Here is a 144,179-nt window from a genome sequence, read left to right on the forward strand (position 1 = left end):
CAAAAGGGGGAATTGAATCTAGCTCTCCCAGATGATATGGGATACCTGGGCTGCAAGTTATGAGACATGGGTTGGATCCTCCTCTGCCTTTTATGAATGGCATCCCTAAGGCCCCTTAGTTTTAGCCAGGAAAAAAATTTGGCAAATTCATGAATAGTTTCAGGTTGACCAAAACTGCATTTTTTGGTGAAAAAAAATTTGAAAAATGGATCCCAGCTCAATACACTACCTTTTCTAAGTATCTTCAGCTTCTAACAAAGCATTCGGGGAAAAACAAGGATAACACTAGAAAAAACTGGACTTCACTACTTATTAATAGAAAAACAATTATACTAGGAAATCTGGCATTCAGAATTGGATTAAAAAGGAATTTTCTCTCACAGCAATTATTTCTCTTTCTACAGTAAAGCAGCATTGTAAAAAAGAGGAGAAATATCAGCAATATTTGCCACTGAGCTACATGCTGAAACAAGTTCTGAACTTCAAAAAATATGAGGTTATGCTGGACAAAGCTTCTGCTGGGACTAAATGTAAGGCTTCCACAATATATAATTTATTGCTGTCTACTACCTAATGTTCTTTGGACAAATAAATAAATAAATAAATAAATAAATAATGCATAGAGCAAAGATCTGAACTTTGTGATTGATAAAGTATGGAATAAAGTTAACAGACATCTTAAATCATTTACCAGAGCCCTGAAGTGCTAAGGCTTACCCAGCAGAAAGTACTTTTTAGTACACTGTGGACTACATCTAAGATGGATAAAGCAGGGACAGGTGTTGGATTTGTGAAAAGTTCAACACCGGCTTCATCCATATATTTTTAGAAAAGGCTACTTGTGCATAATTTTTCAGACAAATTACTGCACCCAACTCTATGGCATATGAATCTCAACATCAGTCAAAATCAGTGGGAGCTGCAGGTGCTTAGCATTTCTGAAAGTCAGGCCCATTGGTTTTAAACAGATATTTTCAGTGAGCTACACCAGCAGTCCAGTATTTTTTTAACAGGCAAAACTCCCTTTGAAGCAAAGAGTTCTCTCTGTGAGAGAACAGAAGGCCCCTAAACCTACTGAAGTTGACAAGACTACTGTTGACTTCAACAAGAGTTTTGCAAAATGTGAAGTCTGGCAATATTTTAATTGTTGCTATGTGAAATACATCAGCTTAATTGATGGAAAATTCCCTGCCTAACAGGCTGGAAAAATCCATGTTTAACTTCAGCTCAGCTGGTTTTGGGGTTTTTTTAATGAACAAGCCATGTAATACTAACAGATTGGGTATAAAAAGGAGAAGAAGTCTGAGCTTGATGGACCTTTGAACACTTCATAGAATCATAGACTTTAAGGTCAGAAGGGACCATTATGATTGTCTAGTCTGACCTCCTGCACAACACAGGCCACAGAATCTCACCCACTCACTCCTATATCAAACCCCTAACTCAGGGGTCGGCAACCTTTCAGAAGTGGTGTGCCGAGTCCTCATTTATTCACTCTAATGTAAGGTTTCGCGTGCCAGTAATACATTGTAACATTTTTGGAAGGTCTCTTTCTATAAGTCTATAATATATAACTAAACTATTGTTGCATGGAAAGTAAATAAGGTTTTTAAAATGTTTAAGGAGCTTCATTTAAAATTAAATTAAAATGCAGAGCCCCCCGGACTGGTGGCCAGGACCCGGGCAGTGTGAGTGCCACTGAAAATCAGCTTGTGTGCCGCCTTCGGTACCCGTGCCATAGGTTGCCTACCCCTGCCCTAACCTATGTCTGAGCTATTGAAGTCCTCAAATCATGGTTTAAAGACTTCAAGGTGCAGAGACTCCTCCTGCAAGTGATCCATGCCCCACGCTGCAGAGGAAGGCAAAAAAACCCCAGTGCCTCTGCCAATCTGCCCTGGAGGAAAATTCCTTCCCAACCCCAAATATGGCAATAAGCTAAACCCTGAGCATGTGGGCAAGATTCACCAGCCAGACACCCAGGAAAGAATTCTCTGTAGTAACTCAGATCCCACCCCATCTAACATCCCATCACAGGCCATTGGGCATATTTACCACTAATAGTCAAAGATCAATTAATTGCCAAAATTAGGCTATCCCAGCATACCATCCCCTCCATAAACTTATCAAGCTTAGTCTTGAAGCTAGATATGTCTTTTGCCCCCACTGCTCCCCTTGGAAGGCTGTTCCAGAATTTCACTCCTCTGATGGTTAGAAACCTTCATCTAATTTCAAGTCTAAACTTCCTGATAACCAGTTTATATCCATTTGCTCTTGTGTTCACATTGGTACTGAGCTTAAATAATTCCTCTCCCTCTGTGGTATTAATCCCTCTGATATATTTATAGGGAGAAATCATATCTCCCCTCAGCTTTCTTTTGGTTAGGCTAAACAAGCCAAGCTCCTTGAGTCTCCTTTCATAAGACAGGTTTTTCATTCCTCAGATCATTCTAGTAGCCCTTCTCTGTACTTGTTCCAGTTTGAATTCATCCTTCTTTTGATTTAGGTGGGGATTGGTCGTGCTTTGTGCAGGGTGTTGGACTAGATAACCTCCTGAGGTCCCTTCCAACCCTGATATTCTATGATTCTTAAACATGGGAGACCAGAACTGCACACAGTATTCCATATGAGGTCTCACCAGTGCCTTGTATAACGGTACTAACACCTCCTTATTGCTACTGGAAATACCTCGCCTGATGCATCCCAAGACCACATTAGCTTTTTTCACAGCCATATCACATTGGCAACTCATAGTCATCCTGTGATCAACCAATGCTCCGAGGTCCTTCTCCTCAGGAGGATTAAACAAAGACTGTGAATGGCTAGCCAACTACAAAAGCAGTTTCTCCTCCCTTGGTGTTCACACCTCAACTGCCAGAAGAGGGCCTCATCCTCCCTGATTGAACTAACTTCGTTATCTCCAGCCTGATTCTTGCTTGCATATATATATATACACCTGCCTCTGGAAATTTCCACTGCATGCATCCGACGAAGTGGGTATTCACCCACAAAAGCTCATTCTCCAATACGTCTGTTAGTCTATAAGGTGCCACAGGACTCTTTGCTGCTTCTCCTCCTCTGTTATTTCCAACTGATGCGTCCCCAGCTTATAACAAAAATTCTTGTTATTAATCCCTAAATGCATGACCTTGCACTTTTCATTATGCATCTGAAGAAGTGGGTTTTTTACCCATGAAAGCTTATGCCCAAATAAATCTGTTAGTCTTTAGTACTGAATGTGGGGGTAGTGAAATGCTGTTATCAATGTTGTTGTCTTTATTGTATGAATAAAGGGGAGCAGAATTGTGCTTAACCTGTCCCAAATGATGGGGTCACCCTCAGCTGAAAGGACTCTTAAGCCAGGGGCTCAAATGCCAGACCTTTGTGAAAGTAAGTGGGGTGGGGACAGGTGTCTGAGCCAGGAGGTGTGGACTCTTCCTAAAAGTCCCCGGTCTGGTTTAGCCTGTTCCTCCCCACTCAAAGATAGAGCTAAATAGGCTTCATTAGGGGCCTTTTTGTTATATTAAATACTCAGTGAGAGCTGAACTCACTTGTGGTGGGGCAGTGTTTCTGCCCAGCCTGCTAAGAGCTAAAAATCACTAAGAGGCTGACCTACAGAAGTCACAGCAGAGAGGCAGGTGACAGCAGGAGGTGACTGACAGGTGGATGGCAGGAGCAACCAGTGAAAGTGGCAAGCAGTCGCCTGGCAAAAGAGGTGAGCAGTTGGGAGGCAGCGAGGAGCAGCAGCTGGCAGGAAGGCCAGGCAGTGAGGATTTTTGATGGCATGAGGGTTCCCACTGCTGGCCCCTTGCCAGCTGGGGTCCCACTCAGCACCCACTACTGGCCTGGGGGAAGGAACCCCAGGCTGGCAGGAGCTGGCAGCCAAAACCCCAGAGCGGGGCAGGCTGAGTTTTGCTCTGGGTTCCCACTGCTGGCCCCTTGCCAGCCAGGGTCCCCACCGCAGCCCCACTCAGCTTGCTTCCGGTTGGAGTTCCAGCGCAGGCCCCCTGCCAGACAGGGTCCAGCCCCCCGGCCCTGCTCAGCCCTACCAGCCACCAGCTCCACTCACCCCAGCTGCCAATCTGGGGTTCTAGCCAGTTAACAACTAATCACTCAGAAGCCTGTGTGCAGCTTAAAGTATCCAAATATGTGCCACCAGACATTGGAAAACTCAGCAAGGAAAAGCAAGGGCAAGGATTACACTAAACTAATAAGATCTGCATTTTAATTTAATTTTAAATAAAGCTTCTGAAACATTTTGAAAACCTTGTTTACTTTACATATAACAGTAGTTTGGTTATATATTATAGACTTATAGAGAGACCTTCTAAAAAACCTTAAAATGTATTACCGGCATGCGAAGCCTTAAATTAGAGTGTATACATGAAGACTTGGCACACCACTGCTGAAAGGTTGCCGACCCCTGCCCTAGATATTGAACCTGGCCCTGGTTTCTGCCAGCTCCACGTGGCAGAAGGGTTTCATATCTATTGGCTGGATGGGTTGTGTCTTGATTTATTTCTTGATACTGCCTTACAAAGAGTAAAGTTACCAAGAGCTTTGGGTTCAGCAAAACCCTAGGTAACAACCGGGCCAGCGAGAGGCACCCAGATGACATCGCCACCTCTGTTGGCTCCAGCTGAATCCCAAATAGCACCTGGGATGACTGTTATCTCTGATACCATCTGTCAAACAAGGGGGGTTTTCCTTCTAAACCCCTCTCCAGTTAGAGGGAAAAGGAACAAAGGATATTGATAAAAATAAAAGCAATTATTTAATGGTTTATATTTCAAAAGCTTTAACTGTTTTTCCTTTTCTGTATCTTTAATAAAAGCTCAAATGAATTTTTAATGATGTGTTTGCCAAGGTAATAAACAGGCTGAGGTCTCTGTATACCAAACCCCAGACCTTGTTTAACACTGTTTAATGTTGGACAGTGACTGGGTTATGTTAACACCGGCTTTAGCACATTTATTCCATGTAACTTAATACAACAGATCTGAACTCATTATTTGAAGCTGCAAGGTGCAGAGTGGTTTCAACTCCATCACAACCACAAAAAAGTACAAGTGAATGCTAGTTAAAATGGATGATCCTTCTAAAGTGGAAGGCATCTAAGTGGTCACTAAAAAGGGAATTTAAAGAAAATATAATTACTCTTCCTTGTTGCTGATTTCTGCATTCTTTTCATATCAATGTTCTCTCTTGCCATTCATCGAAAATCACACATTATCTCCCTCTCTCTCTCTCTGCAAACTCCCATACCCAAAATCTGTTTCACATAGTCTCTGGCTCCTCATAAATTTACTTACTTGCCCATATTCTTAGATTTCTCCCCCTCCCCCAACTCCATGTTTAGTCTTAGACCCTTATGAAGTCTTTGGCTCAGGATCACTAGCTTGCTGAGATAATGTCAAGGCAAAGAGCTTTGTGACATCACATGCTCAGCACCTCTAGCTTGCAGGTCTGATGTTAGGGACAGGCCACTGTGAGGTCATTAATTTAGCAGCCTTTGAATGCTAAGGCTGAGCCTTTGTGGGATTTCTGATTCAGGACCTCTAGCTTGCTGGTCTGATATCAAAACACAGGCTACTCTGATATCATTGTCTCAGCATGTCTGGCTTGCTGAGATAATGCCAAGTCACTCATTCATACTTCAGCAGGCTGGGCTGATGTGAAGGCACAAGCCTCTGAGAATTACTGACTCAGCAACTATAGCTTTCTGTGCTGATTACAAAGTTACTATCACCACATTTAGTTTTCTGTCAAGGTACAAATCTTTGAGGGCACCAGCTCAGCACCTCTGCTTTGTTACGTGATGGCAAGTCTCAAGATTAATGTCGACACTGTTTTCACTATAAAAAGCAATAAATTTGTCTAAAAGCACCTACTGAGGGGTGGATACTTTCCTGGGGAAGATGAAAAGCATTGCAATACCATACATTACAGAATCTGTAGTGAGGGACAAATGCACCTTAAAGTTTGCAGAAAACTTCTCTAAGCCTCTTGCAGTTTGATCTGAAACTCACTCCACCTCTAACACCATTTTCAGATGTTCATGTATGCTTAGACCATAGAAATATGCACAATTCTGCATGAGAGTTTGTGTTGCCAAGTTAGTATTTGTAGGCCAGACTGCTCCCCTGGGAAAAGCCTGCAGAAGGGGACTTGAGAGCAGGAAGTATTTGTGAGCACCTCATGAAGATTCCATCACATCATTCCATTGAGTGAGGTGGGCTTGTCCTCCTGCAGAACCCACCTCAAGCCCCATGGCCTCTGTGGGACCCATGGAGGCCAGGAACATCAGTGTAGAATTCCTATTACTCTGTTGCAGCGCTGTGCTTAAAGGTGAATCTCCTGCCACAGAGGAGTGCTCTACAGAAAATACAATACAGCCTAGACTGTTATTTTCCCTTAATAAGCTCTTCTGGTTGAGTGGGCTTGGGGCAATATATGATGTGCATCCCCATAGCTCCATCCCTGATCACGAAGTCCTATTTTTTATTTGTTACAGTAGAGCCTAGAGGCACCAACCAAAATCAAAGCCTCATTGAGTTAGGCACTGCTTAAGACGCAGTCCCTGCCCTGGAGAACTTTCTTCTCTAGTAAGAGTCAGAGGGGAAACAGAGCGGTGATATGACCCAAGGTCACACAGCAGGTCAGTGAATAAGCTGGAAAGAGAACTTGGGTCTCTTGCATCCCAGTCTAGTATTCCACCACTAGGCCATGCTGCCTATCAGTCCCCATCCCTGTGGAAACCTGTAGCAGCACTGATGCTTCTATGTGATCCAGGAGAAAAGGGGATAGTGCTGAAGAGGCTGCTGAGCCCCCACTTCTTCATAAAGAAGGGCTCCTCCTACTACTATGTTGTTCTTTCATGTGGGAGTGTTTTTTATATTGTAAATTAGTTCAACAGCCTAACAAATTGAAGGTTTCCGCTTTTGCATTGAATTGGAGGCAGATTATGTAAGCATAGTTACACTTTTTAGCAACCAACTGCTGGAAGCATATGGCCTGTTGTTAAGAACATAAGAAATTAAGAACGGCCATATTGGGTCAGACCAAAGGTCCATCCAACCCAGTATCCTGTCTACCGACAGTGACCAATGCCAGGTGTCCCAGAGAGAGTGAACCTAACAGGTAATGATCAAGTGATCTCTCTCCTGCCATCCATCTCCACCATCTGACAAATAGAGGCTAGGGACACCATCCCTGCCCATCCTATCTAATAGTCATTGATGGACCTATCCTCCCCGAATTTATCTAGTTCTCTTTTAAACCCAGTTATAGTCTTAGCCTTCACAACCTCCTCAGGCAAGGAATTCCACAGGTTGACTTTGCGTTGTGTGAAGAAGAACTTCCTTTTATTTATTTTATACCTGCTGCCCATTAATTTCATATGGTGACCCCTAGTTCTTATATTATGGGAACAAGCAAATAACTTTTCCGTGTTCATTTTCTCCACACCACTCATGATTGTATATACCTCTATCATATTCCCCCTTAGTCTCCTCTTTTCCAAGATGAAAAGTCATAGTCTCTTTAATCTCTCCTCATATGGGACCCGTTCCAAACCCATAATCATTTTAGTTGCCCTTCTCTGAACCTTTTCTAATGCCAGTATATCTTTTCTGAGATGAGGAGACCACATCTGTATGCAGTATTCAAGATGTGGGTATGCCATGGATTTATATAAGGACAATAAGATATTTTCCATCTTATTCTCTATCCCTTTTTAAATGATTCCTAACATCCTGTTTGCTTTTTTGACTGCCGCTGCACACTCCGTGGATGTCTTCAGATGTCTCCACAATGACTCCAAAATCTCTTTCCTAATTAGTTGTAACTAAATTAGCCCCCATCATATTGTATGTATAGTTAGGGTTATTTTTTCCAATGTGCATTACTTTACATTTATCCACATTAAATTTCATTTGCCATTTTGTTGCCCAACCACTTAGTTTTGTAAGATCTTTTTGAAGTTCTTCACGGTCTGCTTTGGTCTTAACTATCTTGAGCAGTTTAGTATCGTCTGCAAACTTTGCCACCTCACTGTTTACCCCTTTCTCCAGATCATTTATGAATAAATTGAATAGGATTGGTCCTAGGAATGACCCTTGGGGAACACCACTAGTTGCCCCTCTCCATTCTGAAAATTTACCATTTATTCATTGTTGTTGTTAGCTTCTTATCTAAACAAAATATTGTTTTTGCCTCAGATACAGCGGCCAAAGAATTTGTAAAGACTTTAATGGTGACCACTGTATTTGAACTCAATATAAAGCTATATCATGCCATTGATTTTCAAGCAGAACTCCCCACTGCCATCAATGGGAAATTCTACTTGAGCCTGATGGGATACAGCCCATAATTTTGCACCAGGTTTACTTTGAGTAAATCTACGTATCATGCATGGCATGTGTCCTATCAGAAGTAAGATCTTGTATAACAATCAGTGAGGAGAGAATTAAAATAGTAATAATTACATGATCATGACAATTGTTAGTGTTCTTGTATTTCTGCTTTTTCATAGTGCAAAAAAACCCTATACAGAATATCTGTCCACTTGCCAGCCTTCTAGTGAATATGATTCACTATTTGGAGATAATCTATCACTGAGAAATTACTTCTTATGCTGCTCTTATTTTTTATAAAAGTCAAGAAATCTTAACCATTGTGAAGATATAACAGTGATAATATAAAGCTATAATGTTTCTGCATCAAGAAATTCTTGTGCTGTTATGATGTAGTGTCAAAAACCTGTTGTTTTCTGACTTTCAGAAAAAAATTCAAAGGAAACCTAATATAACAGTAAGGTAAAATCTAACTTGTTCCTTTAATTAAGCTATGATTCAATCTAGTAACTGCTAACACACCCAGTTTTACTCTATGCCCCAATGGGCTCTCATTCTAACTCTGAAGACAAAATCAAACATATCTGGGCTCCCTGTAGAGTTGAATTAGGACTAAATGTGGCCACCTGTAGCAAATCCAGCAATCAAATGAAATTACGGTATATACCTGACCCTAGAAACATCTCAGCAACAGCTTAACCAATCACATCATCAGGACCCCTAGAAATGAACTAACAGCAGTGATCCAAATTACATCTTCTAGTCATTACCTTAGCACAATAAAGGTAAGCAAGGGAAGTGCTGCAAATGCACTGAAGCTGCTTGAAAGCGGTGCAGGTGGAGTACAGGCCCTTTCACTCTTTGCTGTGAGCTTCTTTGGTATTATTGCTTTTGTCATGAACTGTTTCCCTAGATCTACATCCAGCATAAAAACAGCCTTTGTGGCTGCTGGCCCACAGACTCCAAAGGTTTTTAGGTCCTGACAGCCTCAGAAGTGGGACTACATTAGCAGACTGGAAAATGCTGATTTTTTTTCTTAAAACCTAGAACAAAAGTGGAATAATGAATGTGATGAACATCCCCATAGTATGTGAGTGTCTATCTTAAAGTGAGAATCCCTTAGTCCAACTGGTGAGCAGTTTCACACAACTAGTCCATGTCAATAGAAAAAGTGAGATGCTGACTGTGGAGATAAAAATACACAGATGCCCCTGATGATGAATAGGAGCAGTTCACACTTCCTAGGACTCAGCCTTAGCTAGTTTATAACTGATAAAAGAATTGATTTTTTTCACTCCAAAAACAGCCAGAAAAAGCAGAGCATGAAGGATCAGATTTAGGATAAAGACTTTAAGGATATCTGATACCCCATCAGAAACTGCAGTGCTATATTGTAATAGTGCAAATTGAGTGTTTTCTGTGTAATACTCCTATAAATATGTCATTTATGGACTAAGTATAAAAATAGGTGGGTGGGCACTGAGGGGTGGGTATATCATGCATAACAGAATTTACACCCAGTTGTGCATGTATGTGGGAGGGATGAGGAGAGGGTTTGTACTGAAACTGCATTCTTAAACATATGCTCCTGACTTGCATGCACAAAATGGGCAGTTGTATGCATCAAGTGTGGAATTACACATCATTACATATTCAGGAGTACAAAAGCTACTGAATACCCAGATGAGAGTACCAAAATAAATAGACTGATCTGGGATCATAGCCATCTGTTTAAGTATGTTGGAGTATTTTCAAAATAGAACAGAAATTGTACTCCTAATCATAGTCAACAGACTTGCATACTTAAAAAATGATCACTTTACTGAATACACTCTAGGCTGGAAAGCACACACTTAAGAACTTAAACAGGGAAAAAAAATATTATTTTCAGAAGTGGTGCTGTGAGCAATTGCAACTGAAAATAAATGTTTTCATCAAACACCAGAATTCCTGGTTTCCTCATTCCATGCACAGTTTTAAAAACTTAGCCCTTGGATCACCTACAAGAGATTTTTTTTGTAAGTTGGGCACTTGCCCTTTTTTGTTTTTTTCATGATGCATAAAAAAGGCCTGAAAGCTGGGTTGTTTTCTTTTTTATTTTAGAAATACCAGTAATGTTGAGTCTGGTCTTTCCTGATTTTGCTGGAGGATCTCCTAAATATCTGAGATGTGTATTATGAGTTTTCCCCTCCTAATTGAAAGCATGTGGCTGGGTAGAAACTTTAATAAAGATGGTAATGTTCTAAAATGCTCTCTAATCACCAAAATGAATTTAAAAACAAACAAAAGTGAAATTTTAAACAGATTAAAAATTCTTTCCTTTCTCAGTTGCTCTGTTTCTCTTTCTTGACTTCCGGTTATCAAAATCTTGTCTATGCTAGAAAAATTACCCGAGAAATGGGTAACTAACTGCTAGGTACCAATTTAACAGGTGCTGCTGAACTGGCAATGAAAATGATTTAACTGCAAACTTGAGTCTTAATTAGTTGCCTTTTCCAGCTCCTCCGGTGGTACTAATAATGGGAGCACTAGAATTGACAAAGTGCTTGGGAGCTGCTGGCAATTTAATCACTGTCAACTAATCTGCATTTCTTGTGCTCTGTGGCATGCTGGCAGGAGGCAGTTCCTGATGTTATGGATATGCCTGTACTACAAGTATAAGTGTGACTGTTGTAACCACTGTGACACTCTCCACTGTTCAGATGTAGCACACTTGAGTTGTCCACACAGAAGTTTTTTAACAGTACAATCCACATTTTATCCACCTTATCCATCCACAGCAGGTCCTATGGGAAAACTAATGATGTCATTCCCCCGCACCCCAGGAAGGCAGGATTTCAGGAGTCTGTGCAAAGCGGAACAACCAACCTGCTCTGTGCAGAACTCTACTCCACTGCAGCTCCCCTGGGGTGCAGAGGAGAAGGTGTAAGGGGAAATCCAGAGAGGTGCTGGGCATTACACACACATACACAGAGAATAATTATATATGTATATAAAACAAACACATTTTTGGATGCCAAGGATTCAAATGACAAACAAAAGGGAAATGAGAGGTGAAAGCGTAACTGGCTCAGACAGACCTCTGTGTGACAGGGCAGCACGGTAGTAACCCTAACACAGGACATAAGGCCTTCCTGCCAGCAAAAGTGGATATCATTAGAAGACATTTGTTCCTGCCAATGATGTTTCAGATGTCATCCCAGGTGTCATCTATCTTTAAAAATGAGCTAAAGACAGAAACTGTTGAAACAAAGGAGATGTAGGCATGAGGAGAAACTGCATCTGGAAAACAGGTCAAAGAGAGAATTTTTGCTCTGGGCATTACAGAGGGCGCAGAGGGTAAAAATACCATCACTGTTATTCTGAAAATGCTTCCTGACTGCCTCAGGTTAGACTTACAGCTCCCTCCACTTAATAGAGAACCAATATCGGGGGGGGGGGGAGGAGGGAAAATGCCAAGTCCAGGGCTGTGATATTTCAACTGTTGTAAGTCAAACATTAACCCTAATAATAAGTGAGGTTAGGAAATTGGGGGACCTGAAACCCCAAAGGTTCAAGATTTCTTTATCTGGACTTTTTAACAGAGCTCAATGAACACAGAACACCATTTAATGGCTTGAGGTAGATTCTTGGGGGAAGTTGATGGGAGGTGTAGTCTGAACCCCTGCTATCTTGAACATGGACTTGGCTGGTTCTGCCAACTTCTTAAAGATGCAATTTGAAGCAATACCAGCACTCCAGAGACATGCTTGAACAGACTAATGACAACAGAAGATCCACCTGAGTTAAAAAGCAGGCAGAGACTGGTGGGGGGAGTGGAGTGAGAGAGGTCTGGAGCAGGGGCTGGGACAGCAGGGTGGACAGAGGAAGGGAACAGGGGGAGGAGTTGTGGCAGGGGCAATGCTGCCCAGTCTGTGGCAGAGAAGTTTTGGGCAGGGGTAGGGAGGAGTGAGAGAAATATTGATTCTTGCAAACAGCTAAATGAACCCATATTGTTTTTACTGTGATGTTATTGTTTTGATGAATGATATAAGTTGAAAGTTCTTTAATATGTATATCTGTAACTCATCTACCCTAAAAAGGAATGTAAGTTCTATGTGTGAGAGTGAACCATGATACATTAATTAAGTCAGTGGTTCTCAAACTACTTCCCATCCAGCCCTTCTTTTACAGTAGAACCTAAGAGTTACGAACACCCTGGGAATGGAGGTTGTTCATAACTCTGAGGTTCTACTGTATCAAAGGCAGGGCCGCCCAGAGGATTCCGGGGGCCCGGGGTCTTCGGCGGCGGGGGGCCCTTCTGTTCCTGGACCCGCCGCCGAAGTGCCCGAAGACCCGTGGCGGGGCCCCCCCCGCCACCGAATTACCGCCGAAGCGGGACCCGCCGCCGAAGCGCAGCCCGGTCTTCGGCGGTAATTCGGCGGAGGGGGGCCCCGCCGCGGGTCTTCGAGGCACTTCGGCGGCGGGTCCCGGAACGGAAGGGTCCCCCGCTGCCGAATTACCGCTGAAGACCGGGCTGCAGTTCGGCGGCAGGTCCCGCTCCGTCTTCGGCGGTAATTCGCCAGTGGGGGGGGTCCTTCCACCCCGGAGCGGAAGGATCCCCCACCGGCGAAGACCGGGAGCGGCAGAAGCTCCTGCGCCCGGCCGCACAAGAGTTTGCCGGGCAGCCCGGAGCGAGTGAGGGACCCAGCTCCAGGGGCCCCGAAAAACTCTGGTGGGGGGCCCCCGTGGGGCTCGGGGCCTGGGGCAAATTGCCCCTCTTGCCCCCCCCCCCCCGGGCGGCCCTGATCAAAGGACATAAATTAGGAGGGGAGAAAGTCAAGGTGGTGATGCAGGAAATGGATGGCAATTCTCCCAGGAATGAGGAGAGGGTAAGTGGAATCTCTATCTGAGCAGCCAGGGAGAGGCCTGCATTTATGTGTGTGTTAAAGTTTGACTCTTCAACAGAGCCATAACTAAACATTTTAGCACCCAAGGTGAGCAAGCACCCCCTAGAGGTGGGGGGAAACACATGGGGGTCACATGCCCCCCCAGATTTCTGCCTTCACTTTAGCACAGAGGTTTTCAAACTGTGGGGCACACCTCTTGTCGAGGGTCACAACCCACACTTTGAAAACTGTCATCTCCTACCACAAGCTGGCAGATCAGAAGCTGGTGGGAGCTGCATGGCCTGCTCAGGACCCCGGCTCTCTGCACTGTGGGAGCCGGGGCACTGGCTGGCTGCCCAGAAGATCTTCCTGCCCTGCTCCCTGAACTAGGCTGCTTCTGCACAGCTGGCTGCTCCCCAGGCAGGGCAGGCAGCACAGCTCTGAGCTGTGCCCCTGACACGCTCTTGCCTCTGCCCCAAAGAAGCCCCATGCTGGCCAGTGACATCCCCTGGAGCTGCCCCCTGCCCATGGAACCTGGCTACCATTAGATGCTCCCAGAGATGCTCCCTGGCATACTTAATCTCCTGCGGCACCTGCCTCACAGCAGCCTGGTCACACCCTGATTGCAGCCTGGGGACCTGCCATTGCAGCCATGTCACTCTCCCCACACTCTCTGCATGCAGAGCTGAACTGCCCCTTCCTCCCCTGGGGCCTCTACTCCAGCTGCAGCTGTGAAGCTCTCCAAGGCTGTTGCGTGCAGCACAGTGACACAGGGTGGTTCCAATGGGCTGTGGGACTGTCACAACAGAGTAGTACCTCCCTGAGTTTCTCCTTTGCCATCCCAGTGTGACCTGTTCAGGGCAGTGAAACGGTTGTTACAGAATAGAACAGGGTCAAATCAAAGCTGGCCACTGTAATTTGAACTCTGTGTATGAGTGACAGGCAATGTCATTTCATCAGCAGTTGTGGAAAACTTGAGTCTCCGGCCCTCTCAGCTGGAATTCCAGCCTGGGACTCCTCAGTTCCATGGAGCTAAGTGCAGGTGAGTGCCAGGGGGCGCTCGCTGCCATATGGGGCTCTAGGAGGCTTTCCTCCTTGCCATTGCCATGCAGTTGTCAACAGCCAAGGGCCAGAGGTCAGTCCTGTGTGCAGCAAAGGCCCCAGCACGGCACCGACCCTGTGAGTGGCCTGAGCAGTGCCCCGGGGGTGTGTGCCAGTGCCATGTTCAGCCAGGCTGCCCCAGAGCCACAACTGTGCAGCTCAGCACGTTGGCTTGTTAACAGAAAAACCCTGGCCAGGCATGAGTCTGATTAAATTTCAACCACCCTCTAGTAGGTACAACTGGTGATTAGCAACTTTAATGAGAGCCTTAACCCCAGGTGCCCTCTCTACCCCAGCACTGGGAAGGGCCAGGCCCCAGGCTGGTGACACTGCTCTGCCAGGGCTCAGCCCTGTCCACAGGTTAGGGAGTGTGAGCAGAGCCAGTGGTGCATGGCCAGACAGTGGGTCTGGGGAAGGGAACAGCTTCCTCCTGAGCTAACTGTCCACACAAATTATGGCACAAATCAGTACAGCACTTAGCACATTTCTAGAGCCCTCCATGGATGCAAAATTTATATCTGTAGATGCGGATATCCGCAGATATAAATCATTATCTGCAGAGCTGCAGGGCTCTACTGGGAACTGCAGAGGCGAAAGCAGCAGCCTCGTGGGCTGCTGCTTCCAGGAGCCAGCGCCCTTCACTGGCAGCTCCTCCAGTGTGGCTGTACTGCCCCCAGCTCTGCATCCAGCCCCACCCAGGTGAGCAGGCCCCAGGCTCACCAGCAGCTGTTCCTGGTCGCGCTAGTGCAGTGGGCAGGGCTGGGGGTTGATACAGCCACTCCAGCGAAGCTGCCGGCATGGGGCACTGGCTCCTGGGAGCAGTGGCCTGCCAGGCTGCTGTTTTCACTGCTGAGGTTCCTGGTAGAGCCCTGCAGCTCTGCAGATACCAATTTATATCTGCTCATATCCGTATCCACGGATATAAATTTTGTAGCTGCGCAGGACTCTACACATTTCATGTTTGCTCCGTCACATAACCCCACTTGTGCACCCTCCGTTTTCCTAATGCCTATGCTGACACTCATAAGAATGGTCATACTGGGTCAGAGACCAACGGTCCATCTAGCCCAGTATCCTGTCTTCCGAGAGTGGCCAATGCCAGGTGCCCCAGAGGGAATGAACAGAACAGGTAATCATCAGCTGATCCATTCCTTGTTGCCCATTCCCAGCTTCCGGCAAACAGAGGCTAGGGACACCATCCCTGCCCAACCTGGCTAATAGCCATTGATGGACCTATCCTCCATGAATTTATCTAGTTCTTTTTTGAACCCTGTTTATAGTCTTGGCCTTCACAACATCCTCTGGGAAGGAGTTCCACAGGTTGACTGTGCATTATGTGAAAAAATACTTCCTTTTGTTTGTTTTTAAACCTGCTGCTTATTAATTGCATTTGGTGACTCCTAGTTCTTGTGTTATGAGAAGGAGTAAATAACACTTCCTTATTTACTTTCTCCCCATCCATCATGACTTTATAGACCTCTATCATATCCCCCCTTCCTCGTCTCTTTTCCAAGCTGAAGCATCCCAGTCTTATTAATCTCTCTTCATATGGCAGATGCTCCATGCCCCTAATCATTTGTGTTGCACTCATGTATCCCCTCCTCCCATAACCCAGGCTGTGCCTCATGTCCCTAGCCCTCTGCCCTCTCCCCGCATGGTACCCCCTGCCGTCCAGCCCATAGGTCCCTGGGAACCAGCTGTGAAGATCTTCCTATCAGCCAACACTCAGAGCCCTGCCCACCTTCCCCTGCCATCCTAGCATTGGGGAGAGCATGCTCTGGCCAGAGTCACTGAACCCGTGATCCTGTGAGGTATGTGGGGGGGTGCTAAGCACCTTGGGCTTTGGCTGATGCTGCTGGGCCCAATCTTGCAGGAAGGCTGATGCTGCTAGGCCTGATCCTGTGCCACTCCATTTTTGTGCCCCTGCCGGCTCTGTGCCCGGGGCAACTACCCCTCTTACCCCACCCTAATTACAGCCCTGCTCTTCAACCTGAAATTAGGGGAGTTTAAAAGTCAAGAGAGTCTTTAAAAAAAAGTGTATGTGTTTGTTTTTTTAAATCTCATTATTTTAGGGGAGGATTTTTGATCTATTGAGTTATATATGGAGCAAACAGTGCTGCCTATTACGGTTGCCCAACATTTCCCATTATTTTTCAATTTTCAGTTGCCTATAATTTACCCATAACAGTTTAAGTTTGGCAAAACTTTTCAGTGTTGGGTGTCTGCCTTGGACTGTGTATTTTGGAAAATTTCAGCCTTTGCTGAAATGAGATTAGGGGAAAAAAACATTGTTTTGCCATGTTAAAAAAATTCTGAAGTTTCTTTGAGACGCTCTAGTACCCTCATGCTTTGCCTGTGCAACCTGAATTTAGCCCCTTTGTGCATATGTGTTAAGTCTCTAATTACATGATCATACTATTTTTTCCCATGAGAACCCTGCCATTCAGGATGGATCTGTTCTGGAAATGAACCAGGCTTATGTAGTGATGAGGCAGGGATCCTACAAACAAAGCCTCTATTTGTTGCAAAAGTTGGAAGGTGTATAGTGAATGAGACAAAGGACTGCAAGCAGAGAAAGGACAGTATCCTGGTTAAGGCAGTTGAATGCTACCTTGAACTTGAATCTACCCCTTCCTCTGTCCCAGCATTCCTTTGTGATATCAGGCAAGTCACTTAAATCAAACTTTTCATAGGTGGGTCATTAATTGTGTTCTTAACTTTTTGGGTACTTGGTTTCAGACCCTGGGAGCAGTGTAATTTGCAGAAATGCTGACCACTCACCACTGCAAACTGACAATAATAGGAACTGTGATTTAAATATAAACAGTACTATATAATGTGAAGGACTGTAATGATCAGTGTAGACAGCACCTCCACCAATACATAGTGCTGTATCTTTATCTTAGTGTTAAATTGTTCTTTTTGTTTTATATTATGTTGTTGTATCTGCTGGGGGGTGGGAATTGGGAGGGTTGGAGGAAATTTTGAGTCCTGGCTGTGTTTACTGGAGTTGTTACTTACAGTGTCCCAATAAATCATTTGATTTTTATGAGCGACTATTACAGTAGTCTGAGAAATCAGGTCCTAGGCATCTCAAACTGGGCAACCAAAATTAGTGGATAACTTTTACTTTAATCTCTCTTTGCCTCAGTTCCCCATCTATAAAATGGGAATAATAAGGTGTTTCACAGGGGTATTGTGAAAACAAATTGTTTGTGAATCACTCAGATGCTATAGTGATGAGAAAAGCCTGTAGAAAATACCTGTGAGGAAATAAGCAGGGCTTGAATAATGTGCAGTAAATAAAGGATGGGGTCATGCGCTGAACTATGAGGATTGTGATGGGGCATTCACCTCACACCAGTACTGAAGGGATTAAGGTGACCAAAGAGGCCAATTAGCCATAGGCTGCACCTGCTGGGGAGCTAAGGGGCAATGATAATAATTGAGAATGAAGTACACCAGGAGAGGAACAGGCAGGGCTTCTATAAAGCCTAGGAGTTGAGGTTAGGAAGACTTTTTGTAGTGAGGAAATCTGCAGTCACATTCTGGGAGACTAGGAGCCTGTAACAAGTGTATAGGGAGTAGTTTAGGGAAAGAGTAGTAAAGTCTGAGAGCATATAGACCTCAACAGCTGGTGTGAGGGTCACCAGACTGGAACCCAGAATAGAGGGCAGACCTGGGTTCCCCTATAGACTACTAGGGAAGTGGGGTAGCCAGTGTAGTGGATACAGAGATTGCCTGAGATTTTTGTGGAGAGAGAATCCGATGGGACCCTAGAAAGGGAGGATGATAATGACTTGGCCAAAGGGGCTAAGCCCCAAAGGAGAGGTGCTGCAGCTTTGGATTAGCGAAAGAGGGGAGGGACTGCAGAGTGGCAGACTGAGGTAATGGTCTGCACAACCACAGGTCAGAGTGTGGACAGTAGCAAGCTAATCCTCCAGATGCACCAAAAGGACGTGCTGCCAAGCGGTGAGTAGCAGACTTCATCACAAGGATAAAACACTGTTATTGAATCACTGCTTATTCAGTGAGCATGGTCCATTCTGTACACTGAATGAAGTAGGGGTCCTATGGGGAAAATAGTATGTAATCATGTAATTAAAGCCTGCATCATAATGCATATGCACAAGGGGACTAAATTAAGGTTGCACTTATAACTTTAATTCTGCTACTTCCTAATTTTTGAGAGCTCAGCTTTGCAACCTTAATATTTTTTTAATGAAGTGTTGTATGTAAATATCTCAGCTATTAAAAAAGCCAACTAAAATACCAGAAATCCCATTTATATGGCATCTGCTTGTCACCCACATGGTTAATTAGCAGGGTCCAGTGCATAGACCTTTGATAGTTGAGCTAATAGAGAAACTGATGACAGTAGTTGTTGTTATCCTCTGTGAACCAGCACTAAAGCAGGATGAAACACTCTACTAGTGAGTTTCACTGATATCTGTTGATCGAGGCATGGTGAGACTCTAGAACAGGGGTAGCCAAAACTTACTGACCCTTAGAGCTGCAGATGGCAACCTTCAGAATCTCAAGAGCTGAGGCGTGCCTGCCGGAACTCTGGGCTTCAGCCCTGCAGGTAGGGAGAGGGTCTCAGGGTTTTAGACCTGCAGGAGGTGCCTGCCTGGGCTTAGGGCTTCAGCCCTGCTCCTGCTGAAGTGCCAAGCCCCAGTAGCACATCCTGCAGGGCTGAAGCCCTGAGACATCACCCCTTCCTGCTGGGCAGAAGCCAGAGGGACACATGTGGTCATGACTGATTCTCTCTCCCCTCCCCCGAGGATTTTTGCAGGGTTTGCTGGCCCTGCTCCAGTCCTGCTGGACCCCCTCTCTGCGTGGCAGCTGCTGGAGCTGGCAAGCTGGGAGCCGTGGCCATGGGGAGAGGCAGTGGCAAACAGCTGCGAGCTGCAGGGAAGGGTCACTGAGGGTACGTGTGTGTGCCTGGAGGGCACTACTCAAGCTGTTGAGGGGCGTGAAGCTTTAAATTGTGCCCCCGAGCTTCCCTTTCTCTCCCCGCCCCCCACAACCCTGGGGTCTCGTAGGCAAAGAATGGAGGGTGATGGGCTCTGCAAGCTGCACTTTAACTGTACTTTAAAAAAAATGCAGCATGCAGCTCATGAGCTTCAGTTTGGCCACCCCTTGTTCTAGAATCTTAGGTTCCATTCTCAGCTCTGGAGGGGAGTGTTCTCTCGTGGTCACCGACCCTTCTGCCCCATCCCCTTCATCCTGGCCTTGTCGTAGTCTGGCTCCAATCTCCACTCTTCGGCTTCCCATCAGAGTCCCAGTCTTCCCTTCCCAGCTCCTTGTCTGATCTTTCTCTCCATCCTCACAGTCACCCACCCTCCACTGGTTCCTCTTCCCATCTCATTACACCTCTGTTCCCTGTCCCAGTTTTTGTACAGCTAGTCCTAATTGTCATCCTGGATCCTCATAAAATCTCTCCCCACTCCCTGCAGCTTGCTCACCACTACTCCTCTTAATCTGTCCTCCCTGTCCCGGTCTGGTCTGGTCCCTCTGCATTAAATTCAGAAGGCTTCCTAGTCCATGCTGCTGTGGCCAACCAGTGGGAAGATTGAGAGCACAGGGGGAGACAGTTTCCTTGCTTTTGGCTCCAGTGCCATTTGACCTCTTTGGCACCTGTGTCCCTGGGCTGAAGCATGTTCATTGCAGATCATAATCTTCAGAAAGTTTAGTCACTAACACAGTTGGGTGAATAATGGTCTGTTTTTTGGTTCACTGGTAGTTATAAAAACATTAATTTTGGGTCAAACCAAAAATTAATTTCAAGATGGGTTGAAACAAAATGGGTCATAGACTAAACATTGGTCTAAATCTTAGAAGGGAGGTTCTCCTTCTCCCCTCCTCTCCACCCTGTGTTTTATTAATCTAGTCTTCCTTTGCTTGTCAAAATTAAAACAAAAAATGGAGTCAGCTTGAAATGAAAAGTTTCTTCTGAATTCACCTAACTGTTTTGATTTGTTTGATTAAAGCTGTTTGGCAAATCTGAAAATCCATGAACTATTTTAGGTTGACTGATACTGCTTTTTGGGGGAAAATAAACCATTTGCTGCGGGGGTGGGGAGGAACAACCAACCCAAGTTGTGAAGAGACTTGTTGGAGCTTCACAACGTGTTAATTTTTTATTGTTGTTCAAAGCCTTACATTGACCAAATTTGGGTAGTTCCTCAAGAGGACGGCAAAAGGCACATCCTGACACAAATGCTGCCCTTGCCAAATTTTAAGTGTTTGCCCCAAGGCATTGGAGGGGGGTGGGAGGGATTACAGCTTCTCAAAGAAAAGCTCACAATCTTTTTAATATGGTAAACTGTTAAACCATTCTTGGACATAGCTGAACTGTCTTGTCTGAAACTTTCAAAGAAATTCAGCCTGAGGCAGACACCTGGAATGGAAAACTTCAACCCAAACAGTTAATTTGGAAAAGTTATAAGTGACTGAGAACAGGTTCTTTCCATGTGAACTGTCAGGCAATCTTAATAGGCAGTGCTATCAGTTCTGCCTATACTAAGAAACAGTCCCAGTCTTGAAAAGCTTTTATAATCAAAATTAGCAGTTCTCAGACTGGGTCAGGACCCCAAAGTGGGTCATGACCCCATTAAAATGGGGTCGCCAAGGGCTGGCATCAGCCTTGCTGGGCCGAAGACTGAGCCTCATTGCCTGGGGCCAAAGGCTTCAGCTGTGTGTGTGTGTGTGGGGGGGGTGATGACCCCCAGATTACAGGCCTCCTGCCTGGGGCTGAAGCCCTTGGGATTCAACTTTGCCCCCCTTTCTTCTAGCGTGCCCTCCCCTTCCCCCAGAGCAGAGGGCCTCTGGTTTTGGCCCTGGCCTCCCTGCCTGAGTGGCAGGGCTCAGGCTTCGGTCCCCCCTCCTGGGGTCGTGTAACAATTTTTGTTGTCAGAAGGGAGTCGTGGTGCAAAGAAGTCTGAGAACCCCTGACTTCTAAATAAACAAGACACATGGTGAGAGGGGAAGCAGAGGCCCAGAGAAATAAAGTGACTACTTGCCCAAGGTCATACACAAGATAAGTGGCAGAGACAGGAATAGAACCCCAGGTCTCCAGTAGCTTGTTTTAACCATGTTAACACCCCCTCCCCCCCCCACACACACTTTTTAAAAAAAAAATAATAAAAAAAAAAAAACTATAAGTATGCATTTGGATCTGCATAGTGGCCAAAACCTAAACTTTAGTATAGTGTATTTGTATTTTCTTTCCCAAGTAAAATGTTGTAGACAACTTTTTTATCATTATTAACCTTTTGTTCTTTCATGAACAGTGACCATGTTTATTGTTAGAAATGTGGTTTCACATGGATGTATGAAATCATTTGTGATATAACTTTAATGATACATGTGTTGTGTTTTTAATTGCATTTGTAACTAGTATACATTTACCTTTTGGTCAAGTGCTGGCCTTTCCCTTTGTCAAAATGTGAAAAGAAAACAGTATTTTGTAATCTTTTGTCCTGATACTGGTAATATCATTGAGCAAAATGTTAAAATTAATACAATGCATATTTTCTTTTTTCAAAAACACAAATATTTGAAAAATCACTCTTAAAACTGATTACATCAGCACTCTGTCTTCAAGGGAAAAGTAAGCAAGGTAAGCATTGTGTATATCCCTTCCTAGAACAGAGGTGGGCAAACTACGGCTCAGGGGACGCATTCAGCCCTTCAGACATTTTAATCTGGCCCTTGAGCTCCTGCTGGGGAGTGGGGGGTCTGGGGCTTGCCCCATTCTATGTGTGCTATGGGTCCACGCAGCTTCTGGAAGCAGCAGCATGTCCCCCCTCTGGCTCCTATGCATGGGGCAGAAAGGGGACTCCACACACTGCCCTGCCCCAAGCACCGCCCCTGCAGGGGCAGTGCCTGCAGACAGGGCAGTGCACAGAGCTGCCTGGCTGTGCCTCTGTGTAGGAGCCAGAGGCGGGGGAGATGCTGCTGCTGCTGCTGCTTCTGGGAGCAGCCCTGATCCCACTTCTACCCTCTGAACCCCTCAGTCCAACCCTTCTGCACCCCAGAGCCCTCATCCTCCCCTCCCTGCCACTGCAATCCTCTGCCCCTGCCCGGAGCCCCCTCCTGCATTCTGAACTCCTCATTTCTGGCCCCTCCCGCACCCCAACCCCCAATTTCGTGAGCATTTTTGGCTCACCATACAGTTTCCCTACCCAGATGTGGCCCTCAGGCCAAAAGGTTTGCCCGCCCCTGTCCTAGAAGAACGTGTGTGGTTTGGCAGAACAAAATAAAGCCAGAGCTGTGAATTGGTAATAGATATTAATGAAAGGCAATATTTGAATTATACAGACACGTGATTCAGAATCACATAACTATGTTACAGTAAAATTGTGTACAATTCCATAAAGGCTTAGGCTGCATGCTATCCAAACATGATATTAAAGCTGGACTGCAATAATGATCATACCAAATGAAGAAAAACAGTATTTTATAATTTTGGCTTGGCAGAATTCAATTTTTTTTTCTTGCTGGATAATATCTATCTTTTGAGAAGATAACTGACTTCCTAGACAAAGGAAATGCCTGTAGATCTAATATACCTGGATTTCAGTAAAGCATTTGATACAGTTCCACATGGGGGAATTTTTAAATTGGAGAAAATGAGGATTAATGTGAGTATTGAAAAATGGGTAAAGAACTGGTTAAAGGGGAGGCTACACTGGGTCATGCTGAAAGGTGAACTGTCAGGCTGGAAGGAGGTTACTAGTGCAGATCCTCAAGGATCAATCTTGGGGACCAATCAGTGTCACTAATGGCCTTTCCACAAAAAGTGGAAGTGTGCTAATAAAATGTGCAGATGACTATGTTGGGAGATATTGCCAATACAGAACAGGACCAGAATATCATACAAGAAGATTGGACAACCTTGAAAACTGGAGTAATAGAAATGGGATGAAATTTAACAGCGCAAGGTAATGCACAAAGGGATTACCTTTTTTTCTATAAACTGGGGAGCTATCAGCTGGAAGTGACAGGAGGAGAAAGACCTGGGTGCATTGGTCAATAACAGGATGACTCTGAGCTGTCAGTCTGATGTAGCTGTGAAAAAGGCTATTGCAATTCATGGGTGCATCAGGTGAGCTATTCACTATCTCTACTGGGAAAGTGTTATTACCATTATACAAAGCACTGGTGAGACCTCATTTGGAATAGTGTGTGCAACTCTGGTTTCCCATGTTTAAGTAAGATTAATTAAGACTGGAACAGGGGCAGAGAATGGCTACTAGGATAAGAGGAATGGAGAAATTACCTTACATGAGGAGACTTGAGGAGCTTGGCTTGCCTAACATATCAAAATGAAGGATGAGGGGAGATATGACTGATCGCTAAATACAACAGAGGGCTAAACACCAGGGCGGGAGAAGAGTTATTTAATGTTGGCACAAAAACAAATGGATATAAACTGGCCATCAATAAATCTAGGCTTGAAATTAGACACATTTTTCTAACCACCAGAGCAGTCAAGTTCTGGAATAGCCTTCCAAGGGGAGTAGAGGGTGCAAAAAAATGTAACTGGTTTTAGGACTGAACTTGATAAGTTTATGGAGGGGATGGTATGATGAGATGCCCTATGCTGGCATATGGCCAGTCCATGACTGCTATTAGCAAACATCTACAACAGCTGGAGATGAGACATGAGCATTACTATAGTCTTTTACAGGTGTCTGGCTGGTGGGTTTTGCCCACATGCTCAAGGTCTAAATGATTGCCATATTTGGGGTTGGGGAAAGAATATTCCCAAGGTCTCTGACAATCTGACCCCCCCCACCCCACCCCCAGTGGGGCACTGGTCACCTGCTGGATTGAAACTAGAGGAAATGGTGGATTCACTAACTTGGTCATGAAATCAAGATTTGTGGACTTCAATAACTCAGCAAGAGGTTCTGGACCTATTACAGCTGTGCGTGGGTTTTGTGGCCTGCATTGTGTAGGAGATCAGACTAATGATCATGATGGTCCCTTCTGGCCTTAAAATTAGATGTTTAGAAATAACAATTATTTCTATTTATTTTAAATGTTCACAACTGATGGCAGGGGACCTGACAACAATTTAATGACTGTAAATGGTGAGATTCAACTAGTTAAAGCTTTATAACTGTTAAAACACATTGTATATTTTAACATGTGATTGAATCAAACTAAGTTCAGTTATCAAAGTAAGAAGGAAAAAATCTGCTTGAGAAATTTGCTGATAGGCAATGGAAATATATTTTGTTTGAGTATAGTGAAATTGATGTTGGTTGATAAATGTAATCCTTTTAAGCCTATTCATATTACATGTCAGAAGGGGGAAAAATGGAGTGGCCAGAACAGTTGTTTAGCAAAGCAATTAATGTTGATATATGGCTAACATTTGACACTGGCAAAAAGATCACTGTTAAAGAAGTGGGTGGGGGGAAACGAAAATTGTGAAAAATTCCAATTTAATTGAAAGTCGCAGACAGATTGGGGCAGCTTCATGGCCTTGGCATCAAACAGGGGAGGGCTTCAGAACAAAATGTGCTTGCCTCCTGTCTTTGGAAGGAAGTTCTGTGCACAGAAAGTTGATTTAAGTACTGGGATAAGGCCCTGACTCAGGTTTAGTTCCTGAGTTCAGTCCCTGCTCTGCCACAGGCTTCCTGTGTTGCCCTGGGAAAATCACTTAGGCTGGGTGCAATCTAGGTTGACCTAGCTACATTGCTGAGGGCTGTGGAAAGTCTCATCCTCTGCAATGTAGTTAGGTCAACCTAACCCCACCGTAGTTGCAGCTAGGTGAAAGAAATTCTTCCAGTCAACCTTGTTTAATGCCTCTCAAGGGGGGTAGACTTACTACAGTAATGGAAAAATTACTTCTGTCACTGTACTGTCTCTAGCAGGGTGGGCAAACTACGGCCCGGGGGCCACATCCAGCCCTTCAGACATTTTAATCTGGCCCTTGAGCTCCTGCTGGGGAGTGGGCAGCACATCCAATTACAAAAATGTAGATCTGACTTGATCCCTCTACACAGTGTAGCCCACATGCTTGGATCAAACCCGTCCCTCCTGCTGTGTAATCTCCAGAGGGAAAACACCCTGCCCCCTACTACCCGCCAATTGGTTAATCGCATGTAACAGTCGGGGGCAGCGGTTCGGGCACAGGAGCAGATGTACTGGGTGTAGTTCTGCTTTGGATTTTTTTTTTAAGCTCCTTTTCAGTGTAACCCGCCTCCTCACACTGGCCCCCGGCCCCCGCTCCGCCCCGGCGCCGGAGCCTGCAGGAGGGCTCGGGGGAGGGTCCCGCGGGCGGGCGCCCCAGCGGGTCCCGCCCCTCGCCTCGCCTGGCGCTGCTGGGGCCGGGCGTCCTGACATCAGCGCCCGGCCACGTTGGCAGCGCGGGCGGAGCCTGGGGGCGGGGCCCGAGGCAGCCACTCCCCGGCCCTGCGCATCCGGACGCGGGGCGCCGAGCGCGATGTCTTCGCCTGACCAGGAGCGAGCCGAGACTCGGGCCGGACACCCCCCTGCCGGTACTGCCCCCCCCCGCCCCCGCACGCCCCGGCCCCCGCCCCGGCCGCGGGAGCCTCGCGGCGCTTGGGGGTCGGGGTCGGGGTCGGGGCCGGGGGGTTGCGCGGGGCCCAGCGCCTGCCGCCCTCGCCAAGGCCAGAGCCCCGCGCTCCCCCCGGGCCCCGGCGTTACGTGGCTTTGGCCCGGCCCCGCCAGCAGCCCGGGCCCGGGCCGAGCGGAGCGCGCAGCAGCTCGCTGCCTTGCGGCCAAGCGCCGCGTCGGGCGGCGGCTCCTGCTGCTGCTGCTGCGGTGGGACTTTGTCACCCCGGCGGCCACGTAGGCGCCGCTCGCAGCTCTCCGTGAACCCGGAGGCGGTGTTGGTGCTGGGCAGCTGGGGGCGCCGCCTGGCCCGTCGATGGTAACGAACGTGCGCGCTTGGCAGCAGGTTGGTTACTGTCCGCCCCGCGATGTGAAGAAGTCGATCCCTGTGCGAGTGCTGAGCAGCAGCAGCCGCCTCAGGGCTGCCCCCCGCCCCCCGAGTCCTAGCGGCTCTATGGGCAGGGGTAGGTGTGTGTATACAGATGTGGAGAGAGAGATTTTATTCTTATCAGACTTCAACACTTGTGCAAAACCAAGTCCTAATCGACTCCTCTTGCTCGATTCCATTACGGAGCAGACGTGGCCCCCCGTTCAAATCTTCAGTTCCAGCTTGTGCGCTCGTTACACTTCTTCTTGTTGTCCTGAGCAGTCTGTGCTAGAAACAAGAACTGCATTTCTGAGTCCAACGTGGCTCACTTTCTTCTTTTCCCAGATAAGTTTTGTACGGGCAAGTAATGCCTGGCTGGGTGCATGCTGTTTGACTTTCCAGGTTAGTTGCTGAGCATGGATGAGCTTTATCTCTGCTTTTTTCCTGTTGAGGGAGATATTTTACCCTTATGCAGAAAAAAACCATGGAAAGGGGATGGAGGAGGGCCCAAGAAACAGCCTTCTAGTGTTGACTTAATCATGTGCTCCCTTCATGGGGAAGGGACAAAATGAGAAGCTGGAAACATAGAGCCTAATTCTTCACTACCTTGTTTTGCCATTTGCACCAGTGTGACTTGAGTGTAAAACACTGCACTGTTGTGATTTAGTAGTGCTTTTACACATTTTTACACAGGGGTACATGACAGTACAGGTTTTAAGGTAGCAGAGAATCAGACCCAGTGTTTCTAGCTCTAATAAATTGTGGAGACTGAAGGGGGGGAAAGGGCTGTGATGATACAAATAATAAAGAAAAAAAGTGGGTGGGGGCTGCTTTATTGCCAGGTCACAAGACTCTTCAATTGGTGTTGGCACAACAATGCCTGTTTGAGGATAAACAGGGAGCAGAAATTAATACTTTTTAGAAGCATTAACCCCTACACTTAGGTCTGTGGGGTTCCTACACAGTAATGCAGTGTGCCTACATCTGAGCACCATTGCATCCCCTCCAAAGCTGCAGAGCCCCGCTCTGCATAGTGGGCTTTTATTATCACCCACAATAAGCAATTCTTCCTGCTCTCCTCACCTAGCTATCTCTCAAGGGGTGCTTTGGATCCTAGGTGAGAAGCAACCTTTAAAATGTTTTCTTCCAGAGAGAGAGAGAGAGGGGGGGGGGGGGTGTATGTGTTGTTAAAGATGGTACTAAAGTTTCAGCTCAGTGTTTCTTGGCAACCTTTTATTCACCGGATTGGTTTAATAATTCTGTCTTCTAGCCAGTAGGAATAAAATTATAATTTGAGTGTCTTGCCATATTTCCATCTCTTCTGACACTGGAGAATATCCGCAGTAATTCCATTGACGCTAGTGGACATCCAGTAGATTGTCAGTGGTGTACCTGATATAAGGATCTAATTCTCTAAATGCTGAGCTGTCTAGTTTCATGATTTAAAAAATTGAAGTGATAATTTACAAACTAACATTAATAAAATAGAGATTTGTGGTTTTAATGAGACTGTCAGAGACCAGACATGGGTGGTCATGTCTAGTGGTTAGAGCAGCAGTTGGTAGCCAGGAACAGGACCTCCACAAATCAGGCCGCCTACTACAGGCCAGCTGCACTGGTTAAATTTGTCCAGGAACTGGGGCTGCAGCAGGCCCTGATTCCTGACAGAGACTATATATAAATAAATGGGATAGCATTTTTAAGTTACGTTGCTAGGAACTAGTCCTACCAAGTTGTCAATAGAGGAATCTTATTTTATTACACCGTGCTTAAGAGAACTTATTATTTTACTACACTTAATGATGTAAAGGGGCCCACTGGGGTTTACTCTAATAGTTCAGAAAAAATAAGTAAATTAAAAATAATTAAGACTTGACCGTGAGCCAGATTCTGCCCATAGTTATACACAAGCACAATTCCATTAATTGGGAGTTGGGTGCTCATAACCAAAGGCAAGATTTCGACCTTAGAAAATAATTATTAGGAGAGGCTTCATAAGTTCAGCATATTCAAATGTATCACTGTTGGACCTGGCATCTCCAGGTCCTCATAGTTGTTCCATTTCCACTGTTTGTGGGCCTTTCACACACCAATATGGCCAGAGGAAGCATTTGAAAAGATGGGGGTTAATGAAATGGTAAAACCACAAATTGGAGCTGGGGACATTGGGAACAGTGCCTGACATTACTCTGAACTCTTTCATTTAAAAAAACCTGTTTAGATTTCAAGTTGAGGTCTCTCTATATATCTGGATATCTGTCGGTAAGTTTAGTGTATCTATATTATATTTGAAGCTGTGTTGGTTGGTGCATTTGACATTCACTGTAAAGAATGTAATTATGATGTCATAGTTACTCATTTTTTTTTAACATCGACAGGGTAAGTGAAGAATTGTGGTGTGCGGGGACAGTGTATTTTTGAAACTCTGAACTAAAACATTTTTTTAAATTCCAGCTGCCTGCTAGAATACTGACAGGAAACAATAAACCTGTATCTAGTAACGTTTTCATAAGTTTCCAAACCTTTCATTTTTCTCTCAATATTAACTTAATAAATGCTGACCCAAAAACATACAAAGTAAGAGTATATTTAATGAACTTTTAATAGGATACATTTCTTTTCCTCATGTCAGTTCAATTTAACCTTGGGTTGGAATCATTACCATATAGTTTGTGTGAAATTAATTTTAAATACATATAAATATTCAGGGTTACTTGCAAGGAAAACTGTCAAATGCTAAGACTTTATGGCCTACATTAATGTTCCTGGGCACCCAGTGACTTCCTTCAGACTTGTGGATGCCCAATGAATACAAGATTAGGCCCAGACTTTGCATATCAACAGTCTAAAATGTACTAAGCTGTGAATAGTAATGGAGCTGAGATTACCGGGGAGCCTCTGGTAGATATCAAGAAGAAGAATCAAATATGTTAGCATGATCTCTCTCAGACTTCAACAAACGGCCCACAGCTACAAAACCAGCCCACCCACTGAGTAGTGGTGAACAAAACTAGAATCTGTACTGGTTCCAGAGCTCCAACAAGCATCCCTACTTTAGGGCATTGCCTAAACAGTCCAACAGTATATCTGGAACAATCTTGCTTGGCAAGGAACGTACAACAGACCTTGCTCTGTATTAAAAATACATGATCTTTCCTGCCTCTTGGGGAGAATGCAAGGCATTGCTGTTAAAATCAAATCAGCTTCTTACTCCAGAAACTGAACAAACGGAACCCTGCTTTTTTCCCCAAAGGGTTCATAAGAGGCACTTGGACTTTCCTTGCTTATGTCACACCTAGAACTAGGTGGCCTCCCTTGCTGATCCTCTCTTTGCAGCTTGAGGCAGATTCCAAAAAAAGTGGAAACCCAAGAAAACTGAGTTTAGTGATTGGGTCAGAAAGTTATGTAAGATTTTGGGGCACAAAAAAATTACTGTTTTTAAATTTAAAATCTTGTACGTACATAGACTACTATGGCACTTGGTTCTCTTTCTTCCACACTGCCAAAGAAAATTTACTGCACTAGTCAGGACACAGATTAAAATGGTGGGGTATGTTTGTTGTTGTGTGAATACTCCCAGTAATAATCCAGCAGAGAACAGTGACCAATAGCCTGACTGTGTAATGAAAGTGGAGAAAGAGCCTGACCCAGCCAAATTTAGTGCTAAGTGACATCAGTCCCCCTCTTCTTCCTCCCTCTCCCTACCCCCGCACAGCAAGCAGGAGTCTTGGGGAGCAGCTCCAAGGCAGAGGGCAGGAACAACACATGGCAGTGGGGGGAGGGACAGATGCAATTGCTAGCCTGCTGGGCAGCTGCTGCACGGGGAGCTACCAGTCCACCCTGGTTCCAAGCCCCCACCAGCTAGCTGCAATGGGCTGCTCTTCCTGCAAGCAGTGGACAAAGTAGGCGGCTGCCAAACAACGTTAGAAGGGAGCATTGCACAACTTTAAACAAGCATGTTCCCTAATTGATCAGCGAAGCAACAACATTAACCAAGACGGCAACCCTGATATTCTGTGACTTTAAGTGAGGGGTTACTGTACTTGTCTTCAGAATGTTGACTATCTCTCAGGGTGATGTGATTGTTCAGTCATTATGTTTATTCAGATTGTGGCATCTCTGAAACATCCAATGAACTCTTTCATAGCAACAATTGAAACACATGAAAAAGTTTGTGAATCTTTGTGCTTGCATAAAGTTCTGTGTTCTGTTGCTTTAATGGCTTTCTAATGGAACTATTGATTGTAATATAATTTGGAACCTGTTTCCTAAAGGGACATGGTTACAACTTTAACATTCTTGTACCTTATTGCAGCCAAGTAGATTTTTTTTTACCAGTTACTAATATCACAACAGAATGTTAAAACTGAAAAAAAAATTTTTTTAAATCATTTTTACTACTTTGTTTTTTAGGCCCCAAATTGGGACCACTTGAGTCCTGATTACAGAACCAGAGCTTAGTTTCTGCCTTGCGGTTCTCAAGATGAACAAATTGAGTTTCACTTTCAAATAATGTTTTGGGCTGGTCTACACTGGCAGAGTTACAGTCTTGCTCAGAGACTGCTGAAGGGAAACGGTTGTGTGTTCACACTGTCAGCTGCCTGTGCAATAGCATGTTTGCACTTGTGGTGGTATTTGGAGCAGTGCACTCTGGGGAGCTATTCCACAAAGCATCTTTTCCTCTTCTGCCGCTAAGAGTTGTGGGAAGGGGGTCACAGGGCATCCTGGGTCCTGTCCCAATGCCCTGGGATTCTGTCCACATTTGGCACCATCTTTCAATGGTTTGAGTGCTATGCACTCTGCCTCTTAGGTATATCTCCATATTAAAAATCCATTCCTGCAGACCAATCTCATAGAGCTGGAAGGGACCTTGAAAGATCATTGAGTCCAGTCCCCTGCCTTCACAGCAGGACCAAGTACCGTCCCTGACAGATCCTTAAATGGCCCCCTCAAGGGTTGAGCTCACAACCCTGGGTTTGGCAGGCTAATGCTCAAACCACTGAGCTATCCCTCCCCCTTCCAGTATACTGCTCGCTCCAACTAACACGTCATGAGTGGCAGGGGAGTTACTTCTTAAAGTACAAAAGCAAGAGGAGTGCGACATTGATCTTGTCACCGGTAGTAGCTACGACATGAGATTCCTTGTGGCATTCAGAGGTGCTGACCACAGTGGAATGCCGCTTTTGGGCTCAGGAAACAAGCACTGAGAGGTGGGATCACATTGTCATGCACGTCTGGGATGACAAGCAGTGGCTGCAGAACTTTTGGATGAGGAAAGCCACATTCATGGGACTGTGTGATGAGCTCACCCCAGCCCTGCGACGCAAGGACACGAGAATGAGAGCTGCCCTGCCATTGGAGAAGCATGTGGCAATTGCACTGTGGAAGCTGGTTACTCCAGACTGCTACTGATTGGTCGCTAACCAGTTCGGCATGGGAAAGTCTACCATTGGACTTGTGTTGATGGTAGTGTGCAGGGCCATTCATTGCATTCTGCTCCGAAAGACACTGACTCTGGGCAACATGCGTGGATGGCTTTGCAAATGGGCTTCCCTAACTATGGAGAGACGATAGATGACATGCATATTCCAATTCTAACATCAGGCCACATAGCCACCGAGTACATTAATCGGAAGGGGTATTTCTCAAGGTGCCTGTGGATCACTGTCGACGTTTCACAGATATTAACGCAGGCTGATCCGGAAAGGTGCATGACTCAGGCATCTTTCGGAACACTGGCATGTTCAGGAAACTGCAAGCAGGGACTTTCTTCCAGGACCAGAAGATCACTGTTGGCGAAGTTGAGATGCCGATTGTGATCCTGGGAGTACCCGCCTACTCCTTAATGCCGTGGCTTATGAAGCCATACACATGGCGCCTTGACAGCAGCAAGGAGCAGTTCAACACCAGGCTGGGCAAGGGCAGAATGACTCTGCTTTTGGCTGTTTAAAAGCCCGCTGGCACTGACTGTATGGGAAGCTGGACCTGGCCAATGGCAATATTCCTATGCGTATATACATGTGCTGTATACTCCATAATATTTGTGATGGGAAGGATGAAAGCTTCGCTCAGGGCTGGACTGCAGAGGCTCCGCGCCTGAAGGTTGAGTTTGAACAGCCAGAGACTAGGGCTATTAGAGGACCACAGTGTAAGGCCATAAGGATCAGGGATGCCTTGAGGCAGCAATTTGAAGCTGAAAGCCACTAATACTTGCTGCTGTGCTTGAGATTGCAGTGCTTGTAATGCTAAGAGGTGACTGGTGCACATGATGCAGTAAGGGGGTTTAACATAATTTCATGTTGCTTTGCAGTGCTTTTCTTGCTTTCACTTTAATAGAGTAAAGATTGCTTTATTAAAAGACCTCAACCAGAAGAGAGAATCGAACAACAAAAATGTATCAGCAGGGAGAGGTATGGGGGAAGGGAAGGTCTCCAGAGGAGGAGGGGTCCTGGGACAGCTACAGATTTGTGTATGTCCAGCCTTCTCCTTTGGAGCACAATGCAACGGGTACTGTACTTCAGCAGGGCCAAACTGAAGAGGGATGGGTGTTCAGTGCAGTGGGTAGTGGGAGTCCACACTGCTGGACTGTGAGGTGGGAGGAGTGGAATGCTGCGGGGTAGAGACTGGAGCCAGGATGTTGATGATAACGTGTTGGCGGTGTGTGTGGGTGGGTGCATGGGAAAGTGTTTTGTGACAGCGGCTGCAGGGGAGGGCGGGCGCGGAGCTGCTCAGTTTGAAGAGCTAGTATCACCTGGACTGTGTCCACTTGTCATTCCATAACGTTTAAGAGCCGCTCTGTGGCTTCCTTCTGGTGTGCTGCATTCGCCATTCGGTCCCTCTTCTCGCAGTCCTGCCACTCCTTCAATTCCTGTTTTCAGTGACGGAGTGCATCAGAACCTCACAGAGAAAGTCCTTAGTTCTATGCATCCGAAGAAGTGAGCTTTAGCTTTAGCTCACGAAAGCTCATGCTAAAATAAATTTGTTAGTCTTTAAGGTGCCACAAGTACTCCTGTTTTTTTTTTCTTAGTTCTTTGTGGCCGCTTTCTAATTCTGTGCAGCTGTTCTGCCGCCGATAAGGGAGGTTGGCCTCCCAAGGTCATCTCTGTGAAGTTTAAATGCAACATTTTATAGAAACAGTATTGTTTACAACACAGAGAACACTGATTCAGTACTTTAAAACACAGCCAGCACTCACACAGCTGTCACTAACTAGCTGACCCCAGGCAAGCACACATGAGCCATAGGACCCCCAAAATGGTGAGTAGCTGCAGAGTAAATCAGTGTTCCCGGACCCTACTGTACACTGATCACTTGGCTGTTGGGGAGAGCCAGCACTGTAGTGGGGTACTAATAATCATTCTTGTGTCCACATTTTCCACAGGCTGTATTGATTATGGACGATACCTTGCTGCTGAGGGTGAGCAGGGAATCAAGGAAGTGTCTTCTCTGAGACTGCAGCTTCTGCCCCAGCCCTTATTGCAGCTTGCATGTGTGCAGCAATGATTCTCTCCTTCCCCCCTCCCACCCCCCCCGTGATGGCAGAAGGGCGCAGGAAAGTTGTTTCTTGCCCTATTAATGGTAAAGCAGCTCTGCCAAAGAACCTGCGGCAGCGGCTTGCCCAGTGTCTTCATGAAAGTTTCCTGGAGATCTGAGGCAGATTCCCATGAAGTGAGGGAGTCAATCAACAGCCTACTTTCTGCAACTCTCCTGCCCCCAAAAACTCGCTTCTGCGATTCCCAAAATTAAATCCACTTACCAGGGGCTTCCTCTCCTGTTTGTGCTTTGCCAAGATCCGGCATCTGTGACTGGCTAGCCTCCTCTGGGGTTGGAAAGAGCTCCTGGCTACATGCATCTCTGACCTCTGAATTGTCCTCTACTTCTGGGTCCCCCTCCACATTCTCATCCAAGATTTCCTCCTCCTGGCTCGGTCCACTCTCAATTGGCATGCGAGCCACCAAAGTATCCACAGTGGCCTTTGTGGGGTTGCTGCCGAATATCGTATCCAGCTCTTTGTAGAACCAGTAGCTCGTGGGCACAGCACCGGAGTGGCGGTTTGCCTCCCGCGCCTTGTGGTAGGTGTCCCGCAGCTCCTTCACTTTGACTTTTCACTGCAGTGTGTCCTGGTCATGGTCCCTTTCCATCATGCATCGTGAAATCTGTCCATAAGTATAATTCCTATTGCTGGAGCGCAGCTGGGACTGGACAGCCTCCTCTACCCAAATGCTGAGGAGGTCCAGTAGCTCACCATTGCTCCAAGTGAGCTCAACCCTTGAGGGGGCCATTTAAGGATCTGTCAGGGACGGTACTTGGAAAGATGTGCTGAGATCACTGCATGTGTCACCAAGCAAACAGAAAGGGGACTTTCAAAATTCCAAAGGAATTTACAGGGTGGGGATGACGGTTGGTCACCTGAGGACAGGGCAGTAGATTTCAAACTGATGACCAGAGAGGCGAAAATAGGCATTGTGGGACACCTCTCGGAGGCCAATCACAGCACTGTAATCGACCAGGGTGTCTACACTGGCACCGCGACCCTGTGCCCCCGGCACAGAAAGCTGTACGCCTCTCATTGGGGTGGTGGGTGTGGTGGTTTTGTGGTGGGTTTTCTTTGTTTGTTTACAGCACTGCAAGTGCGCCGTTTCTGCACACTAAATGGTTTGCAGCGTACACCTCGGGAGTTACAGTGCAGAAAGCTGCTTTATTGCGTGGAAACTTGCCAGTGTAGACAAGGCCTTTGTTTCTATTTGGACTAAAAGTAAACCATGAGAAAACTTCTGTTGGGTTTGAGGTTTGGTAATCAGCATTGCCAGCTTCAGGAGATCAAAAATGGTGATTCGGTTCCCCTCAAAAAAACTATAAGATTTTTTTTTCTTCTTTTTTTTTAAACTCCCCCTGCCCATCCCCAGGGTGTATGCATGCGACAATTAGTGTTGCCTACTCTCCCACATGTATTGACATATGAGAGTTCTATTGCAAGATCATAGGTGAGGTTTAATTTTACTTACAAATTTATCATGAGAGATGAGATTTCTAAGAGTTAGTCTGTCTTGTATTTTAGAAACACAAAAGTTTGCACCAAAGGTGAATGGACAGTGCCTTTAAACTTTTTTGGTAATGTTATTCTAAGAAAACTTTTCTTTCTTTCTTTTTTTTTTTAAGTTGATTTTGTGTATACATTTTATTTGGAATGGCAAAAGTGCAGTTTTGTACCACTGCTGATATAATCTGGATCAGTACTGTTATATGAAAATAAACTTTCATGTGTGCTGTTTTGCAAAAGACACTGCTTTTATGTTACTCAGTTGGATAATCCCAGACTTCCCTGGCTGCCTCTTGTTGCCACAAGTTAATGGAGACATATGGTGAAATAAGAGTCTAACATTCTAAGGAGATATGGAAATAATAAGAGGTACATTGAGTGGCCAACTTGGAAGGCTATATAAGGCAATATAACATGCCTGGCAGTGAGAAGCAACCAGCTAGTGCTCAGATCCTCCACCTGCAAATATTCTCAGGCTCTCACTGAGTTGTACAACCTGATTCTTAAATTGTTTTTTGGAAATGGATCCTTATTTTTACTAGTTTTCTCTCCTTTGGTTATATTGATGTGACTTGTTTTTCTTATTTTCATTCCAGTGAAAGCTGGTGGGATGAGGATTGTGCAGAAACACCCGCACACCCCAGATGCCAAAGAGGAGAAAGATAAGGATGACCAAGAGTGGGAGAGCAGCAGGTGAGCAGTCTGAAGTCTATACAGGATTTTATGCATATTGTACAGCTAATTTATATCTCTTTGAACATTAGTATGGGTTTGTTTACCTTGGTGATAATAGTTTGGGTAAAGCATGTTTATTTGGGTAGGGCCTTTATGCTGTCTGCAGTTGCTTGTAATCGGCCTTTGTTTTTGTATTCCAATTCAAAATAGAAATGCAGGATCAGATTATACATGCCCTTGTAAAAGAGTTGGGAAATTAGCAATTTACACCTTGCAGAGCTGCCTGTAAGTCATCTTTCCAGGTGAATGCAGCCCCTTTCTGCTCTGGTTTCCCTCTCCCCTTCCAAGTAAGCCTGAGACAAGGCCCTTCTAATCCACAGTTTTCCTAAAATCAGCTGTGAGGTATCTGTAGAGGCCAGGGAAGTCTGGACACAGGTCCACTGCTTATGAATTGTTTCCCAGGCCACTAAGGGTATGTCTACAGTAGGTAGGTAGTTAAACCCCCGCAGCTGACTTGGGCTTCTGGGCCTCGGGCTAAAGGGGCTGTTTACTTGGGATGTAGACATTTGGGCTTTGGGACCCTCCTAACTCTGTGGGTCCTCTGTCCACAGAGTTCCAAGTTATGCTCTTGCTGATTTCCTTCCATGTCTGGCCTATTCCACTCTCCCTTGCAGGGATTTGCGTTAGGAGCAAGGAGTCAATTTAAAATTATACAGACAATGTTTGCCTGATTATTTTAGGAGGGGAAAGAGCATGGATTTGGAGGGGGATTATGCCATACGCTGTAGCTGTCATCTGATCCCTTTCCCCATCCACCCACTTGCCAAAAACAGAGAGCCCCAAATGTGAGAAAAATCAAACCTCTGAGCTTTTGTGAAGTGAGTGATGCTGTACTGGTTCAAATTCCCTGCTTTTTAATTCAATGTACGCCAAGCCCGCTGGTTTTGTGTTTCTTTCATTCCTCCCTGGGATGATATGGCTGATAATACCAGCTGTTTATTACTGTCCTGGGCTTGGTGGGGGAGACAGCAAATGTTTGAGGAGTTGTGAGCTTCTGAACGACTTGTTTAGAAGCTGGACTCACCTGCTGTAAGACTGTTCATTGTAGTGGGAGATTGTGCAAAATAGTAGTGTATTTTCCCATATTTACTGGACTCCTTGCCTCTGCTGAAAAATCTGCAAAACAGTTTTCACTATTGTATATCAGCAATATTAAAAGTAACTTTAACACACGCAGTATTTAAGGTTGATTTATTTTTATTTGGCATTCAAGTTTGAAAGCTGTAGTGACTTCTAATGCTTGAAATATGTAAAATAAACATGTATGGTGACAGCTGTTTCTCCTTTATAACTAAGCCCAATTTTACCCAAATCCTGTTTATGCTGACTGACCACACTGCTCCCAGTATTTAGTAAAGGTGCCCTCCCCAACCCCCCCCCAAAAAAGGTGGAAAGCTACTTTCTTCTGTGGTGTTCTTAGCACTGTTTTAGCTATAAGAAGATGCATTGTCTTCAGGAATAAAAACAAGCCATGAACTTTTTTTTTTTCTTTCCACTGATCACTGCGACTTGAAATACAGAATTTGTGTGTGGAGAAAGGGTTTTAATTAGTATGTCTGGATGAAAGGCTGGAAGAATTGAGCAGCCCATCGTCTACGAGATTAGTCATCTCTAAATTCTGTCGGGAGAAAAGCAAGTTGGAGCAGAGAATTTTTTTTTTTTTTTGCGGGGGAGGTGGTGGATTTTTTTTTTTTTTTCAACCTCTGTGCCAAATGTTTATTGGCTTTGGAAGTCATATATACTTCCTTTGAGGTGTGTAACATGCTGTTAATTTGACTTTATTCTCTGTACTATGTTACCCTGAAACCATTGCAGGATTGTCCTGTCTGTTCTAGATCCAAATAGGAAGTTGTGCTGTGCCATTTTGATGATGGTGACCTCTGAGCCTGTGTTTTGATGTAGCTGTCTGACTGATTTGTTGAACCAAGGTTGCCTCCAATGTTTCCCATTCATAGCAAAGCTATAAACTTAACTAGAATTATTTTACCATTGTAAAGCAGGGCAAAGAGGAAATGTTTTGTACTTAGCAGAGGATAGAAAGTATAACAACCTGTAGTACTTCCATCTTATGTAAGGGGAGAAAAGCACTTATGTTTCTGCAAGATCAATTGTTTCAGCTTGCTGACCACTTTTATCTGTGGAAGTACCCACTTGGTGCAGACTCTTCACTCTTATCTTTCTGTAAACTATGTTGATGACTGATCTTGTGCTTTTGACCTCACAGAGGTGTTGAGGTAAAGTTACTTTCAGAACTGTTTTGGAATTCAATAAATACAAGTTTGAATTTCCTTTTAATCAGATTTAGCCCTACTGTAGTAATGCTAGCAGGAAGTGTATCGTTAAACAGGAAGCATTGTGAGTTACTATTTGGAATTGCATGGCATTAACCAGAGGGGGTGGGTGCTGTTGCTGGTTTGCTTGTCTGGAGAGGACGGGGGCTGTGGCCATAGAGATCTGAGGGAAACTTGTGCATCTGCAAGGGAAAGGAGGGATGAGAGAGAGAGAGGTGTACTGACGCCATCATAGGCTAGTACTGGAGTAATGCGGTAGCCCCTAGTGTAACAGGGCATATGGACTCATTTAGCTGCAGCTGGGCAGGGTGGGTTTGATTTAAATCACTAGTCAGGAAGACTCGATTTAATCATGGATTTCTACATAAAACCATTCTTGTTGGTTGTTATAACCTTAATACATAATCTTCACAACTTAGAAATAGATGTAGGTTTCATTTTTAGAAGGTACACACTATACATTTTTAAAGTGATTTATTTTGAAAACTTTTCAGATTAGGTTTACAGCTATATCAGTAAATGAATGATTGTTTGATTATTTCATTTACCAAAGGTAATTAAAGCAGATATTTATGAAGTCATTGGGAAGTGAACTATCTCCAATTCAACAGGTTAATCATTAATATTTGGAATATTTTCTTGCCATGCTGTATTAGGAGGAGAACATCACCAGACAGACATTTAAATTGTTTTATTTAACTAAAACAACAATGTTATGTATTCTGGATTTTTTTTTCTTCAACAGCAACATAATATTTTAACAAAACAAGCATATGAATTTTTGAATTTGAATATGTCTCACGATGTTGTTTCGGGCAACCAGGCCTTGCATTTCTTTGTTGCACTGTTTTTGCATGCCTGCCTGTCTTACCCACAGGTAGAGGAACTTCATTCAAATATTCCTAGACTGGGTCGCTTTTATGGCCTGCTGCCATTATAGGTTTTCCCTTCTAGTGAGAGACTGGTATGGTAGATCTCAAATCAATGAAGGCTCCACTCAGACCTCAAGACATCTGGAATATGCTGCTCAAACAGTTTCACTTTTGTTTCTAATGCCTGTCCTTCCCTTCTCACATTTATCTCCAGACTTCTTCTCCTTGTCCTGTTCTGTTCCACCCCCAACAATCTTCTATTCATTGAACTTTTTGAAACTTTGCACTTTTAGAGAGAGATAAGGGATTGACTCTGTGTACACAAATTTGCAGAGGGACAATACGGTTGAGGTCTGTTATTTCTCACCTCTATATATTATTTATTTAAAAACATTTTTGCTGTTAACATCGGTGTCCGGAGACACCGATCCACAGTTTGAGAACTGCAAAACTAAGTATCTCTGATGATATCTTCTAGACTGAGCACTGAGTCCCACTGGCTAGATAGAAAGATTAACCTAAATCTATACAGAAGCCCCTGGAACCCCATAAGATTGGGTCACTAATCCATGAACTATTGGAACTCATTTACAAAACTTTTCTTAAACATTACATGAATATATTGTCTCATACTATAGAATTAGAATTTATAATCCTTATTCTGTGATACATTATAGCTCAAAGATAGATCTTAATTAAAACTATCTTTAGTTAGGTTTTTTCCTCAAAAAGCATTTTATCCAAAAAATCCCAATTTTAAATAATAAAAAAAAAAAACCCCGACCTTTTTGGGTGTGTGTGTGTGTGTGTATTTTATTCATCCTGCAGCTGGGTAACAAAAGCAGGCATGGCACTAAATGTAAAATTGTTGCCGCCTCAGTCAGAATTAAATTATCTGTTGTATATCAGCTAATTTGCTAGCGGATGCTGCTCCTGTGAGTGATTTGGTCCTCCATTCCAGCCAATCCATGCTCTCCTGCTAAAATCTGTGGGCTGCTGATGTCCATGTTGAGGGGCTTCCATGTGTTCATTGGGGAGAGGAAATGATGCCACTCAAGCTGCTCTTCTCTCTTCCCCAATCATCAATGTGCTTACCAGTCCCTGCTGGTTGCCATTTTCGCTCTCCGTATCTAGCAACTGAGGGGGATGTTTTTTGCCCTCAGTAAGCCCTATCACTTTTCTTCCATTCAACTTAAGTTATTCTTCAGTCATTAGATGAGTGATTTGATTTACTTTTATTCACGGTTCACTGTCCTAGAACCATATTATTAATGATGCTGAGATTAATAATGTTTCCATGTGCATTAGAGTCAGGTAGGCACTGATGAGCAAATATGAGGAAGAATATGGAAAACTAGTGTATTTTGTGCAAACATATGAATTATGTATATAGTGAAGACTTTAATTTTATAATCAGAGATTTGCATTTCAAAATAGACCTGAATATCTGTAACTGATCATGAACAGAATAAGAGCTATTAAGCATTTTTTAAAATGCAATTTTAATTTATAGGTAACTTTTAGGTTTTTTGCAAAGCAGGAAGATTTTGTTAAACTTCTCCTTCTTATGTTTTTGTCTTCGCCACATTGCCACCATAAACAGTCCTCACATTCCTTATATGATATCTCTACTTTTTTGCATTCAAAGTTAAACATCCACAGGGAACTTTGTCAGCTGACAGTGGCAGCTGATAACGAAGTAAGGGAAAAATGATAACACACAAAAGATTAACTTCTGTATATTTAAAAGGGCGGCCTGAAGGATCTGGTGTGCTGGTGAGTGTATCATTTCATTATAGGTCCAGTTTCACACAAGAATAGTGAGGGATAATACTGGAGCTGGTGATGGACACAGAACAAACCCACATGCAGTGTGTATTTCCTTCTCTTTTCAGAACTCGCGTAGGCTGGTGGTAGTTGAGTTGGTGCGACTGCACTACTGCAAATAGCAAGGGTACAGCGTGTCCACATGGTATTTCAGGTGCAGTTTTAGCCTTTGTCTATACCACTTGTATTGTACTATACTATTACTGTTGCACTGCCATTTTAGATGTTTGTCTCACAGTTTCTGGTACAGCTCTTTGAAGCAGTTGTGACAGGTTGGATCACAGAAACCCCCTTGGGACTGCCATCCAATGTGCTGGGACTATCTCTGAGCCTGTTTTCCCTGCTAGCTTGGGACTCCAGTACCTTGCCTTGTTTGAGCCAGACACACTTTCCTGTTGGCAAACACGGATTTCAGGTCTGAACCAAGTCCCCCACAAGCTGCAGGCTTAACTGAAAACAGCCTAAGAAGTGCTCCTGTCTCCAGCACTCAGATACCCAATCCCAATGGGGTCCAAACCCCAAATAAATCTGTTTTACCCTGTATAAAGCTTATATAGGGTAAACTCATAAATTGTTTGCCCTCTATAACACCAACACACACACACACCCGGTATTAATACACACTCTGGGTTAATTAATAAGTAAAATGATTTTATTAAATACAAAAGGTAAGATTTAAGTGGTTCCAAGTAATAACAGACAGAACAAAGTAAATTACCAAACAAAAAATAAAACATGCAAGTCTAAGCCTAATACAGTAAAAACTAAATGCAGTTAAATCTCACCCTCAGAGATGTTCCAATAAGCCTCTTTTACAGACTAGACTTCCTCCTAGTCTGGGTTCAGCAATCACTCACACCCCTGTAGTTACTGTCCTTTGTTCCGATTTCCTTCAGGCATCTCCTTGGGGTGGAGAGGCTATCTTTTGTGCCAGCTGAAGATGAAATTAAGGGGCTTCCAGGAGCTTAAATAGACTTTTTCTCTTGTGGGTGGAAACCCCTCTCTTCCCCTGTGTAGAATCTAGCTACAAATGAAGTTTTGGAGTCACATGGGGTCACATGGGGTCACATGCGAACAGGGGCTGCTAACAGGGAGTTTCGCAAGGGAGTTCTCCAGGTGAAGGAGGAGCTAATACAGCATCTGTGGGGTAAGTGACTGTCTGTAGTGTGTGTTTGTTTGTGTTTGGGGGTTACTTGCTGTGTGCTGAGCTTGTGTTTGTCAGTCTGTTTGGTTGTTTGAGGGACCGTGTGCTCTGGCTGGCAGTTGGAGGCAGGTTTGAAAGCTCGAAGCCTCTGGTAATTGGCTGAGCCTTTGTGACAAACAGTCACATAAAAAAGAATCTGGCACATCAGAAAAAGGCAGGCTAATAAACAGGGACAAGTTTTTAAAGTGCTTGTACACAAATGCCAGAAGTCTAAATAATAAGATGGGTGAACTAGAGTGCCTTGTGATAAAGGAGGATATAGATATAATAGGCATCACAGAAACCTGGTGGACTGAGACCAATCAATGGGACACAATCATTCCGGGGTACAAAATATATCGGAAGGACAGAACAGGCCATGCAGGGGGAGGAGTGGCACTATATGTTAAAGAACGTGTAGATTCAAATGAAGTAAAAATCTTAAGCGAATCCACAGGTTCCATAGAGTCTCTCTGGATAGAAATTTCATGCTCTAGTAAAAATATAACAGTAGGGATCTATTATCGACCACCTGACCAGGACAGTAATAGTGATGATGAAATGCTAAGGGAAATTAGAGAGGCTATCAAAATTAAGAACCCAATAATAGTGGGGGATTTCAATTATCCCCATATTGACTGGGAACATTTCACTTCAGGACGAAATGCAGAGATAAAATTTCTCGATACTTTAAATGACTGCTTCATGGAGCAGCTGGTACGGGAACCCACAAGGGGAGAGGCGACTCTAGATTTAATCCTGAGTGGAGCGCAGGAGCTGGTCCAAGAGGTAACTATAGCAGGACCGCTTGGAAATAGTGACCATAATACAATAGCATTCAACATCCCTGTGGTGGGAAGAACATCTCAACTGCCCAACACTGTGGCCTTTAATTTCAAAAGGGGGAACTTTACAAAAATGAGGGGGTTAGTTAGACAAAAGTTAAAAGGTACAGTGACTAAAGTGAAATCCCTGCAAGTTGCGTGGGCCCTTTTTAAAGACACCATAATAGAGGCCCAACTTCAATGTATACCCCAAATTAAGAAAAACAGTAAAAGAACTAAAAAAGAGCCACCGTGGCTTAACAACCATGTAAAAGAAGCAGTGAGAGATAAAAAGACTTCCTTTAAAAAGTGGAAGTCAAATCCCAGTGAGGCAAATAGAAAGGAGCACAAACACTGCCAACTTAAGTGCAAGAGTGTAATAAGAAAAGCCAAAGAGGAGTTTGAAGAACGGCTAGCCATAAACTCCAAAGGTAATAACAAAATGTTTTTTAAGTACATCAGAAGCAGGAAGCCTGCTAAACAACCAGTGGGGCCCCTTGACGATGAAAATACAAAAGGAGCGCTTAAAGATGATAAAGTCATTGCGGAGAAACTAAATGGATTCTTTGCTTCAGTCTTCACGGCTGAGGATGTTAGGGAGATTCCCAGACCTGAGCTGGCTTTTGTAGGTGACAAATCTGAGGAACTGTCACAGATTGAAGTGTCACTAGAGGAGGTTTTGGAATTAATTGATAAACTCAACATTAACAAGTCACCGGGACCAGATGGCATTCACCCAAGAGTTCTGAAAGAACTCAAATGTGAAGTTGCGGAACTATTAACCAAGGTTTGTAACCTGTCCTTTAAATCGGCTTCGGTACCCAATGACTGGAAGTTAGCTAATGTAACGCCAATATTTAAAAAGGGCTCTAGGGGTGATCCCGGCAATTACAGACCGGTAAGTCTAACGTCGGTACCGGGCAAATTAGTTGAAACAATAGTAAAGAATAAAATTGTCAGACACATAGAAAAACATAAACTCTTGAGCAATAGTCAACATGGTTTCTGTAAAGGGAAATCGTGTCTTACTAATCTATTAGAGTTCTTTGAAGGGGTCAACAAACATGTGGACAAGGGGGATCCGGTGGACATAGTATACTTAGATTTCCAGAAAGCCTTTGACAAGGTCCCTCACCAAAGGCTCTTACGTAAATTAAGCTGTCATGGGATAAAAGGAAAGGTCCTTTCATGGATTGAGAACTGGTTAAAGGACAGGGAACAAAGGGTAGGAATTAATGGTAAATTCTCAGAATGGAGAGGGGTAACTAGTGGTGTTCCCCAAGGGTCAGTCCTAGGACCAATCCTATTCAATTTATTCATAAATGATCTGGAGAAAGGGGTAAACAGTGAGGTGGCAAAGTTTGCAGATGACACTAAACTACTCAAGATAGTTAAGACCAAAGCAGATTGTGAAGAACTTCAAAAAGATCTCACAAAACTAAGTGATTGGGCAACAAAATGGCAAATGAAATTTAATGTGGATAAATGTAAAGTAATGCACATTGGAAAAAATAACCCCAACTATACATACAACATGATGGGGGCTAATTTAGCTACAACGAGTCAGGAAAAAGATCTTGGAGTTATTGTGGATAGTTCTCTGAAGATGTCCACGCAGTGTGCAGAGGCGGTCAAAAAAGCAAACAGGATGTTAGGAATCATTAAAAAGGGGATAGAGAATAAGACTGAGAATATATTATTGCCCTTATATAAATCCATGGTACGCCCACATCTCGAATACTGTGTACAGATGTGGTCTCCTCACCTCAAAAAAGATATTCTAGCACTAGAAAAGGTTCAGAAAAGAGCAACTAAAATGATTAGGGGTTTAGAGAGGGTCCCAGATGAGGAAAGATTAAAGAGGCTAGGACTCTTCAGTTTGGAAAAGAGGAGACTAAGGGGGGACATGATAGAGGTATATAAAATCATGAGTGATGTTGAGAAAGTGGATAAGGAAAAGTTATTTACTTATTCCCATAATACAAGAACTAGGGGTCACCAAATGAAATTAATAGGCAGCAGGTTTAAAACAAATAAAAGGAAGTTCTTCTTCACGCAGCGCACAGTCAACTTGTGGAACTCCTTACCTGAGGAGGTTGTGAAGGCTAGGACTATAACAATGTTTAAAAGAGAACTGGATAAATTCATGGTGGCTAAGTCCATAAATGGCTATTAGCCAGGATGGGTAAGAATGGTGTCCCTAGCCTCTGTTCGTCAGAGGATGGAGATGGATGGCAGGAGAGAGATCACTTGATCATTGCCTGTTAGGTTCACTCCCTCAGGGGCACCTGGCATTGGCCACTGTCGGTAGACAGATACTGGGCTAGATGGACCTTTGGTCTGACCCGGTACGGCCGTTCTTATGTTCTTATGTTATGTTCTTATGGGCAAGTCACATGTCCATGCATGACTCTGTTTTCTATAAGACGTTCCCAGGAAAGCTCAGATGTTGATTGGCGTCTGTCAAGGTTCATTATTCACCAAGTACTCCCAATTACTTGTATAATCCCTTCATACTATGTTGACCAAATCTGCTTTAGGTGATTTCTACAGCAAACACTTTAAATACAAGCATAGAGCCAACGCTCGTAACTTCAGATATAAAAATGATACATCTGTACAAATAGGATGAATAAATGCAGAAGAATATAACCTTTGCAAAGCTATGTTACATGGCATATCTAGCATAAAACATATTCCAGTTACGTCATATTTACACTCATAGGCATATTTCTATAAAGGATTATGGAGTGCAATGTCACAGCAGTGATTTCTGGGAGATTTCAAAAGGGTGCCTGGCGCCCACGAGGATTGTGGCAGAAGTGGTCAAACTCCCATAATTCTGTTAGAAGGTCCAGAACATGTTCCTTTTCTTAGACTTCTCCTCAAAATGACAGTAAGGCAAGATGAATCGCCGGCTTTTAATGCTCATCAAGAAAGCTTTCTGCTAGAGCTCTTACAAAGAAGTCGAGGCATCTGAAGTAGCTGCAGCACCTGTTCCTGCAGCACCTGTGGAGGGCCAGACACACACAAAAAAAAATGGTTACTCACCTTCTCGTAACTGTTGTTCTTCGAGATGTGGTGTTCATGTCCATTCCAATCAGGTGTGTGCATGTGCACGATGTCAGGAAGATTTTTCCCTTAGCGGCATCCATCGGGTCAGCCCGGGTGCCCCTTGGAGTCACGCCCTCATGGCGCCTAATATATAGCCCTGCCGACCTGCCACCCCTTCAGTTCCTTCTTGCCAGCTACTCCGACAGAGGGATAAGAGGGTGGGTATTGGAATGGACATGAACAACACATTTCAAAGAACAACAGTTACGAGAAGGTGAGTAACCATTTTTTCTTCTTCCAGTGCTTGTTCATGTAGATTCCAGTCAGGTGACTCCCAAGCAAATTTAGGAGGTGGGGTCGGAGCTGACCACTGACTGGAGTACTGCTCTACCACAGGCCGCATCATCTCTGACCTGCCTAGTAATTGCATAGAGTGCGGCGAAAGTGTGTATCGATGACCACGTCGCCACCCTGCAGATTTTCTGGGTGGGGACTTGCGCCAGGAAAGCTGTTCATGAAGCTTGCACCATTGTAGAGTGCGCCGTTATTGGGGGTGCTGGGATTCCTGCTAGATTGTGGCCTGCATTACCAAGTGCTACAATCTATGATGAAATGTGCTGTGTCGAAACAGGTTGGCCCTTCATCCTGTCCACTACTGTGACAAAGTGCTGTACCGACTTCCTGAACGGTTTTGTCCTTTTGATGTAAAAGGCCAGTGCTCTGCGGACGTCGAGAGCGTGGAGCCTCTGCTCCCTGCTGCTGGCATGAGGCCCGGGGTAGAAAACAGGGAGGAAAATATCCTGGTTGATGTGGAATTGTGATACCACCTTCGGGAGGAAGGCTGGATGGGGCCTGAGCTGAACCTTGTCCTAAAAAAAAAACAAAACAAAAAAAACAAAACAAAACATGGTGTAGGGCAGCTTGGACGTTAGAGCCCCGAGCTTAGACACCCTCCAGGCTGAAGCTATTGCCACCAGGAACGCAACCTTGTAGGAGAGGTAGAGCAGAGAGCATATTGCTAGAGGCTCAAAGGGATGCCTCATGAGCCTAGAGAGGACCCAGTTAAGGTCCCAAGCAGGAACTGGTTGGCGGACGTGTGAGTACAACCTCTTGAGGCCCTTCAGGAAGTGACTGACTAGGGGGTTAGCAAAAACCGAGTGGCCCTGTACCCCTCGGTGGAAAGCCGAGATGAGAGCCAGGTGTACTCTTATAGAACACAAGGTGAGACCTTCCTGCTTTAGGTGGAAAAGGTAATCCAAAATCTGGAGCACTGAGGCTACCGCCGGGGGAAAGTTGCGCTGAGCTGACCAGATTGAAAATCTCTTCCACTTGGCCAGGTAGTGGAGGGTTTCCTGCTGCCCAAGAGAACCTGTCTGACTTGTTCTGAACATGAGGGCTCAAATGTATTCAGCCATGGAGCCTCCAGGCTGAGAGATGCAGCGACTGCAGGTTCGGGTGCTGGAGCCGCCTGTGATACTTATGTGAGAAGTTCCGGGAAGAGCCGTAGGGTAATTGGGGCTCTGACTGACATGTCTAGGAGAGATGTGTCCTTGCAGGGCCAGGCTGGTGCTATGAGACTGACCCGAGTCCGGTCTCTGCGGATCTTGAGCAGGATCTTGTGGACAAGTGGTATGGGTGGGAAGGTGTATAGAAGCGGTCCCCCCCCAATGGAGGAGGAACGCATCCACTGTGGAGGCCGGACTGTGATTCAGGAAGGAACAGAACTGCTGACACCTCCTGTTGCATCGCGTGGCGAAGAGGTCTATCAGGGGACAGCCCCACTTCTGGAACAGCGAAGATGCGGCGTCCAGGTGAAGGGACAGCCCTGCAGAATAACTGCTGTAGAACTCTGTTGTCCATAGCTCCTGCGTTAGAGGACGTCCCTGCCAACACTTCGTCCGGTGATGAGGCAGAGGAAGCGTGTGCTGGTGGTGGAAGCTCCCTGATGTCTGTCCCGGGTGGGTCACATGACTCCTGGGCAGCGTAGGAGGAGGTGGTGCCGATGACGGGTTCTTAGGCGTCGTAGCCAGTGTCGGCATCAGTCTCACATGAGGGAGCTGCATTGGCACGCTCACAGGAGACGCTGGGGTTGGGGGGGCCAGGTGCTGACACCTGGGCCATAGGTGCCTGCATTGAGGTCTATGTCGACAACGGTGCAGGCGTGGGAGACGGGTGTTTCGCCGTCGTGAAGGCCGATGTTGGAGCCGAGCATGGTGCTGGAGTCGACGTCAGTGCTGGAGGGAAAGCGTCGGGACCATAGGCGCCAGGTGTATATGCACAGCGGAAGGCAGCACGAAAGTGGTGGAGGTGACTGAAGAGGTCGCTGACCGTCGGCCCTGGGTTCCTCCCTTGCTCTGGTGGTAAGCACAGGGAATCCAGAAGGGCCACTGAGGCGGGTTCTGCAACTGCGGAGGCCACGCCTGATGCTCCCTTCTGTCTCTGCCTGACCTTGCTCTACGGCTTCCGCTCCTACTTGAGCAATAGGAGTTGGGCTCCGACTCCAAGGTCTCAGACACTGAAGACCACAGAGGAGCCGATCCTCGGTACCTTGAACGTCGAGAGCTTGGGGAGCGGGAAGGCTCTCTGTCGGAGCGTGTAGGCACCAGTGGACAAGGCGAAGGGGAGCGCCTCGACATCGTAGCAGGCTTTCCCTTAGAATGCACCGGAGGACAGGGCTCCGTCGGTGCTGAGGGTTCCTCCCTGTTAGGCAAGAACGATGCCGTCAGGTGAAGGAGATCTCTGGCGGCCTGGTATGCTTCCGGCGTAGACGGGAGCTGAAGCTGCTGTGTAGGCGCCAGAGATATAGGTGGGGCCGGACTCGACTGCCTCACCTGGACAGGAGTCAACATGGCCTCAGAAGGAGATGCTGAGGAGCGGCTCCCCTGGGATCGCACTTCTTGAGGCTTAGCCGGAGGAGAACGGTCATCCGACTTTTTCTTCTTTTGAGGCACCGGCGAATGGGAGTGGTGCCCCCGTGAGGACCCGTAGCAGTGCCGAGCATCTCTGGAGGAGTCCTTCCTTGTCGCCAATGGTGCCAGGGCCCTCCGCGTTGAGGATGCTGCTGTAGGGGTCAGGACTCTCAAACCCGGGTCAGAATGGGGGCGCAAGGCTGCCTCCATGAGGATCACCTTCAGCCGTGGTTCCCGTTCTTTAAGTTTTCTCAGGCGGAACTCGCAGCAGATCTTGCAACCATCTTACTGATGGGTCTTCCATCACACCTCCCACACCCAAACTCCTGCTGCTGCTGCTGCTGGGTGGCCCGAGGCTGCCCCAGCAGCAGCCAGCCACACCAGCCGCTGCAGACATCACAGAAGTCCCAGAAAGTCATGGAATCTGTGACCTCTGTGACAAACTCTCAGCCTTAATCACGAGGTGTGTAAAAGAACTATAAATAAATAAATATTCTTGCTTGCATATATACACCTGCCCCTGGAAATTTCCACTACTTGCATCTGACGAAGTGGGTATTCACCCACGAAAGCTCATGCTGCATAACATCTGTTAGCCTATAAGGTGCCACAGGATTCTTTGCTGCTTTTACAAATAAATATTTGTTTTGTTTAGTTTTGCTTTTGTTTGTTTTTGTGTGTGCATGTTGTTTTCCTTTAGAGAGATGCTACCCACCCCAAAGTGTGAGATTTCCCAAGGCAAAATGAACATACAAATATGTGGGCATTGGCACTCTCCCTCTGCACCCTCCTCTGCTGACACTACTGTCTCTTTCCTCTCTCCATCTCCCTCTTAGCTCACCCAGTCTTCTGTATAGATATAACTATAAAAAGAGCAGTGTTGGAAAAGTTAGTTTTTGGACTTTGAATTAGACCCTTAAATGTTCAAGTTAAATAAAACACAGCTAGCTCTAACTTGGCTCCCAACTTCCCCTGGTTCAGAATCCAGCTGTCACATTTGTGGATGTATGTAGTTAGCTGTAATTGTCTAGTTTAACTTGCAAAAATGGTCATTTAATTGTTCATGTGGTTTGGCTATATCTTTGTATATCTGAGCTCTGCTTTCTCCATAGATTTATTTTTACACTTGGAATATTTTGGATCAGTCTCTTATTTATCCTTTAGAAAAGAATTGCTAATCAAGAGCATAAGGATTGCCATACTAGGAACATTGATCTTTTCATCCAGTCAAATGTCTTGTTTCCAACAGTAGCTAATGTCATATTCTTATGTCATATTCTTAAAAGGTATTCTGTATTTAGCTGTGCCATTCTTTTTATATCATTTGATTTAAGTTTCTTTGGGTGAGGACTGTGTCTTGCTTTATGCTTATAAAGTACCATGGACACCAATATTACAAAATGTATATAGTACTATAGAGTATTTCTTTTGATTCCCAACTTGTGATCTGGTTATACCGTGAAACATAAGCCTTAATGAATGGCCTTTAAATAGCTTCCCCCTACCTATAAAACAGCAGGTGCTACTCTTTCTACATAGTGTCATTTTTCCTAATGTACCTCATTATGGGGACACGTAGATTAAATAGGGTCTTCCAACCCTGGGTTTAAATATCCAGAAGGGGAGGGTAAGAGAAGGTTGGAATACCCAAAACTGGATGGATGGATGTTCTACAAAAGGATTTCAGTAACTGGAGTTTACAAGGAACTGCTTTAAGATAGAATGGAATGGAGGAGAGAGACTCAGAGCTGACCCCAGATAGATGTCCTAAGACAGGAGTAGTCAATAGACAGACCACCAGATGCTTCTGAATGGACTGCAAAACATTTTATTTACGTGTTATCATTATTGTTACTGTGGTGTGAAAAATGTTTCTCTAGAGTCTATACCTTGACAAAAAATACAGGAGAACTTGATCAGCATTCTTTATATTTACTCTTTCTCATGTAACTTCTTTTCTGAACCAAATTGCCTTTGATCATATTGAATATTCATATAGTGATTTGAAAGTGTAAACTGGATATGTAAATACTAAGCATGTAAATACTTCCTCTTGTAGAAACCATAGTTGACCCCTGTTGCCCATCACTTTTGTTCCTCCTCTTGGGACCATTTCAGTTTCTGCTGTGTCTCTGTTGAGCTGTGTTAACCTAAAGTGAATGCAGAGTTCACAGTGGGGGCATATTGCCATTATATGCTGCTGTATTAACACTGAAGCTCTGTTAACTGAATGGGTATGATGAATATATCCCCAGAGGGTTGACTCCAGCTTACCCTGGCAGGCCGCGGGCCAAAGGTTGGCAATCCCTGCAATAGACTTTGTATACTCAAGTTCAGAAAGTACTCTTTAATTATACTCATCAAGAATTCATAGCCCCCTTGTAAGCACTTCACACTACCACCTGGGAGCAGAGTTTATACCCAGTGAGACTTTTCTTTAGTCTCAGGAATGCACAAACAGCATATAAAAGTTTTTATGTAGAAGTATACACCATATGAAGTAATCTTTAGCAAGACAAATCCTTTAAATGCTTGGTCTCATGACCTCTTGTTTCAAGTTTCTTCCTTTATCTTCCATGTGGTACACAGTTGGCTGCTTGTGCATTTTGTCTTGGCACAATCATTATCTGGGAGTCAAAATTCTATCTTGTGCTCAAAATACTGAATCTCCTCTGGGCCTCAAAATCAAACCTATTAAAAGGGAAAGTCTTCAGCAGAATTTGATTTATCTTAAATTTGTTTGCCGACTGACCATAATTGACTCTCATGTCTGTTCAGAGGAAATGAAGATCCCATAGAAGATTCTATAGATATGGATGATGAACAGGAGATGCCCTTCAGAAGTTCTTGTTCTGACTGACATTTCAGTTGGTTATGGAAATGAGCCAGGATGAGCCTGCAGTGAACTACTTCTGCAGTAGCTTCAGATCCTTCTAAGATGGGCTGAAAAAACATTTTTAGTCATGTTTTGGAAACATATACAAGAGCCAGTTAGTGGTACACTAAACAATTTGTCTTCTGGATCTGCTGTAAGTGGGGTTTCCAGGCCAAATCCTCAGCTGGTGTGAGTGAGCACAGCTCTGCTGGTATCAGTTGTCTACTAGATGGAGATCTGGCCCTCTGTTATTAGGCCTGCTCAGCCTATCTGGGACACTAGGAGATTCTGTGACCAATTGAAGGGAAAATTCAGTAGTAAACACTTAGTGTTTTCCGTTCCCTAGATTCACAAATTATTGTACATGTTATTAATAGCTTTAGTCTCCCAGGCTTCCCTGACCAAAAGGTTAAGACTAATCACTCTGATGCACTGTGCTTACAGCTCCCTAAATGAAGCTCTCTCTAGGCTTGCTTTCTGAAAGGTAGGCCTAAAAAGTAATTCAAGACATACTCTTGAATTAGAAAATTACCCACCACCACCACCAATATCTGTCATAGGAAACAAACTAGTCTTACAATGTTTTGTTTCTACAGGTTTAATGCTACTTTAGGTTGGAGAAAAGTCATGCCTCATGCACCTTAAAATTGACAGTCAGTGGTAATTGGAACTGTAAAGTTCCACTTGATCCTGAATTTTTTTTGTAAAGTGTGAGGGTTTAAGAAATCATTTCTAGAATCTAAGTGTGGCATTAATGGCAATACATGTGTAAACATTTTAACTGTTGGCACTTGATACTATAACAGGGTTTAAAAGAGAACCTCCATGAATTTTATCTAGTTAAGTCCATTAACGGCTATTAGCCAGGATGCGTAAGGAATGGTGTCCCTAGCCTCTGTTTGTCAGAGGGTGGAGATGGATGGCAGGAGAGAGATCACGTGATCATTACCTGTTAGGTTCAATCCCTCAGGGGCACCTGGCATTGGTCACTGTCAGTAGACAGGATACTGGGCTGGATGGACCTTTGGTCTGACCCAGTGTGGCCATTCTTATGTTCTTAAGTTGATTAAATGCGTGTCCATTATCTCAATGTGTAGCATAACTTGGATATGATTAAATCTTTTATGGCTTCTATATATTTTTCGGGCACAAGGATGTATTTGGATTGAGCTTGAAAAACAAGACTCTGAGTAAAGTTACAGAGGAAAAGAATAAAAAATGTGTCTAAAGCAAGGGGAAGAGAATGAAATTGATCTGAGTGGCCCAGATTAATAAAGTCTCTAAAGATGGTTTGAAGAAAAGGAAATCCAACTGAAAAAGTTAAGATAAAAGGAAATGGGGAGTTGCACTGTTAATTGATGATTCATCGCTTGCCAAATTCATTATGTATCTGAGAGGAAAAAATGCATTGTAACTTTTCAAATACCGAAAAGGAAGGAAATGCAGAGTGTGCTGAAAAATGGATTCTGCTACAGTTGACGTATAAGAGAGAAGGATTTTGTGTTTGTGCCTTTTTCTTTCAGTGCAGGATTCAGAAAATGAGAATAAATTAAAAATTGAAATACCACATGTTGGATTATTAGCATAGCCTCTAGTTCTACTTTGAGGCTAGTCAGTATTTGGATAGAGGACAAGAAGCAAATGTTTGTTGTTAATTTCAACGTTTAATCTTGGTTCTTGACATCCTGAAAATATTTTTTCATTTTATGTCCCCATAATTCAAAGGAAGATGTGATGTTTCCCTGGATGGAAGCCACCTAGAGAAAACCCAATGCGCAGGGTGTTGTTTTGGTAATTCACTATTTGGCATTCCACCCTCTTGATTTTTTTTTTCCCCCACACTCAATAATGAGCCATTCTGAGATACTTAATGGATATCCAGGATTGTGAAGCATCTCACTACCCCTTTCCCTTAGCATGAGGTAGCCTTGTCTATGGCTGTAAGAGATCAGCTATAGGCAGCACAAGTATCTGCCTCTCAGCATATGCAAGCTCTGCTGTCCCTCTTTTGGGTTAGCGGTGGGCACACTCCAGCCTCTGAATCCTCCAAATGTCCTTCTAGAATGCCCAGCCCCTCATCCATTGGACACTTACAGAATTCACAGATCTGCTATTCCCAAAGAAATAGTACAGACCAGTTTATCGTTTCCACTGCTCTGCTTAACACAAGCACCTAGATACATTTATAGTGAAAAGAGAATAAATGTATTTAACAAAAAAATAGATATTTGAGAAGACGCAAATACAGTAACTCCTCACTTAAAGTTGTCCCAGTTAACATTGTTTCAGTGTTAGGTTGCTGATCAATTAGAAAACATGCTCATTTAAAGTTGTGCAGTGTTCCCTTATAACATTTGGCAGCCGCCTGCTTTGTCCACTGCTTGCAGAAAGAGCAGCCCGTTGGAGATAGCTGGTGGGGACCAGGGTGGACCGGCAGCCCCCTGTCAGCTCCCTGCTCCCCTAAGTTCCTTGTGCAGCAGCCGCCCAGCAGGCTATCAATTACTGGGCAGTTCAGATATCCCTCTACCCACCACCACTGTTTGCTGCTCCTGCCCTCTGCCTTGGAGGTGCTCCCACAAGCCTCCTGCGTGCTGTGCAGGGGTGGGGAGGGGAAAGAGGGGTGCTAATGTCAGGGTTCCCTGCTCCTGTTCCCCGCTCCTGTACCTCATTTCCACAGGGTGGGGATGACACGACAGGCTCAGGATGTAGGGAGCTTGCTGGCAGCAGCTACTGTCTCAACTTGCTGATCTACTTAAAAAGGCAGTATACTTAGAATGGGGTCAGCATACTTAAAGGGGCGATGCGTGTCTCTCTCACAAACATGGTGTGTGTGTCTCTCTCTCTCTGCCATGCTGTCTTCTGTCCTTTCATTCATGCTGCCTTGTAGAGTATAAGGCTACATTAACATGTTAACCCTTGAGGGCTCAGCCGAGTGCTAGTTCATCATTTAGCAGCAAGGCATTCCCTGGGAAATATCCCACAGTCTTCCACCCTCTGCCTTCACCATCTCAACCAAGCTTCACAATTATCATTGCTGTGTACAGTATTAAATTGTTTGTTTAAAACTTATATATAAATAGTCTTTTCTCTGGTGAAAAAAATTTCCCTGGAACCTAGCCTCCCCTCCCCCCCATTTATGTTAAATCTTATGGGGAAATTGGATTCACTTAACATGGTTTTGCTTAAAGTAGCATTTTTCAGGAAGGTAACCAACATTAAGCAAGGAGTTACTGTAGGATTAATGGAAACAAAGTATAACAAAATAAAATTCATTCTAAAGCCTAAACTTAACTAACAAGATGCTCTTGTGTATGCAGTGTAATGACAGCCGTGTCGGGCCCAGGATGTTTGAGAGACGAGGTGGCAAGGGTAATATCTTTTATTGGACCAACTTCTGTTGGTGAGAGACACACGCTTTCGAGCCACACAGGCCTCTTATACCGGTCATCTTACATATTACCTGTTCATACATGTTGCAGTGAATGTGATGGCTAGCAATTCTTTGCAAGCCCTGAAGAAGAGCCCTGTTTAGCTTGAAAGATTGTCTCTCACCAACAGAAGTTGGTCCAATAAAACACATTACGTCACCTAGCTTATCCCTCTCAAATGCCACTTATCCAAAATCCTTCTCAGCATTTTCAACCAGCATGGCTGAGAAGCTCCAGCCTGGTAGTAGCTTGTCTCCCCAGCTGCAGGATGCCAGCACATCTCTCTGCACCCCTAGCTATATTAGACTAGGCCTTTGTTCTTCTCCTGTTACCAGAGTTCTCTCGGTTGACGTTCACCTCTTTGTTTTACTTTCTTTTCCTGAAGAAATTAACAATCTCTTCATTAGCATTTGACTCATTATCCAAACAGATTTCTGTTGTAAGATACTCAGTAGTCAGCCAGGGAGATAAGGGCTTCCTGTCCAGTGGGACGTGTCTTAAGGCATGTTACAGCTGGGTGACCTGCCTTTATCTTCAAGTGTGTGTGTGTGTGTGTGTGTGTGTGTGTAAGGGTGTGTGCGTGCGCACACATGGCTGTCCACATTGCAGTAGAAACCTTACATGACATTCCGTGATTAACTAGAATGTAAATACAAGACCCAGGGGCTCCCTGTAGCCCTTAGGCACCCTATGTCCTCGCCACTTGGCATCAAGAGGTCCTTGGGTCACACATTCCCTTTCTAGGGTGATAGGAGGCACTGTACTGCTGAAGGCAATATCTTTCTGGTGGGTTGTAAATCTGAATTCTCCTTGCTGTTCAATCACACAGATATTTTTGAAATGGTGTTGTCCTGAACAAGTTCACTTTAGTAGCTTTGGAATAGATTTCCGTGGGACTAATCATGTGAATTAAATGCTCACTAACATGGTTTAAAAGCCTGCACAGTCTGGCACATTGTAACTGTGTAATGATGCTGGTTCTGGTGGGACCCAACTGAGAATGCCAGTTCCAGACAAATTGCTTAAAACAGGGCAAGGCTGGGGTTTTTCCATCTCTAAGGCAAACCAACCCAGCCAGACAAAGAGGACTTTGGTTTCACCCCACTGGCTAACCACAAGTCACACAAGCAATTCCCTTAGACCTTCCAGTTTCCTAGTATCACCACCAGTGCCACTCGTTATGGGGACAAATGGTTATGAAAACCAATACCCCAGTAAAAGAAAAAAGGTTCTCCTGATCCCAAAGGACCAAGCCCCAGACCCAGGTCAATAAACAAATCAGATCTTACCCACAAATCACGCTGTTGCCAATCCTTTAGAATCTAAAGGTTTATTCATAAAAGGAAAAAGATATGGATGAGAGCTAGAATTGGTTAAATGGAATCAATTGCATATAGTAATGGCAAAGTTCTTGATTCAGGCTTGTAGCAGTGATAGAATAAACTGCAGGTTCAAATGAAGTCTCTGGAGTACATCCACAGCTGGGATTGGTCGTCAGTCCTTTGTTCAGAGCTTCAGTTTGTAGCAAAGTCCCTCCAGAGGTAAGAAGCAGGATTGAAGACCAGATGGAGATGAGCTATCAGCCTTTTATAGTCTTTTCCAGGTGTAAGAACATCTTTGTCCTTACTGTGGAAAATTACAGCAAAATGGAGTCTGGAGTCACATGGGCAAGTTCCTGCATACTTTGCTGGGTTACAAGGCATATCTGCCTTCTCTCAATGGGTCAGTTGTATAGCTGATGGTCCTTAATGGGCCATCAAGCAGGCTAGGCAGAGCTAATACCAACTTGTCTGGGATGTTTCCTAGAAGCATAGCAGACAGTACAGAGCCAATATTCATAACTTCAACTACAAAATTGATACACACATATAGACAGCATAATTATAACCAGCAAACCATAACCTTGTCTTAGACACCTCATTTGACCCCCTTTATACAAGACTTGGTGCCACTACAGGACTTTGGTTGCAACCATGTTCTATATGGTCCCAGTTCAGATCAATAACGTGACAACCTGTCTAAAATTTTTAAGTAGTTTCAGTTGTATTAAGGAATTCATGTCTGATCCTATGTCTTTTTACTATGCATGGTTTAAAAAGTTACTACATTTAAGCCTTGAGTCAGGGTAGATGCACTTCAATGACTGGCAAAATGGCACAGTGAAATAGCATTCCTTCTTGATGAAAGCCAGTTTATAAATATAAATTAATATCAAGTCACCCATTTGGTTTGCTTAATATGGTCAGCACCTCACATTTTTTAAAAAAAAAAGCCCCCAGAACTTTTTTATCATATTTTACCCAAATTTGTAGATGCCCACAACAGTTTATTTTGTATTATGCAAAACATGGATTTTAGTCTCGTTTTAGTATTCTCTGTTTAAATGGATATTTAAATGTTACTGCACTTCCTTATGACCTTGAATAATCTGTATCTGTCATCACAAATATGTTCTGTCAAAGTCTCTTCTCTCATCACCGTCTCTGGGAATGATCTAAACCATTTTGTTAAAACAGGGCATTAACATTAAAGAGAACTTTAATGCTATAGCATATTCATGGCAACAGAGCATAATTATATTTGAGATTTTTTTTTAAATGAAATTGTGTTGAATTTAGTGTTTGGATTTTGTGTGGGTTTAGTAAACCTGAAAGGTGCCAGAGCCACAGCTCTGGAGACTGAAACCCACTATTTCACCACAGAATGAAGGAACTTGCTGTGGCACTCACCATACTTTCTGTGCCTCAGTGGTGACCTAGAGACACCAGCTGTAATGGTAAGATAGTGAATTCTTCCTGCCCATTCAGCCATTGGTTTCTGCTGAGACTAGCTGCAAGGGTGATAAATAATGAAAGTGTGACAGTTGTGTCTGAAATGTGGACTGCTGTGCACACTGTGAACAGGGCTCAGACCACCAAGTTCATAAAGCCCACCAAACAGCTGTTCTGTGGTTAGGGTCCTACCAAATTCACAGTCAGTTTTGGTCAATGTCATGGTCATAGGATTTTGAAAATCATAAATTTCATGATTTCAGCTATTTAAATCTGAAATTTCACGGTGTTGTAGTTGTAGGGGTCCTGACCCAAAAAGGAGTTGTGAGGGGGATCGAAAGGTTATTGTGCGGGGGGGGTGGGGCGGGTTACAGTACTGTTTCCCTTACTTCTGTACTGCTGCTGACGGCAGCGCTGCCTTCAGAGCTGTGCAGCTGGAGAGCGGCAGCTGCTGTCTGGGAGCCCATTTCTGAAGGTAGAGCTACCTCCAGCAGCAGTGCAGAAGTAAGGGTGGCATGGTATGGTATTGCCGCTCTTCTGCGCTGCTGCTGGCGGGGCGCTGCCTTCAGAGCTGGGCACCTGGCCAACAGCCACCTGCTCTGAAGGCAGTGCAGAAGTAAGGGTGGCAATACCATGACAGCCCCCCCACTCCCCCCCAAAAAAATAACCTGGTAACCCCTCCACAGGAGCCAGGACCCTCAATTTGAGAAACACTGGTCTCCCCTGTGAAATCTGTATAGTGTAGGGTAAAAGCACACAAAAGACCATATTTCATGGGGGCAGACCAGTTTTCACGGTCCATGATGTGTTTTTCATGGCTGTGAATTTGACAGGGCCCTACCTATGGGAACCCGACTTGCGCTTAAATTGAACTGGTGACCTAGAAAAGGTCTCTGTCCAGTTCAAACCCGTCACACTCCCCCACTTCTGAATGCTTTTTTTCATAAAGGTGGAATATGGGCAACTACATTTAAGTATTGTATTGTAGAACAGCCTTGTTCGTTTTTATGCTTCACTATCTTAAAGTTTGCCCAGAGATGATCTCATGGGAGTTTTAAATAGAACATTGTCACAGTTCAGACAATATTTTGTACAGAGTCTTGATCTATTGTAAAAATGCTCAGTTTGATTTTTCATTGTATTTCTTCTAAAGACTCTCTTTTACCAGTATCTCTTCTTTAGGATTAATTCTCTCATTTTTGTTACTAAAGCAATATAAGGGTAAACCCACTAGAACAGGTATATAAGCAGCTTATGTTGTGTTTTTCTGGTTTTCTTATGGGAATTTCTTGGTTTCCAAAACATCAAATAATGTTTTTGAAAGCAGTTATACACTTTAGTCAGTCTCCTAAACAGAAACTTAGTTTTTGAAGAGCCAGAGTATTATCAGAAATAGGAAGTCTGCAAGAGAATCAGTAGGTTGTGGGACTACCAGGGAGTACAGGGAGCAATAAGGATGATACAAGCACTGCAGAAAGACTAAATGATTTCTTTGCATCAGTCTTTACCACAGGGGAGACACTGATCCCAGCCCTATTTTTCCCCCCGGTGACAAAGATAAGATTCTTATCAGTGATTGAGGTGTCAGTAGTAGAAGTTGGAGAAAAATAATAAGTTGAGAAGTAAAGACCAGATGGTATTTATCCAAGAGTTCTGAAAGAACTTAAAAATTAAAAATGGCTGGAACTGCTATGAAAAATGTGCAACCTCTCATTAAAATCAACTACTGTATTGGAAGGTAGCAAACATTATCTATTTTTTTAAGTGATAGAGGTGATCTTGGAAATCAGACCAATAAGCCTTACTTCCATACCATGAAAGCCAAGTGATAATAAGTTGCAAAACCCCCCACCTAAATGAATAAGGACAAAGCACAGTTTCTGTAAATAAAAATCATGCCTTTGTGATCTATTAGAATTCTTCAAACTTGTCAGCAAAAGAGGAGGAGGAAACTATTGGTATCATTTGTTTATACCAGTGGTTCTCCATTGTGGGTCGCATACATGGCCCACAATGTGTTATGTGGTTCCGCATCCAATACTATCTGTGTGGCCCAAGGATGTCACATGGGCCACAGCTGTGTGCTGATTGGACTGCAGGTTTTTTTTTTTTTTTTTTTAATATATAGGAGATATACCAATCTCCTAGAGCTGGAAGGGACCTTGAAAGGTCATCTAGTCCAGCCCCCTGCCTTCACTAGCAGGACCAATTTTTGCCCCAGATCCCTAAGTAGCCTCCTCAAGGATTGAACTCACAACCCTGGGTTTAGCAGGCCAATGCTCAAACCACTGAGCTATCCCTCCCCCCGACTGCAGGTTCAGAACCACTGGTTTATACTTTTCAAAGGGCTTTCATTTAGGGACACGAGTTGCTGAAAGTCAGTTATCCTTCCCTTGGCAAGAAATTTCCTGCAGCTATGGTTTAGAAGCATGAAGACGTGTAAGAGAATTTTTTGGTACATTGAACATTGGCTGCCCTAGCTGTGCAGCATCTGTGATTGATGTTTGGTACTATGGGCACTCTGCAATCTGCAGACCTAAAGGGGTTGCAAATATTGATAATTCCGCATGGAGCTAGTGTAGAATCTGTGTCTCAGGATGATGGTGGAGGTAGCGAGCGAATATCACATTTGTTAGATGCCAGGTGTTCCTCAGAGGACATTGTCGTCCTCATCTTCATGAGGGCAATTGTCAGCTCCTTCTCTTCTTCCATTCTGTATTGCAGTACAGGATTAACAGCTACTTTGGGGAGGAGGGGGGTGATTTTTTATTTCTTCTCGGGTATGTCTCATCATCATCATCCATATTGGTTGTGTTCATAGTAAAGATTCTTATACAGACAGGAAGAGATGAACAGCTGGCAGGGGTAGGAGGCTAGAAACGTGTGTGTACTTGATGAGAGGGGTGTTTTTGAAGACAAAGGAGTCTATAAAACTAGTACATGTTGTTTTATCAAGGGACTGCCTGTCAGGTCTAATTTGAAATCATCAAACTAATTGTTACATCTGACAGGCTGGGAGCTGGGAGGTTGATAAATACATAGGTGAAGAAGTCATTTTTGCTCTAAATATCTTACTGTTTGATTTAATAGTGGAGGGTGCTGAGATGTGTATGCTAATAGTCTTTTTTTTTTTTTTTAAAGAACCACCAGCCCTGAATTATTTTTAAGTAGAAATGATGAGCTTTTTATGCTCTTTTTGTCAAATGCATTTTTAAAAAGGGGCTAAAGTCAAGTGCATACATTTGCACTCTATAATCCTTGTTAATTCTGCAAATATACAGATATTGTTAGTTACGCTGATGTGATAGAATGCTTACCACTAACATTCTGTTCATGTTTATATATTCTTCCATCCTTGTTAAGCACTCTAGCTTCTGTGATGTCTCTGCAACAGAGAACTGTACTAACTTCCTAACTGATCAAGTTTTAGAACTGAAGTATTAATTTACATGTTTTGTCAAATGAGATTGTATCAGAATCACTTGAACTTTAAAGTATTAATTGCAAGCTTATTTTGCACTAGACATTAAAAGGACAGTAGGGTCACCTCTTTTGATCAAAGCAAAGGCTGAAGGGAGCTGATTGGAAACTGACGCAGATAACAAGGACTGGTTCCGTGAATCATCTAAATTGTATTGATATCACTTCAAACTACTGATTTTAGATGTTACTAGTTCAGCAGTAACAGAATGCTCTGTGTTCAGAGCAAGATAAAATGAAGACTGCCAGAACAGCAGAGTGATGTGGGCTTTGAATGTCAACGTTTCTAATGAAGTTAAGACTTCAGACATCACCCTGGATTAAGTGCTGGCTGTGTTGGTTATCTTTGTGTTTTGTTCTGCCTATGGTTAAGGTTTTCTGAAGAAACGAATGAACATACGATCACAAACCACCATGGTTCCTTTTCTGTGTTTTGGCTTGTGACATGGCCAAAAAGTTTCAAAGATACCAGAAGGATAACTTCATATGTTTTTAACAAGTGAAACAAAACTTGCACATTTTAAATGTCTTGAGCTTAGATTTGTTTAAACGAAATATCCTTGTTGAAGCATTTTCTTAGCTTTTGTTACATTCTTACAAAAATCTTTACAAAGAATTATTTCTTCCTCATGCCTAAGGTCCCCAGATCCATTACAATAGGTACCTCAGCCTGCTTGGAGCTTGCAGAAGAACCAGACCTGTCATTCAGTGACAGCAGGGAAACCCTGCTTCCAGAAATTTTCTCCATTTTGATCTTCTTCCACAGCTGCTTGCAGTTCAGCCAAACCTCTGTGCTGTAAATTTTTCTGAGGGAAATGTCAACTTTTTATTTCAATTTCAGACTAACAGTTTGGCTCAGTATTTTGTCTAACTTTGTTTCCTAGGGCTAGTTTTTCTTTTCCCTTTGGAGGCATTGCAGCAGCTAGTGCCAGTTCTTAAAGTGGGGGCTCTCATCACCCCCACCTGTGCGCATCCTCCCGCCCAGCAATTCTCCTCCAGCCTTTAAATCAATTCTGTTCACCCACACTCCTCTCTGTATGCACAGAGATGCTTCAGTGAACCAGTGTTCATATAAAACCCATTCCTGTTACCCCCTCCTCAACTCACCCTATCCATGGGCGCCAACTTATATGGGCTCCTGGGGCTTTAGCCCCAGGAATATTCACAGACAGGGGCTCTGCTCCAGCAATATTTGGAGCTAGGTTTCTCCCCTGCTCTGCGCTGCCGCAGCGGGGAGCCCAGAGCCCTCTGATTCCCGGCCGCGGCTGGGATTTAAAAGGCTCTGGGCTCCCCGTGGTTGCAGGCAGCCCAGAGCCCTCTGATTCCCGGCCGGGGCTGGGATTTAAAAGGCTCTGGGCTCCCTGCGGTTGCAGGCAGCCCAGAGCCCTTTAAATCCCTGCCGCGGATGAGATTTAAAGGGCTCTGGGCTCCCCGCCGCAGCGGGCAGCGCAGAGCCCTCGGATTCCCGGCCGCGGATGGGATTTTTAAAGGGCTCTGGGATCCCCGCGGCTGCCAGCAGCCCAGAGCCCTTTGAATCCCAGCCCCTGTCCGCTGATTGCCCCCTCCCCAGACCCCTGCCCCAACTGCCCCCCAGGACCTCCACCCCCTATCTAAGCACCACTGGTCCTTGTTCCCCGATTACCCCCTCCTGAGACCCCTGCCCCTTGGGACCTCAGCCCCTATCTAAGCCTCCCTTCTCCTTGTCCCCAACTGCCCCCTCCTGAGACCCCACCCAACTTCCCCCCCAGGACCGCACCCCCTACCTGTCCCCTGATAAACCTCCTGGACTCCCATGCCTATCCAATTGCTGCCTGTCCCCTGACTGCCCCTTCGAACCTCTGCCCTATCCAACCCCCCCTGCTCCTTGTCCCTTGACTGCCCCCCGGAACTCCCTACCTCTTCTCCAACCCCCAAACCGCTTACTGTGCCACTCAGACCAGCGTATCTGGCTCCGTGCAGCTCCAGACAGTTGCTGCCATGCTCCCCCATGGAGCCCACAGCCCTCTCCCACCCCCAGCACCTGCCTTCCAGATTTGAACACCTCAAAATTCAGGAGTGCTCAAGCTCGGTTTGGGCAGCTATTACTTCATTTCTCCCAAATCAGTTTCCCCTGCAAGGTGCCAACTGAAGGTGTTGGAGAACAGAGAGATCGGGTGGCTTCCTAATGCCTGGAAAAGAGACAGAGGCCGGAGGAGGGAGTGTCAGTGCCTGTGCGGACTTCTGGGAAGTGCACGCTGTGGAAGGGGATGCTGTGATGCTTTGGAACAACTCCATACAAAGCCAGTCAGGACTCTGGAGGAGCCTCCTCTCTCGGAGCATACTGTCTCCAGGGCAAGAAGCTTACACCTTCCTGGGTCTGACCTCAGAGCATTCAGCATGCCCTTCCACGTCATGCACTTTCCACAGCGAGTCTGCCCAGGCTGGTCCTGGGGCAACCAGAGGTCGCTGCACCCCAACTCCGCAGTCAGATGTGACTCTCAGCCAGACAGTAAAACAGAAGGTTTATTAGATGACGGGAACACAGTTTAAACAGAGCTTGTTGGTACAGAAAACAGAACCCCTCTGTCAGGTCCATCTTGGGGGGTGGGGAGCCCAGAACCAAGTTCTGGGTCTCTCCCCATTTCCCCAGCCAGCTCCAAACTGACACTCCCTCCTCTGGCCTCTGTGTCTCTTCCGGACAAGGAGGCCACCTGATCTCTTTGTCCCCAACACCTTCAGTTGGCATCTTGCAGGGGAAACTGAGGCACCCACACAGTATTCAGAGAAAATATTAAGAACATTCCCACTTCATCACAACAGATGCAACAAAATATAATACTGTATATTGAAGTAGGCAAGTGCTGCTTCTGACTTTCCACTTTTAATTGACCCTTGTAATCTTGTGGCACTGACGCGTTGTAGCTTCATTTTATATCGGCTTACAGGGCGGGAGCGGGGGGGCACCACCATTTTGGGCCCCACCAAAAATTATACAAACCTGCCGCCTATGACCCTATCATATCCACTGGCAGAAGTCAGTGTCCCATTCTTTGTTCTCCATTCCCTCAACTGATAAATTCAAAGAACCAGAGTTTCCAAGGAATTTCCTAATCCCCACTTTACTGAACCAGTCACACCAATTCTTACGATAGACAGTAGCTGGGGATAATGGAGGTGGCTCATTCATGTGCCATTGTAATCTCAGGAATGGGTGCTAAAAAAGCCGCACATCCACTAGTTGGTGCTCCGTGATTCATCATTGTCACAGATCACTGTGACTATCCTGCACAAAATAGGCACACAACTTTCTATTCCCATTACTACTCTGTCCTGCAGACCATACACTCTAACGTCTTACAAGCAGCAGGGTTCCCTTTTCCTAGCCTGAGAGAAGCAGGAATGGCAGTAAGGGACCTGAAGTACTCACACCCTGGTTGCTGGATATCTGTTTGATTGGGTGTGCTAACCCTGCTGTAACCACACACAATCCTGGGAAGGGTCCCCTAGAGCAGTTCGGTCTGAGGGTCATCTACACTGCAATGAAAAAAAACCTGCACCAAGTCTCAGAGCCCAGGTCAGTTGACTTAGGCTCACTGGGCTTGGGCTGCAGGGCTAAAAATTGCAGTGTAGGCTCTTGGGCTGACACTGAAGGCCTCCCCCCTTTAGTGGCGAAAGAAAGGAAATATGTACTACTCAGTGACACTAGAGCGAGGAGAGGTCCCCCAAGGCTCTGTGCTGGGACATGTACTGTTCAATTGAGTAGCCAAGTTTGCAGACAATATAAAGTTATTCAAGATAGTTAAATCCAGAGTAGACTGTGAGGAGTTAGAGGGATCTCACAAAATTGGGTAACTGGGTAACAAAATGGCAGATGAAATTCAACACTGATTAAGTGCAAAGTGATGTACATTGGAAAAAATAATTCTGATTATACATGCACCTTGCTGAGTTTTAAATTTTTTATCTCCCAAAAAAGAGATCTTGGATTCATAGTGGGTAGTTCTCTGAAAACTTCCACTCAATGTGCAGAAGGGGTCAAAAAGGCTAACATTATGTTAGGAACGGGATAGAAAATAAAACAGAAAATACCATAATGCCACTGTAAAATTCAAAGTTCACCCACACCTTGAATAGTATGTCCAGTTCTGGTCTTGCCATCTCTAAAAAGCTATAATGGAACTGGGACAAGGTTGGGAGAAGGGCAACAAAGTTGATCAAGGATATGGAACAGCTTCCATACAAGGAGAGACTAAAAAGATTAGGGCTTTTTGGCTTAGAAAAGAGACTAAGGGCCTGACCTTGTGTGGCAGCTCTTGTGTTCAGGGGTTCTCAAACGTCATTGCACCGCGACCCCCTTCTGACAACAAAAATTACTACATGACCCCAGGAGGGGGGACTGAAGCCTGGGCCTGCCCAAGCCCCACCACTCTGGGGTGGCGGGGCGGGAAGCCCCACCTCCTCAGGCCAGGGTCCCGAAGCCAAAGCCTAAAGGCTTCCGTGCCAGACAGGGGTCCTGTAACCTGAGCCCTGCTGCCCAGGGCTGAAGCCCTCGAGCTTGGGCTTGGGCTTTGGCCCTGGTCCTCAGCAAGTCTAAGCCAGCCCTGGCAACCCCACTTTGGGGTCCTGACCCACAGTTTTGAGAACTGCTGCTGTAGAAAATTGCTATTTCATTTTGTTGTCAGAGAAGAAAAATAAATGGTAATGCATATTCGTGTATTATAAAGCACAAAAACACAGATGAATGTTGGTGCTGTCATCTCTTCAAGGGTTCATAGTGCTGTAATTATCCATTTTTATTACTGCAGCGTGAATACAGCATAAAATAATTTATACTTCTCTTGACTTTAACAGTTTTAACTTCTTTAGTCCTGTATTCTGCACTGTAAAGATGCAGTTCTACAAAAGTAAAAAAAAAAAGTAAACCAATTTGTCAAATTTTAAATGAAAAATACAATGTCTTTTGAAGGAAGAAACAAACCATACATAGTTCTGATAATTCAGTACCACATTTATAGCAGAATTTTGATTTCTTGATGCTCATGGTACAGAGCCCCTATGGAGTAAGAATTTTCTTTGTTTCAAAACAAAAAGGAGAGAAGAAAACATCTCAAATTTGAGTGCCATGAGGATTTGCTATGTAAATCCAGTCCATTTAAAATAAGTATCTTGTAACTTTAGGCTTTATGATTATCTAGTCCATTCATAATGAGCTGTTTCCTCAGTAGTCTGCCAAATGCTTCAGAAAAGTCTTGTAAATAGTTGATTTGTTTTTTCCTTGAAAGTTTGTGACTTTGACAGCTTTTTTCTTCCCACCCTACAAAATAAATTGTAGATTCCTTGAGGACTGATTTGATTATGAACTGTGTAAATAGTGGTTGACGTGTACAGTTACAAGGCTAAAACCCCAAATTTCCAGCCGTTAGGTCTGAATAGCTTTGTAGGAGGGATAAAGAACTATTTGACTCAAGATATCCAGTTCAAATCCACCCAGAGACATAATGACTGAGGTGTTACCTGTGGTCTAATGACTGTTTGTCCAAACTGCAATTGAAGTCTTAGCCTGAGAGTCAAAGGAATTGCCCTGTCATTCCAGAGAAGGTTCTTGAGTCCAAATCAGGGTTGATAGGCAACAGCAGTGCTATTCCAGTTGGCCTAACCACTTCCATGGATAAATAGAAGACTTAAGTTCTCTGGGTTGTCATGCCTGCAACTTACACCAATATTACATTCACTTCAAAAACATTCAGTGATCAGATAGTCCAATTTACACAATCACTGTTGTTATCAATAGACTAGAACCAACCAGCCCTTGCTTCTGTTCCTTTTTGATTATCTTTATAGAGTACAGGCCATGCTTTTTAACAAAAAAATCTTGTGATTTAAAGCAAATTCTGTGATACTGTTTTGAACCTAGACAGCTCCCAAGCTTCAGAATTAATTCGCTTGAGCAGTCTCATTATGTGCCCTTAATTTTTTTTATCACAAACACTTGACCCCAATTAATATATGTCCAAGTGAATGCGGATAAATAAAGAAAATGTTTGCCTTTGATTTTTTCTGAGATGGAGCATAACTTTTATTTGGCCAAGAAAAACGTTCTCCTAATCAAGATGTTAGCTCTTAAGTGAATACTGACGAACGACAAGACTGTATGGCTAATCCCCAGTTTTCAGTAGATGTAATGCCACTGGTTTTCTTGTAGCTGTGTTCAGTTTTCGTTTTAATCTGTTCTTGTTTTTCCCACTGAGGGGCCTCGTGTGTGAGAGAGACCCTTTTACTCTGTGAAAATTGGAATCACTAAATGACAGCAAACACTGCCATTTTTTCCCATCAGAAGCAGATTTGGGATCACAGCTCTTGTAGCTCTCATATTGGGAAATGATAGTTTTGATACTTTGACATCACTTTTTTTAAGACATGGTACATTGCCTGTTCGATGGTTGGCACTATATCCCAAAACTCGCTGGAAAACCTGATTCCCCTATATCTGAGAATTTCTGCTTCTGAAATATCAAAATATTCTGCTGCAGCAATTTGGACTGTTATTTCCTCTTCCCTTTCAAAAATGATATGCCATGTTGGGTCCAGCTTTGCCCTGTTCATTTTTTATTAAGCAACGCTTCTGCAATTTTCAGAGATTTTTTTTCATTGCTCAACGAAGTCAGTGAGGAGTAAATGTGGGGAGTAAGCACACACATCTTGTCAAAAAATAGCCAGTTATAAAAAAGGATGACCTCTCATTCACACTTTGTACTTCACCCTCAAGTGTCTATTATAGAAATGAATAAATACAGTCAAGAGTACTTCTGGGGTACAGAAGAATCCTTTCATTGCTTATAGGATATGGTGGTGAGAGAAACACAAAGGGAAGCTGAGCACCTATATCATGAATGAAAAGGTGTTACAGGTGTTATAGATTGCATTTTAAAATAAAAAAGAACTAGAAGTGGTTTAGATATGGGCAAGCAGATGAATAGAGGCATGGAGAGATGTTTGAAATTGGAGTCCCAGTCTTTTCACTCTAACAGGAGAGAGAAAGAGAAGGTACCCTAATGGGTCATAATAAAACTATACTAAACAATACTTGGTGCAGAGAAAATGGATTGAGTACTGCTATTTATCCTTCCTCATAATACAGGAACAAGAGGATAGTCAATGAAATTGAAAGGCAACAGACTTGATACTAATAAAAAGGAGTGATGTCTTACATACACAGGTAGTGGAAGTCACTGCCACAAGATACTATTGAGGAGAGGAGCATAGTTCCCAAGTTCATAAGAGGACTAGACATCTATATGAGAAAATCCAGTTATATTAGAATAATATTTTATTAGAAAAGGTGTAAATCCTCATGCTTCATGGCATAAGCCAACTACTACCTGACATGATTTGGAAGCAACTTTTTATGTGTGTTGGTTATTCCATAATTGCCCACTACAGAGAAAGATGTAAGAACCTCTAAATCATGTGAACCGACTACTTTCAAAAAAGCTCAGTCTTGCAAGGGAGCCGTGATCGGCCGAACCTGCAGATATGGCAGGTAAACAAACCAGCCCAGCCCGCCAGGGGCTTTCCCTGAACAAGCGGTGGCCCTAGTTTGAGAACCACTGATGTAGATGCTTTTGAAACTCCCACCTTTAGATGCCTCAGGAGGGACTCGCAAGTAGACCTAGGCAAAAATTGGAATTTCTAGTTCATGAGAAATATTTACATTTCAAAATTTGGTTTTTTTGTTCTTTGAACCAAAACCAAATTTTTCAAAATTTCTGAAACTTCCGTTCACAGGATAATTTTTGTTTTGGAACCTGAAACATGACGTTTCGGAAACAACATACACTCTCTGGGACCCAGGCAGCTGGAAAGTGAAATTGACATGATTCTTGTCAGTTTTACACCACCCAACACCATACAGCAACTCCTCACTTAAAGTTGTCCTGGTTAACATTGTTTCATTGTTACCTTGCTGATCAATTAGAGAACATGCTTGTTTAAAGTTGCGCAGTGTTCCCTTATAATGTTGTTTGGCAGCCACCTTCTTTGTCCACTGCTTGCAGAAAGAGCAGCCCGTTGGAGCTAGATTGTGGGGGCTTGGAACCAGGGTGGACCAGCAGCCTCCCTAAGTTCCCTGTGCGGCAGCTGCCCAGCAAGGGCTCAGGAGGAGGGAGCTTGCTGGCAGCAGCTGTTGTGTCAACTTGCTGATCTCTTTAAAAAGGCAGTGTACTTAGAGTGGGGTCAGTGTACTTAAAGGGGCAATGCACATCTCTCTCTCTCTCTCTCTCTCTGCCATGCTGTGTCTCCTCCCTCCATTCGTGCTGCCTTGTAGAGTGTGAGGCTACATTAACAGTAAGGCGTTAACCCTTGAGGGCTCAGTCGATTGCTAGTTCATCATTTAGCAGTAAGGCATTCCCTGGGAAATATCCCACCCTCTGCCGCCTCCATCTCAACCAAGCTTCACAATCATCATTGCTGTGTACAGTATTAAATTTTGTTTAAAACATACTCTCTGTGTGTGTGTGTGTGTATGTGTATATATATATATAGAGAGAGAGAGAGAGAGAGAGAGAGTGTCTTTTGTCTGGTGAAAAAAATTTCCCTGGGACCTAACCTCTTCTCCCCCCCCCCCATATTTACATTAATTCTTATGGGGAAATCGGATTTGCTTAACATTGTTTCACTTAAAGTAGCATTTTTTCAGGAACATAACTACAACATTAAGCGAGGAGTTACTGTATTGCATTGTGGATCTGCCTGGGAGCTGGAAGCCCAGGCTCCACAGCAGCCTGCCAGGAAAGCTGACAGAGAAGGCAGAGAGTTCTGATGGAAGCCTGCCTGGGAAGAAGGTTTCTGTGGGAACCTGGTCTGCAATTCCACAAAAATTGATTAAACCGGAACTGTTTTTGACCAGCTCTAGTTGGTATGCACTCCTATTTTTGAAAACTGTGGCCTGTATATAAAAAAAGTTTTACAATAAATTTCTTAATGTATTGAAAGTCTAAATAACTTTTTAGCTCTGAAGCAGTATGTTTTTGAAGTAACAGTTTTAATGCTAGGTGTTTTTAAACAATGCAGTTTTAGCCCCCTGATGCTGCAAACATTTATGCACATGCTTAACTTTAAGCACATGAGAAATCCTGTTAAAATCAATAGGATTACTCATGTAAGTAAAGTTGTATTTCTGCTTAAGTATTTGCAGGGTCAGGGCCTTCATTTTCAATATTGGTATTTTGCCTATAGCAATGTTGGAAAATTGTCAATTGATATACCTTACCAATAGTGGCATTTAAAAAATAGCATTTGTAATTTTCTTCATAATAAATTTAAAACTAATGTTGCAGTAGCACACATTTAAAAATCAGTTTTACAAAGTCTTGACCTATATCTTTTAAATCAAGGAATCCAAATCACTCCATCCTGGAGCCAAGGGCATCATACCTAAATATAAGGTTATACCTGCCAGTGAAGCTGCCTCATGTCCTGAGAATTGTAGTGAGATGATATTCAACAACATCATAGTGGAGGATTCTGGACCTTGATTGGCTAATGAGAAGGAAAGAATAATGTCCTGCCAGTCCCTGAACTCTCTCTGTAGAGTCCCAGGAGCTAATTTAGGAGGCAACTGCTGTACAGTTCAGTTGGACATCTGCACAATCACATAGTGTCAAATCCTGAGGCCTTTACTCAGGGCTGTATTCTGCCCCTATGTGTTAATACCATGTAGGGGGCAGGAAAAGCCATACAGAATTTCCTCCTGAAGTACTTTCTTCTGTTGTGAGAGGTGAAAAAGTGGGAGTCTGGCCTATAAACCTTGTAGATCACCAGCAATCTGTGGCTCTTGGGTTTCTGTGAGGTGCACAGGGACATCCATGCAGAAGTCCTCTGTTGGCTGGCGCTTTGGTGCCCTCTAGTGGAGCTGCAGTGCCGGGACTTCCCCAGCAATATCACCCTTAAAGGGGAATTCCCTAATATGGCGAGAGGGTGCATCTCACCTTGCCTGCTCCCTCTTAGCTGCCTACCCCAGCATAGATCTCAAAACTCCTCAAGGGGCCTGAGGAGGGAGGAGAATGCTGCTGTGCATATAGCCGACCTCCCTTTCTGGATCAGAATAATGAGATACATGCATGGAGAGTTCTCCCTTTGCATAGCTTTCAAGGTCATGATTGGGCCTTTGATCTTACTCGCTTATTTGATCAGGCAAATTCCTGTAAGGAGTGAGAACAAACTGAGGACTGCAAAATTGCACTAGCAAGACTTTGCATGTCTATAGCAATTTCCATGTGTGGAACCTAAAGCTTTTTACAAGCATTAATTTGTACCTTGTAGGGATACTGTAAGATGTACAGTACTAGCTCACCCATTTTATGATGTGTAAACAGACACATTAAATGTCTAGGATCACACAGCTAGTCAGTGACACAGCTTTGAATAGAACCCAGGAGTGACCCATTCCTGGTATCCTGCTCTAAACACCGTGCAATATGTTTGTGGGTGAACCAATACATTGTATTTTACATGTAAAACAATTTCCATGCATTTTGACATCTTTGACACAAAGTATAGATGTGGTTAAGTAATACTCATAATTTGGTGTGTTTACACAGGATTTGTAGGTGAAACTGAACAAATTCCATAACATTTTAGCAGCAGGATCACAAGCAAAGGTGTCGTTCAGCTCATCGTTTATTGCTCTTGTCAGTCACTTCCTGAAGCCATAAAAAAATGTTGATAGTGGACTCTGCAGAAGCTGAAGCTACATGTTTTTGTTTATAGCAATCTTAATGTTATCTGGTAGATGATTTTTCTACAGGTTCAGACACACTCTTAAAGCCCAGTGTATTATGAATGCAAATGAAGAGCCAACATGTTTAGTATCTCAAAGTTTTAAATACAGTGATTGAATGTTTCTTCACATATGAGCTGGCTAGACAACATTCTAGAGGTCCAAGGCACACTGAAATCCATATTTGCAAGTTTGTGGCAAAACTAATGTTGAATATATGTTGCTGCTGTTCTGGCTGTAAGCATATATGTTTGTGGTGTTGGATATTTAATGTGTGGTACTGTGCCATATAGCTGATGTAGGCATTCTTGGTATCTGCTGGAGACTTAAATCTGGCTAGGGATCAGAGGAATCCTGTGTCTTTCCATGCTGCCTCACATTTTCACATGAAGCCATGTGGGAGAATCTTCTAGCAGAAGTTTTGAATAGTACATCTGCACATAGTACGTCCCCAGTGGTGCCAGCAGCAGCAGCAGAGTGAAGTGAGAGTTGACCTTTCACTCCCCAGCACAGAAGAAGTTGACTGCATGGTGTAAAACCACCCTCAGCCCCAGGAGGGAGGAAGCACTTCCATTGTTCCCTAGGAGTTTTCTCCCACTTTTCAGACCTAGTGGAAGTGTGTGTCAGTGGGCTCAAGAGAGCTTGCTTGTCACTGAGATATGAGACTATCGAGAGTATTGGAAATGGAAAGCTGGAAACCTCATTGGTCCATCCGAGTATTCTAACAAAAAAAGGATGGAGAAGGAAATGCATATAAATAAATGGGCAAGTGCCAACAATAACAGTGAGTGGAAGAAACAGAAAAATCCAACAATGACACACACACACACACACACACCCACCAATGGCTAGCATAACTTAGGGTGGATATTTGAATGGTGTCATTATTTATAACTAGCTCAGTCATCCTAAGTCCATTCATTGTGGGTAGGCAGCCAGGTCAAATGCTTGCCTCACAAGTGCTATGCAAACACACTTGTCCTTGATTAGGCAAAAACTGAATGTTGCTGGTAGGAATGAATGCAGGGCCGGCTTTAGGAACTGCGGGGCCGATTCGAATACCCGGCGGCGGTCTGGGTCTTTGGCGGGGGTCCTTCACTCGCTCCGGGTCTTCGGCGGCATTTCGGCGGAGGGGAATCCTTCGGTGCCACGGAAGACCCAGAGCGAGTGAAGGACCCCCCGATGCCAAAGTGCTGCCGAAGACCCGGACCGCCGCCGGGTGAGTAAAAAAAATTAAAAAGGCGCGTAAGGCACGGGGCCTGATTCCTGTGAAATATGCTCCAAGACCACACAGATCATAGGGAATCTGAAGGAGGCCAGGACCTCTCCACCAGATCTGCGTCTCTTACCCTTCTCCCACCTCCCACTCCCTGGCTGCATTACTCCATTGAAGCTGTGCTACTAGGGCCTCCTTTAAAGGTGTGTGTTCCACTGCAGAGGCGGAGCTACAGAAAAGCAGTACAACCTGAGGCTGTATTACCTTTACCAGGGCAACTGTAAAGAAACTGAGCCCACAGAGAGCCCATTGTGGCCCTGGGAAAAGAGGAGTGATGGTACAAGAGACATAGCTAACTCTTCCCATTTCCACTCAGAGATAAAGTTTCAAGACTGAACCAGCCATTAAACTATAGTTTGCCCTGAGGATTTTCTAAACCCTTAGTTTTCCTCTGTGTACAGTTGTGTCACCAACGCCCCTTGCACTTTCCAGCTGTGCTTTAGAAAAAGTTTACATCCCTGGTGACTCACAGTTTAAAATACGCATTTTTACTTTTTCCAGATAATGCAAGGGAATCCTAAAAATGCCATACTTACTTGAAATGTTACAGTAGTCAAAGGAAACAGAACTAAATATTTGCTTGTAAAATTTGTGTAAATTCCCCTCATTCCCTGCATTTGTGTGTGGTTTGAGGAGAGCCCCCCTGGTAGATAAAAATGAAATTAAACCTTAGTTTGCAGATGGCTGTTGTGTTGCAGCGATAGTGTTGCTGTCATCTGGGTGCCTAGAGTACATCTCCATGGGCTTCTTTTCTATAAAGATTTTAAATAAATATGACAAGAAGCCAATACCCTTCTGTCAATTCTAATGTCATAACAGCGAGTATTCAGAGCAAGTATACACAAGAGGGCTGCCTTCTCCTTTGAATGTACTGTGAATAATAGGAATGCCATATTGGTTAATATAAAATTGTGCCATGAAAATAGAGGGTGAAAATCAGAAAATGGTTTCAGTCTTTTATTAAATAAGGAGTGTCCTCTTTACACCTGGTCTTTTTTTCCATTTACTTGTGAAGATAACTTATCTATCCATTCATTAGCTGTATATTTGATTTGTGGAGGATATGCCAACTTGGCTGCTGGTAGAATGATTCCTAAATACCAGATGAAAAAATGCCATCTCAAAAAGAATATGGAAGAAGGATTATAATTACTGGTGAATCCAAGTGGAAAAAATATAAAAGCTCTTATATATCATTTTTGTAGTGTCCTATATGCCTGTAGTGCCCTAACATAAGATTTTTTCAGTCTTAAAAGGGCTAGATTTTCTCACCATTGTATACATGTTATGGTGGTTTTATGTTGAGCTTTGCTATTGTTTTAAAATTTGCTTTATCTTAATCCATGTAATAATGTCTGATTTGGTTAAATGAACAAGCAATTTATTTCATCTGTTCCTTTTTAAGATTTATTTAACATATTGTAAAATAGGTCATTTAGGGGGCACAAGCCTTTTCTCAGAGATGATGATTTCCTTTTCCTTCCCCAGGTGCAATTTCTCTCATCTGTGACCCTAGAATTCTTCACGTTCTCTCAGGACACTCACTCTTTTATCCATTTGTGTTAGCCATTTGCCTCTTCTCTCAATATCCCATAATACTGGGATTGCTTTTCTCCAAGGCCAATACCAATATGCAGGGAATATTGGCAGTGTCTATACAGATTTGTCCAGTCTCCCAACTCAGATTTTGTCTGCCCTCAAAAAATAAATAAATAAAATAAAATAAAAAAATTGATGGAGTAAGAAAGGCGTGTCCCACATAGCCAGGATTTTTGCAAAGGATTTTGGTGGTTGTTTTCTAAGACCATGTGATTTCACTAGGCAAAATCCTCAGCTATACCAGCAAGTGCCTGCCATCTCGCATTCAGTTGTGCATTTTCTAACCTGCAATGAAACTTAGGTTGCTCCTGATACCAAACTCATAATCTGGAATTTTAATACCAGGTGATGATTCTGTAAATCACAAGGAAGGTTATTCAGGAATACTAAGTTAGGTCTGACTGGGGACACTGATTACCTAAAGCCTCATTCTCATTGGCCAAATGGACCAACTTCAAGTGGGCGTGGCTAGGGTAGTGTCACTGGAAGAACAAAACACCTTGTGCCTATTATGTTAAATGGAGTGGGTAGGAGTGTGCATAGGAAGGCAGTTAGAGGAGAAAGATATTAGAAGCAGCTAGTGGGGAGCAGAGGAAGGAAGAGAGGAGGATCAGTTTTTAAAAATGTATTTTTTTCAGTTTCCTCTGTCACCCTCCTCAAAGTGTTGCACTCCCCTTTCAGCAGTAGTATGGGACCTCCAGCCACTAGGTTTTGCAAAAGCTAAAACTAAACTGGAACTGTTCAATACTGAGATCTTCTTATAAAAAAACCCTCCAAAGAGGCTTTTGAGCTAGGGCAGTGGTGTGCAAACTTTTCCAGTTGCACCCCTCTCCTCTTACCATTAATAGAATCAATCCGTACCCTCCCCCGCCCCCTCATTACTGCACAGCCAAGACTTCCTCAGCAGCTGAGCTTGGGCTGAAGGCAGAGCTGGAGGCGGGACTGGGGATGGGGGAATAGCTGGAGCTAGAGGCGGAGCTGGTCTGGGGGTGGAGAGGGAATGAGGGCATAGCTGGGCAGGGGGCGGAGTGGAGGTGGGGATGGGGGCAGAGCGGGATTGGGAGTGGAGTTGGGCCTAGAGTTGGAGCTAGCCTAGAGGCAGAGCAGGACTGGAGGCTGCATGGGGTTGAGGGAGGAGTAGGGCTGGAAGTGTGGTGCTCTCTCCCTACCCCTTGTGGGAGCTAGCCCGGGTCCTACTGCGTGCCCCCTGAACTTTTTCCTGTGCCCCACTAGGGGGGCATGCCCCACGGTTCGGGACCACTGAGCTTGGGGTTCCTGATAGTTCTTGTTGCCCTAACAGGGAAAGACACATCGTTTAATCAAACATATTAAAAAATAGGGAAAGCATATTTAACATTTTAAGAATGATCATAGTGGAAAGATTCATTATGTTTATAAATGTTTTTTCAAAAAGTGAAATTTAAAATTAGTAAGCCCTGTTCTGCCATCAATAAATAATGCCAGACGTGCTCACAGATTATTGGAACCAAACACAAGCACTTTTATGAATGCATACAGCCTGGTGTGTCTTATTGCTATATATTAACTTATTGTGACAAGTAGTATTTCCATTTTTAATCGCTTTAATATCTATATTTATGATTCTTAATGTTCTATAGCTCAATTACTCTTTGATGTACTGGGACTCCATTACACAGATAAACTGTGCTGAGTACAAATGATCTACTGTACCAGGAGGGATCTCTGCATTTGCATATTAATGACATTCTATAAAAGTGATGGCTTAGGCCATTAGCAAATAGAACAAATGTATGGAACAGAGTTTATATGTCTAATTGCACATCAGATGAAAGGGAAGTCCTTTTGAGCTAAACAAGGAAACCAGGATAGCTTCTTAAAGGAACGATTGCTAATCTAAACTCACTAGATTCTGGAAAACAAAAAAGGAGAACACTGCATTTTGTAGATTGTCCCTGATTTCATAGCTTAGGATATGAAGGACATCTTAAAGCAAACGCTACTATGTATTTGTTATATTTCCCCATCAAAGGCTAGATGTACTAGACCTAGGCCAGTGTTTAGGCAGACTACATATTCTTGCTGGGGACATATCCCAGCTGACACCTCAGAAACACCACTTCAAGTTGGTCTATAGTCAAGAAAGACCATACTGCCATGTGGGCAATGAGGTAAACTCTATAATTTTATCTGGAATTTAAATATAACTATCCTCTGAGGACTGTTCCATTACTTCTCCCTTTCAGGCATTTAATATACATGATCCTTTTTATTTCTGTTCCCTCCCTTCTGTAAACTACCAATAAATACTCCTGTTGTTTATCTGAGGTTAAGTTAGGGTTTGACTGCTTGGACTGGGAAACATTACTGACTTGCACTCCTGAAAGAAACTCATCTGCTTGCTCCAAGTAGGCAGAGAAGAGTGAACATAAGAGCCTGTAAATGGGTCAGTAACATGGAGAAAATTGTAATCTTCTAGCAGTGTCAGCGAGGTACCTAAGAGAGATGGGTAAGAGAGTGAGCACAAGAAGACCAAATGCCCTAAGAGTACAAAGTGCCATTATACATATTAAAGTGAACTATCAGCCTTAGTAGCTTCTGGAACAAGCAACATCCATTCAAATAAACATAATGCTGGAATACGACATATAATGCAGCTAAACTTAACTAGAAAATTTAGCAAGCTTTTGTTGCACCAATTAGCAGTAAAATGACTAATGTTATTGATATTGAAGTGATCATAATTGACTTTGATTTTAATACCAATTGAAGTAAATAAGTGGTGTTGCCTCACTATCCTCAGACTCGACAAGGAGAGCTATAACTTATCCATTGTCGCAGCTTTCATAAACATTTAAGGGGCTAGAGACTTTTTTCATGCCAGTTGGAAGCTTATACTCTGAAGACTTCTGTTAAAATCCTCTGAATGTTCATGTTTTAAATCCCATTACTGCAGATTTCTAGTCTTCTGGTATTTCCATTTATATTATTAATGTCATACTTTCCAAATGCCAAATCCTGGTCCCACTGGAATCAGTGGAAGTTTTGCAGTTGATTTTAATACCATGTTTTGGCCCTATATATTAAACCCAGGGGAGTAGTAGAAAAGAAAAAAGCAACCCAGTGTGATGCTCTTAGGAATATTAGATATTTCTGGTTGGGAAAAGAATTAAGATTCTACCTCTTGCAGCTGCAGCCAGTGGCTAGCCTTAGGGGTGACAGAAGGAGAGTGGAAGGTTTCTGCTTTCCATCGTCGATCTGAGCTCTTCTTCTCCAAGTAGAAATTGAAATCTAGCCTGTGTTGAGAAAGAACGTAACCGCTTGTATGGAGCACTGTCATATACCGGCTTCAATGCACCTTTGAGAGCGTCTCCCAACTCTTTGGCCCATCCCACCAGGCTGGGTGCTGCAGGTGTTGGAGCCCCTCCTAATGCCAATATTAATTCGTCTCTTGTCCGCTTCTCATCCACCATCAGAGCTTGCAATTTCTGTGCTAAAGAATCCACCTCAAGTGACACAGGCACACTAGGAGGGGACTGCTCTGCCCCCAGAATTGTCCAGGGGATACCTGCTACTTGCACTTCTTTGGGCACTTTATCAAGATCTGCTTCCTTGGAGTGAGTACATAGTGCTACCATCCCCTTCACTTTGCGGTTGTAAATACGGGTGTGGACCTTTACTCCCCCCAGTATTTCAGCTGCATCTAGGCTCTTCTCAATTTCATTTGGTTCCATCTCTTCTGGGAACCCCGCCACCAGCACAGCTTTGATTACTGGGATTTGTGCCCCTTGGCACAGGTCTTCCAGTAATCCTCTCTCCATTTTATTTTTTATTTTTTTTAATTTTTTTTTAAACTCAGGTGAAAGTCACTCAGGAGTTTCTTTGTGCACCCTGGGCTCTCCTTCACAGAGCAATGTAGGTGTGTGCGTGTGTGTACTGCAGAGTCCCTGTACGGGCCACCAAGTGGGTTGCCCGCCAGACTACGCTCAGATCAGAGATGGGATTTTGAAAGTCAGTTAATAAAAGAACTTTGTAAGGTCATGGGGATCAAGAAATCATGCACCACCCCTTATCCCCAAGGGGCTCCACTACCAAAATGATTCAACCGCACACTACTGAACGTGCTGGGAACTCTGGAGCCTCAGCAGAAAAAATACTGGAGCCAGCACGTGAAGCATTTGGTACATGCGTATAACTGCATTCGACAGGATGCAACTGAGTTCACACCATACATGTTAATGTTCGGTCGAGAGGCCCGGTTGCCGATCTATCTCTGTTTTGGAGTGTCTTCAGATGGGATACTCCCAGAAACATACTTGGGGTATGTGACTCGCTTAAAAGATCAACTAAAGGAGGCATGTCGAATAGCGACGCAAGCAGCTGGTCACCAGAATCAAAAGAATAAAACCCGATATGATCAGCAAGTGACGCAACAGGAGATTCAGGTTGGTGACCAAGTTTTGGCCCGAAATCTTGGACTACCGGGAAAGCACAACATTGCAGATCGTTGGGAGTCACATCCATACATTATAAAGAAGAAACTTGGGGATCTACCAGTGTATCGCATACGTCCTAAGGGCAGTCATCTCTCCACCAGAATAATCTGTTACCTGTAGGACAAGTATTGTTTCCCCATAAGGATGTTTCCACAGATTCTGAGACTCCCGGCAATGCGAGTCGGACATGGTCCCAATGACAGAAATATACCTGTCCTCTGCAGTCATCCAGTTGGGAATGCCCCAACCCTAATGGATCCTCTTGTCACACAAAGAGATGGTGAAGGGAAAGAACCCACACTGAGCACTCCCGAGGCCCCACTGTCCCAAGCTGTGGAGACCCCCCCCCAAAAAACATGATGAGGAAGGTTCAGTGCAGGCAGGGAACCCTGTACCGCAAACAGCTACTTTAAACCCACATGCCCTTGAATTCGTGCCTCAGGGACCTATCATCTTGCCTCCATGTTCAGTAGTGTCACCTCAGCCAATACCCGACAGCCAACCTAAATGTTCCTCTAGGGAAGGGAAGCCCAGATGTGTGCTGATGTATAATCATTTAGGGGAACCCAGTGACCTACAGATCCCTGGGGTGCCACGGGGGGCGAGCTGCCTCATGGGATACCTGTTTCACCCTTTGGGGTCCTGTGGGATGGATGATGGGAATGCTTCTGACAAATGGGGGCACTGGGTCTCCTGCTGGGGATCCATGGTTTAGAGTTGCCCATCAAGAATTATTTCTTTGGGTGGGGGGGAGTGTAACCCCTTTGGGTTTTAGAGAGCATGGCCCCTTTAAGTCTTTTTTTCTGGGGGGACAAGAAAAAAAGAGGGAAACTCCGGGGGGAGGGTGTCTGGAGCTCCGGGGGAAGTAGCAAGGAGGCCCTCACAAAGTGAAGCAGCAGAGAACCTGCCTGAAGCCTGGGAAGGACAGGACAGCCGATCGGGGACACCCCAGGACAGGAGCCAGGAGGAGCACTGTGCCAGGGAGGAATCACCCGAGAAGGACAGGCCAGAGCTGGACCCAGTATCACAGCTACCCAAAGCTGCATGGGGCTGTGAGTACTGGGGCTTGTGACTCTGCATTGGGAACAAGGAGGGAAGTTGTAGCTAGTTAAGTGGGGAGGTGGTTGCTCTGTGTGGCTTTGCAGAGAGCGGCAGAAAAGGGCACTGGAGGGGTTTGTTGGGGGAAAGTTCACTGGCGCCGAAGACGGCCAGGAGCACCCAAGACTCACCACTGGACTGGAACTTTGCTCAGGCCTCCTGAACTCTGTGTGCAGACACATTGCTTGGTGTCTGCCCTTTCACACTCTGCTACCACTGGGCCTGTGGGGCCTTGGTTTGGATCCAACCTTGTTTTACTGCTCCCCCTATATTTCCCCTTGTTGTTTTTCTCTTCTCATCCCTCTGTAAATAAATATTTCCCTTTCTTATGTCCATTGTACTTTTCTGGTGTGTGTGTGTTCGCTCTGGGGTGTTTGGAACAGGTGCCCCTGGGGTGGAAGGGATTTCTCCTGCTGCATTCCTGCGCGCACCTTCTCTTGGCCAGAGCTGCCTGCAGAGCAGATTCCATCTTGGCCACGAGGGCACTAAGGTTACACTTGTATATGAATAACAAAACTAGTTATTGTTAAAATATATAGAGAGGATATTTGACTCCTACTTAAGATTTGTGAAATTGCATTCGTTTGCCATACAGAAAAGCGAGACAATTTGGAAGGGTTGGAGCTTTCACATGGGATTTATTCAAATTCAGACCGGTACATGGAACAATGAAATTGTTTCCCAAGTATATATAATGTGTGTATGCGTGTACATACATAAATATGTACACTGAATTGCCTATTTTTTGTTAGCAGAAACATCTGCAACTTTTTTTAACTTAGTTTTTAATATTTGCGAAAGTTTCTGAATTTGTCTCAGGTTGTCTTGTTATAGTACACAAGGCTAGGAGGTTCAACAGTGCCATCTTGTGGATCATCTTGGAGGTTTCAAAACGTGGTTTTGGTTGGCATACAAACAACCTCAACAGCATAGTGTGTTGTAGAATCTCAGATACGGAATGTCTGTGTGCAATCAAGCAGAATATTTCCCTCTGGTAGCCAGCCAGGCTAATTATTACTTTTGTGTCCTGAAAATTAATAACCCAAATATATTATAAGCAAATCAGAAAGTATTTCAGGCCAACTGATGAGCAGTGTGCTTGTTGTTATTCTTACTTTGTTCGCTGGGAAATGTGTTTTTAATCATCTCAGTGTGTGTTTAATCATCTCAATTTATTTTCATAGACAATGTCAGAATCAAAGGCAACCAGGTACACTCAAACACCTCTGTGAAGTTGTATATAGGAGACCTTCAAAATGGCACTAAACTAAAATTGAAAATGGTTAACTCTTGTTTTGTAACAATGACATACAAATTCCCAAATAACTTTGAAGGCTAATGGGTGGGTTGAATGTCTCACCAGTTGTTGTTTTATTTTATTTTATTTTTTAATTCCAGAAGGGTAAGGGCAGGATTGAGGTCTGAAGTTTTGCCCACTGAAATCAGTGAGCGCAGGTGAACTCCAGGCTGGATGGTTTAGAGAACCTTAGGGGTTCTTATAACAAATGTTATAAGACAGGGTGCGGCCACAAATTCTTGCTAGTGGCCACTCTGACAATTTTTCCTAAAATACTTAATTAACCTTGGGGGAAACATATAAATATGCACATATACATGCCCAAATCATTGTAATTCATTTATGTAGGGGTTTATTTGCAGACTCAATAATAATGTACAGTTGTCTCTATTCTTTACTGGACCTAAACAGAATAGGTGCTTTGCATGTTGTCTTGTTTCTTTTGCTTTTTTGGTTGCCTTTTTAAAGATTTGATAGCTACTAAGTCTGCTGTCAAAAAGTGATATTAACATACAACAAATACTACTTGTCACAGAAGACTTACTCGGTCTTGGCCAGCCTGGGGACAAATTAAGTCCTGAATGAGGAAGTGGGTATGGAGGCAGTGGGGGCCAGGGGCAATGGGGCACTGGGGGAGGTAGTGAGGGCCAGGAGTATGATGGAGGGGAAGGGAGTTCAGAGCAAGAGCCTGCCACTGTGAGGCAGGGGAACAGAGCTCAAAGCCAGTGGCTGGGGCCTGCCATCCACCACCCCAGGGTTGAAACCCCTCCTCACCACCCCTAGAGAAGGTGGGGCACTCACTGGCTGCCTGCTGCTCCAGCTTTTTTGTCTCCAGAGGGTGCCAACCACTGCTGGAGGCTGTGGCCAGAAGAAAAGCCCCGGGTGGCCACATTTGAGAAATGCTTGTGAACCTTATTGCTAGCTTTCCAATGAGTGAGATCAGTTACCGTATTTATCGGCGTATAACACGCACAGGCGTATAACACGCACCTTCATTTTAAGGGGGAAATTTCAGGAAAAAAACTTAAATTTCAAATAAAGGACTTTGAAGCAAAATAAGGGTAGCTCAGAACTTGTTTTATTAATATTATTACCACTTATAAGGTAAATAATGTAAAAGGACAGTAAAAACAACTGTTTTAACAAAGAAACTTGGATATTCTATATTTTTACAAAAGTTTACTCAGAAATCGCTACTATCTGGGAAACCAAGAAACTCTTCATCTTCACTGCTATCTTCAAAATCACAATGAACACTGCTGCTTTCACTGCTACTATCTTCATAAATCAGATCATCTTCTTCCCCATCCAAAGCATTACTTATGCCACATTTTTTAAAAGATTTGATAATAATATCTTCTTTAACTGCGTCCCACGAAGTCTTTATCCACTGACACACTTTTGAAATGCCAGGTCTTTTCATTCGCCCAGATTTCGTAACTTCATGTTGGCTTTCATCACACATGTATTTATTCCATTCTTCACGCATGAAGGCTTTGAAGGGCTTATTAATGGAAACATCCAATGGCTGCAATTGTGATGTAAGTCCTCCTGGAATGACTGCTATTTCTGTTTTGCACATTTGAAATTCTCTCTTTGTTGGTTCTGTAAGATGAGATCTGAACGAGTCCAGTACTAACAAGGATGGCTTCTTTAACAAAGCACCTGGGCGCTCCACACATTTCTAATCCAAAGCCTCATGCCTTCTTTGTCCATCCAACCTTTGGGTGAACATGCACCTGTATGCCACTTGGAATTTTCTCCTTAGGAAAAGTTTTCCTTTTAAAAATGACCAATGGCGGCAGCTTGTTTCCATCTGCAGTGACAGCAAGGACCACAGTATAATGATTTTTTTCATGCCCTGAAGTTTTAATTGTTACTGTCTTGGCACCTTTTGCTTCCACAGTTTTGTTTGAAGGAACATCGAAGGTGAGTGGTACTTCATCCATGTTGCCTATTTGACCAATTTCAAAATTTTGTCTTTTCCTTTGTTTGATAATAAAGTTATGAAAATTTATTATCTTCTCTTCATAATCGTCTGGCATACGCTGGGAAATCCTGGTTCTTGTTCTCATCCGAAGCTCATGCCTCTTCATAAATCTTTGGCACCATGATGCTGTCCCTTTGAAATCTTGTATTTGCAACTCTTTGCTGATTTTCACTGCTTGAATGATGATCATTTTGGTTGATAAAGCAATACCAGCTTTTCTATGATTAAGTACAAACTCCTTCGCCTGTTCTTCTAATTTTGGCCATTTAGCAATACCGCTGCGAAAATTGCATTTTGTTTTTGATATTGTCTTGAGTTTTTCTTCCATTTTTCGCCACTCTCGTATTGTGCATTCTGTTGGTGGCTCTCCAAAATGCCTTGCTGCAGCCCTATTTCCATGTTGCTTGGCATATTCCACGACCTTTAACTTGAAACCAGCTGTATACGCTCCACGCTTTTGTTTTGAATCCATTAGGGATACCAGTAGTAGGGAAATACCCTAAGTACGGTAATGAATGCAGTTTTTCAACTGAGTTTAGCGTCGGAATGTCAGGATGAGTCACACTGCAGTGGTATACGGTACTTTTTACCTAAGTTTAAATTAAAAAAAGAGTAAGGTAGTATCAGGGGTGTGTACATTTACCGCTACTCTGTTGTAATATCTGTGCATTGTAGCATGGCTGTGTGTAGTGTGTGTTGTAGCATGGCTGTGTGTAGTGTGTGTTGTAGCATGGCTGTGTGTAGTATGGTAATGTGTTTGTATGGTATGGTAAAATTAAGGATGGCTCAAGCGTGTTCAGATCGAGCCCCCCAGGAAGCCATCACTGCACACCGCCAATCATAAGTAGTGAGGCATTTCCCGAACGTCAGCTTCACATCCACACGCTACCTATGATTGACGGTGTACAGCGCTGGATCCTGTCGGGCTCGATCCAAACACGCCCATTGCCTAAAAGGGGGAGTGGAGCAAATAGACACACACTCTGCTTTGCAGGGATGGGGGAGAGGGTCCTGTGTATCACTTAGATCCCATCCCCCTATCAAGCAGTACCGTAGTTCTTTGCTGCAGATTTATTGCTATTCAGGTCCTCTTTAAAACCAGTGCACACTGCTGCCTAGCAGGGAGGGGGGCCTGTCAGCTAGTGTGTGTCTCTTAGCTCCCAGCTCCCATCCCCCTGTCAGGCATTGTTTCTTTGCTCCCCCCTGGCAGGCTTCTTTTGATACTCTGGTCCCCTTTAAATAGGTGCACACTGTTGCCTTTGCAGGGAGGGGGGCCTGCCTGCTAGTGTGCATCTCTTAGCTCCCCCCTTCCCCTGTCAGGCAGCGGGTGACGTCACTCACTTATTTTTTTTGTACTCTACTTGTACCTGACGGGTACAAGCTCTCCTGCCTCAGACAACTCTCGCGAGGCTGCAAACTCTCGCGAACCGTGCAGAGCGTTACCGTGGTTACGCTCCGCCGGCAGACGTGAAGAGGAAGGCGCGGGTTGCCTGAGCAGTTACCGGTACCCGGGTCGGGCCACGCCGCTCGGGAGGGGGCAGGGGCTAGGGCCGCTCGGGGGGAGGGGGGACGGGATCTCGGGCCGCTCGGGAGGGGGTCGGGGACTAAGGCGGCTCTGGCCGGGCAGGGCCGCTCGGGGGAGGGAGGGAGGACGGGGTCTCGGGCCGCACGGGAGGGGGACGGGCTCGGGCGCCGCTCGGGGGAGGGGGACGGGATCTCGGGCCGCTCGGAGGGCTAGGGCCAGGGCCGCTCGGGGGAGGGAGGGAGGACGGGGTCTCGGGCCGCTCGGAGGGGGACGGGGCTCGGCCGGGTCGGGCCACGACTCTCGGGAGGGGGCAGGGGCAAGGGACGCTCGCGGGGGAGGGGGGACGGGATCTCAGGCTGCTCGGGAGGGGGTCGGGGACTAAGGCGGCTCTGGCCGGGCCGCTCGGGAGGGGGGCGGGGGCTAGGGCCAGGGCCGCTCGGGGGAGGGAGGGAGGACGGGGTCTCGGGCCGCTCGGGAGGGGGACGGGGGCTAGGGCGCCGCTCCGCGCCGCTGGGGGGTGGTTATATCGGCGTATAACACGCACACATCATTTGCCCCCTATTTTCAGGGGAAAAAAGTGCGTGTTATACGCCAATAAATACGGTACATACTAACTGCATACTGTAACACAAATACAGAATAGCCATCAAAATAGGAACTTTAATACGTGCTTATAGATGGGCAGTTGGAGATCAATAATAATTAGCATCACGATACAATTGATCCTTTCCGATTTGCTTGCCCTCGCCCATTGTCCAGGAAAGAGTGCATGATCTCTCATTGGAAATCAAGCATGAAAATTGGATAGTCACGTCTTAAAAAGCCCTGTCCCTTCTCCAGCAACTCCCTACCCACCTACTCTGGGGCAGGCGGGGGGAGGGAAGAGTGGTGGTTGTAACAGGTGCACAATGCCTGTCTACTGCTGTGTACCCAGGCCCAAGGTCCAGGTATCCCTCAAAGGTATAAATTGAGTTCTTACTACGCCTTGTGCACCTCTTCAGCCACACAGTCCAAGACAGAATCTAGCCTTTACACAGGGCCAGTATTTGTCCTTCTGATTCTGCAATAGAGAGCCCAGTTAAGAGTCACAAGACATAGTGCTGGGAGATTCAAGAGAGATGGACAGCTCCAAATACCTCTATCACTTTTTGGAACTAAAAAGCAGGATCTTGTGTATTTCTATAGTTCCTGGCCCCTTAGCAGCTCCTGCAACCATTAAACATTTTCTCTCACTTATAGTAGAGTTTAACTGGTTCGTTAAATAGCCCTGCTGTAGGTTAATGTGGATGGTGCTTACCAGGGTCAAGGCAAGCAAAGAACTATAGCCTGGATCCACAAAGGGACTTGGGCACATAGGAGATCACAGGAACAACACTGGCATCTACAAAGCTTGAGTTGGGTGCCTAGGCTCCCTGTACAATGCATAGGGAGAGAGGGGCCTGAGATCCCCAAAATCCTGGAGCCATGTAAGCTAGACGATGAAAAACATGTCACGGACCATGAAATCTGGTCTTTTATGTGCTTTTACCCTTTACTATACAGATTTCACTGGGGAGACCAATGGTCTCAGATTGGGGATCCTGACCCAAAAGGGAGTTGCAGGAGGGTCGCAGTATTACCACCCTTACTTCTGTGCTGCCTTCAGACCTGGGTGGCCAGAGAGCGGCAGCTTTTGGCCGGGCACCCAGCTCTGAAGGCAAAGCCTCACCAGCAGCAGCAGCAATACCATGCCATGCCACCCTTACTTCTGCGCTGCTGCCTTCAGAGCTGGGTGGCCGGTGAGTGGCAGCTGCTGACTGAGGGCCCAGCCCTGCAGGCAGCAGCACAGAAGTAAGGGTGGCAATATCATGCCATGTCATCCTTCTGCGCTGCTGCTGGCAGCAGCTCTGCCTTCAGAGCTGGGATCCTGGCCCGCAGCCGCTGGTGTCCAGCTGCCCAGCTCTGAAGGCAGCACCGCTGCCAGCAGCAGCGCAGAAGTAAGAGTAGCAGTACTGCAACCCCCCCCCCCATAACCTTGTGACCCCACCACAATTGTAGGACCTCTACAATTACAACACTGTGAAATTTCAGATTTAAATAGTTGAAATCATGAAATTTACTATTTAAAAAATCCTATGACTGAAATTGACCAAAATTGACCGTGAATTTGGTAGGGCCCTAGCTGTGGGAGATGCCCTGCCCCTCTCAGGTGGTTTAGCCCTTAAGTCTGGGATGCAGGCAAGTGCCTAGCTCTGCTTACAGTCCAAGCCAGGAACCACCTGCCCTAGAGTCAGGTGACTTAGGTGACTAAGCTGTAGTTATGCAGATGCCTAACTCCACACAAGATGGCCCAATGCCCTCTCTCATAACCTGTAGAACAGTGGTTAGGAAACTCACCTAGAGTATGAGTGAGAGCCTAGTTCAGGTCCCTTTAGATGAAGAGAAGGGATTTGAGCAGGAAATCTGCCATCTCTCAGGTACACCTCTACCCCAATATAACGCTGTGCTCGGGAGCCAAAAAATCTTACTGCATTATAGGTGAACCCGCGTTATATTGAACTTGCTTTGATCTGCCGGAGTGCGCAGCCTCCCCCCCGGAGCGCTGCTTTACCGCATTATATCCGAATTCGTATTATATCAGGGTAGAGGTGTATGTATTCTGACCACTAAACTGGAGGTTATATGGCGAGTCTTGTACAATTACTGTCTAATTATACAGTTATTTAAAGTGGACCAGCTTCAACAAGAGAGTTTCAGAAAGACCCGCATCAGAATATCTCATAGACCAGTGGGTTAGGGCATTCACCCAAGAAATGTAGTTGATCTTTCCCTGTTCAAGTCCCACTTCATCAGGCAGAAGCGGCACTAAAACCTGGGTCTACCATGTCCCAGCTGAGCACCCAACCCCTGGATGAAAGGTTATGAGGGAGGTCATCTGTCTCCTGCTCTTCTGTGTGGAGTTAGGAGTGCTCACAGCCCTGCTGGCGACAGTGCTCCTCTGCCTGTCTTGCCCCAGTTTGTGGATCGTGCTGGGGCTTAGGCCTTAGGACACCTAGAGGGAGGAAGCAGTGTGTATGCCCTGACTCAGAAACTTAGGTGTCTAGGGAACGTTCACATCAGAAACATAGGTACCGAGTTTTGGCACCTACTGGGTTAGATGGCAGCTGAGCAGGGCTTTGTAGATCACCAAGAGCCTAGAAAGTGGACTTCAAGACCTAAAACTGAGGTTTGGGTACCTAAGTCCCTTTGTAGGTTTGACTCTACTTCCCTTCTCTTAGGGGAGAACACCTGTGTGCCAATCATCCCTGTTTATGAGAGAGCATATCATTTTCCCATTTGTCTCAAACTCTCCTAGCCCAGTAAAAAGGTGTGTGCTTATATTTCTCTCCAAGTGTCCTCCTTGAGGTTTGACAACTTGATTCAGTGTTGGCAGACTTGAAATCTTTTGAGAACTCTGCTTGTGCTCAGACACATAGTACTGCATGGTTTTAGATGGTTCAGGTATACTAGAAAATAGTGTTTTGGTTGAACCCAGGAAGGACAATGACATGTGAAAGTGTAACCTAGCTGACCATAGAGGAAGTTTCTTCCAGCCTCCATCGCATAGAGGTTAACTTATGCCCTAGAGCATGAGGGTTCATAGACTTTTTACATTTTTGTAGCCTAACTGATGTTGTTATGGATGTGTTCAAGTCATATAAATGTTTAATTCTGTTTTTGAATCGTACTAAACTCCTTGCCTCAATAATATCTTCTTGCAGTGAGATCTCCAGATTAATTATGCTCTCTTTAAAAAGTATTTTCTTTTATCAGTTTTAAATGTGCTGCCTCAATCTCTAATATGGAAAGCCCTCCATGCTTCTGATCCTTTCCCTTGCCCATCTCTGTACTCTCGATTTCAACTGTCTCTCTCGCTGTGGAGTGGCCAGGATTGAATGCAGTATTCTAAACAAGGGTTATAATTAACATTTTCAGTAGTGTTTCTATTCCCTTCTTTATTCATCCTAACATTTTTGTTTGGTTTTCTAACCACCAGTAGCTCAAATTATTCCTTCTGGTGTTCAGGGCTTTATAAGAACGGCCGTACCGGGTCAGACCAAAGGTCCATCTAGCCCATTATCTGTCTACCGACAGTGGCCAATGCCAGGTGCCCCAGAGGGAGGGAACCTAACAGGCAATGATCAAGTGATCTCTCTCCTGCCATCCATCTCCATCCTCTGACGAACAGAGGCTAGGGACACCATTCTTACCCATCCTGGCTAATAGCCATTTATGGACTTAGCCACCATTAATTTATCCAGTTCCCTTTTTGCATTAGTCTGCACTGAATTTCATCTGTCACTGTGCTTCTCCATCATCTAGCTCTGTGAGGGCAGTGGAGAATTTCTCACAATTTTTTTCTAATCTTGACTTCCCAAAGTAATTGTGTTAGCTGCCAAATTTTACCATCTCACTGTTTATCCCCTTTTCCACAACACTGATAAAGATATGAAACAACACTGGTCCTAGTATGGAAAGTTGAAGTTCTCCCATGTTGGAAGTTAGCAATTTATTTCTTTATTTGTTTTCTGTTTCTTGCACTTTTTCTTCATGCTCCTATCTCCCAACTAATTAATTCTATAAAGACAATGAGCATCATCCATGTGTACAACAGGGTTCAAATACTGAATTATGCAGTCTCTCCCTTAAAAATAATGTAATATTATGCATTCTCTAGGGACTTTCATATTATTAATTTTTAACCCCAGCATATGGTCATTCTTCACAGTATATCTGTGAGACTTGAACTCACAGATTTAAAACCCCTGCAGAATGAAGACATAAGCTTTTAGTATTCATAATACTTTATTTCATCTAGTTTAGTGGTCTTTTAAAGTTTTCTATCTTCTCTATGATTTTCTTGTAATGTTAGTAAACACCTTGTTTAAGCTTTCGTACTATGAAATAATAGAACTCTCTATCTTATTTGGATACTTTCAGTGCAAATGAACCCAGTAAAATTTGATGTTTAAAAGGTGCAATTTTTGACAGTATTGCACATATAAAATTGGAATAAGTGCTTTGTACATTCAAATCTTAAATGTGGGCTTTTTCTCCACATGTTATAATAAAACTAGAATTCCTTATGAAAGTATTTTCATGAACTTTAAACAATCCTGTCAAATTTAGTCTTGTATTCCTTAAATAAGACCTACTTTACCTTTTATTTAAACTTAAATAAATGTGTCTATCAAATATAAAATAGTAAAAGCATGTATAAGAATTCTATTTTAGTAACAGTAATATTTTTTTCACTTTTTTGTTTACTAAAGCCTAGAAAAAGTAATGTTGCATCTTCAAAACAACATCTGTCAAACCGATTTTTATCAGATTAAATATATCCTCAAAGCAACCATCACAGGTTATAAAATACTAGAAATGTAGGTTGTACTTAGCATAAAACACCAGTAGAATTTAAAGCACTTGAAAGTGTGTTACAAATGTAGCAATGATAGCCTGCTGTTTTTGGGGGGTCTGCTGACATGCTCACTTCCCCCAACCCCTATTTTTAGCAGGTGTTTTTGAGCAACAGTAGTGTAGGTTGGACTACTGCAAACACAGTAAATGTCTCAGTGCAGTGGTTCTAAAACTGTAGGCTTTGGGGCTTGTCTAATGGTTCACAGAATTAAACATTCTGAGAACCAAGCAATAGGGGTCGGGATGGGAGGTGCACCGGTAAGAAGATCTCTCATAAAGTGGTCCTGTGAATTAGAGTGAGAGAACTACTGATTCAGTGTACCATGGCCTTTTGTTATCGTTTTAAATCTGCATTGGCACATGTCATAGTTATTCAGATCTTCAAAGACAAAAGCTGAGGATATTGATTTTCAAAGATCTTTGGGGGACAAAGAGGTCTAGCAGAAATGGGCAGGAGAGCCAGTGGATTTAATGTAGCATACAAACATATACTGTAACCCAACAGTTTATAGCTATGACTAGGGCCTGGTCTACACTACGCGTTTAAACCGGTTTTAGGAGCGTTAAACCGATTTAACGCCACACCCGTCCACACTAAGAGGCCCTTTATATCGATATAAAGGGCTCTTTAAACCGGTTTCTGTACTCCTCCCTAACGAGAGGAGTAGCGCTAATATCGGTATTACCATATCGGTTTAGGGTTAGTGTGGCCGCAAATCGACGGTATTGGCCTCCGGGCGGTATCCCACAGTGCACCACTGACCGCTCTGGACAGCAATCTGAACTCGGATGCAGTGGCCAGGTAGACAGAAAAAGGCCTTGCGAACTTTTGAATATCATTTCCTTTTTGCCCAGCGTGGAGCTCCGATCAGCCCGGGTGGTGACGCAGTCCGAAATCAAAATCCAAAAAGAGCTCCAGCATGGACCGTACGGATGTGATCGCTGTATGGGCAGGCAAATCTGTTCTATCAGAGCTCCGTTACAGAAGACGAAATTCCAAAGCATTTTTAAAAAATCTCCAGACAGACGCCATAGCAGGGACTCAGCGCACTGCTGCGTGACAAGCGTAACGGAAAGCCAAAGAATCAAATGGTCGCTCATGGAGGGAGGGGGGACTGAAGACTCAAGCTATCCCACAGTTCCTGCAGTCTCCGAAAAGCATTTGCATTCTTGGCTGAGCTCCAAATGCCTGTAGGGTCAAACACATTGTCCGCGGTGGTTCAGGGCATAGCTCGTCAATTTACAGCCCCCACCCACCCCCAGAAGTAAAAGGGAAAAAAATTGTCTCTTGACTCTTCTAAATGTCACCCTATGTCTACTGAATGCTGCTGGTACACGCGATGCTGCGGCACTCAATTGCAGTATCCTCTTTCCCCCTCACTGGTGGTAGATGGTGCAATATGACTGGTAACCGTCCTCATCATCAGCCTTGTGGCAGATGGTGCTGCACAATAGGACTGGTATCCGTCCTCATCATCAGCCCGTGAGTGCTCCTGGCTGGCCTCAGGTGAGGTCGGCCGGGGGCGCCTGGGTAAAAAACTCCTGGTCATTCCCAGTAGATGGTACAGAACGGCTGGTAACCATCTTCATCGTAGCAATAGGGGACTGAGCTTCATCAGCCCCCGCCCTTCATGTGTAAAGAAAAGATTCTGTACTGCCTGGACTATCATAGCAGCGGGATGCTGGGCTCCTCTCCCCCACACTGCTTAATGTCCTGTCTGGACTATCATAGCAGCTGGAGGCTGCCTTCCCCTCATTTTATCTCACTAACAAGTCACTGTTTCTTATTCCTGCATTCTTTATTACTTCATCACACAAATGGGGGGACACTGCAACGGTAACCCAGGAAGGCTGGGGGAGGAGGGAATCAACAGGTGGGGTTGTTGCAGGGGCACCCCCTGTGAATGGCATGCAGCTCATCATTTCGGTGGGATCTGACATGGAGGGGCTGTGCTCTCTGGTTCTCTGATACAGTGGTTCTCTAGTACACTTGCCCCATATTCTAGGCAGGACTGATTCTATTTTTAGATACCATAAAGGAGGGATTGACTCAGGAAGTCATTCCCATTTTTGTCTTTTGCGCCCCCGGCCGATCTCAGCCAGGGGCACCTATGACAGCAGCAGAGGATACAGCACAAAAGGACTGGTAACCGTCATTTCATAGCCAATTTACAAGGGTATGGTAGATGGTACAGAACAGCTGATAACCATCTCTGCTATCATGCAAAAGCAAATGAATGCTGCTGTGTAGCGCTGCTGAATCGCCTCTGTCAGCGGCATCTATTACACATACGGTGACAGTGACAAGAGGCAAAACAGGCTCCATGCTTGCCATGCTATGGTGTCTGCCAGGGCAATCCAGGGAAAAAGGGCGCGAAATGATTGTCTGCCGTTGCTTTCCCGGAGGAAGGAATGAGAGACGACATTTACCCAGAACCACCCGCGACAATGATTTTTGCCCCATCAGGCACTGGGATCTCAACCCAGAATTCCAAGGGGCAGGGGAGACTGCGGGAACTATGGGATAGCCACGGGATAGCTACCCACAGTGCAACACTCCAGAAATCGATGCTAGCCTCGGACCGTGGACGCACACCACCGAATTAATGTGCTTAGTGTGGCCGCATGCACTCGATTTTATACAATCTGTTTTACTAAACCGGTTTATGTAAAATCGGAATAATCCCATAGTGTAGACGTACCCTAGGTTTCCTTTTTTTCTGCTCAAGAAGAAATAGGATATGACTGTGCACTTACTGACAGGTTGCTGTCCCTTTCACTGTGGGGTTGGACTGGCATCAGGTTGGCCCCACAGCCAGGGAAACAAAGTGGTATAAAGCCACCTTTGTCTCTTTGACATAGCATGGGTGGATTAGACTAGAGCATTTGGGCCACTTTAGACAAGAAGAGAGAAGTCAAGAGGCTGCTGTCAGAGGAAAACGGCTCTGGTACGTAAGTTAAAATCAGTTTAGTATGGATCTTTACTGGGGGAGGGGGGGAATTAAAACAATTGCATGTTACCATTTGGATTGTTTTTCTTTTGCTTCAGTGGTTCTACGGGATTTGTTAATGTAGCTGTCTATACTACAGTTAGCATTAAGGATTTCTGTCATTTAACTGAAGTTTATGGTAGGCAATTACACCCTAGTACTGGGCAGTGCAACTAAGACCAGCAACAGCCCCAGGATATATGTGCAGAGCTAATGGGAGAAGCCAGAGCGGGAATTTAAGAAGGGGGAATTAAATCAGAGGAATATCAGGAAACAAGTATTCCTAATTTTTGTCTCAACTGTCTCATTAGTTAGTTCTGCTATACCATCTGAAATGCCGTCCTCAAACGGCTCTTGAACTAAATTGATTAGGAAGGTGATTTTAAAGACTTACAGAATCTTCGGTGTAATTTCTTTGGCAAGAGCAAGAAGACAGAGTACAACCAAATGGAAAAAAAAAAAGCACAAACCTAGCATGAGCTCTCTTTGTTACCTTCATTGGAAGTTCAAGGGGCTGGGTACCTGGTAGGAACAAGTTCTTTGAATAATATGACACAGAAAACCAGAGTTCCCAAAAGGCTTTGTAGAGCTTGCAATTGGAAGAGGTGTTTTAAAACAATTGTGATGTCAAAAATTCCCTTTTTTAAAACTCAAGTATTGCTCCTAGCCACACCCACCCCCCTTTTTATTAAAGCAGCAGGAAGCATGGTGCACATAATGATGTGTGGTGGCAGGTTGACAAAGCATAGCAGGTCCAGTACACACAAGCTTTTTGCAGGAAATACAAACCTGCTTTTGCATTTCATGCATCACCAGAGCACAGTGAATACTGAAAGGTCATGGTGAGAATATAAGAAAAAAATCCATCAGATTCAGATTTGCCATTATGTAGCCTCTTTAAAAATGTCATGGCAGAAAATAATTGTGTTCCTAGCAAGTGTGATTTAAAACTAGGTTTTCGTGTATTATTAAAGAATCATTTGCCATTCATTTTTCTTTGTTTACTAATCATTTCCTTTAATATGTCTTTAAGTGTTTAATGAATGTTTCTCCATATAGTTTGTAAATGGAATCTTTGACTGCTCAGAAATCCAGTGTATCTGTGTTGCGTGTAACCTCCATCCACCAACATAGCTAGTGTGAAATTAAGATGTTGGGTTCCAGATACCGCCTATTAAATAGTATTAAAAGAGAATTAATTATAATATTCTTCTGCCATTACAGGTGCTTTCAAATGGATTTGTCTTACTAGCTGACCTCTCTCTATTGTTTTCCTGTCAAACTATTCTTTTCCTTTCTTCCTTGCTATTTTTAGTTTTCTAGAAGAGATGATTTCTGCTGTTACAAAAAGAAGAGCAGGGTTTTTCAGATAATATAGTGATATAATACTGTTTTAACTGATGGTTAAGAATTAATTAAATCACTACTTATGATTAAAAACTTATTCTGTTTGCTGGCTATATATGTCTTCTGAGCATCTAATAAGAGAATTTTTTTTAAAAAACTATAAGATTCATTAGTGTTTGCAAAGAGTTGTGCAGTTGTAAAGTGCTGTGTAATATTCTTATGATGAATCATCTGGGTGATTGCTTAGTTCATCTTTCAAGTTTTTTTTTCTTTATGGGTTATGTGTATTGCAGAGATTTTTGGTGCTGATGTGGAACTGAAATTAACAATGATCTAAGGCCCCAATCCTGTGATGAATTCCACACAAACATACTGCTGCATTTGCCCAGAACTCCACAGAAATCAGTAGCGCGCTGTGCAAGTGGAGGAATAAGCTTATGACTCCCACAGGTGGTACCAGTTTAGTTGAACCAGTGCTAGTACCTGTGGGAGTGTGTTTTGTACAGTTCTCTCGTGTAGATAAAGATTGGAGTCAACTCTGCTTTGGTCCAACTTTTATAAAGGTGAATGAGAGTTTGCATGTGGGAAAAACAAGAGCCAAATTTGCTTCTTAGAGTGTAAGATTTTGTTTATAACAGACATGCTTCTATATCCTTGTATTTGGAGTGGTAATGTTATAAACATTTCTGATAAAAGTACTGGGTATTGCTTTTTCTGAGGCTCAGAAAACTTATTCTTCTTGACTAACAAGCATAAACTTGCAACCTGTTTTTATTCTGCATCACAGCAGCAAGTTTAGTCTAACTACTAGTTTCATCATCTTTTGCAGCACAAATATACAAAGCCTAAAAATACTGCCGGCAGCTTTGACGTGTAAATTGAGGATTTGCAAACCACTACAAACAAAAGACCCCTAACTTTAAATAAGCAACACAGTCTTGTTGGACTAGTCTACTACTGCCCATCAATTAACTTGAAGATACAGGAGCCAAAGAAAAGTTCCATCAGTGTTCTTGGCTCTAATGGGCTAATTAGTGTAGCAAAACAAAGTTGAAGGAAGAATTTGTCTTTTCTATTTCAAGCATGCATTAATTGCCAAGAATACCCAGAGTCATCTTATATTAGGTTGACAAAGTCTTAGTGCTACTGTACCTGTGTTCTTTTTTCCCCGAGGGGAAGTAAAGTTGAACAAATCAATTAAATAACTATAATCTTTCTTATTTTCCAGCCCACCTAAACCAACGGTGTTCATCTCCGGTGTCATTGCAAGAGTGAGTTTACATGTTAATTTCTTTTCAGTCCTTTGATTAAGAGGCCTTTTCACTTCATCACTGATTAGAGAAAGATTCTTAATTGTGATCTTTTCCCCTCCCTCTCATATTTGACTTGATTGGGGTTTATATTTATACTTTATTTAAGCCTCCTTGAGTATTTTTTATTTGATTAGGTTATGGATGAATACATATATTGAAATTGTTTCTACTGTTTTAGTTTGTGAGTTTAAAAATGTGAAGCTGTTGGACTTTGTCCTATATCCTTGATGCAACTGCATCACTTTTTTCAAAACTTGTTACATACAGGCCATCTCCAGTAGCTTGATCCATGTGGTTAGACACCTGCTGAAGTCAAACGGCACCACTAAGCATAAGGGTCCATCCACACAGATCCAGCCGCACGATCTAACTCTGTGCATGTGATATGATAGAAGCATTTGCATCCTCATTGCAGCTCAGACATAAACGTCTCGTTAAAATTATATTGTGGGGAGATGCATAGATGTAATCAAGTAATGAGAAACCTGAAAAACCGAGCTTAACAGTGCAATTGCCTACATTAACATTATTAGCTCCATCACTGTGCACATACATAGGACTACATGTGCAACCCTTACTTACAAATGTGAGCACCTTTCATGGAAATAGTCCGTTAAAGTCAATGGGATTACTTGTGGGCATACTGATGTAAGCGTTTCACAGTCTAGTTTCTTCTGGATGAACTTTTTTCTAACAACTGTCAGTGCTCAAAAATGATAAATATGTGTTTTAGTTGCTTCCTATAATTATAATAGAGCTAAGGCATGAATATCAACATGACGTGATTAACATTAATTTGCCATGAATTTAATAATAATTCATGCCCAAGATCACTGTAATTGTCAATGTATGGAATGTAACATAATCTCCCTATATACCCAGAATGAATTACCCAAGCTTGTATCAACCATATTACCACCAATTGGTGAGGTGAAACTAAACTAAGCGTGGTTAAATTAGTGTAAATAAATTCGTTACAGTTATGCTTTGTTTGACCCAGACCCTATGCCCTTACTAGACTGCAGTGCTCAGTTGGTAAGTTTCATTTATTTTGTGGGGCTGGAGCCAGAGGACCATTTAATCAGTGGTCAAGCTGCTGTGAATAGTCTTGTCAGAATCAGTTAGGAAGAATTTGCACTCTTGTATGTGCCTGGCCACCACAATGTCCTCTGCAAGACTTAAGTCCTGCAATGGAACTGCAGTGGGTGCCAGTGGAGAGGCCAAGCACACGCTCCCTGGGAACTGTGAAAGGTTTCCATGCCAACCCAGACTGATGGTGGTAATTGGGATAGGCCAGTGGTTCCCAGACTGGGGTTCGCAAAATGTTACGGGGGTTCTTGGGAAAAAATTCCCTAATGGCAGACAGAGCTGTCCCTAGGGACCCTGGGCAGCATGGGGCCAGCAGCCCGGACAAGGGCTAAACAGATCAAAGCAAGTCTATCTATCACACTGAGGAGATTTAAACTTCAAGACTCCTTACAAGAAATGGAAAGGGAGGTGGATATTTTTTGCTGTTTTTAAAATTATATAGTATTGTTTTTTAAATTATTATGAAGAACAAGTTTAAGCTTTGTTGTAACGTGTGTTGTTTGCCTGGACTGCTCAAGACCTGAATGCTTGTGTAGGAGGAACTTTCTGAGTTGGCTTCTTAAATACCTTCATGCTGTTTCACATCTGAAACTCTTTGATGAAACATAGGAGTCTTGTTTTGTAAGAGGCTTATTCAAAGTGATACAAGCTACGAAAGTGAGATCTTGGAAGAGTGTTGCTGTTTTCATAATTTAATAAAAATAGTGCAATGATAAATAATAATTAATAATAAATAGTGTTTAATAAGCATGCCATAAAAACAAATGTTATATTTCCAAGATCACTGCTTTTATAATTTATACGCAGGTAAATGAGAAAATCTCTGGAAATATTCATTTTTAGGAGGGGGTTCGCGAGGCTTGACATTTTAATGAAAAGGGTTCACAGGTTGTTAAAGTTTGGGAACCACTGAGATAGGCCATAGATCCATACTGGGGAAGTGTTATAGCCACAAGATCTGAAGTGCCAAGAAGGGGCTGCTGCCATTTGCTCAAGCCCTTGAGCTAGAGTAGCAGAGAAGTGCTGGCCTCAGAATGAGACTGGGTGTGAATTTCACTGATATAATTGTGCTGGCCTTCCCCTGCATAAAGCTCAGCATTACTGGGCCTTTGAGGATTTCATCCTGAGATGTTTTGGGGGGTTGTTTGTTTGTTTACAGCCAAAAACATTTGCATTACAATTTAGAAGCTTTAGTCTCACTTTGTCATCTCTAAAATTGTGGCATTTTGCCTTGGTGACATACAAACATCCTTCATGTTGCTGAGCATAACAAAAAAAAGGGACCTGGACTTCATAAATCTACAAGGTCCAGGCCTAGTGAAAATCGAAGGGAAGCCCTTTCCTTAGTTACCTTGCGACTTTTACTTCCTCCAGCTTGTATCTTGCTCTTTAGGAAACACTGGACTCCTTGGTAGGTTACTATGGTGACCTGCAGCATGCTTGCAGCCAGTGATTGGCACTCTATAGCTCAGGCAGGCAGTACTGCACCTCCAGGCTCTACTGTGGCGGCCTTGATCCTCAAACTTTGTCAGTTCGCCAGCACCAAAAAAAGCCCAGTGTTTGAACTGGGAGCCACTTTGGCAACTTCATCCTTCAGCCGGACACAGGGTGGTTTTCTTCATGGCAGAGAAACATTTCCGGAGGACAGTGGCAACTGCTTGCCTTCTAAAACACTCACCAGTCACATTTACTGTGTTAACAAGACCTGCATTCAGGCCGCCATCTCAAGTATATGTGAGAGGGAAGGAGGAGAGGGTACCAAAAAAAAAAAAATCAATGACAGCAGAAGAGAAAAAAGGGGAAAATATGAGTTCAGAGAAGAAAATATCTTCAAAAAAGAGAAAAATGTAGTGCAGAGCGGGATTAAATGAAGCAATTTAATGGTGAAAATTACAGTTAGCCTAATGTTTGCAATGTTGTAGCTGTGTTGATCCTAGGATATTAGAGACACAAGGTGGGTGAGATAGTATCTTTCATTGGACCAACTTCTGTTGGTGAAAAAGACAAGATTTCGAGCTACACAGAGCTCTTCAGGTCTAGGAATGGTACTCAGAGTGTCACAACTAAATGCAAGTTGGAACAGATTGTTTAGCATAAGTAGTTAACACATGTTCTAAGAGACCATTCAAGGTGAAGTGGCCTGAGAGCATCTCCCTAGTCTTTGGCCAAAAAAGGGGGGAACGGGTTAGTGAGTTAAAGATTGTTGTAATAAGCCATAAATCCAGGGTCTTTATTAAGACCATGAGTTTTAGTGTCTAGCAGAGTTATGAATTTAAATTCCCAGACTCATCTTGTGCTGGTGTTGTGCAGGTTTCCTTTGAGGCTGAGATCTGAGAGGTCAGATATCATGTGATTGTTTTGTGAAAAGTGTTCACCCACAGGTGAGACAGTGTTTTTTGTCTTCTATCATTTTTCTGTGAGAGTTCATGCGAGAGCGCAGCGATTGCCTGGTTTCATCCACATAGAATCATCTGATTGGACACCCCACAGTAGACAAAAACAACACCCATGATCATTACATTGATAGCTTCAGGGAAAAAAATTGACTGAAATCCTTAAACATCACATCCACCACAGTCTCTCCACTGCTGAGAGGACAGCAACACTGTCCCTGCAATCCAGCCATCAGATAGTGATCAAACCAGCAGACAAAAGGTGCACCATTCTAGTCTTCAACTGTGATGACTACATCAGCGAGACCAACTGCGAACTCTCTTGACACCACCTACTAGAAAGAACTCAGAGAGAGAGAGACACACACACACACCACAGTTTACCCAGGAATTTAAGGATATCATCAAATTCTTCCCCAGATAACTCCAAGAAAAACTCTACAACCTCATCCCCCATAAACTGCCCCCAGACACCTTCTACATGCTTCCCAAGATACATAAACAGGGGATCCCAGGCAGACCCATCATATCTGGGCATGGCACTTCTATTGAAGGAATATCAGGACTCATAGAAACCATCCTCAAACCACCCACCACACAAAGGGACAGCTTCCTCCATGACACAACCGACTTCCTCCACAAACTCTGCAACATTACAACCTTCCTCAGAACACTATCCTTGACACCTATACACCAACATCCCTCACAATGATGGCATCACTGCCTGCCTTAAATATCTACAAGACAAAGGACAACACTCAGATATCCAGACAAAACACATCACCAAACTCATCCATTTCATTGTCACCCATAACAATTTTATATGCAACAACAAATACTTTGACCAAGTCATGTGAATAGCAGTGGGTACTAGAATGGCTCCCCAATAATCCAACCTGTTCATAGGCCCCCATGAGGAAGAATTTCTGGACAAATGCACCACAAAACCAATGATATACCTGAGATACATTGATGATATTTTCATCCTCTGGACAGACGACCTAACCTCATAGATTTCCACCACAACTTCAACAACCACCGCCTCTCCATTAAACGCTCTCTGGAACACTCCCACACCAGCCTCAACTTCCACGACACGATGATCAGCTTCAACAATGGAACCCTTCAGACAACTATATACAAGAAACCCACAGATCACCACACCCACCTTCAGAGATCCACCCCAAACACACCAAGCAATCTGTTATATACAGCCAGGTCCTCGGATACAACAGAATATGCTCAGAGGAGAAAGTACAAGATACACACCTTAACACACTAAAAACTGCCTTTGTCAAACAGGGACACTCCACCAGAGAAGTAGATTGCATCATGGAACAGGCCATCCAAATTCGCTGAGAGAACCCACTTCAGTACAGGGGCGGGGAAAAACTCTCCAACCTCACGCCGCTAGTTGTCACCTGCTACCCAACACTGTAACCCATACAAGGCATCGTTAAACAATTACAGCCCATACTCAATGGGGACCTGAAAGAAATCTTTCCCAAACCCCCTCTTCTGGCCTTCAAACAACCCCCTGATCTCAGTAAGCTCATCAGAAGCAAGCGCCCCACAGATCAGGACACACCAATTCAAAGGAGCACTGGACCCTGTCAGATCAACAGATGCAAAACCTGCCTACCTATTTCCACTGCTATGATGACCAGTACCTCCCACAACACACCTTTAAGATCCATGGGTCCTACATATGCCTATTGCACCTTGTGGTGTACCTCATCCAGTGCACTAAATATCCCAACAACAACTGTGTGGGTGAAACCAGACAATTACTATGCTCTGAAATGAAGTCACATAGAAAAGTGATAAAAGACAAACACCATATCACCCATGGGCCAAGACTTTCACTAAATGTCATTTCATATCTGACCTCTCAGTCTTTGTCCTAAGGGAAATCTGCACAACACTTTCAAAAGACAAACAAATTCATAACTTTGCTAGACACTAAATATCACAGTCTAACTAAAAACACTGGATTCATAGCTTATTACAACAATATGTAACTCACTAACTTCCCCATTTTTGTCCTATGACTGAAGAGGTGTTAATAGGCACTTCACCTGTAATGGTCTCATAGACTAGACTAGGTGGGTAATGTAATATATTGTATTGGACCAATTTCTGTTGGTGAAAGAGACTAGCTTTCAAGCCACACAGAGCTCTCCTTCTTAGAATGTGTTTACTTATGTTAAACAATCTGTTTCACTGTGTATTTAGTTGTGACACTGAGTACCTTTCTCAGACCTGAAGAGAAGCTCTCTGTAGCTCGAAGTTTGTCTTTCAGCAATAAAAATGGTCCAATAAAATATATCACCTCTCCCACCTTATCTCTCTAATGAACAATATGACCCTGAAAGAGCAAAGGCAAACTTGACAAGATAGAGAGGGAACATTAGGGTAAAATGGAGGGAAAATAAAGCAGACATAAGATTTCTGTTTTGTGTAAAATCACTTTGTACAACACTGTCAATCTGCCAGTGAGCAGAAGTTAAAGTGTTTCTGGCCTAAACATAAGAAAATTAGATTCTTCCCCAGTGTTTAGACAGGGATATGGTGATGCTCCCTCTCTAGTCCCTGCCCCTTTGGATGCTAATTATTGTCCTCCGTTGCTTTTTGAAGGGTTGACAGGGATGACTTCACAAACAGAAATAAGCAGCTGCCTGATTCCTTGCTGATTGTACAGCAAATACATACTACTGCAATTGGCTGGGTTTTGCAGAGTTGGTGTTAGGTGATGATGGCACAGATGGGACCAATGCTTCTTTAAAAGGGACATTTTAAACTTGAAATCTAAGCCATGTTTATACTATTGAGTTAAAGGCAGTTTGAGTATGCAGCTCCCCTGGCGGAATTCTGTTTACTTGTATGGTTTAACAAACTACTTTCTCCTGTTTTTAAATGTTTTCCCCTCCCTTGCTGCTGTGTCAAAAAAATTGTCACAAATAAGGAAACTGAGCATAGTAATCAGAGAAACTGAGGCCATGTCTAAACATAACAGCTGCGCCCCTGCAGCGCGTCTGGCGAAGACGCTCTGTGCCAACGTGAAAGAGCTCTCCCATCGGCATAAAACTGCCTCAATGAGTGGCAGTAGCTATGTCAGCGGAAGAAGCTCTCCCCCCAACAGCGCTGTGCACATGAGCACTTATGTCAGTGTAACTTATGTCACTCAAGGGGCGGTTTATTCACACCCCTGAGCGACATACGTTTTCCCAGCATAGACTGTAGTGTAGACATAGCCTGACTTCACACAAAGCGCTGACACTGCAGAAATCAAAAACAGAAAAATCTTCTCTCTCCAATCTGTAAGATACAGTCATTTTAGGTGCTACTTGGAACAACAGTAGGTGAAAATTTTCAGACAGAAGTGTGATTATTTTTTAAGTTGACAAAATCCCTGTTTAAAATGCCAAGATAGAATGCATGCAGTGTGTCTGCACAGGAAGAAAGGAATTAGAGGGACCCACGGTTTTTTTCATATGTTCTTTATGCTTCAAATTAAAAAAAAAATACTGTCAGTTTGAACTGGTTGGCATGTTTTTTAAATGTTTGTATTTTTACTGGTGTGTTCTTTAACAGGGTGATAAAGACTTCCCTCCAGCTGCAGCTCAGGTGGCTCACCAAAAACCTCATCCCTCTGTGGAAAAGCTTCCTCATCCACAACATGTCAATCAGCACATCAACCAGCCTCGCAAGTGAGCCCTCTGTCAAAAAGCCAGCCAAACTGCATCAGTGAATACATTGTAGAAAGAAGAGATTAAAGTTTTTAGGATTCACGCTACCAAATCAATAAAACTGGCCTTTAAAAATGATATATGTTGCTTTTGCCTTAATTCTCCATGGTTTAATAAAAATGGAGACTTCATTAGGTTCTGTTACTCCAGATGGAAAACATGCTGCTTTGCTGCTGTGTGTTTGCTGATCAAGAGCATTACTCAGTTTATCCAGTTCAGTTTTGCTTAGCGATGTAATAAATCTGTTATTGCTAAAACCAAACTTGAATATAAATAATTAATCTGATTAAGGGATTTAGATGCGGGATTGCCATAGCCAATAGCAGAGGTAACTTTAATGTTAAACCTATTGGGGATCATATAAGATTTTGTGTTTGGTTTATTTGATGTGGGGAGGATGTTTTTTTGTATTTGTTTGGGAGGTTTGTAATATGTGGGAGTCTGATTTTTATAGAATCTTGCAGTCTGGACTATATTTGTAATCTATCTAGAATATAAGAAAGAATGTGCTAAAGTTTTTATGCTTTAGATTCTCTCCTTTGAATTTAGCCGTGGCAGAGAAGAAATGATCAGAAACCATGACCAGATGGGGTGTGCGGGGCAGAATCTAGTTGATCCTTTGTGACACCATGTTCCATTTACACCACCTCTTCCATGTAGATTTTGCACATTTGGAGCGCTGTAGCTTTAGGTGGGAAGAAGATGTCAAAATAGGGGGAAGCCTATTCTATGCAGTGTCATTCCTCAACTCACCTGTTGAGTCTCGTTATGGGTATTTGTGAGACTTCAGGACCCTGTGAAGCCTTTCTAAATAAAGTGAGCAATAAGGCGTAATGGTGTGTAGTCAGTCATTGAGGTGCAAGCAGTCCAGTGCTGTGAAGAAGTGAGCTCCCTTACTTCCCACTGCGAGAGTTGAGGGAACTCAGCATCTCACAGAATTGGGCCCAAAATAGACAGAAGGGTAAATCCATTTAACTTAAATATGGTGTATGGTTATTGTTCTAAAATATGGACTCTCTGTAACTAAATGTATATGGCATCATCGTGCATGGTCTGTTACATACCATGTCTGCTGTTTTTTCTAGTCTTTTACCATAGGCAAGCAAGTGATGATGCAGATAAGATATACCATTTTAACTAACATAATCAAGGTTAGGTCTGGCCATGTGTATAAATCTTTTTATGCTTGCACAGTTTCAAATCACTAGGTCTATCAAAATCAGTACCCCTATCAATTGCCTCCCACATCTAATCTCTATACACCCGAGACATTTTTTTTTTAAATGTAGCCTATATTTTTTAATATGTAGTAGAATTTTTAAAGGAATATAAATACACTACAGGCTTTAGTACCCTGTAGGATTATAGAACTTCACTTCAAGGAACATGGCCACTTGGACCAACATTGAAGTCACTCATCTGGCAAACCCTGGCAGTTCTGGGCTACTCAGGGCTTGGTAGTGCATTTAGAGTTAAAAATCAAATCGATGAAAAAGTAGCGAGAGGAGAGCTTTAAAAATACTATTTAAAACCATGCTAAATAAAGTCATGATTATTCTGAGTGGCTGATTATTGTAAACTGAAATAGAAAAAACAGTGGCATTTTCTAAGTGAGATACTTCAGTTCATTGTGAGTAAGATTTACCCCTGTGCAGAAGCCCTGCACAAGGGCTGTGCATCACTTGGTGAGGATCCCTCTACACATAGAAATGAACTTCACCCTATATGCATTCACGTACATCTGCAGACCAAAAAAAAGTATAGTCTGGCTAAGCGATCCTTTTGTAAGTGAAATAAGATTGTGAATTTCTTGGGCTTCTCGTAAAAATATTCAAATTTAATAAAAATTTATGCTGGGATATTTTCTTGTCAGCTGTCTTCACCGTATTGTCATCTTAAGAGACTTGTGAACGGTATTTGCCTTAAGGATGGAGCATCCTCTCAAATTAAAATCTGCATATTCAGCATTTTTAAAAAGCATACTGAAACACACAACATAGGCCTCTTCTCTAAGGGCACAGTCTTGTAATCCCTTACTCTTGTTAGAGGGCTTATTCCTTCACCCTCCCACTTCCCTGGTCCTTCTCGCATGAACAGAGAGCAACAAAGTCCGAAGGTACAAACAATTAAATGTTTATTGGGGTGAACTTCCAGCAAGCTTAAATCCAAGTTCCTTTTTCCTTATTTTTGAATCCCAACATACTTCCTGTTTGCCCCTAATTTCTACAGTAATTTTCTCAGCTATACCTTAACCAGTCATTTTACTGAAATTTACCTAACCAATCCTAACATACTGTAACATGATTAGCTAACCAATTATATCCCACCATCTTAATTGTTTTACACCCAACAAAATTAATTATACAGCAGACAGAAACAATCACAGAACCAGACAGAGACCATGCAAATAAACACTAGCAAAGTGGGAACTATAATGACAAAACAATACAGAAGTGAGAATTTCACAACTACACTTATAAAGACATAAGGATTTCCCAGCTGTGTCTACTGATAAGTGAGTTCTTACCAAACACAAAACTATCAAGCTACATTTCCTTTTACATCTTCTAGGCTCTTCCCTTTCTCTGGAGGTGATAGATCGGATCACCTTTCTAACAGCCCCAGGTTGCCTTATTTCAATATGACTAGTTTGGAATGTGAGGATGTGACCATACACTTCCCAGGTTACGGCTGCCTCTGCTGCTTAGCCAAAGGCCTTAGCTTAAGAACATGGCCTCAGACTCACAGTGAGAGAAGACCGTTACACAGGCAGACAGTGATTTTGATTCTTTCTTTTATACCTCTGTAACTAGCTAAATGCTAAACATATACCTACGTTCTTAAAGTATAGGCCTTTACAGACAGGCCTAAATATATATATATCCTAACAGCACTGTTATTCTGTTAAAGCCAATGGAATTACTTACCTGAGTAAGTTGACTTGCGTTTTGGGGCAGTGACTGTCTACTCCTCTTTTTGTACAGTGCCTAGCACAGTGGGGCCTCATTCTTCATTTGCCTTTAGGCACTATTGTAAAACATGGCTAATATTAATAATACTTGCATGCTGGCAGGATTCGGCCCTAAAACATTGCTGCTATGCTAATGGTCTAGTCAACAGTTGGCACTGTCCTACACCAATATATCATCCTCAATTATTTGGTGGTATGTGGGTACTGGCTTTGGAATTTACTGTGTCTAGCAATAGGAGATGACACTGCATGCTTCCAGTGATATATTACTTACTTATTACAGTGACCATCAAACTTAATGTTAAAAGCTAGGCACACACCTATTGCTGGTTGTCAGTGGAATAAATACAGTATATATAGACAACCTGTGCAGCATCCATTAGATATTCTAGACAGATGTAGGTGTGAACAGCAGAAAATTACTCAGATAATTTTAGCGATTTTCAAGATGATGAGAATTAATATAAGCTTAGAGGGACTCGCTCTGTATAGACATAGTATAGAAACTGTTGGATATCCATGTTTGCACACATGGCACCACCTTGTCCAAAATAAAAAAAAAATGGATTGTGCGCTGCTGCGGGATATATTTTAATTAAATAAATGCATTTTAACAGCCTTGAAGTGCAAAATAAGTATCCAGATGTTCAGCTGTTAACATGAAATGAATGTTAGACATTTCCTGGAATAGAATTGTCAGCATGGTAATGTAACAATAAAAACGACTCCTGTGGTATATATTTGGTGTACCTCTCCGTGGGTACAATACATCTGAACTGTTATTTGATTCTTACTCAAAATGTTAAGCAATGAATCAACATTTGAAATAGTGACATTTATTGAGATTGCTTGGCACAAGATACGGGAAGTTTTAAATAGATTCTCATCCTGTGAAGTATTCCCAGGTCATTTAAAATAAAACTAGCTGCTGTCAACTAGAATGTTGGTTACTAATGCAAGTTATGAAACTGACAATCTGGGGTGCCCCAGAAGTTCTTCGTGGGGGACACAGATGTAGAAGCTGGGGAAACTAGTTACAGCAATTTGTTTTAAATTGATAGGGTAAAGGGAACGGTACTTAACACTTTAATGTAGTACTTGGTTCAGTTCTGTTCTCTCTCAATGCAAAAGGTTTTATAATCAGCATAGTAGTAAACTTCTCAAAGTCCTTTAACATGATGTATAGATTTGTAGCACCCTTTGTAACAAGCTAGTTTAAAAAAACTAAGATCACAATATTTTTGGAGACCTACTGGTAGTAGTAATTTTATTATTATTACTACTTAAATAGCACTATAAATGTGTGTGGTGCTTCACAGTACGCATAAAGCTTTATTCCTGCTCTGAGGCGTTTAGAGTCTAAAGCTCTGATCCTGCAAACATGTACACGTGTTTAACTGTATGGACATGACTTGTTCTACGAACTTCATTGGGACAAATCACATGCATAACAGCTGCCCCATTCTAGAATTCACAAACCTGAAGTGGTGGGATATTAATCCTAATAAAGATGGAGTAAAATTTTCACTATTTTTGAATACTTTGGAGTGGTCTCTTAGCACAGGAGGTTGCTGTTGTCATTTACAGGTGGTGTCTTGTACAGGTTTTACTGTAATTGAGAGGGTGCAAGGAATCTACATTAATGAAAAAATATTTCCTCAAACCATTGGTACTCAGATGGGGTCATATAGTAAGTACCCTCTCAGAAAAACTTGGTAACTCCACTTGGTTGCTGTGTGACTTTTTAACTATGCCTGCCCTCGGGTTGTAGTTGTGGGTAATGGAGGAGGCAGGCTACCTACTCTGAAGATATGGGTGGGAAGGGGGCTGTAGTTCTGTGGATGGACTAAGGACTCCACGGAATTTTAGCTGCTCCGAGTTCTTTTTCTAGGCCCCCTGCTCCCTGGTAATGTGAGACCACATACCCACTGGCCATTCATTCCAACATCTGCATAAACGACAGCTTCTCTAGGGAAGCGGGGTGGGGGTGGCAGTGGGGCATGTGATTGCTATTTAGAACAACATTACCTTTGGATATCTGCCATCTCCAGAAGGAAGAAGGCTCCTGAGCCCTAGCTGTAATGCATTAAGGTGGAGAGGCCTCCTGGGTTTGGAAGGGACAGAAAGTATGAAGTGGGGATGTTGCTTCTTTTTTCTGTATCCCTGAAACCCCCTCAGGAATTTGTATCTCCTGGTTTGCCTCAGCCCACATCAATTGACAGAGAGTACCTGCAAATAGTATTTTCCTCTACCTTTCTATAATATCCCGGAAAAAGCTTTGGGACTGGAAAGCTGGGAGAAGAGATGCAAAAGGATATTTTGTACAAAGTGGTCCACAAAATGAAAAAAATTGAGGATTTCTATTTAAGACTTGTCTGTTTCCCTCTCCTGCAAGGTACTGAGCTGAGGCAGGAACAGGGGTACAACATTCTGTGCGGACTATTTATTACTGCTTGGAGGTGGCAGAGGTATTAAGATGTGATCATTTATGCAACCTGTACTGGTCTCAACGCCTGCTAAAGGCCAGGTTTGAAATGCAGACACCAAGCCTATTACAAAATACATGCTTGCAAGTGATCTGTTAAGTAGCCCTGTAATACAATCCCTGCTGCCCAGCTTGTGTCTGAGGTACTTTTAGCAAACTGAAGTCTGTACTATTCTACACTCAGAGCATTACAAAAAAATGCTTTTGTAATCTATGATTTTCAGGATTCTAAAAGTTGCTTTGCGGTTAGTGAATGATGACTATAGTATCACAGTGCCTACTGACGATAGTGAGGACACCTGTGTTTACCTTATAGTTCTCTCGTTATTGCGTGTGTATATGTGAGCAAAAATTCTGTAGCAAAATATTTTTACCCTTGCTTCTGGCTGATGATCAGGTGACAGTTTACAAAAGCAGGCAAAGTAACTTCATCCCAAGGCATTCTCAGTAAACTTAAACTATGTAAGATGTCAATGGGAGTCAATCTTTTTATAACAAATGTTTCTGGAAGTTCAAAACCATCAATTCAATTCAAGTTAAATGCAGGTGTTTTCTGCACTTAGTGGCAGCTGCCAGAAGCTGGAATAACTTCTGGCTCATGGTATTTCGAATGTGACAGGAACCCCAGGCCATGTTTGAAATCTTACACGGCAACCTGTTCTTTTGAGACTCCTCGCCAGGTTCCTCCTCCACTGAGGGTAGACTGTAATTGGCTAACCAGACCATACCTTCTGAGCTTTGCCCATTACAAGACTAATAGAAATTAGAGCTAGAAAGATAATGCCTCTGGTCCAGGAAATAAATGTTCAGCCTTTCCTTGCCTCAGCTCCCCATCTGTAAAATGGGGATAATAGCACTTCCCTACCCCACAGGGGTGTAATGAGGCTAAATACATTAAAAAATTATGAAATACGTTCAGGTTTAGTGATGAAAAGGGTATATAAACGCTAAGTATTATTACTGTAATGGAATTGAAATAAGTAGCCTATTGTAGCATTACAGGAGAAGATTAGATTAAAAATGCTATATTGTGAAAAGGCTGTTGCTACATGGATGACAAAATCAAACCCTCCAATGCTAAGATGGGTTGAGGTAAGTGGGAACAGAATCTTTTAAGGACATGATCTACACTGTGAGGGTATACAGCCTTAGGATCCACTGGCATGGAACCCTCTGCCTTCCCATTGCAGCTCAATGTACTACTCACATGAGTAAAGTTAGTCTGATGGGCAGGCTTTTGCAGGATCAGGCCCAAAGACAGATGTGGTAGCTCCATCTTTATTTAATGTATGGTTAAACCCTGCTTAATGATTTTAAAGAAAAAGATTTTAGCCTTTACCTCTTAAAGGACATTTAGGGCTTGTCTACACTGGCAACATTAAAGTGTTGCCATGGCAGCGCTTTAACATGGCCTGTGTAGTCGTGGCAGAACGGCTCTCTCCCAGCACTCTAAAAAACCCACCTCCATGAGGGGCGCGGCTTCCAGCGCTGGGGCACTGTCTACACTGGCACGTTACAGCGCTGCAACTTGCAGCACTCGGGGGTTTTCACACCCCTGAGGGCTTGGCTACACTTGAAAGTTGCAGCGCTGGGAGTTACAGCGCTGGTCATGCAACTGTGCAGGGCCAGCGCTGGTGTGTGGCCACACAGCTACCAGCGCTGGTGTGTGGCCACATTTGCAGCATTTACAGCGCTGTTGGGAGTGCTGCATTATGGGCAGCTATCCCAGCATTCAAGTGGCAACAACGTGCTTTTCAAAAGAGGGGGGTGGAGGGTGGTGTACTGTGACAGGGAGCGGGGAAGATAGAGAGAGTGGATTTTTGGAGCCAACACTGTGTGTTAGCTTCCCTGGATTGAAAAATCACAAAATGTTCGCGAACCTCAGTGTTTGTTTTTTAGATAAGCAGTTCAACGGAGCTCATTCTGGGATATCTCCTTATTCCCTGGAGGCCAATAAAAGCGCTGGTGTGTGTCCACACTTGATGAGCAGCGCTGGATCACCAGCGCTGCAATCGCTACATGCAGCGCTGGATGTGCCTTGCAGGTGTGGACGGTTACTAATTGCAGCGCTGGAAAGCCTCTACCAGCGCTGCAACTTGCAAGTGTAGCCAAGCCCTGAGCAAAAAAGTTGCAGTGCTGTAAAGTGCCAGTGTAGACAAGCCCTTATTTAACTTTAGTTTTTTCTGTAATTTTAAAATTATTTATAACTCTTGCTCTCTAATGATGCTTAGCGCTTGCCTCCGTTTTGTACAATTACATCTCACGCCTTTAAAAAAAATAAATCACTTTTAACCCTTGCCTATTTCCATTGCTGACACAAAGTGGCCGGCCAGGGAAAGCAAGTTATTGCTGAGGTAGGTTTGGTGCTGAACTGAGTAGAATGCAGGTGACATCACAAGGGAAAAGTGCTAGGAGAGTCTAGAGCCAGTGAAAGTGGTTGGCTTTCAACCTCTGCCCCCAACAGGCCCCTGGAGCAGGGGCGGCTCTAGACATTTTGCTGCCCCAAGCATGGAGGGTCCGCTGGTCCCACGGCTTCAGGGCACGCCTGTGGGAGGTCCACCGAAGCCATGGGACCAGTGGACCCTCTGCAGGAAAGCCGCCAAAGGCACCCTGCCTGCCACCCTAGCGGCAACCAGCAGCGCGCCCTCCGCAGCTTGCCGCCCCAGGAGTGCTGGAGATGGAGGTTGTATTGGGTGCATCTACCCAAGAGCTAGTGGAAGGAAGGGAATGGGAGTAGGCCCTGGTCCCTTATGATCTCCACTGCTTCTGCCTGGTGCTGGGGTAGTGGAGGCTTGTGAGGGACTTAGAATCATAGAATCATTGATTATTAGGGTTGGAAGGGACCTCAGGAGATCATCTAGTCCAACCCCTTGCTCAAAGCAGGATCAATCCCCAAATCGCCCCCTCAAGGATTGAACTCACAACTCTGAGTTTAGCAGGCTAATGCTTAAACCACTGAGCTATTCCTCCCTCAGACTTGGGAGTGCTGCCTCTGGAAGGCCCATGAAGGCAGTGGCCAGTAGCGTGGGCCCCATGCTATTGGAATACAGCATAATCAGCCCTTTTTTAAGCAAAGAATTTATTCACCTCTCCAGTGAGATGGGGTAAGAGCCTAAATGTAGCCGCTTAGTTTGGGCCAGTTTTAATTTAAAATATAATAATAAAATAAAAAGGTAAGTGAATCTGCACCAGTCAAACTTGGTGGTGCTCAGTAAACGTGATTTTCGTTAAAATTATATTGTAGACAAAAGTGGCCAGTTACAGTCCTGTAAAGTGCTGAGCCCTTCTGAGAGCCCTCAGCTCCCATTGACTTGAATGGGAGGTGAGGGCATTCAGCAGCCCCAGCAGGATTTGGGCTCCATGCATAATTCAGTGATTTGTAAGTGTGCATGACTGTGAATCTTCCGGGGCAAGGAGAGGGGAGAAATGTTTACATGAAAGGTTTAAAATTTTACAAGCTTCCGATTATCTACAGGGCTCAGCCCAGGAAAACATATCTTGGTCATGTGTGCTACAATAGGCAGAACCGGGCATCTATTTTTATATGCTGTGGAATCAAGACATAATTCAACTAAAACTGAGCCCTAAGATTATATCTGACATTCTAATCCAGCCACCTACTGAGAAGAAGAGTCATCAGTTTTAGAATCTGAGATCTGATATTTTATTCATCTCATGGAGATGGAGCAATGTGGGCTCAGACTTCAGTGAATACATTTACTAGATGAACACCTTTAATGTCCTTTACATTATAGTTTCTCAGTGTTAAATATTTAAATCTGAGCGGCTTATTTTAAAAAATAGTTTAATTAGAAGCGGATTCTATGCTCAATTCCTACTCTTATGAAAAACTGTAACAAATAGCACAAGTGAGAATTTTTTTCCCATATAGTCTGATTTATCAACCAGAACAGGATAAACATTAGCCTACTGCTGATGTGACAAATGTGACAGCTGGAGGGGTCTGGAATGAATACAGAAACCTTAAATAAGCTTTTCAATTGAGCTCATTATGAGGACATTTGTTAAACACACAGCCTCTTCTTTTGCTGTGCCAAGCAGCTCTTAGCATACACACATTGGAAACCTATACTTTATAGCACAAGGGCTCTATTTTGCATGCTAATTGCTGGTTCACCATTAGCCAATTGTTTCTAAGTTAAATATTGATGGGAAGTATAGAGCGTGATCTGACTATTTATCATGGTTTAGAATAATCCTCTCTCCTGAGTTCATATATTTACTTTAATAGACGTTAGTGTATTAATATACATTTTTCTGGATGTTAGGGTGTGCAGTATGAATGACTGATTTTGATGGTCAATCTTTTTATAACTGATGTGATTTTATCCAGTGGAGGCGGGCGACAAAGTGCAGAACATTCCATCAGTCTTCTTGTGCAGGAATTCTGTATCAATAGAACTTAAGCAGAATCTTCCTGGATTCCCTGCCAGATGTCAGCCTGCAAATCTTTTAGTGTAAGGAAATTTTACAGCATCTCTACTGTAGATGGCCCAGATCCTACCAACAGAGTCTGCACATCCATGGAGTTCTGTTGAATTCAGTGGCACTCCTCATGAGTAGTATAAAGGTAATTGCAGATTTTGGATGCAGGATAGATGGATCAGTTATCTGAGTTAAAGTGGTAATCTCCAGAAATGTGCATCCTCAGCAACTGTAAGATATCAACTGGAAAAATAGTAAAACAGGAGAATTAAGAGCCAGATCGTGGACTGCATCTGAGTGCTAATCCCTAGCATTACGTGCTACATCAAAAATGCTATTACAGTAGACACTTGTTTGCATCAACACCTTGTAAGAGCAACCACTGCTTATGAGCAGCATTTCCCCTGGAATTACTTTCTCTACTGTGAATTGTCAACACTCCCCATAACAGCAATAGCTGCTTAGGAGCAATGTAGCAAAAGGGCTATGTTGCTACTAATGAGCAACTACTGTATTCTGATCTGATACCATTGTTATATTCACCTTGCTCTGGTGTAAACAATTACACAGGAGCAGGTCAACAATACGTCAGGCCTGGCAGGCTCAATTGTTCTGCACACCGAGGTGAGTGGGTAGCTTCTCCATTTCTCAAGACAGTGACGGGGGTCAGGTCTCATTTACAATGCAGTATCAGCTTAGTGTGCTAATCCTGTATGTACTTACAGGTTGTTTCTCAGTCATTTCTCTTCTTGTTTCCAGCCAAGTTAAGTTTTTCTTTTCTACTTCAGTTTATTGGTTTATTTCCCATCTCTCACATTAATCTCTGTCCATGTAGTAATAAACAAACTGGGACAGGAAGGAATTGAGTCAAACTTGTCTGCCTTTGAGTTGTGCTGCTTGGCATTATAAGAGGGATCAGGCCTTTAGCCCTGGAAAATGTATACACCTTGGACCTGATCCCGAGCAGACGTGCAGACAGACTCCTGCACCTGCACTGCCCCGCTGACTGGAAGGGAAGGGAGCTGGAATTCATGGGGGCTCAACAGAGGCACAGGGGATTCACCTATGAACCTCTCCTTGCTAGACTGGGGACTTAAAATGGTGGCAGTAACTACCTAACTTGTTTTTACTTCTTATTGTAAAGATCCACCAAATGCTATTGTGTAAGGTGGTTCGTTGGCAAGCAGGAGTGGTCACTACTATGAAGTGGACATATCCACACCTATGCAACTCACGCACCACCTGGGTGTGGTGCTCTGTCCCAGCTAGTGGCACCAAGACCACTTTGAGATTAACGAGTCTGCTCTAAAGCCTTAGCTAAGGGCCACGTGGCCAAATGCAGTAGAGGCTCATGCATTTAGCTCCATAAGTCCCAGGTTCGATGTGCCCACTGACAACCAGGGTCTGTCAGCGTTACAAGAAGGGGCTTGTCTGGGATTTCAACTGGGAAGTCTCTGAAGCTCAGGACGCGCTTCCTCAGCTAGTGGAAGTATGTAACCCACACACCTCCTGGGTGCAGTGTTCTGCCTCATCTAGTGGTACCAAGACCACTTAGAGAGAATTAAATGAGTCTGCTCCATCATGCACAGCAACAGCCTTTGCTAAGGGTCATGTGGCTTTTAACTCATGCACGAAGCTCCAAAGGTCCCGGGTTTGATCCCACCAACCGATAACCAGGGTCTGTCAGTGTTACACACACACACACTAAATGACTCAGTATTCACTACCAGTAATAAATTCTGCTAAATGGGAGAAAATGTTCTGATTTTGCAAAGATTAATAAAAAAGGCATACAGACACTCCCCGAGTTACGTAAATCCGACGTACGCAAATCTGAGTTTACAGAAAAAGTTCTGTAAGCTAGAAATAGGAGGGGGCTTGGGGTTTTTGTTGTTGTTGTATGTTTGTTTTATTTATTTATCTATTTGTTTATTTTGCATAATGGTCGGAGATGCATTTCTGACGTATACAAAATTCGAGTTACACACGGCGTTCCAGAATGGAACGCCTTGCATAAGTCGGGGAGCATCTGTATACAATATTCATCAGCTAGAACATTTCCACCATGACACACACACACTTCTATTGATCCTGTATTCATTTACAGAAGTAATGACACTGTTATTATTCTGCAGTGGTTACTAAAAGTAATCTAAGTTTATATGCTACTGTTCCTGTTACCAAAAAGACTGCAAAGCACTTGTCTGCTTTGCACAAAGATACTATTCAACTGCTTTTTAAAAGAAGACATCATTCTTAATGTAGCATTCTTTACAGCACTGAAAATCCAAATGTCCTTTGGCTAACTGTTTGAAAGAATGAAAAGATTCAGACACAGTCCTTTACAAGCAAGCAATAGAGACCAACTGCCCCCAGGAGTTATTTTCCCTCGTCAAAACTCTACTTTAATGCCTACATAAAACTTGATAGTGGTTAGGCTGCTAGTGTGCCAAGACCACTGCCTTTCATGCTGACCAATACTGTCACATTGTTTCCTTGTATGCCCCTGTCTGGATCCATCTGTTCTCTCTTGTTTCATACTTAGATTTTAAGGCCCTGGGGTCAGAGACTGCCTTTTTGTTCTGTGTTTGTCCGTTGCCTAACACAATGGGGGCCTGGTCCATGACGAGGGCTCCTAGATGCTACTGTAATACAAATAAATACTAATAGATTGCAGTTCTACCCAGAAAAGTGATTATGTAAAGATGGCACCTTCTCGTTCATTGAGCCATTGCCTTGCACCTTTTATAGGCCACAGAGTGTATGGGAGCCAATAAATATGGAGCCCCAAATTGTCATTCAATAAATAGTTGCATTTGAAGGGACTAGCCAGTACTAAACCTGGCAAGCAGTCGTGAACTTTTTCTTACACTTTTTCTTTCTTTTTGCTGGTGAGCCAACCATCTCTGCTTTCTTCTTCCCAGCCCAATGACTTCCCTTCTCCTCAGTCCTTACATATTTATTTTTTAAAGGAACAGGAAACTAATACATCCCTCAGATGTAGTAGTAGCATAGGAGCATTTGAGATAGTATTAAAAAGCAGTGCAATGAGTAAACAGGTTGTATTAAACCCAGCATCAACCTGAGCCCTTATTTGTCACTCCAACTGGGGGGACCTTCTCCTCCTACATCACCTTTCCTGAAGAGTTGTGCCAACATGGCTACTGCTTTCTCCAAGGATCTCCCTGACCCAGGAAGCGAGGATTGCTATGTCCATCCAAGAGGTAGTGTTTCCAGTGGCCACCCTGACCTAGTGAGTAGAGCACAGACACAAGAGATAGGAGACCTGGGTTGTCAGTCCGTTGTCAGCAACGGGTTGCCTGATGGCTTTAATGAAGAAAATCATAGAATCATAGGGTTGGCAGAGACCTCAGGAGGTCATCTAGTCCAACCCCCTGCTCAAAGCAGGACCTAATCCCCAACTAAATCATCCCAGCCAGGGCTTTGTCAAACCTGACCTTAAAAACCTCTAAGAAAGAAGATTCCACCACCTCCTGTGGCAAAGTTCCTCCTCTCCTCTAGTAGGTCCTGCGCTTATTGGCGGATTTCCTCCCCTCAGTGGTCTTCCCCTTGGATGAAACCCACAGTCTGGATCACCTCCTCCTATGTCTGATTAGGAGTAGCGAGGCTTGGGGGGAACCTGGGCTCGCCCTCTACTCCGGGTTCCAGCCCAGGGCCCTGTGAATTGCAGCAGTCTCTATAGTGCTACTTGTAACTGCTGCTTGACCGCTACAGCTCCCTGGGCTACTTCCCCATAGCCTCCTTCGAACACCTTTTTTATCCTCACCATAGGATCCTCCTGGTGTCTGATACTGCTTGATTGTATGGTGTTTCCTCAATCCTCCAGTAGTACACCCTCTCAGTTCTTAGTTCCTTGTGTCTCTGACTCCCAGCTCCTCATACGCACTTCCTTCCTCTGGCTCCTCCTCCTTGACTGGAGTGAGCTCCCCTTTTTATACCAGGTGCCCTGATTAGCCTGCCCTGATTGGCTGCAGGTGCTCCAATCAATGTAGCTCTCTCCGGTGCCTTCTAGAAAGTTCTTAATTGGCCCCAGGTGCCTTGATTATCCTGCCCTGATTGGCTGCAGGTGCTCCAATCAATGTAGCTCTCTCCGGTGCCTTCTAGAAGGTTCTTAATTGGCCCCAGGTGCCTTAATTACCCTGGAGCAACTGCCATTTTGGTTCCCATGGTACTAGGGATTTGCTTAGCCTGGGGCTAACATACCTGTTCCTCAGTACTTTCCTGTAGCCATCCGGCCTTGCTCCATCACATATTCCTCCCCACCCCCCTGCTCAACACCATAGGGTTGGGCAACTTGGGACGCCAGGCAGTGTGCTCGTGAAAGACCATCAGCGTTGCCATGGTGGCATCCAGCCCTATGCCGTATGTGGAACTGGAATGGTTGGAGGGATAAGAACCACCTGGTGATCCTTGCATTCTTCTCCTTATTTCTCTGCATCCATTGAAGGGGTGCATGGTCCGTCACAAGAGTAAACAGTCAGCCTAAGAGGTAATAACGCAGTGTCTCCATGGCCCATTTGACAGCAAGGCATTCTCTCTCGACTACTGCATACTTCCGTTCTCGTGGGAGCAGCTTTCTGCTTAGGTAGAGAATCGGGTGTTCTTCATCTCCAATCATTTGGGACAGAACTGCCCCCAACCCCACCTCAGAGGCATCTGTCTGTAAAATAAATTCCTTGGTAAAGTCCGGGGCTATGAGTACAGGGTCATTACAGAGGGCCGTCCGAAGGTCTACAAACGCCCCTTCTGCAGCGTCGGTCCACTTCACCATGTCTGGACCTCGAGCCTTCACCAGATCCGTTAGAGGACTTGCCCTACTGGCGAAGTGGGGAATAAACCGTAGGTAGTAGCCTACCACGCCTAGGAATGCACGGACCTGCTTCTTTCGGGTCGGCCGGGGCCAGTTTTGAATCGCTTCTAGTTTATTAGTTTGGGGCTTCACTATACCTCTTCCTACAATATATCCCAGGTACCTAGCCTCTGCTAGTCCTATGGCACACTTGGCAGGATTAGCGGTGAGGCCAGCCCGCCTTAAGGTGCGTAGCACTGCCTCAACTTTCTCCAAGTGGGTTCCCCAGTCTGGCGTATGGATGATGACATCATCTAGGTATGCAGCTGCATAACTAGTATGGGGGCGCAGCAGCTTATCCATGAGGCGCTGGAATGTGGCTGGGGCCCCATGTAACCCAGAAGGGAGGACAGTGTACTGGAATAGCCCGTCAGGGGTGGAGAACGCTGTCTTTTCTTTCGCTTCTTTGGTCAGGGGAATCTGCCAATACCCTTTTGTCAGATCCAGTGTAGTCAAGAAACGGGCGCTACCCAGTCGGTCAACCAGTTCGTCGATGCGTGGTATGGGGTATGCATCAAACTGGGATACTTCATTCAGTCGGCGAAAGTCATTACAGAATCTCGTGGTACCATCCGGTTTGGGCACTAGAACAATTGGACTGCACCACTGACTGTAGGATTCTTCGATAACGCCTAATTCTAACATTTTCTTTACTTCGGCCTTGATTTCTTCTCTTTTGGCTGCTGGGATTCGGTAGGGTCTCAGTGTTATTTTGGCTCCGGGGATCGTGCGGATATGGTGATAGGTCTCAGTCGTCCGCCCCGGTTTTGTAGAGAATACATCTCGGTTACGATTAATCATGTCGGCTGCCTCGATCTTTTGGATTGGCGTCAAGTCGGGTGATATCTTCACTTGCTCATGTACGTTATCCTCCTGGGGAAGAGTCTCCCGGGTGACTAAGCATGCCTCTCGATCCTGCCAAGGTTTTAGAAGATTGATGTGGTAAATTTGCTCCGGTTTCCTGCGGCCTGGCTGCCGTACCTTATAGTTTACCTCTCCCACGGCTTCAATCACTTCATAGGGTCCCTGCCACTGGGCCAACAGCTTGCTTTCTGCTGTGGGCACAAGGACCATTACTCGATCCCCTGGTTGGAACCGTCGAAGCTTTGCTTGGTGGTTATAATGGGTCCGTTGAGTCTCCTGAGCTTTTTCCAAGTGTTCTCGTACAATGGATGTAACTTGGTCTATCTGATCCCTCATCTGTAGTACATGCTCAACTATGTTCCTTCCGGGATTTGGCTCCTCTTCCCAGACTTCTCTGGCTATATCCAATATGCCTCGGGGGTGGCGCCCATATAGTAGTTCGAATGGAGAGAAGCCTGTGGAGGCTTGTGGAACTTCCCGGATGGCAAACATGAGGTAAGGCAATAGGGTATCCCAGTCTTTCCCATCCCGGCTCACCACTTTTCTGATCATGGCCTTGAGGGTCCTATTGAACCTTTCCACAAGGCCGTCTGTTTGTGGGTGGTATACAGAGGTCCGTAGGGCTTGTACATGGAGCAACGAACAGAGATCTTTCATCAACTTAGACACGAAAGGTGTCCCTTGATCAGTCAGCATCTCCTTGGGTAGCCCAACTCGGGAAAATATCTGTACTAGCTCCTTAGCTATTGTCTTGGAAGCTGTGTTGCGTAGGGGGACAGCTTCCGGGTATCGGGTTGCATAGTCTAGTACAACCAGCACATGTTGGTGGCCCCGAGCTGTCTTCTCTAGGGTCCCAATCAGATCCATGGCTATGTGTTCAAATGGTACCTCTATTATTGGAAGAGGTATCAAAGGGGCCCGTAAGTGTGGGCGAGGGCTATGTAGCTGACACTCTGGACAAGAGGTGCAGTATCGCCTGACATCTTCATGTACTCCTGGCCAGAAGAACCTCCGCAGGATCCTGGCCTGGGTTTTCTCTACCCCTAAGTGTCCTCCAAACAGGTGACTGTTGGCGAGGTTCAATATGGCTTTTTGATGTTTTCGGGGCACCAGAAGTTGATGTATCTCCTGCTCCTGCATTTGCACCACACGGTACAGGAGATCTTTCTTCACTATAAAGTAGGGTACTGGACCTCGGACCTTCCCTTCCACTGCTATCCCATCTATCTCAGCCACCTCTTTCCTGACGTTATCATATCTGGGGTCCTCTGCCTGGTCCCGTCCGAATGTCTCTCTCCCAGGACTACCCTGCCTGAGCTCCCAGGGGCCGGCTTCTGCTTCTTCCAATGGCCTGTCGCCATCATGGCTGCGGCCAGCCTCTGGCTCACCATCCGTGTTGGTAGTTTCTCTGTTGGCTGCTTGTGCCCATCTGCCTACTAGCGCAGTCTTCTGGCCCTGGGTCAGGATCTGGGTTCCCAAAGCCTTTGCGGCCCTCCTTTCTTTTTTTGTCTTCCGGGCCTTTTGGGGGGCTGAGAATAGATCCTGAGAAAACTCAGAAAACATGGGGGGTTGACATTCCCCCAATGATGAGTCGCTGCCAACAGGGTCTCCACTTCCCTGCAGCCTCTCAGGGGGAAGTAAATTATCAAACCCTGGATAGTCTCTCCCAATAACTACAGGATATGGGAGTTTACGAACAACGCCCACTGTCACCTCAATGGGGTTCCCCTGAACCTCTATCTCCACTGGGATGGTGGGGTATTGGCTCATGGCCCCATGCACACATGTCACTGCTACACGTTTGGCTTGTAGCAGCTGGCTACTTTTTACTAGCTTACCCGATATAAGGGTGATAGCACTCCCTGAGTCCACCAGTGCTGTAGTCTCTGTTCCATTTATCTTCACTGGCCTGGTGTAGTTATGTGGGGCTAATGCAACGCCCGCAAGGTGGATAAGGGAGCATGGGACCTCCCAATCCCCCAAGTTGCATTGCATAGGTTCTTCGGTGCTGGGACACTGTGCAGCTATGTGTCCCCACTCCTCACATGCATAACATCTATAACTGTTTCTAGTCAGTCTCCCATCATGTGGGCTAGGGGGTTTAGTCCCAGGGTTTCCTCCACTCAGGCCAATCCCTTCCTTCTGGAGTCTCTGTGGGTTTTCAGCCCCTCTCTTCCTCCACCTAGGACTCCCCAGGGGTTTGGCTATCCCTCCTTCCCGGGTTGGGGTTGGGTGTTTGCTACAGAAGGGGCTTTCCTTGCATAGTTGGGTCAATTCTCTGGCTGTCATGCGTCTTTCTACCAGCGTGATCATCTCATCATAGGTGCACGGATCGTTCTGGCCTACCCATTTGCGGAGATCTGGTGGCAGTGCCCTCGTGTACCGGTCGATGACCAGAACCTCCAGTACCTCTTCCGGACTCCGGGATTCTGTTTGCAACCATTTTTGTGCGAGATGGATGAGGTCATATAATTGGGACCGCGGGGTTTTGTCTTCCTGGTACCTCCACTCATGATACCGCTGGGTCCGTACTGCGGATGTTACCCCAGATCTGGCCAAGATCTCTGCCTTCAGCTGGGAGTAGTCTGCTGCAGCTTCTTCAGGCAGATCATGGTAGGCCTTCTGGGCCTCCCCACACAGGAATGGGGCAAGGATGCCAGACCACTGATCCATAGGGCTGTCCTCTCAAAGGCCAGAAGATATGCCTTTACATCATCTTCCCTTGTCATTTTCTGCAGCCAATGGTTAGCCCGTATGAGCCTTGTCCCATCATGCCCATGGTTCATTTCTGTAAGGGTCTTTACCTGGCTTACCAGTTCCTGCAACATAGCTCGGTCTTGAACAGCTTGGTCCATCAGCAGGCAGTTAGTTTCTTGCTGCAGCCAAACTGCTTCTTGCTGGGCAGCTGCCTGGACACGGGTAGCCTCCTGCTGGGCCGCCGTGGCTTGTATCAGTGCCTGTACTACATCATCCATTGTGGTAACAAATAGTAAACACCCCCCCTTTTTTTTGTGTGTGTGTGTTTTTAAATCACCCTCCTTCTTCCGCCGCGCTGTGCACACCAAAGATCCCACTCCTGACACCAGTTGTGGCAAAGTTCCTCCTCTCCTCTAGTAGGTCCTGCGCTTATTGGCGGATTTCCTCCCCTCAGTGGTCTTCCCCTTGGATGAAACCCACAGTCTGGATCACCTCCTCCTATGTCTGATTAGGAGTAGCGAGGCTTGGGAGGAACCCGGGCCCGCCCTCTACTCCGGGTTCCAGCCCAGGGCCCTGTGAATTGCAGCAGTCTCTATAGTGCTACTTGTAACCGCTGCTTGACCGCTACAGCTCCCTGGGCTACTTCCCCATAGCCTCCTTCGAACACCGTTTTTATCCTCACCATAGGATCCTCCTGGTGTCTGATACTGCTTGATTGTATGGTGTTTCCTCAATCCTCCAGTAGTACACCCTCTCAGTTCTTAGTTCCTTGTGTCTCTGGCTCCCAGCTCCTCATACGCCCTTCCTTCCTCTGGCTCCTCCTCCTTGACTGGAGTGAGCTCCCCTTTTTATACCAGGTGCCATGATTAGCCTGCCCTGATTGGCTGCAGGTGCTCCAATCAATGTAGCTCTCTCCGGTGCCTTCTAGAAAGTTCTTAATTGGCCCCAGGTGCCTTGATTAACCTGCCCTGATTGGCTGCAGGTGCTCCAATCAATGTAGCTCTCTCCGGTGCCTTCTAGAAGGTTCTTAATTGGCCCCAGGTGCCTTAATTACCCTGGAGCAACTGCCATTTTGGTTCCCATGGTACTAGGGATTTGCTTAGCCTGGGGCTAACATACCTGTTCCTCAGTACTTTCCTGTAGCCATCCAGCCTTGCTCCATCACACTCCCTAGGTAATCCATTCCAGTGCTTCACCACCCTCCTAGTGAAAAAGTTTTTCCTAATATCCAATTTAAACCTCCCTCACTGCAACTTGAGACCATTACGCCTTATTCTATCATCTGATACCTCTGAACAGTCTAGATCCATCCTCTTTGGAACCCCCTTTCAAGTAGATGAAAGCAGCTATCAAATCCCCCCTCATTCTTCTCTTCTGCAGACTAAACAATCCCAGTTCCTTCAGCCTCTCCTCATAAGTCATGTGCTTCAGCCCCCTAATCATTTTTGTTGCCCTCCCCTGGACTCTTTCCAATTTTTCCACATCCGTGTTGTACTGTGGGGCCCAAAAATGCCGTTAGCCTTCTTGGGCACACTGTTGACTCATATCCAGCTTCTCATCCACTGTAATCCCCAGGTTCTTTTCTGCAGAACTGCTGCCTAGCCACTCAGTCCCTAGTCTGTAGCAGTCCATGGGATTCTTCCTTCCTAAGTGCAGGACTCTGCACTTGTCCTTGTTGAACCTCATCAGATTTCTTTTGGCCCAATCCTCTAATTTGTCTAGGTCCCTCTCTATCCTATCCCTAGTCTCCAGCGTATTTACCACTCCTCCCAGTTTAGTGTCATCTGCAAACTTGCTGAGGGTGCAATCGACACCATCCTCCAGATCATTAATAAAGATATTGAACAAAACCAGCCCCAGGACCAACTCTTGGGGCACTCCGCTTGATACAGATGCCAACTAGACATGGAGCCATTGATCACTACCCGTTGAGCCCAACGATCTAGCCAGTTTTCTATCCACCTTATAGTCCATTCATCCAGCCCATACCTCTTTAACTTGCTGGCAAGAATACTGTGGGAGACCATATCAAAAGCTTTGCTAAGGTCAAGGAATAACACGTCCATTGCTTTCCCTTCATACACAGAGCCAGTTATCTCATCATAGAAAGGCAATTAGGTTAGTCAGGCATGACTTGCCCTGGGTGAATCCATGCTGACTGTTCCTGATCACTTTCCTCTCCTCAAAATGCTTCAAAATTGATTCCTTGCATGTCATAGGTCTCACCCCCACTTAGAGCTGTTGGGTTCCAATATGGGGACCTGCATGGACTCCCCTAAACTAAAATCCTAGTTTAGATCTGGTAAAAGCTGCCACCACCCAATAATGTACATGTATTGGGACACAGTCCTTCCCCAAAATCCTTGGGGATCCCAAGAGCCCCAAATCCATGGAGTTCTTACACCTAGGAGAAGTAAACCATTCCCCCCCTGCTTCCTCCCCCCTCCCTTTTCCTAGGAGAGATACCGGGATTCAACTACAGAGGGATGCCTCCCTCCTCCCCTTTCCCTGAGAATTTACCCAAGGAAAGATCAACCAAGTCCTTAACAGAAAAGATTTATTAAAGAATAAAAAGAAAGTAACTGTCTCTGTAATCATAGAATCATAGAATCATAGAATCTCAGGGTTGGAAGGGACCTCAGGAGCTCATCTAGTCCAACCCCCTGATCAAAGCAGGACCAAACCCAACTAAATCATCCCAGCCAGGGCTTTGTCAAGCCTGACCTTAAAAACCTCTAAGGAAGGAGATTCAACTACCTCCCTAGGTAACCCATTCCAGTTCTTCACCACCCTACTAGTGAAAAAGTTTTTCCTAATATCCAGCCTAAACCTCCCCCTCTGCAACTTGAGACCATTACTCCTTGTTCTGTCATCTTCTACCACTGAGAACAGTCTAGATCCATCCTCTTTGGAACCCCCTTTCAGGTAGTTGAAAGCAGCTATCAAATCCCCCCTCATTCTTCTCTTCTGCAGACTAAACAATCCCAGTTCCCTCGGCCTCTCCTCATAAGTCATGTGCTCCAGCCCCCTAATCATTTTTGTTGCCCTCCGCTGGCCTCTCTCCAATTTATCCACATCCTTCTTGTAGTGTGGGGCCCAAAACTGGATACAGTACTCCAAATGAGGCCTCACCAGTGCTGAGTAGAGGGGAATGATCACATCCCTCAATCTGCTGGAAATGCCCCTACTTATACAACCCAAAATGCCATTAGCCTTCTTGGCAACAAGGGCACACTGTTGACTCATATTCAGCTTTTCGTCCACCGTAACCCCTAGGTCCTTTTCTGCAGAACTGCTGCCCAGCCATTCGGTCCCTAGTCTGTAGCAGTGCATGAGATTCTTCCGTCCTAAGTGCAGGACTCTGCACTTGTCCTTGTTGAACCTCATCGTATTTCTTTTGGCCCAATCCTCTAATTTGTCTAGGTTCCTCTGTATCCTATCCCTACCCTCCAGCGTATCAACCACTCCTCCCAGTTTAGTGTAATCTGCAAACTTGCTAAGGGTGCAGTCCACACCATCCTCCAGATCGTTAATGAAGATATTGAATAAAACCGGCCCCAGCACCGACCCTTGGGGCACTCCACTTGATACCGGCTGCCAACTAGACATGGAACCATTGATCACTACCCGTTGAGCCCGACCATCTAGCCAGTTTTCTATCCACCTTACTGTCCATTCATCCAGCCCATACTTCTTTAACTTGCTGGCAAGAATACTGTGGGAGACTGTATCAAAAGTTTTGCTAAAGTCCAGAAATAGTACATCCACTGATTTCCCCTCATCCACAGAGCCGGTTATCTCATCATAGAAGGCAATTAGGTTAGTCAGGCATGACTTGCCCTTGGTGAATCCATGCTGACTGTTCCTGATCACTTTCCCTTCCTTTAAGTGGTTCAGGATTGATTCCTTGAAGACCTGTTCCATGATTTTTCCAGGGACTGAGGTGAGACTGACTGGCCTGTAGTTCCCTGGATCTTCCTTCTTCCCTTTTTTAAAGATGGGCACTACATTAGCTTTTTTCCAGTCATCCGGGACCTCCCCCGATCGCCATGATTTTTCAAAGATAATGGCCAATGGCTCTGCAATCTCATCGGCCAACTCCTTTAGCATCCTCGGATGCAGTGCATCCGGCCCCATGGACTTGTGCTCGTCCAGCTTTCCTAAATAGCCCCGAACTACTTCTTTCTCCACAGAGAGCTGGTCATCTCCTCCCCATACCGTGCTGCAGAGTGCAGCTGTCTGGGAGCTGACCTTGTCTGTGAAGACAGAGGCAAAAAAAGCATTGAGTACACTAGCTTTCTCCACATCCTCTGTCACTAGGTTCCCTCCCTCATTCAGCAAGGGGCCCACACTTTCCTTGACTTTCTTCCTGTTGCTAACATACCTAAAGAAACCCTTCTTGTTACTCCTAACATCTCCGGCTAGCTGCAACTCCAAGTGTGATTTGGCCTTCCTGATTTCACTCCTGCATGCCTGAACAATACTTTTATACTCCTCCCTGGTTATTTGTCCAATCTTCCCCTCCTTTCTTTCTCAGTAAAAGCAATAACAGTACAGAATTAAAGAAATTCTATAGCAAAACACAGAATTGCAAATACAGAAATAAAAGTATAAGAATACTAGTTCCTTGCTAATACTCACTAGCTTGAATAGAAGAATTTATTGCAGAAACCTGGGAGGACTTGATTAAGATGTCTGGACTCCCTTAACTCCCAAGAGAGAGACTCTAACACAAAGAACAGGAAAAAAAAAACTTCCCTCCACAGAGATTTGAAAATCTCTTGTCCCTGATTGGTCCTCTGGTCAGGTGTTCACAGGTACTGCTTGTTAACCCTTTACAGGTAGAAAAAAACCTTAACCCTTAACTAACTGTTTATGACACTTGCCCTTGGTGAATCCATGCTGACTGTTCCTGATCACTTTCCTCTCCTCAAAATGCTTCAAAATTGATTCCTTGAGGACTTGCTCTATGATTTTTCCAGGGACTGAGGTTAGGCTGTAGTTCCCCGGATCCTCCTTCTTCCCTTTTTTAAAGATGGGCACTAAATTAGCCTTTTTCTAGTCATTCCAGACCTCGCCCGAGGGCCATGAGTTTTCAAAGATAATGGCCAATGGCTCTGCAATGACATCCACCAACTCCTTTAGCACCCTCGGATGCAGTGCATCCGGCCCCATGGACTTGTGCTTGTCCAGCTTTTCTAAATACTCCTGAACCACTTCTTTCTCCACATAGGGCTGGTCACCTCCTCCCCATACTGTGCTGCCCAGTGCAGTAATCTGGGAGCTGACCTTGTTCGTGAAGACAGAGGCAAAAAAAGCATTGAGTACATTAGCTTTTTCCACATCCTCTGTCACTAGGTTACCTCCCTCATTCAGTAAGGGGCCCACACTTTCCTTGACCTTCTTCTTGTTGCTAACATACCTGTAGAAACCCTTCTTGTTACTCTTAACATCCCTTGCTAGCCGCAACTCCAAGTGTGATTTGGCCTTTCAGATTTCACTCCTGCATGCCTGAGCAATATTTTTATAATCCTCCCTGGTCATTTGTCCAATCTTCCTCTTCTTGTAAGCTTCTTTTCTGTGTTTAAGATCAGCAAGGATTTCACTGTTAAGCCAAGCTGGTCGCCTGCCATATTTACTATTCTTTCTACATATTGAGATGGTTTGTTCCTGCAATCTCAATAAGGATTCTTTAAAATACAGCCAGCTCTCCTGGACTCCTTTTCCCCTCATGTTATTCTCCCAAGGGATCCTGCCCTTCAGTTCCCTGAGAGAGTCAAAGTCTTCTTTTCTGAAGTCCAGGGTCCATATTCTGCTGCTCTCCTTTCTTCCTTGTATCAGGATCCTGAACTTGACCATCTCATGGTCACTGCCTCCCAGGTTCCCATCCACTTTTGCTTCCCCTACTAATTCTTCCCTGTTTGTGAGCAGCAGGTCGAGAAGAGCTCTGCCCCTAGTTAGTTCCTCAACACTTGCATTCAGTCTTCTTCTCCTATATGGTGGGTGACCTCTCCCTCACCTTGAGTTGGAGACAAATAGTCAATAACCCCAAACACATCAGCTCCTCCCCTTTTATAATCTTCCAGTCTCCTCTGTCAGGAGACTCCATGTTCAGCTTCCCCATGTGATCACAGGCCCCTACCAGGTGATTTCCTTGCTCATGCAACCTCTTATCTAACAAACCAGTTTTCCTGATCAGAAGCCAGCTTGTTATTTATGGTTATTCTGTTTCAGTGGGAGAGCATGTAACATCATTGACTCTTCTTTGTTATTCCTTTGCCACCAGCCTTTCAAATTTCAGCTCAACACGGAGGTAAACAGACAAGAGGGAAGGCAAAAGCCTGCACCTTCAAAATGGAGTTTGCAGTTTGGTAAAGATGCATACTGTGACTTCAGAATCTCATGCAGAGCCATAGATTGTACAGACAGATTCACCAATTCACCACACTGCGAAAAAGCTTTTACAAGGTGTGTGCATTACCAGAATCTCAGTATTCTGTATCTGCTCCAATAAATATTTTGTCATGGGAAAGAACAAGTACAATTAATTTAAACAAAAATGCACGGTTCTTTTTAGAAATCCTAGTAAAGTTACAGGAAGCATCCAGTGTTCCATGGTTATGGATTTAGCTGCAAAATTCACCGTTTGCTGCAGAATTGTCCTACAGAATCTCAGCTATCTTGAAAAGAGTGTAACCAATACATTGATATATGTCTCTGCAGAAAGACTAAAATAATCTCTCTGAGAGACGGGTACTGTTGCATGCTTTTCAGTGGGTGGTTAATTTTGAAACCTAAGATGACAACCAGCAGCACCATGAAAATAGAAACTGGGAACAATGACCAGCAAATTAAAATTCATATTAAAATAGCCTGGGGCGACTGTGCTGATTGTATCATTTATTTTTATATTTAATTCAATAAAAACCTAAATTAAAAAAAAAAAGATGTGAAATTGCTGCAGCACTTCCACCCACCTGCCCTGGAATTCAAGGGTGTTGCTGGAGAATTTAGGTTCACCTTGTGGTGGAGTCCATGGGGCCTTGGTTACAGGTTGCTGCTCTAACTGGGCACATGCACCCTGGGGATTCTCAATTCTTCTTAAAAGGTTTTCACAATGCCACCAAAAATCTGCCATATCCACGTTGATGCACTCAGTAATAATGAACAAACCGAAAGGAACTGAGCAATGGCTGTACAAATCTTGCCTAACTGAGATGCAGTGAAAGCTCTGCTCGTTTTAAGACATGGGTCAATGCATATTCAGTGCACTGTACCATAACCTGATTATCTAAGAGCCTGACTAGCATTGGTATGTGGGACTCTATCCCTTGAAGGGGTAGGGTTGGGGGCTGGTGAATGTGGTGGCAATATGAGGCTGCTATGCATGAAAATAGAGAGTTTAGAGTATTACAGCTCTTTCATGAGCCAACAGCCACAGATGACATTTTGGGCTAAATCAGATCCTTAATAATGTAAGAAGATTCAATAGTTTATAGTCATGTAATTAATATCATTTGCAAAAAACTCTCCTGGGAGATTATCCTAAAGTTAGAATCCTGCTTTGCTACCCCAATCTCCTTGCTGCTGTTGGTGGCTGGCTGCCTCATCCCCCCGCCCTCCCCTTCCAGTTAGTGAGTTGCCATTCTGTCTTCAGGTCTTCACCCTCCAAGACTATTCATCCAGTCTCCTAAGAAGCATAATGGAATGTTCCATAATTTTGCCTTCTCAGGAAGGTACCAGGTATTATGCAAAACACAGACTTACAATTTTTAGCCCTGTACTTATACAAAAGTATTTGGTGTACATTGTGCAAAAGAAATGTTGATTGAAGCGTCTGTGTTTTTAAGGATGACATCTCACACAACCTGGACTGTAGGCAATAAAACAAAATCAACCAGTCCAGACGCTACAGTATGTTATTACAACCACCCTCAAATGAAGTAAATGAGTATTAATAAACAGTTTTCATCTCCAACAGTTTTACAGATCTTAACTAATCTTTATAGTACCCCTTTGAGATAAGAAAATATTTCCATTTTATGATGGGGAACTAGACAGAGAGTTGCTGTCCTTCATACAGCCATGAAGTATAGGAGAGGAGAGCCACCCAGCATCACACCCCTTGAGCTCTGAGATACTCTCTCTCTCCTAGGAGCACCGCCCTTTACTATGGTTTGTGTACAAACAGCCTGAGCTAACCCACACTGTGCAGAGCAAAAGAATTGTGCAAACATTGCACTTTCCTCTTAGGCGGGTAAGTGAATAATGTTATCCCTCTTTCACATATGGGGTGTGTGTCACAGGCTATGTACCTTGTGGGAAAGGCAATAAAATCCCAGACACTGAATATGTTTACAGCTAGGTTAACTTTGCTAAAAGATTCCTAAATTACAAACATGTAGCACTAAATAATAACATTTTGATCTCAATGCACTTGAGAAACATCACTTAAGCCTTAAGTTAGCAAATCTGTGCTGTATGGTATAACTATCCCATTCTACACAGGTGGGGAAAGGGAGGTACAAAGGGTACCAGAACCCCTGTGAACCCACCACTTCTTTCAGCCACGTGGGCTGGAGGAAAAAAAATCTCCAGTGACTGAAGTTGGCAGGAGCAGCATCTTGGAGGGGTAGAGAAGTCCAGCGGGGATATCCTGCTCCAACATCTCTTAGACCTAGAAGTGTGCAGGGTAGATCTCCCCTCAAGGAAAACCAGACCTTATGCACTTAGCCACATAGGCTCATCCACTGAGGCAAGGCAGTGGCAGCAAACAAAGGAGTTTCAGCCGCAGGCACCTTTGAACCACTTGTTTACTGATGATGTCACCAATTTATCTTTTCCCAGTGTTCACTCTTGACATTCTCTCCCCTGTGCTGATTGAATGTTTGTTCCCACTTCTCCCTCTGTCTCTTCACTTCAACCTCACTCCAGCTGCCCCTCCTGCTTCTCTTCCCTCCTCTTCCTTCCATCTCCCCACTCCTTTCTTTTGTCTTTCCACTTAGCTAATATCTCCCTACACACCACTCACAAAAACCCACAAGTAGAACTAATGGGCATATGCGAACCAGCCCATTGTTCACTCTGCTGGTATGTTACAGACCTTCTGCCACTTTGCCTCTCATGTCTGTGTTGTCCCCTTACTAAAACTTAGTGGGGTTTTTTGGTTGATCTCGCAGTACCAAAAGAAAGAGGAAGGGTTGATGGGAAACCAGGACCCTGAGACGGACAGTCCCCAGGAACAATGGGGAGAGGCCAATGCTCCAGGTCAGCCTGATTGACAGTGCAGGCAGGCCAGTGAGGGAGTCAGGAGGCTGGGGTCCCGGCCTCCATGTGAGCTGGAGCTACCTGGGCCAGAGTGGGGCCGAGCTAAGGAGTGAGCAGGAGCCTGAGCTGAGCTGGGGAGCAGGGCTGCGCCGGCCAGAGGAGCAGCTCAGGGGGCTGCGCTGGAGGCAGAGCAGCAGCAGCAGCGCTGAGGCAAAGTGGTGGAGCTGGAGCTGAGGGTGGAGCAGTCCGGAGCTTGGCAGGAGACAGCACCAGCCAACAGTGGTGGATTAGCCACTGGGCCAATAGAGGCCGTGCCAATTGGGGGTGGGGGTCTGGACAAATGGGCACCCCCATGCCCTGATCTCTGCTCACCCAGCACTCCTGCCGGGGAGTGGGGAAATCTCCTGAGGGGACCTCACTTGCTCTGGCCCATGGCCCCATAAACCTCTAATCCACCTCTGCCAGCCAAGAGGCCTTGCATGCAAGACTTGGAGGGGGATCATAACCCCAATGAGGGGGCAGATGCTGGGAAGAAGGGTCCTGCCACCTTGAGCCTGAAGGCATGTGGCCACCCCCAGAGCAAGTGTCCATCCCGCAGCATCCCTGCAGCACAGCCAGGGCCTGGGCAGGAGGCCTGGGACTTGGGAGGAACAGACTGAACTTGCCTTACATTCCAGAGACACTGGTTGTGATGTCTCTGTGCCACAGAGCAGGGTTATGTGTTTTTCCTTTAACCACTCCCATTTTTTCCTTATTTTTAAAATTGGTTGCTGTTTAATCAATTGTATTTGCTTGAACTATATGTAATGATCAGTGGGTCATGGAAGCATCCAGAGCGGAGAGAGCACCCTGAAGTGGAGACCTCTATCTCCTGCCTAAGTGACCACGACAAGGTTGGGGATCGAGCCCCCCAGGAATCCTGGGCCCAGCCTTGTTGGATTACGAGGACTCTGCCACACAGGAGAGTGGAAGGGGAGCCCTTAAGGTCAGGCAGGCCTCTGGGTAGGGTGACCAGACAGCAAGTGTGAGAAATCGATATCAGGGTTCAGTAGTACTACAGGAGGATGAGGAGGTGGTGGTTTTAGGAGATGTGGTGCACAGGCGTTGGGGATAGGTGTGCAGTGTTGTTCTGTTTAGGGATAGGAATAGCTTATCAGAAGAAGAGGACTTTTTTTGTTTCTTGTGCAGGGAAGGGCAGTAAGAGGCATCCATCAATTATTTTTGTAGCCATTTTTAGCAGCTATCATTATGGCCATATATTGCATGTGACAACAAAAAGGGTACATGTACAAACAGAACTAATATAGGTCTTTCTGACCAGACTGCAAGCTTAGTGCCTGGGAAGCTTGCTGATTGCCTCCAGTACATATTAAAATCCTGCCAGCTGAATTCTGTACATGCTGCATTTTGTAAAGAGAGGCCTGAGAGAGACCTGCAAAGAGGGAATTACTCTAATCCAGCTTGGATGTCACAAAGCATAGATTAATATTTCATCATCTGCCTCTGACAATACTGTTGTCAGCCTCACTTTGTTCCTGAGCTGGGGCTATGATTTTCAAAAGACAGCCCTAAAGTAAAGATTATGGCAGTGTCTTCACAAGACAGAAAGAGAGCAGTCTCTAGAAGATAGCTTGTGTTGTGAATTAACTCATCATTGCAAGCAGAAGTTTGAACTTCCCAAAGCCGAAATGCTACTACAAAATTGTAACATATTAGCAGATTGTTAAAGGAGTTGGAGCCCTCAGCAGTACCAAGGCAAGATAATCAGAATTAGACTGTGTGGGCATACTCAGAGCATGCTAGTACTCAAGGTGAGTAAGGGGACCAAAACTGGGCCCTATGGTACCAGCTGACTTGGGGGAAGTGGGGAGGGAAGAGCAGGTGATACTCACTATAGGGATAGCTCAGTGGTTTGAGTATTGGCTTGCTTAAACCCAGGGTTGTGTGCTCAATCCTTGAGGGGGCCATTTAGGGATCTGGGGCAAAATCAGTACTTGGTGCTGCTAGTGAAGGTAGGGGGCTGGACTCAATGACCTTTCAAGGTCCCTTCCAGTTCTAGGAGATTGGTATATCTCCAATTATTATTATATAGATCTGAAAATAATGTGCCTTACAATTTAAAAAAATCCAAGCAAGTGACTATATTGTTGGGAAATGAAACCTGAAAACAATATAAGAAAAATGGGATCATCATAGAACTAAAACTAGAACCTTAATAAACGTAGTCTTGAAGACTGTTTTAAAACTGATTTAATAAAAACCAATGCAGACCCGTGGGTAGAGGCTCTTATTTCAATTTGAATATCTTACTTTGGTTTAGCTTAAACTGATGTAAACGAAATCAAAATAAGCCTTGTTTAAACCAAAATAAGAGTGTCCACATAGGTTTTTGCACCTGTTTAACTACATTGGTTTAAAATTACAACTTTAATTTAACCAATACAACTTTCTTGTGTAGACAAGGCTTTACTGAGATATTTGAACACACCTTGGCATGCTGTTTAGGCGCCTCACCTAATATAATCATAGTAGTGCAGGATTGGAAGGAACCTTGAGAGGCTATCTAGTCCAGTCCCCTGCGCTCATGGCAAGGCTTAGGGTATGGCTACACTTGCAGATGTAGAGAGCTTTGGGTTACACCAGTCTTCGGAGAGCGCAGTAGGGAAAGCGCTGCAATCTGTTCACACTAACAGCTGCAAGCACACTGGCATGACCACATTTCCAGCACTTGCAGCGGCATTGGGAGCTGCCCTGACAGTGGAGAAGCGGGTGGCTATTGCAATCTGGAAGCTGGCAACTCCAGACAGCTACCGATTGGTCGCTAACCAATTTGGAGTGGGAAAGTCAATCGTTGGAATCATGTTGATGCAAGTTTGCAGGGCCATTAATTGCATCCTGCTCAGAAGAGCCGTGACTCTGGGTAACATGCATGACATTGTGGCTGGTTTTGCACAAATGGGTTTCCCTAACTGCGGAGGATCTATAGCTGGGATGCATATTTCAATTCTGGCACCAGCCCACCTAGCCCCCAAATACATTAATCAGAAGGGGTATTTCTCTATGGTTCTCCAGGTGCTTGTGGCTCTCTGTGGGCATGTCACTGACATACAGCAGGCTGGCCTGGAAAGGTGCATGATCCGCGCATCTTTCGGAACACTGGCCTGTTCAGGAAGCTGCAAGACGGGACTTTTTTCCCAGACCAAAAGATCACCGTAGGTGAAGTCAAAATGCCCATTGTGATCCTTGGAGACCCTGCTTACCCTTTAATTCTGTGGCTCATGAAACCCTACACAGGAAGCCTTGACAGCAGCAAGGAGCATTTCAACAACAGGCTAATCTAGGCAAATTAGAGGATTGGGCCAAAAGAAATATGATGAGGTTCAACAAGGACAAGTGCAGAGTACTTCACTTAGGATGGAAGAATCCCATGCACTGCTACAGACTAGGGACCGAATGGCTGGGCAGCAGTTCTGCAGAAAAGGACCTAGGGGTTCCAGTGGACGAGAAGCTGGATATGAGTCAACAGTGTGCCCTTGTTACCAAGAAGGCTAACGGCATTTTGGGCTGTATAAGTAGGGACATTGCCAGCAGATCGAGGGACGTGATCATTCCCCTCTATTCGACATTGGTGAGGCCTCATCTGGAGTACTGTGTCCAGTTTTGGGCCCCACACTACAAGAAGAATGTGGAAAAATTAGAAAGAGTCCAGTGGAGGGCAACAAAAATGATTAGGGGGCTGGAGCATATGACTTATGAGGCAAGGCTTAGGGAACTGGGATTGTTTAGTCTGCAGAAGAGAAGAATGAGGGAGAATTTGATAGCTGCTTTCAACTACCTGAAAGGGGGTTCCAAAGAGGATGGATCTAGACTGTTCTCAGTGGTACCAGATGACAGAACAAGGAGTAACAGTCTCAAGTTGCAGTGGGGGAGGTTTAGGTTGGATATTAGGAAAAACTTTTTCACTAGGAGGGTGGTGAAGCACTGGAATGAGTTACCTAGGCAGGTGGTGGAATCTTCTTCCTTAGAGGTTTTTAAGGTCAGGCTTGATGAAGCCCTGGCTGACATGATTTAGTTGGGGATTGATCCTGCTTTGAGCAGGGGGTTGGACTAAATGACCTCCTGAGCTCCCTTCCAACCCTGATATTCTATGATTCTATGACTATGGAGTGTGCTTTTGGCCATTTAAAGGGCCACTGGCGCTCTCTGTATGGGAAGCTGGACCTGGCCGATGACAACATCCCCGCGGTTATATCCACGTGCTGTACCTTCCATAAAATTTGTGAAGGGAAGGGTGAAAGCTTCACTCAGGCATGGACCTCGGAGGTCCAACACTTGGAGGCTGAATTTGAACAGCCAGAGAGCAGGGCTATTAGAGGGGCCCATCGCGAGGCTGCAAGGATTAGGGATGCCCTGAGGGAGGAATTTGAGGCTGAAAACCAACAGTAATGTCTAGTGCCCTGCACGAGAGTGAAGTGCAATGGTTCCAATGTTAGTAGGAATCTGTGTTTGCTACGCTGACTTGCAGTGCCTGTTGCTTTCCTGTGCTAGGGTATCTTTTACTTTATGCAATAATAAAGAATGTTTTCAAAGCCAAAAAATCCATTTATTGAAAAGAAAATTCATTTATTGAAAAGAAACACAACTGCTTTGGAAACAGAAAGGGCAAGGGGGTGGGGTGGGGAACGGTACAATCACAGATTTGCATATGTCCTGTTATCATACTCAGTCTTCCTGTCTGGAGTGCTGTGAAATGACTGCTGCACTTCAGGATGGCTATACTGCATGGTGATGGGGGTTGAGTGAAGAGGGTAAGGGTCATAGTTTTCAGGGCTGGGTGGTGAAGCTACAGGCATTGGAGGCAGCTGGTGGCAATAAGAACCCAGATGTTGGGGAAAGTGGGTTGGAGGTGACATGGGGGCACAAGGGAAAGAGTTTTAGGACAAGGGCTGCAGGAGGGGGCAGATGCAGTAGTGCTCCGCCTGCATGGCTACAAGCTCCTGGATCGAGTCCGCTTGGTGCAGGGGCGGCTCTACAAATTTGGCCGCCCCAAACAGTCATGCCCGGGAGGTGCCCCCGAGCCGCGGGAGCAGCGGACCTCCCGCGGGCATGACTGCGGAGGGTCCGCTGGTCGCGCGGCTCGGCTGGACCTCCCGCAGCTGCAGGCGGTTCGCTGGTCCGGCGGCTCTGGTTGAGCTGCCGCAGGCATGCCTGCGGGAGGTCCAGCCGAGCCGCGGGACCAGCGAACCGTCCGCAGTCATGCCTGCGGGAGGTCCACTGGAGCCGCCGGCCGAGCGTCCCCTCCGCAGTCATGCCTGCGGCAGGTCCGCTGCTCCCGGGGCTCCGGTGGACCTCCCGCAGGCATGACTGCGGCAGGTCCGCCGGCCCAGCCTGCTGCCCCCCCCGGGAAAGGGCCGCCCCAGGCGGGTGCTTGCCCCACTGGGCTCTGGAGCCGGCCCTGGCTTGGTGCTCCATGATGCTTAACAGCCAATCCATGCTTTACTGCCAGAGCTCCATGCTTTTGTGCCAGCAATCTGCATTCTGCTGGCGGATCCTCCTTTCACTCTCCCTCCACTCCTGTACTTTTAGATTCTCATTAAGGGACTGCTGCATTACTTCATGCAGCATGTCTTCTTTGCTTCTATGTGGCCTCTTCCTGAGTCTTTGCAGCCTCTCGGCCAGTGATAACACAGATGGCTGAGATCTCAAGGTTGCATCTGTAAACATGTGGGACTCACCCCTGTGGCTCCTCCTGCTGGTCGTCTCCAGGAATTAGCTCTCCAGCCATTGGAGCACCCTCTGCAGGCCGGTGTCCTGCTGCCGCTTGGCCCCCATGTCCCTCCCAGACCCGGTGCCCCGTTATCTGGGGTGCAGCCTCCTGGCCAAACACCCCTCAGTCTCAGGGTGTCCCCTCCCCAGGGAACCCCCACCCACTATCCCCACTTTGCCCCAGTCTTGGCTACTGCCCAGTCTCCGTCTAGCCCCCGTTCACTGGGGTAGACTGCAGTATAAGCCACTCATCACAGGCAAAGGGGCTTGGATCTGCTGCCTCTGGCTACCCGTGGGCTGCCCCTGCAACCCAGTACCTAATAGCCCTTACCAGGCCTACAGCCTGGGGCTTTCCTAGGCCAGAGCGCCCCAGCTCCCTAGGCCTTTCTCCAGCCCAGCCCAGCCCCGCTCCGCTCCGCTCTGCTCCAGATACCTGGTTAAGCTCCCTGCAGCCTGGCCCTTCCCTCTCTGAACACAGAGAGAGACTGCTGAGCTCCTGGCTCCGAGCCTTTTTACATAGGCCAGCTGTGGCCTGATTGGGGTGTGGCCCAGCTGCGGCCATTTCCCCAATCAGCCCAGCTTTTAGAGCTGCAGCCCTCTCCAGGGCTGCTTTTACCACTGCAGCCCTCCCAGGCAGGAGCAGGGGACTGTAGTAGGGTGGATCCCTGCTCTGGCCCTGAAGGGGTTAAAAACAGCCCTGGGAAGGGGCCAAGGCTCAAGAAAGCAGCCTTTAGGCTGGGCTGATTGGGGAAGTGGCTGCAGGTGGGGCCACGCCCCAAACTGAGTGACAGCTGGCCCCTATAAAAGAAGGGAAGCCAGAAGCCCAAAACAGTCTCTCTTGGCCTCCAGAGAGAGATGTGCCTGGCTGTAGGGAGCTAGAGACCGGGTACCTGAGTGAAGCAGGGCTGGGGAAGGCTGAGGAGCTGGGGAGCTCCAGCCTGGAAAGCCCCAGGCTGCGGCCTAGCAGTGGGCCAACAGGTACTGGGGGTTGCAGAGGGCAGCCCAGGGGTAGGCCAAGGCAGCAGGTCCAAACCCTCCTTGCCAGTGATGAGTAGGCTGATACTGCAGTCTGCCCCAGGGCATGGGGCTAGACAATGACTGGCAGTAGCCATATACTGAGGCAAGGTGGGGATAGAGGGTGGGGGTTCCCCAAGGAGGGGAGACCCAGAGAGAAAGGGGTTACTGCCAGGGGGCAGCACCCCCATGTAAAAGGGCACCAGGTCCAGGGAGGGACACGGAGGCCTGATGACAGGCAGATCACCAGCCTGCAGAGGGCGCTCCAGCACTGGAATGAGCTAATTCCCGGAATCACCAGCAGGAGGCGCCACGGGGGTTAGTCCGACCCCTCTACAGGAACCACCCCACTACAGCATCTGTAAAGGCAAAATGCAACACTTAACAGAGGCAGCATTGTTCACACCAGACAGAGCAATGATTCCCCCGTACTTAAGGAGGGCAAGCACAGTCTACACAATAGCATAATTTGCCCATCCCAAAGTGAGAGCACATAACCCACGGGAGCCCCAAAATGGTGAGTAAGCACATGGTCCAGGGGGAATGATTGTTTCACGGCCGTACTGTCCTCTGGGTTTCTGTGCCTTAGGGAGAGCCAACAGCTGCAGGGGGCCCCTATACTGAACACTGTCCCCACATTTTCCACAGGAGCTCGTCCTGGAAGATATCTCGCTGCTGAGGGTGACCTGGGAAGCAAGGGAGGGTTTTCTACTGCAATGCGGCTTCCGTCCTGGCCCATATGAAGTTTGCCTGTGTGCAGCAATGGTCCCCCCACCCCTCACGGCACAGTGGCATGAACATGTTAGCTTGACTGGGACAAGGACCACAGTGACTCTCCCAAGAAACCTGTGCAAGCGCATTGCCCAAGTTCTGGCTGAGACCTTTGAAGAGATCACTGAGGCCAATTACCATGATGTGAGAAAGCACATCAACACTCTATTCTGCATCTAGGAATGCATGCAGCCCTAACCCTCCTCGCCCTGAGAGCCCGCACTGAACAATTTCCTTCCCAAAATAAAAGCCACCTACTGGGCACCTCCTCTGGTGTTTGTCCTTCCCCAAGCACTGGCCGCCGTGACTGGCTACCTTCCTCCTGGCTTGAGAACAGCTCCTGGCTGCATGCATCTAGGGATTCCGGGGTGTCTTCCTCCACCTCAGCACCCTCGCTCATGCTTTTCTCCTCCTCCTCCTCCTGCCTTGTTGAACTGGGCTCTGAAGTGTCCATGGTGGTCCTTGGAGTGGAGGTGGGGTCACCTCCAGGTATTGCGTCCAGCTCTTTGTAGAAATGGCAGGTCGTGGGGGCACCACCGGAGCGGCAGTTTGCCTTGCAGGCTTTGTGGTAGACATTCTGCAGCTCCTTCATAGACTTTAAGGTCAGAAGGGACCATTATGGTAATCTAGTCTGACCTCCTGCACAACACAGCCCACAGAATCTCACCCACCCACTTCTGTAACAAACCCCTGACCTATGTCTGAGTTATTAAAATCCTCAACTTGTGGTTTAAAGACTTCAAGGTGCAGAGAATCCTCCAGCAAGTGACCCATGCCCCATGCTGCAGAGGAAGGCGAAAAACCCCCAGGGCTTCTGCCAATCTGCCCTGGAGGAAAATTCCTTCCCAACCCCGAATATGGTGACCAGCTAAACCCTGAGCATGTGGCCAAGACTCACCAGCCAGCACCCAGGAAGAAATTCTCTGTAGTAACTCAGATCCCACCCTATCTAGTGTCCCATCACAGGCCATTGGGCATATTTATTGCTAATAGTCAAAGATCAATTAATTGCCAAAATTAGGCTATCCCATCATACCATCCCCTCCATAAACTTTTCAAGCTTAGTCTTGAAGCCAGATATGTCTTTTGCCTCCACTGCTCCCCTTGGAAGGATGTTCCAGAACTTCACTCCTCTGATGGTTAGAAACCTTCATCTAATTTCAAGTCTAAACTTCCTGATAACCAGTTTATATCCATTTGTTCTTGTGTCCACATTGGTACTGAGCTTAAATAATTCCTCTCCCTCCCTAACCCTAACCCTAACCCTTCACTTTAACCCTGCACTGCAGTGCATCTCGGTCATGGCCCTTTCCACCATGTCCCTTGATATCTGCCCGAAGGTATCGTGATTCCTATGACTGGAGCGCAGCTGGGACTGGACATTTTCCTCCCCCGAAACACTGATGAGATCCAGCACCTCGCCATTGCTCCATACTGGGGATCGCCTGGTGCATGGCGGCATGGCCACCTGGAAAGATTCGCTGAGAGCACTCCATACCTGGCTGAGAAAACAGAAAGGGGATTTTCAAAATTCCCAGAGAATTTAAAGGGCAGGTCTGGCGGTTGGTCACCTGAGGGCAGGGCAGTAGAGTTCAAAGTGATAAGCAGAGTGGCTAGAACAGGCATTGTGGGACACTTCTGGAGGCCAATCAGAGCACATTAACAGACCAGGGTGTCCACACTGGTGCCGCAGTGCTCCAGCAGGGGTGCATCAAACATTATTCCACTCACCGAGGTGGAGTACCAGGAGCGCTCTAGCTGCGGAGTCAGAGCGTTCTATGTGCCTTGCCAGTGTCGGATGGGTCATGAGTTAGAGTGCACTGGGCTGCTTTAATTCGCTCTGACTCGCAAGCCATGCCCTTAGTGTTATCTAGACGATCCCTAACAGGTGTTTGTTTAACCTGCTCTTAAAAAGCTCCAATGCTAGAGATTCCTCAGCCTCCCTGGGCAGTTTATTCCAGTGCTTAACCACCCTGACAGGAAGTTTTTCCTAATGTCCAACCTAAACCACCCTTGCTGCAGTTTAAGCCCATTGCTTCTTGTCCTATCCTCAGCGGTTAAGAATAACAATTTTTCTCTCTTCTCCTTGTAACAAACTTTTATGTACTTGAAAACTGTTATCATGTTCCCTCTCAGTCTTCTCTGCTCAGACTAAACAAACCCAATTTTTTTCAATCTTCCCTCACAGGTCATGTTTTCTAGACCGTTAATCAATTTTGTTGCTCTTTTCTGGACTTTCTTCAATTTGTCCACATCTTTCCTGAAATGTGGTGCCCAGAACTGGACATAGTACTCTCGCTGAGGCCTAATCAGCATGGAGCAGAGCAGAAGAATTACTTCTCATGTCTTGCATACAATGCACCTGCTAATACATCCCAGAATGATGTTCGCTTTTTTTTCCCCAGTGTTACACTGTTGACTCATATTTAGCTTGTGATCCACTATGACCCCTAGATTCCTCTCCACATACCTAGGCAGTCATTTCCCATTTTGTATGTGTGCAACTGATTGTTCCTCCCTAAGCCTGGACTTTTTCCAGGTATTTTTGAACTCTGGTCACCTGACAGTACACAACAGCTGGTGAACAAGGGCAAAACAATTGTGAACAGGTTGGTAAATTAGAAAGCATATTGGGATTTACTGTTCTTATCCTGTTTGTATTTACTTTCCATGAATAATAGTTTGAGCAAAAATTTGTGTTTAGGTCGGTGGAAAAATGAAGTTTGGATAAAGCCAAAATTTGTGCTTATGGCCAAAACGATTAGCGGGATTTGGAGGGAGGGATAGCTCAGTGGTTTGAGCATTGGCCTGCTAGACCCCAGGTTGTGAGTTTAATCCTTGAGGGGGCCATTTAGGGATCTGGGGCAAAAAAAAAACACAGTTGGGGATTAGCTCTGCTTTGAGCAGGGGGTTGGACTAGATGACCTCCTGAGGTCCCTTCCAACCCTGAGATTCTTTAAAAATATATATATGATTGCAGAGTCCTACAGGTGCAAGTATGCTGCAGTTGCAATGTCCCAAGGATGCGTGACCAGATCCTTTGCAACTAGGACCATTTAAAACCTGTAGTTGGAGCCTTGACACAGAGCCATTTAAATAAGCCAAGAAAGGATTTATCTACCTGTACTGGAGCTAGAACCACATACATACACTGCCACGACATTGTGGGAATGTGAAAAGATTACTGTGACAAATCACATGATTAATACACACCATGGAACACAATTTGTGAGCAAGCCATAGGCTGACATTTGGTCACTTAAAGCATTCATTGACTAGCTTCAAATAATGAGCATATTCATAAACTGAGAGTTTGTGAAATGAGTCCCAAAATGGAGGTGGGAGAGGGGCAAAATTCACTGAATGAATTTATTTCTATGACTAGATTGTTCAGCTGGACTGTTCAATAGAACAGCGGGGTTTTGTTTCACACATAGTAATATGTTGGAGGAACTTGAGGTCAGAACATTTGAAAAAAAAAAGTTGATCAAAGTGATCACTCATCAGGTAGCCTAGATACGCCTTCAGTGGACACTCTTGCAGAAGTTTCACAATATAAACCTTTCACTATATTTTTCCCTGGGACAAACGCATCAGTTCCCAGTACAATTAAGTGTGTATATTCTGTTGAAAATCCAGTCCAGCTTGTTTCTTTATACTTAACCTGTGATATTGTGGAAATGCGGATTCGGCAATATTAGGCTTCCACCGCAATTTTGACAGCAGGAGCCCCCCTACTCTCAGCCAGGGGTGGCCACTAGCCAACAGCAGAAAATCGCAGAAGACTAATAATGGACTTTATTATCACAAATAATAAGGTCCATTAATACGTAGTGTTCTTCAATTTTCCATGGCTTGTCCGCAACTCAGCTGCATTTTTTTGACAATCATCCCACAATTCAAGTAGTACCTTATTTATAGCATTTCTAGAATGGCAATTACTGAACTGACTCACGTATTGATTTGTGCCATGTTAACACTAGTGGTGTAATTCAGAATATCTCAACACTTCCAGCTTGTGCAAGCTGCCAGCTTTAGTGAAACAGCAATGAGAGGCAGGAAATCTTAACTCCCACTTCCAGTTGGGGATAACAATACGAAGACTTTAGCACCATTGTTAGGTAGAATATGATTCTGAATTTTTAAAAAAGCCACTATTTGCTTTTGGCTCTTCTGTTTTTTTGCTTCAAAAGTAGCTTGATGAAAAAACAATGGCAAAAGCTCTTTCCCTTTAAATCATAAGATCAAATAAATAAACTTTGCAAAAGCTTTTGGTCTGTTACAGTGTCCAGTGTTCTGAATAGGTCAACATTTTCCAGAAATTGATCACTGAAAACATGTCTTTGCAAGTCTTTCTGTAATTCAGCTGAAGAAGCAGAGAAGTGCTTTGTGCTTGTCATAGCTATGAAAGCAATAAAAAAAAACCAAAGATATGCTTGTCAACAGAGTGACATTGATATATTTAAGCCTACCACCTTTATCTTCAGAGTGCTGTGCAAATACTAACTAAATACTGCTGACACCACATCTGTGAGGCAGGTAATGAAGAGCTATAATTCACTTGGGGAAAGTGAGGCGCAGAAATGGTAAGAGCATTCCCTAGGTCACAGTGAGAGTCTATGTCAGAGAGGAGATTAAAACCCTCCCACCCTTCCTCAGTTGGGGTTGGAGAAGATCTGAGCCCAAATGCAGTATCATTAGTGCTTCAGAGGCTCCCCATGGTGTTAGTGTTCTGGTACCCCAAGGAGCCAAGCACCAGCACCAGAGTAACTTAATCTCCTTGGGCTTAGGCATCAAAGATCTTCTCTGGTTGTGATGCTGGACTCACTGCAGCACCAGCTCTGGGGAAGCACCAATGTGTTGATGGCTGGACTTGAACCAAAATCCCAGGTTCCCATCAGAGCCCACAGACGCCAGTGTGAAGGGCTGCCCATCTGCCCAACCCCCATCCTAACATCTAGATCCTTACTAACTCAGTTCCTATTACTCCATTCCAGACCCACAACCCTCAAACAGTTCTAGTCTGCCCCACCCACTCCCCCATCACCCAGGAGAAGGCAGCAGAGGGTTAGTGAATACAATGTATAGCCAATTGATTAACCTCACTTGAAGTTCGATATTTTT

General features: G+C 44.7%; 1 protein-coding gene across 4 annotated transcripts; it reads left to right on the top strand.

Annotated features, from left to right (window-relative positions):
• The first annotated feature begins 17,774 nt into the window (after positions 1 to 17,774).
• LOC123363966 (death associated protein) lies at positions 17,775 to 103,982 on the top strand. 4 transcript variants are annotated; one of them, XM_045005623.1, is made up of 4 exons: positions 17,836 to 18,292; positions 35,919 to 36,015; positions 96,589 to 96,631; positions 103,750 to 103,982. In XM_045005623.1, the coding sequence occupies exons 1-4, from the start codon at positions 18,211 to 18,213 to the stop codon at positions 103,867 to 103,869; spliced, it is 342 nt and encodes a 113-aa protein (XP_044861558.1). In that variant the 5' UTR covers positions 17,836 to 18,210; the 3' UTR covers positions 103,870 to 103,982. The 4 variants fall into 4 exon arrangements, with proteins under 4 accessions (XP_044861556.1, XP_044861558.1, XP_044861559.1 ...); XM_045005624.1 differs by lacking the exon at positions 17,836 to 18,292 and adding an exon at positions 25,691 to 25,839; XM_045005621.1 differs by lacking the exons at positions 96,589 to 96,631; positions 103,750 to 103,982 and adding an exon at positions 70,246 to 70,626 and having other exon boundaries at positions 17,775 to 18,292.
• Positions 103,983 to 144,179: the final 40,197 nt, after the last annotated feature.

Source organism: Mauremys mutica, chromosome 2 (genome assembly GCF_020497125.1).
Source record: "Mauremys mutica isolate MM-2020 ecotype Southern chromosome 2, ASM2049712v1, whole genome shotgun sequence".
Lineage (NCBI taxonomy): Eukaryota > Metazoa > Chordata > Testudines > Geoemydidae > Mauremys > Mauremys mutica.

Excerpts from the sequence above, each read along its gene's own strand:
- LOC123363966 (XM_045005621.1), top strand. The coding sequence starts at position 18,211 with ATGGTCTGCACAACCACAGGTCAGAGTGTGGACAGTAGCAAGCTAATC. Across the intron at positions 18,293-35,918 it reads AAAGGACGTGCTGCCAAGCG|TGAAAGCTGGTGGGATGAGG; the intron begins GTGAGTAGCAGA and ends TTTTCATTCCAG. Across the intron at positions 36,016-70,245 it reads CAAGAGTGGGAGAGCAGCAG|GAACATAACTACAACATTAA; the intron begins GTGAGCAGTCTG and ends GCATTTTTTCAG.